This window comes from Nyctereutes procyonoides, unplaced genomic scaffold (assembly GCF_905146905.1).
Source record: "Nyctereutes procyonoides isolate TBG_1078 unplaced genomic scaffold, NYPRO_anot_genome, whole genome shotgun sequence".
Lineage (NCBI taxonomy): Eukaryota > Metazoa > Chordata > Mammalia > Carnivora > Canidae > Nyctereutes > Nyctereutes procyonoides.
The window spans coordinates 4,455,425-4,577,320 of NW_026575141.1; the positions used below are offsets into that span (position 1 = coordinate 4,455,425).

Below are 121,896 nucleotides of genomic sequence, written 5' to 3' on the forward strand. Positions count from 1 at the left end.
ACACAGCACCTGAGCCAAATGGGGCAATGGAGGTGGCTGTGACTCTAGAGCCACAGAAAGTCACTGCTGCAACCTCTCCCACTGGGAAGCAGGGCAAGACAGGGCAAGATAGCTTGGGAAGGAGTGGGGCTTGGCCAGTCTAGGAAGATGTATAAACTGGGCCCAGAACACGAACTTACAAAAAAAACTATCTGAGTTCTGAATTTGATTAGGCCCCTGATGCTTGGAGCAGTGAGATGTCTCATGACTGCAACTTTGATAAGCACTGGTTAAAGGAAAAACAAAAAGGATGTGATTTGAGAGACTTCTTGTGTTCTTTCCTGATGAAATAATCCAACTGTCTGCAAGGGCCAGTAGGCCTTGCCAGTCTGAGCTGGGCCTGAAAATGTACAGAAGGCCTGAGTCACTGGCCCCACCAGTAGCCAGGTAGCCCAAAGCGTGGCAGTGAAAAACCATCATTTTTGTTTTTTTTGTTTTTTTTTGTTTTTCAAGCTATCTATGATACTATTATCATTATTTATTGAGATAGAATTTACATATCCTAAAATTTGCTCTCTTAAAATGTACAATTCCACAGTTTAAGAATATCCACAGGGTTGTACAATTTGCAGCACAATGAATTTTAGAACATCATTACCCCCAAAGGAAATCTCATCACCTATTAGCAGTCACTTCCCATTTCCCCCTGGCCTAGCCCAGGAAACTTTCTGTCTATAAATGTTCAGGACATTTCAGATAAGGGGAGTCAGACAATATGTGGCACAGTGTGACTGGCTTCTTTCACTTAGCCTGTATTCAGGGTTCATCCATGTTGCTGTATGTGTTAAAATCTCATTCGTTTTCATGGCTGATTAATATTTCATTGTATGGATATAGCACATTCATTTTTCCATCCATCAGGTAATGGACATTTGGGTTGTTTCAACTTTTTGGCTACTATGAACAAGACTCATATGAACATGCATGTACAAGTTTTATGTTTTCATTTCTCTTGGATACATAGCTAGGAATAGAACTGCTGCGTCATACATTAACTGTATGTTTAACATTTTGAGGAACTGCCAGACTGTTTTCCAAAGTGGCTGCACCATTTACTTTCCCACCAGCTACGAAGGAGGATTCTAATTTCTACATATCCTCACCAATCCTTATTGTCTGTCTTCTTTTTTTTTTCTTAAAGATTTATATATTTATTCGAGAGAGGTAGAGACATAGGCAGAGGGAGAAGCGGGCTCCTCAAAGGGAGCCTGATGCAGGACTAGATCCTGAATCCCAGGATCACGACCTGAGCTGAAGGCAGACGCTCAACCACTGAGCCACTCGGGTGTCCCTTGTCTTTTTTATTACAGCCAACCTAATAGGTGAGAAGGGATAGGTACCTCAGTATGACTTTGATGAGCATTTTCCTTATGTCAAGTGATGTGCATCTTCTCATGTACTTCTTGGCCACGAAGAAGTTTCTATTCAGATCCTTTGCCCATTTTAAAGACTGGGTTATTTGTCTCTTTGTTGTTGAATTGTAAGAATTCTTTACATATCCTGGATAGTAGAACCACGTCAGCCATATGTTTGCAAATACCTTCTGCATTGTGTGGCTTGTCTTTTCACTTTCTTGATGTGTTCTTTCAAGTACAAAACTTTTGAATCTAAAAAAAATTTTTTTGGGCTCAGCAGTTTAGCGCCACCTTCAGCCAAGGGCATGATCCTGGAGACCCGGGATCGAGTCCCTCATCGGTCTCCCTGCTTGGAGCCTGCTTCTCCCTCTGCCTGTGTCTCTGCCTCTCTGTCTCTCATGAATAAATAAATAAAATCTTTAAAAATATATTTTTAACTTTTCAATTTTTAGAAGATTTATTTCAGAGAGAGAGAGAGAGAGAGAGAGAGCCCTAGTAGGAGTAGCAGAGGGAGACAGAGAGGAAAAATCTCAAGCAGACTGTGTTGAGTGAAGAGTCCGATGTGGGGCTCTATCTCATGACCATGAGATCACAACCTGAGCCAAGAGTTGGACGCTCAATGGACTGTACCACCCAGGCACCTGTAAACTTTTCGATTTTATAAAATATGTATCAAAAAAATAATTAAAAAAATAAAAAATATGTATCTGATGCATATCGTTGTATTACTTTATGTGTACATATATCAAGGTATACTTTCTTGAGACATAATTGACATACACCACTATATTAATTTCAGATGTATAGCATAGTGATTTGATATATGTACAAACTGCAAAATAGTCATTTTTAACCAAGGAGAATGTGATTGAATCACAACAATCATGGTACAGTGTGGTTCTTTTTAAGATTTATCTTTTTAAATTTTTTAAAAAATATGTTATTTATTTATTCATGAAAGACAGAGAGAGAGAGAGGCACAGAGACACAGGCAGAGGGAGAAGCAGGCTCCATGCAGGGAGCCCAACGTGGGACTCCATCCCCGGTCTCCAGGATCACGCCCTGGGCTGAAGGTGGCGCTAAACTGCTGAGCCACCCAGGGATCCCAAGATTTATTTATTTTAGAGAGAGAGGGAGAGCACATGTGAGTGGGGGGAAGGGCATATGGAGAGGGAGAGAATCTCCAGCAGACTCCCCACTGAGTGTGGGCCCAACAGGGGGCCAACAGGGGCCTGGATCCCACAACACTGCGTTCATGACCTGAGCTGAAATTTAGAGTTGGACACCACCAACTGAGCCACCCAGACACCCCAATCATGGTAGAGTTTGGTAACAATCCTCTCTCCTTCCCCTGCCTGCCATCACGGGCCAGTCAGCTGAGGGCACATTTCCTTGACCCTGTGCCCTGTGACCGCTGGCCAGGGCAGCCCATATGCCCTGAGGGGAACCTAACTGCCTCTTGAGACATTGGGAGAAGCCAAAGAAGACAAATCTAAGGGAGGAAAAGGGACCAGGAGTCCAGGTTTCTTTTCTTTCTTCATCTTTGGTCAGCTGCGCAAATTCATACATCTCACTTTCCCTCAGTGCAACTCCACTTCTCCACCAGCAAAAGTAGCAAAAGATACCTGGCAAGCATTGAGAGCAGTAAGAATTTGGTTAAGGGGTACCTGGGTGGCTCAGTGATTGAGCATTTGCCTTTGGTTCAGGGCCAGATCCCAGATCCTGGGATCAAGTCCCACATCGGGCTCCCTACCGGGAGCCTGCGTCTCCCTCTGCCTGTGTCTCTGCCTCTCTCTGTGTCTCTCATGAATAAATAAAAAATCTTACAAAAAATATTTTTTTAAGTTCCTGATTCACTATAAACTATCAAAATAATAACCTTCCAGTATTAGCCAGTCCTTATCCCCTCACCCCCTATAGTCTCTCAGGGATAAGCAGATGAACTCCTCAGGTGTCTGTGACAGCTGGGATTGGAATTCAGAACCCCAGATTTTGAAGCCATTTCCCTCAGGGCCAGTGCCTCCCCATCCCTTCCCAGAGAGCCAGATTGGAGTGGTGGGGGTGGAAACCCTGACTCCATACATTCTGCCTTTTATTTTTTATTTTATTTTTTAAAATTGCTTTTATTTATTTATGATAGTCATACAGAGAGAGAGAGAGAGAGAGGCAGAGACACAGGCAGAGGGAGAAGCAGGCTCCATGCACCGGGAGCCCGACGTGGGATTCGATCCCGGGTCTCCAGGATCGCGCCCTGGGCCAAAGGCAGGCGCCAAACCGCTGCGCCACCCAAGGATCCCACATTCTGCCTTTTACATGCAAATGTCTGTTTTAGGCACAGAAAATACAAAGATGAACAAGACAGTTCCTGTTTCCTGCATGGAGTGAAGTAGGAAACCTGGACCTGAAACTAATAGTTGCTCCAACTACATGACACTCCAAACTAGAAGTGCTGTGTACACATGGAACCTGGCAAGGACACTCTTGACTCCAGGAGATGGTCTCAGATGGGCAGCTGTTTTTGCCCTTGATCTGCATGAGCTCAACAGGCTGGGGCAAAGGGCTAGTCCTGCATCTAGTGGGACAACACGAGACTCTCTGTATCGTAGCACCTTTAGTGGAAAGAAAAGTCGAGGTTCTTCTCAGTCAACAGACTAGAAGATAAAAGGCCATTCCACCAAAGCAGGTGAAGCTTCCATTTCTCCAGTCCTCCACACCTCGGCATGTTCAAAGGGAAGGAGAGCCTGGAGAGGGGTTGGGAGAGGAGGAAAGAGGATGTTTGGTCAACATCTGTTCCTGTGGTAATCTGGAGCAACAAGGAAAAACAGGACTGGTTTGTTTTTTTGTTTTTTATGTAACATCTTTATTCACTTTTTAGATTTTATTTATTTATTGAGAGAGAGGGAGAACATGCCTGTGAGCAGGGGGAGGGGCAGAGGAAGAGGGAGAGAATCCCAAGTGGACTCCATGCCCAGGGCGGAGCCTATGCGGGGCTCCGTCCCACAACCCTGAGATCATGTCCTGAGCCAAGATCAAGAGTCGGATTCTTAACTGACTGAGCCATCCAGGCGCCCCTTAATAATACCTTTATTGAGTTAATTCACATACCATACAATTCACTCAAAGTGTATAATTTAATGGTTTTCAGTATAGTCACAGAGCTGTGCAATCATTACCACAATCAATTTTAGAACATTTTCCTCAACTCAAAAAGAAATGCTTGCACCCCTTAGCAGTCACCCTCTGTTCTTCCTATTTTCTCCAGCCCTAGGCAATTATCAATGTATTTTCTTTGGGATCCCTGGGTGGCGCAGCGGTTTGGCGCCTGCCTTTGGCCCAGGGCGCGATCCTGGAGACCTGGGATCGAGTCCCACATCGGGCTCCCGGTGCATGGAGCCTGCTTCTCCCTCTGCCTGTGTCTTTGCCTCTCTTTCTCTCTGTGACTATCATAAAAAAAAAAAATGTATTTTCTTTTTCTACAGATAGGCCTATTCTGGACATTTGGCATAAAAAGAATCATACAATATGTGGTGCTTTGTGACTGGCTTCTCTTTGCAAAATATCTTCAAGGCTCATCCATGGCAGAGGGTGTAGCAGTGTTCCATTTTGTTTTAGGGCCAAATAATATTCCATTGTATGGACAGACCACATTTTGTTTATCCATTTATCAGCTGATGGACATTTGGGTTGTTTTCACTTCTTGGTATCATGAATAACGCTGCTTATAAACATTCACATACAAGTTTTTGTATTGAGGAGTAGGACTTTTCAGTTAGTCATGATCAACCATTTATTAACTGCCTATTATATACACAGCACAGAGATGGGAGTAGGGATGAGGGAGGGGATATAAGAGGACCAAGACCCGGGGGATCCCTGGGTGGCGCAGTGGTTTAGTGCCGGTCTTTGGCCCAGGGTGCGATCCTGGAGACCCGGGATCGAATCCCACGTCGGGCTCCCGGTGCATGGAGCCTGCTTCTCCCTCTGCCTGTGTCTCTGCCTCTCTCTCTCTCTCTCTGTGACTGTCATAAATAAATAAATAAATAAAATTAAAAAAAAAAAAAGAGGACCAAGACCCAAAAGAGCTGTATATGTAAAGTATAATTCCCTGCTGTCCTCTGACCAGACTAAAGAGATATAAAACCAAAATAGTTATATAAATCTTTGAGGGATCTAACTCAAAAAAGAATTGGCATAGAGGGTCAGCCCGGGTGGCTCAGTGGTTTAGTGCTGTCTTTGGCCTAGGGCGTGATCCTGGAGTCCTGGGATTGAGCCCCACGGTGGGCTCCCTGCATGGATCCTGCTTCTCCCTTTGCCTATGTTTCTGCCTCTCTCTCTCTCTCTCTGTCTGTGTCTCTCCTGAATAAATAAATAAAATCTTAAAAAAAAAAGAATTGGCATAGAGGATACAGTTAAGAACATCTGATTATTAGATGGCCATTCCCCTTGTCATGTGAAGCATTTCATAATGTATATAACTGTTGGATCACTGTGCTGCATACTTGAAACTGATGTAATACTGTTTGTCAACTATACTTCAATAAAAAAAAGATTTTTAAAAATCTGATTATGGATTGGAAGTTAGATGATATTAGGGAATCATTGCTTATCTTCTTTTTTTTAATATTTATTTATTTATTTATTTACTTATTTATTTATTTATTTATGATAGAGAGAGAGAGAGAGAGAGAGGCAGAGACACAGGAGGAAGGAGAAGCAGGCTCCATGCCAGGAGCCCGACATGGGACTCGATCCTGGGACTCCAGGATCGTGCCCTGGGCCAAAGGCAAGCGCCAAACCGCTGAGCCACCCAGGGATCCCCCATTGCTTATCTTCTTAGGTGTGATAACGATATGGTTATCAAGAAAAAGGTCCTTATTTGTAGGGCATGCACGTTGAAGTATATAGGGCTGAAGTGTCAGTGTCTGAAGGTTATTTTCAGAAGATTTAGCAAAAAAAAAAAAAAGTAGTCACATTTCATACACACATGCCTGTAGGCAGATAAAGCAAATATAGCAAAATGTTAATTAACAGTTGTTAAATCTGGATGGTGGGTATTTGGGTGATCATTATATCATTCCCTTTAATTTTTAGAATATTTGAACATTTCCAAAATAAAAATCGAAAAAGATGACCAAAAAACTAAAGCAAGGTAGGGAGACAAAAGTTAGGGGTGTACCTTCTTTGAAGACAGGCCATCTGAATGAAGACCTCTGTGTGGAAAGGGGGGAGTTGGCCCTGAGATGTAGGAGAAGAGCATTCCAGGAGGTGACAATAGTCAGGTCAGAGGCCCTGAAGTGGAAATGAGCTTGGTGTGTCCAGGAATACAAGCAACTAGAATGTCTGAGCAGCTATGGGGGAGGTAGGGAATGAGGTTTAGAATGTAGTTTAAACCTAGATTACACAGCGTCACAGAGGCCACAGCATTGAGATTTTATTCTGAGTTTAAGGATGATCCAATAAAGGGCTGTGAGTGGGGAAGGACTTGAGCTGAATTATATTTTAAAACACCCATCTGGGGGGTGCCCGATGGCTCAGTTGGTTAAGTGTCTGTTTTTGGCTTGGTATGATACCAGGGTCCTGGGATTAAGCCCCAAATTGGGCTCTCTGCTCAGTGGGAAGCCTGCTCCTCCCTATGTGTCTCCTTCTGCCTGTCTCCCTGCTTGTGCTCTCTCTCTCTCCCTCTCTGTCATTCAAATAAATAAAGTCTTAAAAAACAAAAAACAGAAAACAACCATCTGTCTGGCTCCTGGGTAGAGAATAGGCAGTGACATGAGGCTGAGGGTCATGGGGGGTAAGAGTGGCCAATAGATGGATTGATTGCAGAGAAGGTGGTACCTCAGATGAGGTGATGGATACAGGGAGAAGGGGTTGGGTTTTACAGATGCTTTGAAGTGAGCCCTCATGGAGATTGCTGATGGACTGATTCCTGTGAGAGGTGAGGAACAGACAGTCAAGGGAGACTCTAACGACAACAGCAATGGGCTGAATAGTAGTGCCAGCTGCTGAAATGGGGAACACTGGAAATTTTTATCTTTCAGAAGAACATTAATTTGGTGTAGAATGACCTGGAAGTCTTCCTCGTTACAAAGGAGGTGGAATTTGGGTTGGGCCTTCAAAGTAATGAGTTCATCGATGTCAACAAATTACATTTTTATTTGAATTAACAAACAGGGTGGCACAGCAGACTGTAAATAGCATGGGCTTTGAAGTTGAGGACCTGGATTTGAATTCTGATGCTGCCATTTACTGGCTATGTGACGTCAGGCAAATTACTTAATTTCCTTGAGCCTGAGGTTTTTTATCTGTAAAATAGGCAAATAGCATCAGTCCTGCCAGGTGGTTAGGTTGTAAGTAACATATCTTGGCACAGTGCCTGGCACAGAGTAGGTTTCCTGCCACTCTTCAGAGACCATCAGGAAGAGCTAACTTTGTGGGGTGTCTGGGTGGCTCAGTCAGTCAAGCATCTGCCTTAGGCTCAAGTCATGATCCTGGGGTCCTGGGATCGAGCCTCGTATAGGGATCCCCTGCTCAGCAAGGAGTCTGCTGCTCCTTCTCCCTCTGCCCCTCCTCGCCACCCATTTTTTTTCTCTCTTTCTCAAATAAATAAAAACTTAAAAAAAAAAAAAAGGAAGAACTAACGTTGTGAGCTCACAAGGGACTGCTTTAAGCTAATATTTTGTTGCCTTTTCAGTGTTTCAGCCATGTGTTTAGATTAGAAGAGTGGCAAATGCAAAGGCCCTGGGGTAGGAGCATGCTTGTATATTTGAGGGACAGCAAGAAGGCCATTGTGGGGGCCTTCTAGACACAAGTGAGGGAAAAGGGGAGGGGCAGCTTCTCTAAGGCCTGGGAAGCCTGCTATGGCTTCGGCTTTGACATAGAGTGAAATGGGAGGTCTCTGAACAGTGAGGAGACAAGATCTGATTTATGGTTTAAAAGGATCACTGGGCTTCTATAAGAATGAATTTGGGAGTTGAAGAGAGGAGGTCAGTTGGGAAATGTTTGTAGTAATGATGATGGCTCGGTAGAGATGGTGAGAAAACGATTCTGGATATATTTCATAGATGTGCTAATAGTTTGGATGAAGAGTGTTAGAGAGGTCAGGAATAGTAGCTCCAACTCTGCCGTGAGCAACTGGCAGGATGTATTAGGCTGAACCAAATGAAGTGGCCAATATTTGACTGTCCTTAACTTTAAAAACAGCCGTTTTTAGGGGCGCCCAGGTGGTTCCGTGGTTTAGCACCGCTTTCGGCCTGGGGCATGATCCTGGAGACCCGGGACCGAGTCCCACGTCGTGCTCCCTGCATGGAGCCTGCTTCTCCCTCTGCCTCTCTCTCTCTCTGTGTCTCATGAACAAATAAATAAATCTTAAAAAAATAAAAACAGAAGTTTCTTATATTTCAACATCATAGCTGCCATTTACTGCCTGGGGAAAACTATAGGAGAAAGAGGTGGGGATGGTGCCAGAAGTGTATTTTGGGACATGAGGAGACATCAAAGAGGCAACATACAGTCTGTATCTGGGCAAGGCTGCAACCAGAAATCTGCATTGGGGAGTCAGAGTACTCCTGGCAATTGAAGTGGAGACTGGATGAAGTCATCCAGGGATGAAATGTAGCTAAAGAAGAACAGAGACCCGAGGGCTGAGTCTGGAGCCTCCAGCATTTCCAGATCAGGGAGGGAAGGAAGCAGCAAAAGCACAGGAGGCTACAACTGGCAGCTGGCCCAGGTGAGCTCACTCCAGATGGACGAGTAAATAATTTCCAATCTTTCTCCCTCCTTGAGCCTGGGCATCAGGGTGTGTGTGTGTTGGTGTGTGTGTATGGGGTGTGGGTGGGGACAGGGTTGGTGATATGCAGCATCTATTCTATTTGATCTAGGCAAGGGTAGTGCTGGTACTATCACCCCATTTTACAGAGGAGTAAACTGAAGCAGAAAGGTTAGGTTACTTGCCCAGATGATATCAGTAATAGGCAGCAGACCTGGGGTTGGAAGGGGTTGTCTGTCTCTAAGTTCCATGTTCTCTCTGAATCACGCCACTTTAGGGGGATTGCTGTTTGTCCAAGGAGCCTGTTGCCACAGGTAGCAAGTAAAACAATGCATGGTGATGATAGCGCAGGAGAGGAAATCTTCCTATCCTCGCTAGTCTGACCTGCGTGTTCCTGAGCTCCCCCTGACTGCGTCTGTGGGGACACATTGTAACAGGGTTACGTGGAGATGGCTTGGAATGACTGCATTTCTAAGTAATCTCTACACCCAGTATGGGGCTTGAACCCACGATCCTGAGATTAAGAGAATAAGCCAGCCAGGCCCCTCCTGAAGTGATTTTTAAGCTTTTATTTCCACAGCAGCAAGGACACTGCTGATATTTTGCCTCCTAGAGGGGTCTGGATCTGTGATCTCAGACGCCGAGAGTGCCAGCTCAAAACGCACCTATTTCCCTATAGAAATGGTCAAATGGAATCAGGAAGCCTTATCTGAGGGATTTTCATTTCTGGTGGGGACGGTGATAAATTCACTTTGACTTTAGAGCTCTTGTGTTAACAGGTAACTTCAGAGAGAGAGAGAGTAGTTTTTGGGCTTTCTGGGCCAGGGCATTCCACTCACTCCATCAAATAATGTCTTGCTCCAAGCATTATATTCTCTCCAAACTTGTTTGCTTTGAGCTCCTGAGATCGGAGGCTCCATTGGTCAAGCTTGGCCCTGCCCTGGGGAGAGATAAACAGGCCCAAATACACTTCCCAGATTGCAACAGTAGTGAGTCAGGGTGGACAGCTGTTCCCTCACTGCACCCTGGTTGTACCTGATAAGGAAAAACACGACTCATTCCAGCACATTGCCATCTGTGTGCACACATATAAACAGACATTCCCAGGCCCAAGTGTTGTCTTAAATTATTGACATTCTGAATGGCCAAAACACTGGATAAAAAGGCAAGTGCAAACAACAATAAAAGGTGAGCACAAACTTACTTTGTTCAAGAGGAGCTCCAGGTTCTCGAAGCCAAAAATAAGTCCAACAAAGTCTGCCATTTGGCACCATTTTAGAGCCACCCTTTTGAACCTACCTGGTCAAGGGCAGGTTTAGGAGTCCTCCAAATCTCTGGAAAGATGAGGGGAAGGTTGTCATGGAGGAAAGAGGATGAAGTCAGAATAGAGGAAATGGGTTTATGAAGGAGCAAATGGCAAAATGCCCAGAGACAAAAGGTATGTCATTAAAAGGTGAGAACATACTTTACCACAAAGAGAAATAATTGACACTTGACATCTTTAAAAAACAAAACAAAACAAAACAAAAAACCACAAAGAAACCACCTGAATGCATTTCTCCTTGAATGACAGAGAATGCATAAGGAGTGTGGCAAGTGGAGATTAATAATACAATAATACCACCACCAATAATATATTGCATCTTATAATCAACACTTCGTGTTTCCTTTATGAAAAGTAATTTATAGTTTACAAGGGGCTTTCACATTCGTCCTTTCCATTTATCCCGTCAACCCACTCAAGTGGGTAGGACATTATGGACCACATTTTACAGATGAGAACACCGAGGCTCCAGGAGGATATATGCAATTAACTGAGGCATAATTAAGGGCTGGAGAAGGGCAGATTTGTCCTGAGTAACCCAGAGCTAAGATACTTACTCTACAATAACTCTTCTCTAGGCAATTGCTTTTCAGTAACTTCTCAGAGGGCTTAATCTCCATTGCATTTCTAGGTAGAGCAGCCCCACCTTCTCCAGTCTTATCTGGAACAAGTTTCTCTAAACACCTCTCTGATTAAATTTTTGTTGAACTCTTAGATCACAGCAGCATAGCATCTGTAAAAATTAAAGCCCAACAGGGCTAATTTCTAGATCCACCCCATGCCCTTCTTTCTCAAGAGTCCCATCCTTGACCTGTTCTCTCTGCTCTGGAAACAATAACTTTGGGTCCCCTGAGCCTGCCACCTCATTCTCAGGTGGGGAGGAAGCGTCCTTATTTGCATGGGATATTATAGAAGCATGGGACTCACTGGAGGGGTTAGGCAAGTGTTTTGATAGCACTGATGGAATCTTCAAACAGTGGTTCTCAAACTTTGGCCTGCATCAGAATCATCTGGGGAACTTGTTAAAGACACGGAGGTCCAAGCCTCACCCCGGACCTTCTGAATCAAAATCCCCAGTGGTGGGGCCTGGACATTTGAGAGCTTAACGAGCTCCCCAGGTGATTCTGAAATACACCAAAGGTTGACAACCACTCTCAGCAGAGGAGTGGGGGCTACTCAGGTGAAGGAGAGGGAGGAGCAATGTTGGGAGGGGAGGTAGTAGCAACAGGAGCCTGGAGAGCCTAGAGGAGACAGTCGGGAACAATTTTCTGCTCCATCTTTATTTCCCTTTAACAAACTGGTCACATAAAGGAGGTCAGAAATCTCAGACAGGTCCTCCTTCTGATGGAATTGCTATGTGCAGTAGGAAAGACCAACGTACCCCTTTTAGAAGCAGTTAAAATAGCCTTTTTCAGAAAGTGAAGTAGAGGTTATCAGAGACTTGGTGGGATGGGGGTGGAGGCAGGGAGCAGAGAATGAGGAATTCTTGTCTAATGGTATGGCGTTTCTGCTTGGGATGATGAAGTTCTGGAAATGGAGAGTAGTGATGGTTGTAGAACATTGGTGAATGTATTTAAAACACTGAATTGTGCACCTTAAAATGGCTGAAATGGCAAAATTTATGTTATGTATATTAATCACATACACAAATTACTAGTCCTTTGGAAGAATGGGATGATAGGAATGAAGAATGCTCAACATTAGTTGATTGCTGCTGCCCTAGGTGTGTGTGTGCGTGTATGTTTGTGTCTATGGGAGGTTGTAGAAGGGGACCCATCTCATAGCACGTGGTTTGACAAAGTACAAGTATATTCATAGGAACAAGGGAATAGATAAAAATTTTGAAAATAGAGTCAATGGCAGCAAAAAATGTGATATAAACCTCAGGAGATGCCTAGATCACTCTCTCCTGCCCCTTTTGCCTTGTTGACTCGTGGGTCCCATACCACTTCTTATGGAGTGCTTTGTAGAGCAGTGACTCTCAAACTTCACTGCACATAGGAACCACCTGGGGACCTTGTTAAACTGCAAATTCTAATGCAGTAGGTCTGAGGTGAAGCTCTAGCCTGCATTTCTAACAAGTTCCCAGGTGAGGCTGATGCTCTAGATCTGCAGACCATATTGGGAAGGCTGTGTAAATTTAAAGTCTTTCTTAGTTCACCATGATATCCTCATGCCCAGTGGAGTGATTCACACAGTAGGTGCTCAATAAGTATTTATGAACGAATGATGGAATATACAGGGTTGGTACAGGAGTGTGGAAGGCAGAACAATCTTTGTCCTTCGGAGTACAGCATACTTGGGGCGTTTCTGCTTCTACCAGTCATTCACTTTGTGAAATTACCTCATACTCTGTGGGGTAAGGATGCTAGTACCAAATTATTTCCGGTCTTGCCAACTAGCTGCCTCAAGGTTAATCCTTGAAATAGTGGCCCTCTCTACAAGGAGGGTAATGAACCCTGGTTTGCAAGTTCTGAGGAAGCCTCGCTGTAGTCTACAATCGCTGCAAACAGATTCCTTCCATCCAAGGAGGGAGCAGGGTGCAGGGAACCTGCTAGTGTGGGAATTTCCAGATTTTGGTGACTATCCTAGTAATTGCCACCTTAAATCAAATAAACAGCCTTTCTAACAGTGTATATGAGAAGGAGGTTCATTACCCTAAAACACACAAATGTAATAATATTGCCATTCTTTACTATTATCATTTATGATGATGATAACGACACTGGCAGTTGAGCGATTAAATGTGGGGGTGGGGGGAGTTGGGGGAGGGGGCACGGGGCTGGGAGGGCAAGAGAAAGCAGAACTACATCTCCCAGAACCACCCGGGAGAGTCCACGCCGCGGCGCCGGCGCCCCACCCCTTTCGCCAGCTGGGCCCGCCCCGCCGATGACGTCACAGAGGTGACGTCACGGCGCCCAGAGCGAGGCTGGGGTAGAGAGGCCGACTGAGCAGGAGTCGTCCGCTTGTCGTGGAGGCGGCTAGGGAGCCGGCGAGAGGCTGAGCGGGCGAGCAGGCGAGCGAGCTAGAGCAGGCAGGAGGGAGCGACGCGCGGCGCAGAGTAGCGCCGGGGCCGGGCCGCGGAGGAACCCACAGCCGGAGAGGGGCAGCCCGAGCCGGGCGCCGCGGGGTCCCCACCCCCACTCGGCCGGACAGTGCCCGGTGTTCCCCCGTGCGGGGGGCGGCGGCGGCGGCGGCGGCTGACGGGACCGGACAGGACCGCGGGGGTGTTGCCACCTCCACCGAGGAGCCGGCGCGGCCGCGGGCTCCTCAGAGCCGGGGCCCGGGGCCCGTGATAGACGGGCCGAGGAAAGGAGAGAGGCGGCGGCGGCGCAGGCGACGGGGAGGCAGCGGCGACACCATGTCATCCCCCAGTCCGGGCAAGAGGCGGATGGACACGGACGTGGTCAAGCTGTATCCTTCGTGGAGGGGGGATTCGGGCTGTCCGGGGGGGCGGTGTGGGGATGCTCCGCGCACCCCCTGAAACCCAAGCAGGGGCCTTGGGGCACTCCAGGCCACTGTCCGAGGCTCCCTTCCTCTCCTCCCCCCCCACCCCCCGTGCCTACGGCGGCTCCTTGGCACCTCCCAGGAGCCAGGAGCCTTTTCAGCTCCCCCTTTATCTGCAGCACCCCGAAATGTGCGTTGTTCCTCGCTCTTCTGCACCCCCATTGCCCGTGACTTTCCTTTCCTCCACATTTGGGTTCCCGAGACGGCATTTTTTTTTTTTTTTTTTTTTTTTTTTTTTGCAGGACCATCCACCTCTCTCGACCACCGTGCCCACCTCGGGGTCTCTCCTGTTTGCTCGCTCTGGATTTAGGGACTCGTGATAGAAATTCCCGAGAGTGAAGCCTTTCTTCCTTTCTTGAGATGCCTCTGTTCCCTCCTATGCTTCTTGAACTGGGGTAACTCAAGTGACCTCCTTTATCCCTAATTCCTTTCTATATTAGGAAGAGTAGTCTGCTCAGTGCCCCCTCTTGTAATAAAGAGCTGAGTGTTTTAAATCAGGGACCCCGGTTAAGCTTTCTGGTCCCTCGAAGAACCTCACCGCTTTTCCTTTCACTGACAAAGCCTGTCCCACCCATAGTTGGATGTGATGAGGACCCCCAGGCCCTCCAGCAAGCCACCCTCCATATTGTGGTTATGACAGCTGGGGGAGGGTGAGAAAGAGGATCTCCTTGACAAAATAGCCCCTGTATTAGCCACTCGAGCAAACTCCCTCTATGAGGGTAAGGTTCTTGTGGAAAAACTGCCCTGATTTTACCAAGTGACACCCTTTATTTTCCTCCCTCCCCCCAACTTTATGTACTCTGGACGTAGCAGTGGGAAAGCTGTAACTGATAAGGGCCCTTCAGGCAGTGGTTTTGGTTGGAGTCCAGACTGATTATTTCATGACCAGCTAGAGAAATTCGCGAGGGTTCCTGTGACAAATCGAGACAATTTTTGAGGGGTAATTTAGAGGGTTGGGGGGGGGGTGAGGAGAGAGAGAGAGGAAATGAGCCCAGTGTTCTGAACAGCTAATCCCTGGGGAGATGGGGAACCGGGGATGGGGAGTGGTGGTGTGTGAAACGCAGTTAAAAAGTCCTGTCTCCTGCTTCTCTTTCTCCCTCACCCCCATCCCCCCACCATTTCCCCCGTTGCAGGGTTTTGTTTATATAACTCAAGTTGTTTGGCTAGATTCTTCAGGTGAATTCCTTCTTTCTTCCTTTTCTTACTGTCTTTGATTGGACGTTTTCCCTCTTTTCAGAGATTGATGATTATTGTCAACTCAGTTATGGAATTCTCTGAAGTTTTAAAAAAGTAGTTTTTGTATTTGGATTGGAAGTGGGGGATGGGAGGGAAGTTGCCTGGGCAAGAAAAAAAATTTTTTTTTCATCTTTTCAGGAATAAGGTGTTTTTCTCTTCACTCAGGAAAACTTAGCTAGAAATTAGGAACATTAGATAGACTTCTAAGTTTTAGGGTTTGAAGTTTACAATTTTGGGGAGATGGGAGAGGAGATTACAGAGAGGAGCAAATAATATGTGTTCCAAATATGTGTCTAGGCACAAGTGAAATTGACTCTTTACGAGCTGTTTGTGACTGTGATTGAGTTTTGTAAATGTGTGAATGATCCCAGTAACGCTGGCTTTTCATATGGTTGCAGGAAAACTTGTAACTGTGGCTGTGTGTGCATTTTACACAAAGCAGTTTTGGGTTTTATTTTTGTTTAGAAACTAGGAAATGACATGGTGGCAGAACCTGAGTTATTTTTATCCTGAATTGAGAGTTACTGTCACACCTAATGCAAATTTCTACCTAATGTTTAATTGGGATGGAGGTGGAGAGAGAATTCCAGCTGTTTTTGATCAATGTCAGAGTCTCAAATTATATTTATTTATTTATTTATTTATTTATTTATTTATTTATTTATTTATTTATTTATTTATTTATTTATTTTTTTAAGATTGAGGATAAAGGGTGAGGCCTAACTTGACCTGATGCCTTTTCCATACAGTGCCTTTTGTTCATTTATTAGTTGTGGCAACTAGAATGATTACCGCATTTAGGAGTGGGGTGTGGGGGGTGGAGAGGGAGAGGAAAACAGACAAAGAACAGCAGGGTGTCTTTCTCTTTTTTCTTCCCCTAAGTGGCTTATTTCATAGCTTATTTTTAGTAGAAGATGAAGAAAGGCAAAGATGCATTGGCCTTCTGTTCTTTCCCCACCTTCCTCCTTTCTGACAAAAGAAAGCAGAGGCGCTTTAAAATCATAGATCTCTGAGATAGGAGGAAAACAGACTCGGGACTTAAAAGCCAGAGGTTATCTTTGTTTCGTATTTGTTATTTTCTGGTCTAGCATAGTTTGGAAGTTAAAATTTTTGCATTTCCTTTTGTGTGTGCATGTGTGTTCTGGGGATGAGAGATTTTGTGGCCTCTTTTCTCTGTTGAATTAATGTTAGTAGGCCCAAATGGAGCCAATAATTTTTGAGCAGGGTATATTTAGCAGAAGATTTAAGGAAAATTTTTCCAGCCCATTATTAAAATTAGTACAATTATGTGAAAGGGCCGGGGGTTGAAAATGAAAGATGGTAGAGAGGAAGTAGAGATGGTCTGAAGGAATGTACTTGCTTTTTGCCCCCTCAGTGCCCCTTGATGATTTCTTTGGTTTGGAGGCCGATAGCTGGTTTCATTGCGATCTCCTGTTTCAGCCCATTTTTGGATGTCTCCTGAGTGTAATTATGCCACCACGATTTATAGCTTGGCAGGGAACCTATATAGTAGGAAAGTAGCAGTGTGGGGGTAGGGAGAGAAGGGGATGGGATGTGTAACTAATTGGCCACTGCTTTCCACCAGCTCTCTAGGTTCTTTCAGAGACACTGTCTCTGGTTGTTGTTTGGAGTCGGTGATATTTCTTTTGTGATGGGTTGGTAGGAGGAGAGCTGACTCTCAAGTTATGCAGGGAGTGAGTGTTTTGCACCGATGCACTTAATAATCTGCTGGGCGATTATGTTCTGAAACTCTGACTCATTCATTGTTTCTGTTCTGATCCTTTGCTGAGGGTTGTGCAAACCTCTCAGGAGCCTAGAGACTGATGTACTGACTTTTGGGCCCTGTAAGAATGTGTCCTAGTCAAAAAAACTTAACAGCCCAAATCCTGTGGAATGGTCGTGAATAGTGTGGCCATTTGTTTGCAAAGTCAGGTAGATAGGTCATATACTGTGCTGTTCCCAGGCTGGCAAGCGTTGAGGTTTCCATCTCTGATTATTTAGATTGTCTGAGAACTGGGACTCTGGTGACCTTAAAGCGTGATTTGCCCTAAAGGAATATCGGTTTAAGTTCTCCCTGGTGGAGGAACAAACAGCTCAGATTACACGGGTTTCCTTGTTGGTGGGGGTTACTCGTCTCACCCTGTTGCACAGCCTGGTGATCCTTTTATCTGTGAACCAGTGGCCCCTGCTGAAGGCTGGAGCTGCTTGTTTTGGAAAAGCGTATGCAGGCAAAAGGCCTCAGGCACAGCTCCTCACAGCTCATTGGCTGCTCTGTTACTACCCGGAAAAGGAGGAGGGGTGGAGCTACCAAACAGCTGATGGAGTGTGTGACCAGAGTGTGTTTATATACAAAAGAAGTAGGGGCTGGGGAGGCCTTGTGAGTAGTGTTACAGGATCAAGTGTATTATCAAGGGGTAAAAAGACCAAAACATGATCTTTTAGGCTACAAGAAATAAATATTCAAAGTTAAATCAGAAAAATGAACCTGATAATAATGGAGACTTGGCATACACTGTATTTGTTATTGGTGAGATTTTGGAATTTACTTTATAATACTAAGTTTTCAAAGATTCCCTTTTTCAAAGGGAGTTGCTGTAACTTAAAATAGGATATGCTGCCACTTTAAATGTACTTATGTGACTCACGCAGGGATTCAAAAGTATGGTAGAAATGTCAGTTTTCCCTGCAAAAGCTTGAAGAATGCTAGAAAGGGGCAGTGACTTTTACTAAAGTCATTAACAGCATTAGTGAAATCCTACAGAATCCGGGTGTCTGCTTTAGAGTTGCAGAAGCTTTCGATAACAAGTTCATCCCCCTAAACATTTGAGCACCCTCTTTATGCCAGGCTTGGTGCTAGGTGCTGGGGGTTTAGTAGTGAAAAATCCAGTGTGGGTGGTCATGATGCTTATGTAACCGGTTAAACAATTAAAAAAAAAATCAAAGTGGAAGCTGTTTATAGTAGGTCAACACTTTATGTATCAGCATTTTGAATAACTTGTATTTACTTTTAGAATTGACTTTTCAAGGAGTAGAAAGGTTAAAATGAATTTTATGCTGTGGGATGTATGAGGATCTGTATTTCTGGTATTTTAAAGATGTTAAAAATGGAAACAAAAACATTAAAATGCTTAGCTGTTTGTCTTTCACCATCAACTTTGGTATTTTGTTGTTAATCAGTAGTTATTCTATCCCTAAAACAGTAGTCTTTGTTACTCTTTAATTTGTGCTCAAAGTGTAGGCAATTCTGTAATCTTTTAACTAGCTCCAGTATCAGTTGAGAGAACCTCTGTTTTGCCTTTATTTCCTGTGGCCTCTGTTTTTGTGAGATGAAGAGGTGGAAGGTGGAACACTTTAATGGTCTTCAAGCTAGAAGTTGAAGCTTTGGCAACTTCCAGTGTTCTGAATTTGTCTTCTCTGCCTAGATTTTGGTGACAAATATAACACGCTGGTACTTATTTTTGTTAAGCAGGAACCTACATGAGTAAGCATTCACAGCTTCAGAACATCGGAGTCCTGCAGTGCAGTTCTAGTAAATTACACACAAACCTAAAAATTCCTCTTTTAGGAGAAAAAAATCTTTTGCAAATGTGAGCCATAAAAGTCCCTTAACCCTGTTTGTGTGCATGTGTTAAAAAGAACCTGGATTTGTTAGTTTCCCAGTGCTGTACAATTTTCCTAGCACCTTGACCTGTGTTTTATATGTATGTGTGAACACATGGGTATATATATATATATATATATATATATATATATATATACACACACACACACACACATATATACACACACACATATATATATATGAAATTTAGTATCTTGTAATTCTTAACAGATCTGATGATTCTAAGAGTCATTGCATCTTTTGGCATGCAATTCAGGCTTCTAAAGGTGCTTATGGTATAATAGCTTCTTGACTACTACTACTACTGATCCACAGTATACATTAAAATACTTTAATGAAAAAACTTAATTGGATTATGCAAGTAGTAAGATATTGAGGGAAGTATAGGTTACAAAAAGGGAAAGAAAACAGTCACCCATAATTCTGTCCTTTAAACAGTGGTTCCCAAACTTGAGTGTGATCTTAATTACCTGGAGGGTTTGTTAAATTAACCAGTTGCGGGGGGGTTCCAGCCCTGGAGTTGTCTGATTCAGTGGGTCTAGAGAACTTGCATTTCTAACAAGTTCCCAGATGATATTGATGCTGTTGGTTCAAGGATTACACTTTAAGAACCGTTATCCTCAAATATTAACGCTATACTATTTTTTTTCTTACCAGTCATCTCTGCTCCCCTCTCCCATATATTATTTTCAACCTGTTGATTATACTACTGTATGTGCCTTATTTTTGCTTACTACTTCTTGTAGCTTCTTTTCCCCCCGATTAAAAGTATGAAACATAATGAAGAGGTCATGTAATATGCCATTCCAGTCCCGTGCCATTGATTTAATTCTTTGCCATTTTTCTGTGATAAGATTGAAATTAACATCTTGTGCATAAGGCTTTTCTTGTATTTTTGGATTATTTCTGTTTTCTATTAGATCAAAGAAAACCATTTGCATTAAAATTATTTTTTCTATTTTCTTCTAGATCAAAGAAAGTAACCATTTGAATTAAAATATTTAATTAAAAATCTTGAGGCCCCACACTCAGTGTGCTCTCATTTTGTTCTGTTGGGTTTTAGTTGGTGCAATTTCAGCAGTGAAGCAATCAACCTGTCATAGTGATGACAAATGAGTTCTGATCTCTTTGTTTTAAACTTTGTGTGTTTGAGAGAGAGAGAGAGAGAGAAAGAGAGAGAATGGTGATCCTTAAGGACACTTTTGTACTTCTCAAAGTGCCTACTGTGAGTTGGAAGATTAAATATATTACATTTGTGATTAGATCTGACTGGCAAGAGCTATAGAATTAGTTTTGGTATTGGAATTTTTTTTCCCATCGCTTCTCGGCCTTTTGGCTAAGATCAAGTGTGGAATTTTTTTTCCTTTTGTTTTTTATTGAGATATAATTGGCATAACTAATATTTAAAGTGATAAATTAGATAAGTTTTGACAAAATACCACCCAAGAAATATTAACACAGTCAACCATTGATCTAATTTCTGTCACTACAGATTATTTTGCATTTTCTGGAGTTTTATATAACTATATAGTATGTACCTTTATATGAATTCTTTTATCATGTTTTGAGATACCATGTTCTTTTTACTGCTGAGTAGTATGTCATTGTATAGCTATACCACAAATTGTTTATACATTTACCTCTTTATGAGTGTTTGGGTTATTTCTTGTTTGGAGCTATCACAAATAAAGCTGCTATGGATATTTTTTCTCTTGGGTAAATATATAGGAATGGAATAGTTGAATCATGGGTAGGTATAAACTTTGCTTTTTAACAGGTAGCTTGAATTTAATTTTGACTATTTCACACACAGTTAAATTGTGACATTAAACTGTGGCTTCTGTTTTGTATTTTAAAGGAATCCCATTCAATAACGTGATTCTGACTCTGTCGAAGCTAGTTTTGTAACTGTTTTTCCCTCTCCTCCATTCAGAATTAGTGAATTGAATTTTCATGTGGAATATTTTTGTTTTGTGGCCAGCCCTTTGACCTGGTACTTCAGGAACTATGGTCACAAATAACTTATTTTTGCATTTGTTTGTAAGACTGTACTTTTCTGAAAAGATAAACACACTTTTTTATTGAATGTACCCTTTCTTTTTGTAAAGTATTGATGAGAATTTTTTTTTTTTTTTACATTCGTTTTATTTAGCACCTCCAATTACATATATAGCAGTTTAAAAATACTGAGGTCGGGATCCCTGGGTGGCTCAGCGGTTTAGCACCTGCTTTGGCCCAGAGCGTGTTCCTGGAGTCCCAGGATCGAGTCCCACGTCGGGCTCCCGGCATGGAGCCTGCTTCTCCCTCCTCCTGTGTCTCTGCCTCTCTCTCTATGTCTATCATAAATAAATAAATAAATAAATAAATAAATAAATAAATAAATAAATAAATAAATAAATAAATAAAATAAATAAAATAAATAAAATAAATAAAATCTTTTTATAAATAAATAAAAAGACTGAGGTGTAGGACTTCTGTTGAGGTCTGAATAGTATCTTCAGTTTTCATATGGACTAAATTCAAGAACCAAAATGGGAACTTAGTGGCAGAACCGGAAACAGATTATATATTTCCTTAATATGTTTTCCTGGAATGTTTTTTTAAACTTAATTTTTAACGAAATAGGATTTTGTTTTGTTTTTGCCTTTTAACTTTTTGGCCTTTGATGTAAGTTATTTGATAGGTTGATAGACATTGACATAAAGAAAGAATAGATATTGCTTTGCAGTAGCTATTGTTACATTCTTATAAACGACAGTCATTTGAATTTATATGTAGATGTTTACATGCATATTGCTTTGACAATTAATATTACTGGCAGCTGAAACTTTTAAGTTGCCTAACGAAAAAAGATAACCGCCTTTCTACCTGTTGGAGGTTGCAGTTGATGACACTTTATTTGGTGGAGAGACTTGATTCAGTCCTCAGACACAGGGACGGTGCTCTGAGCAGGTTTATTAGATTGTGGTACTTTCACATTGCCAGTAGTGCAATATAGAAACCTTTTGAACACACAGAAAAATCAGTGTGTACTTTTTGAGAGACTGTTGTTACATTAGTGATTTTCTGGTAGGGTGGGAGGCATGGTGTCTTAGCAGAACTGTTATGTTTTTATGCTTAGGTACTATTGTATTTTCTTCTTTATACCTCACCAGATGCTTGCAAAGGGTGTCTGGTTTTTTGCAGGCTGGTGCTTGTGCAGTCTGCTCTGCCTGGCAGAACTCTAATCTTTTAAGAGCCAGGTGGTGGAAAGCCTTACAGGGCAGCTATATGCGGATGACGGGTCTTTTTTGCCTTCTCCTGCTTTTTAGCCCATCTAGGGTTTAAGGTAGGAGGTTTGTACAGGTGCTGTTGATCTTTCCGCCTGGCCCTGCAGAGAAGTCAGGGAGGAGTAGGAGTCCTCATCTCCTGTGAAGGGGAGAGGCTTGGCTGGACTTTGTCATCTTCTGGAAGACAGACATGGCTGTCGCTAGGCACAGAACAGGTACCTGGGCTGTAGCACTTGGAGGGACCATATTTAGGACTTAGAATATTGCTTAATTGATTGGGAATGGAGTCTTACATGTTTAGTTCAACTTCTTGGTTTCTAACTTTTAGGGAGGCCTTATGTATAAAAGTAAGAGAGATTCTCTACATGTGAAATTGTTATTAATGTTGTAAATTACAGTTTTCTTTTTAGCATTAGGCAAAATACTTCTTTTTCCACGGATCATGTTTTTTTTATATATATCATGTACACTTTTCAAGGTTTCTTGGATTATAAAATCTTAGTTGAGGTAATATAAATAGAAAAGTAGATACAGAGTGTACCTGGTTCGTGTTACCTCAGAAGCAATTGGGTTACTACCCAGTTTAGTGAAAATAAATTTGTTTTGTCCAAATGGTTTATCTGAATATTGTTTTTCAATCAGATGACTTTATGTTGCATAGTTTCAGGAAGGTTGATTAATTTAAAATAAAAATTTGGGTTAAAAAAATTTTGGGGTAAACTTTTCCATTGTGGTTACCTGTAGAAAGCTGATTCAGGGGATCCCTGGGTGGCGCAGCGGTTTGGTGCCTGCCTTTGGCCCAGGGCACGATCCTGGAGACCCGGGATCGAGTCCCATGTCGGGCTCCTGGTGCATGGAGCCTGCTTCTCCCTCTGCCTGTGTCTCTGCCTCTCTCTCTCTCTGTGTGACTATCATAAATAAATAAAAATTTGAAAAAAAAAATAAGAAAGCTGATTCAGTTAGAATTGTGTTGGTAAGAGATCACTAGGTATAATAATATAGTTGGTTATGTTGTTTTATGACCTTACAGACTACTGAATGTTTAGTACCCTTTTGCTAGTCTATTTATGTAAATCTTTTTATTTTTTTTTAAATTTTTATTTATTTATGATAGTCACACAGAGAGAGAGAGAGAGAGAGAGAGAGAGAGAGAGGCAGAGAGAGAAGCAGCCTCCATGCACCAGGAGCCCGACGTGGGACTCGATCCCGGGTCTCCAGGATCACGCCGTGGGCCAAAGGCAGGCGCCAAACCGCTGCGCCACCCAGGGGTCTCTATTTATGTAAATCTGTGTATAAATTAGTAAGTCTGCTTGGAAGCACAGCCTGAAACTACATAACCCTTTTTGTTTCGCTCCAAAGGAAAGAAACGATTTACTTTTTTATCATTAACAGTCACTTTATATGGCCTTTATATATGGTCCCACAGCTGTGAATTAGTATCTGGTCAGGCCACTAATTTAAACTAAGGCTTTTATAATGAAATCATTCCATGATGTAGATCTTGGAGATTTGGGGGCCTTATTACACATTATATTCACATTCACATATTCAAAGTACATTAAAATGTAGAACATGATACGTTTGATAACAGAAATCACCGATCTTGGCAGCAGCAGTTGACATTATTAACTTCTGTTAATTTTATCAATTCATTCAGTTCACTACAGCTACAATCTTCACAATGAGTAAAGGGGAAAAAAACTGTTTCTTGCCCCTCTATTCATTTGTATCCTTAGAGATTAGAAACAAAAACAAAATACTTTTAAGTCAGATTTGTTTTATGGGTCGAAGAGAGGAAATAGACCTCCGAGTGTGTTCTTTAGTCTGATTGTCTGGGTTGCTGCCCATTTCTCCTGGCAGTTCATAAAGGCAGGTCTTGAATGCTGTCTTTGATGATCAAATGACATATATTTGAGTATACCTGTATTGAACCATTTATATACTTGAGAACACTTATTTGCTTCTGTCTTGTCTTTCTATAGGCTCTTGAATTAGGATAGTTAGGTACCAGATTCTTTCTATCCTTGAATAATATTAGTGTGGCATTTCCTTTGAGATTTAGCTAAAAGTTTTATAGCTTATAAACCATGACATATCAAGAAGACTATTGGTAGCTCATCAAGACTATAATTTTATTCCATATATTTCCATTTGTATGTCTGTTTTCCTTTTTCTGTTGGTGTTTCTCATTTACACTTTGACTAACTTCTAAAAATCGAACAAAAGTTAAATACACTTACAGGAAAGTACAGAAATAAACCTTTGAAGAGAAGCTATTTCTAGATCCTTTAGTTATCTTACACAAGCTTAACCAGAAGTAGTAGTGAAGCCAGGTCCTTTTTTCTAGGAGTTTGGAAATCAGAGTATACTTGGCCTAGTTCATTTTGTGCAATTCGGCAATTATTTATCAAACTAGAACTTAAGCTAAAAATACATTGTAGTTTACAACTTTGCTATGTGTCCTCTGAATGTAAAAATAGGCTATGCCTTAGATTTGCTTTAACTCTGTTTAGTGAAGTCATACACAATGGAACTTGGCACCTGAATTTTGTGTTCTTATACTTTGAAGGTCCTGATCTCTCCTTGCCTCTGAAGAAGTTGGTGTTTCTAAGCTAGTTAATATAATCTGGTCAGTGTTTCTGAGATTCAGAAACTGTTGACTCTATTTTCTTTTAATAAGTCCTCAAGGTAGGAAGTCTAGAGATCTTTATCGCCCAGCATTCTTCTGTGCTCTCTGGCAGGGTAAATGGGAGCAGTCCCCCGCCCCCGTGGGAACTTATTCCCAGGATTAAGTTCTTGCCCATTTGCATTTTATAATTCAAAGAATGACTAATGAAATACCATGTTAACTTGTGCGTATGTCCATTTTTGGGAGGTGACCTGGTTATGTGCACAAGCTTTTGAACTGGATTATCTTAATTGACACAAATACATGTCTTATCTTTCCATTTGCTTAAAGGGTAATAGAATTAGAAATTCTGTTTTTTATAGAATCAGAAATTAGTGTATGATTTGTATGCTTTTAAATTGGGGCTTTTATTCATTTGAATGAATTGGATAAAACAAGGATTTTAGTCTGTCAATTCTGGCTGTTTTATTTCTTAAATGTCATTCCTACAGTATTTTGTCAGCTCTAATCAAGTTCTGATGACGCTTTATTATTTAAAGTTAAATTTTATTTAGTTTTTTAAAGATTTTATTTATTTATTTATGAGAGACACAGAGGCAGAGATACAGGCAGAGAGAGAAGCAGGCTCCATGCACGGAGCCCGATGTGGGACTTGATTCAAGGACCCTGGGATCACGGCCCGAGCCGAAGGCAGACGCCCAACTGCTGAGCCACCCAGGTGTCCCCTAAATTTAAATTTTAGTAGATATTACACTTAAAAAGGTTTTAGCATTTTTTTTACTTGGAGAAAATCTAGAATGCAAATAATAGTATTACAAAGCAATGGTTGCTTTCTGAATATAAGGGCTCTTTGAGTTGAGATTAATAATTGTATTATTTCTAGTCATTATCTTTTGTGGCTTTAATGGTTTGAGAGATACTAATTCTTGGCTGTACTGTTTCAGATTAGGAGAGTAAATTCTGGTAACTTTGTTTTTATTATAGATATCAAAAATAGAAGCCAAAGTTGAATTGAGCCTATTTTTCATTCCTGACTTATTTTTTTAATAATAAATTTATTTTTTATTGGTGTTCAATTTACCAACATACAGAATAACACCCAGTGCTCATTCCGTCAAGTGCCCCCCTCAGTGCCCGTCACCCATTCACCCTCACCCCCCGCCCTCCTCCCCTTCCATCACCCCTAGTTCATTTCCCAGAGTTAGGAGTCTTTATGTTCTGTCTCCCTTTCTGATATTTCCCACACAATTCTTCTCCCTTCCCTTATATTCCCTTTCACTATTATTTATATTCCCCAAATGAATGAGAACATACAATGTTTGTCCTTCTCCGATTGGCTTACTTCACTCAGCATAATACCTTCCAGTTCCATCCACGTTGAAGCAAATGGTGGGTATTTGTCGTTTCTAATGGCTGAGTAATATTCCATTGTATACATAAACCACATCTTTTTTATCCATTCATCTTTCGATGGACACTGAGGCTCCTTCCACAGTTTGGTTTGGCTATTGTGGACATTGCTGCTAGAAACATCGGGGTGCAGGTGTCCCGGCGTTTCATTGCATCTGTATCTTTGGGATAAATCCCCAGCAGTGCAATTGCTGGGTCGTAGGGCAGGTCTATTTTTAACTCTTTGAGGAACCTCCACACAGTTTTCCAGAGTGGCTGCACCAGTTCACATTCCCACCAACAGTGTAAGAGGGTTCCCTTTTCTCCGCATCCTCTCCAACATTTGTGGTTACCTGCCTTGTTAATTTTCCCCATTCTTACTGGTGTGAGGTGGTATCTCATTGTGGTTTTGATTTGTATTTCCCTGAGGCAAGTGATGCAGAGCATTTTCTCATGTGCATGTTGGCCATGTCTATCTATGTCTTCCTCTGCGAGATTTCTCTTCATGTCTTTTGCCCATTTCATGATTGGATTGTTTGTTTCTTTGGTGTTTCATTCCTGACTTATAAAGTCAGTTTTATTATTTAGTAGTCATACACGACAAATAGAACTAAAATAGTATAGCCTAATATCTTAGTTAATCCTATTTATTAATGTCAAGAGTCCTAGAGAATGAAAAATGACATTAGGCAAGTTTTATTTTTTTTATTTTTATTTTTTTAAATTTTTATTTATTTATGATAGTTACAGAGAGAGAGAGAGAGGCAGAGACATAGGCAGAGGGAGAAGCAGGCTCCATGCACCGGGAGCCCGATGTGGGATTCGATCCTGGGTCTCCAGGATCGCGCCCTGGGCCAAAGGCAGGCGCCAAACCGCTGCGCCACCCAGGGATCCCTAGGCAAGTTTTAATATAAATGTTCTGGTATCTTTTTACAATAGTAGATTAGATGGCATTGCATTTATATTTTTTGAGGTGTCTGAATTGTGTGTGACCTGTCAATAATGAAAAAAATAAGCCCTGTAATAGTGTCTGACTTATGGAAGTTTTTATCAGCATAGAATGACAGCATGTTGTTCCTTACAGAATTTTGTATTTGATCACCTAAATCATTTTTTTTTAATATTTTTTATTTATTTTAGATAGAGAAGCAGGCTCCATGCTGGGAGCCTGATGTGTGGGATTCGATCCTGGGTCTCTGGGATCACACCCTGGGCTGAAGGTGGTGCTAAACTGCTAAGCCCTGGGGGCAGCCCACCTAAATCATTTTTTTAAAAGGTAAATTTAGGGAATGGGAATACAGTTGAGTAAAAGGATATGTCCAGAGCCAGGATAGGATCTCATGAGAGTTAAAAGCAGTTCAGTATTTGATATTTTACTTTTCTGTCTTTTAATACTCTCTAGGTATTTTGAACATATATTTTGTAAAAAATTTAGTTGCTAACCTATTTTTTTTTTTTTACAAGTAATCTTTATACCCAACATGGAGCTCAAACTCATGACCCCGAGACTCATCCTCTATAGACTGAACCAGCCAGGTGCCCCATTGCCAACATTTTTATTGATATTTAAACTCTTGAGTGTCTATAATGGATCAGTTTGGATCCATGGTACAGTAATTTTAGTTATTGGTCTCAAGATAGTTAAGCATGTATAAAAACTTTGGATGCTTATTTTATTTCTTCTGTTTGTTTTTTTAAAAGATTTTATTTATTCATTCGTGATAGACATAGAGAGAGAGGCAGGCACATAGGCAGAGGGAGAAGCAGGCTCCATGCCAGGAGCCCGGTGCGGGACTTGATCTCCGGACTCCAGGACCGCTCCCTGGGCTAAAGGCCGGTACCAAACCGCTGAGCCACCCAGGGATCCCATAATTTTTTATTTTTTAAGTAGACGTCACACGCAGTGTGGGGCTCAAAGTCATGACCCGGAGATCAAGAGTTGCATGCTCTACCAACTGAGCCAGCCAGGTTCCCCTGGATGCTTAATTTTTTAAAAGTTGAGATGAAAGCAAGCTCGGGAAGTAAGCAGCCTTTCTCATTTTCTACTGTTTTTGCCTTAATGTTTGATAGCTTTTTACTTTTCTTAGATAAACGTTTAATTTTGGATTTATAGAAAAGTTGCAAAGAGTACAGAGAGCTCCCTCCCGTACCTCACCTAGTTCTAGTTACCTCTATGTTATTTTATGTTGCAGTGACACATTGGTCAAAACCAAGAACCATTGTTGGTTGGTATGTTGCTATAAACTACAGGCTTTAGTCAAATTTCACTAGCTTCTCTGTAAATGTTCTTTTCGGTTCCAGGATTGAATCCAGGATACCATATTACATGTAGTGGTCATGTCTACTTAGTATTCTCTAGTCTGTGACAGTTTTGTGTTTTCTTGTTTTATATAACACTGGCAGTTTTGGAGGATTGGTCATGTGTTTTTTTTGGAGTATTCTTTAGTTTCAGTTTATCTGATTTTTTTTTCCCCCTCTGTGATTAGACCTTGTAATAGTAAAGGTATTAAAATTGGTTAAACTCACTGTGGAGTTTTGGAAAGAATACCACAGAGGTGAAATGCCCTTCTCATCACAAATGGGGTGTGTGAGAGACATACCTAGGTCCTTATGACATCACAGGTGATATTTGCCAGGTTTTTCCTATAAAGTTACTATTTTTCCTTCAGTTTTCTATTCTTTGGAAGATAGTCACTAAGTGTAGCTGACATTCAAGGAGCCCAGGGAAATTAGGTTCTGCTCCTGGAAGGAGTTACTGTTTTTGATGGGTGTGGGTGTGTGGGTGTTTTTTTTGCTTTGTTTTTGGCTTTTTATTTATTTTTTTTTTTTTTAATTTTTTTTTTTTTATTTATGTATGATAGTCACAGAGAGAGGGAGAGAGGCAGAGACATAGGCAGAGGGAGAAGCAGGCTCCATGCACCGGGAGCCCGATGTGGGATTCGATCCCGGGTCTCCAGGATCGCGCCCTGGGCCAAAGGCAGGCGCCAATCCGCTGCGCCACCCAGGGATCCCCTGTTTTTGGCTTTTTAAAGTTTTGTTTATTTCATTAAAATTTTTTTATTTAAATTCCTTTGATGTGGCCTCTTGTCTTCCTTTAATTGTGGAGTTTGTTTTGTGAATCTTCAAGTTGATTTCTGGGGTATTTAGGATGATTTGATAGTTATCTAATTATGTTCTTGGACTGAGGTGAACCTATGGTCCTACTTTGCTGCCATCTTCCTGGTCCTTGTTTTTGACTTTTGATTGTAATGTATTAGTGCATTAATCTAAGTTGTTACCTTCTGTTCAAAAATTACATTTGATTTTGAATGAAATATAAATTGGTAGGCCTTTTGGAAACAAAATAAGATGTAAATATGTGAGGATGTGGTCTGGGAGCACACAGATTTGTTGGATTTGTTTATTTAGCAATTTGCATGGCAGATTTAACTTTCTACATTTGGCTGTTTTTAGATCTATAATAACATTTATATGTGAAAATGAAGATAAACTTAGAATGAGCTGCAGTGGTATTAGTTAAAAACTTCATAAGTCAAGGAATTCTATAATCTTAACAGTTTTAGACCAAAATGAGAGTTTAGGGTGGGGAATGATAAAATGCTATTATATTCTGCATGGTTTCTTGTTATTAACCAGTTACATAATTAACTCATAGTGAGAAGAATATATTCTTATCAGCTGCTAACTCAAGCAGAAGATCATTATTTTGGCCCATAAAAACATTTTATTCTAAAAGGAATGCATTTTCCACCATTTTTGATATCTTTTTTTTCTTTAAAGTAGTTCTATTTGTAGTTTTGATGAAAATCTTAATATAATTGTAGTTGTCAGTTTTAACCAGAAGTTCAGTTATTATGGGAAGATTAACTATGTAGAACTTCACTTTTTCTTTACTTCAGAATTTCCTAAGCAATTCAAGCTTACTTTTTTTTTTTTTTTTAAATATTTATTTATTTATTTATTTATTAGAGACACAGAGAATGAGAGAGAGAGAGACAGAGATACAGGCAGAGGGAGAAGCAGGCTCCATGCAGGGAGCCCAACGCGGGACTTGATCCCAGATCTCCAGGATCACACCCCGGGCTGCAGGCGGCACTAAACCGCTAAGCCACCGGGGCTGCCCTCAAGCTTACTTTTTTAAGTGAGAAAACTTTTACTTTGGCAGTTTTTGGTGTATTTTTATTTTGGATGTTTCTGCCAGTTTTTCCTTTCTCCCTAGGAATAACACTAACTGATGATGGAAGTCATAAAAGTATATACAAAACATTGTTTTCTTTTTTAAGATTTTTAAAATTTTAGTGAGTGAGCGAGCACGAATGGTGGTGGGGAGTAGAGAGGGAGAGAGAATCTGAAGCACTTTGCACTCAGAACTGCGAGATCATGACCTGAACTGAACCAGGAGTCAGACGCTTAACTGACTGAGCCACCTAGGTGCTCCAATGCATTGTTTTTCTAAACAGAGTATATTTATAGTGGAGGCTTTTAGGTAAGCAACCTTTGGAAAATGATAGTGAGATATTAAAATTTGGCTAAGTCCACTTGGTTTCTAGGCTAAAATATTAAGCTAAAGTATCTCAGGAGCTTCCTTGAAAATAGTGAGGAGGAAGGGTGAAATTGAGTATTAATGGTGAATATCATTCTAGTTGTAAACAGAGTAGTAGCAAAATGTAATACGTTATTTGAGATTATAGAAGACAGTTCAGAATTTGTGTATCAACTCATGAGGACATGTGGACTTTTGTGTGGTATATAAGTTAGAAGTGTCTATAACCAGCTGTTTATTGGTTTAGTAACTCCAGTGGTATACTTTTAGACCTTTGGCCTTAAATAATACTAACACCTGGATGTCATGTAGATGCTGAGTCAGTCGTGTGGCACTTAGGGCCATCTTACTGGCTTGATGACTCTGTGCCAGATGTTGAACTGGTTCCTTTGTGTTTGTTTCATTTGCTTTCTTAAGTCTGTGTACCCAGTGGACCTTTAAAAGAAAAGAAACAATCAAGACTTAATTTTTTTTTTTAAGATTTTATTTATTCATGAGAGACACAGAGACACAGGCAGAGGGAGAAGCAGGCTCCATGCAGGGAGCCTGATGTGGGACTCGATCCTGGGTCTCCAGGATCAAACCCTGGGCTGAAGCGGCACTAAACCGCTGAGCCACTCGGGCTGCCTGAGACTTAATTTTTTTTTTTTTTTTTTGAGAATTTTTTTAAAGCAGTTTTAGGCTCATAGCAAAATTGAGGAGAAGGTACAGAGAATTTACCATATCCTTCTGGCCCCACTCATGTACAGTTTCCCCCATTATCAACATGCCCCTTTGTAATAACGTTTGTTATGACTGATAAATCTGCATTGACACGTCATTATCACCCAAAGGCTGTAGTTTGCATTAGAGTTCATTTTTAGTGTTGTGTATCTTTGTGTCTGGACATATATATGATGAGGTATATCTGTCATTATGGTATCCTACACAGTATTTTCCCTGCCCTAAAAATTCTCTTTACCCCACCTGTCCCTCAACCCCTGGCAACTAGTTATCTTTTTATTGCCTTCATAATTTTGCCTTTTCAGAATATCCTATAGTTGGAGCCATACAGGATGTAGCCTTTTCAGATTAGTTTCTTTCACTTAGTAATATGGATTTAAGTTTCCATCATGACATTTCATGGCTTGATAGCTCATTTCTTTTTAGTGCCAAATAATCCATTGCATGGATGTACCACAGTTAGTTTGTCCATGCACCTTGGTGAGCTGTTTTTAGTGAACAGAGCTAATATTTTTCTAATGGTTCTTCGTTTTTCCAGGTTCACCTTTGTACTTAAAAAAAAAAAATCTCTTAGTAGCAAGTAGTTACATTTTATACTGCTGGCCCATTCTATCCCTAATACTTTATAATTTGCTGCTTGTTTATTCTTGTGGCATCCTTGCTTTGAGCTGTTATGACCCACTTTTTTATGGATTAAAAACCTGGACTGCATAGATTGCTGAAAGAGCTGAGATCATAGAGGAAGTCCTTCTGGTGAGGAGTCTGAAGCCCATGAAAGTTTGTCAATGCTTTTGTTCCTTTGGCACACATTTGACTTTGCATATGAAGTGGGTGCTCAGAAAACTACCTGTTAAGTGAATTTTGATCATAATGTCCTACAGATTTTTGCCAAGTTCTTGGGTCAGTTTTAGACTAAACTTTGACACCTGTATGGAAAATTAGAAACTTGTGTACAGAAATCATACTGGGAAGAGGCAAAATCTTCTTCAAATGATGAGGACTTAAGTTTTTTTTTTTTTTTTTTTAGGACTTCAGTTTTTTTATGTGCAGATGCCATTATTATTTTATTTATTTGACAGAAAAAGGGGAAGAGTGGCAGGGAGAGGGAGAAGTAGACTCCATGCTGAGCAAGGAACCTGATGTAGGGCTTGATCCCAGGACACTGAGATCATGACCTGACTGAGCCACCCAAGCACTCTGCTTTAGTTTATTAATAGTCATTTTCAGATGATAGTTTATTAATAGTCATTTTCAGATGAATTCCCTTTTAAGATTCTTTGATTACTGGTTTTATTTAAGATCAAAAAAGCTGTTAGGATTGTGGATTGGGGAGAGAAACAGTTGAAACTTCTGTTACTTTGTAAAATAGAAAATCTTAAACTTGTCAAATTGTGAAGCTTATTAATATCTCTGTAGTTTGTAAAATGTCTCAAGTTGTCCTTTACAAATTAGTGATTCTCAGGGTAGCTTTTACCAACTTTTAAGATTTGATACTATCAACTTTTTTGTCTGCTCAAGACCTGACTGGAGGAGGTTTTTTTTTGTTGTTGTTGTTGGTTTCTTTTTCTTTTTTCTTTTTTTTTTTTTTTTTTTATGATAGTCACAGAGAGAGAGAGAGAGAGAGGCAGAGACACAGGCAGAGGGAGAAGCAGGCTCCATACACCGGGAGCCCGACGTTGGATTCGATCCCGGGTCTCCAGGGTCGCGCCCTGGGCCAAAGGCAGGCGCCAAACCGCTGCGCCACCCAGGGATCCCCCAAAAGTATGGTTTCTAGAAGAAACAATTTAAGTGATTTTGAGTTGCCAACTGAACTAGCTATATATATATTTTTTTATGGAATGCTGTTTGTACTTGCAAGTATGTACTTGAAACAACTGTAATTGTTCAGAGTTGGGTGTTTGGCAGACATTTTCTCCAAATAAAGCGAGCCCATCATTTCAAGGAAAATTTGTATAAAATGATACAAACGTGTATAAAATGATAGATGGTACGATACAATAAAGCAAAAATTGGAACTTTGGGTAACTTGTTCTCTGCTGCCACATGCTTGACAGTTGTCTAATACTTCTATTTTGATGAGATTAGTGATATTAACAAACATGATTTTTTGTTATTGTGTAATGAAATGTGTCAGCATTAGGAAGATCCATATAAGTTTGTGAACCAGTATTTTTCAAGTGGCCATCATGGAAATGGAATGGCCATCAAATAGGAAATCATGCTTGGGGAAAAGAGCCACTAAAAATACTAGGTAGACAAGTGGACTTTAACAGTATGAAAAAATTCATTGGTACCATTCCAGATTCTACCTTGTAGTTAGCCTTTAGGAAATTACCACTTGTCAAGTTTTGGTATAATATCAATGGAGAATGTCCAGAATGATTTGAAAAGACTATTAAACTCTACTATTTTTTTTCTAACTACATTCAACATGTAATATACCAGATTTAATACAGAAGCATATATGAGAATCCAGCCCACTTCTCTTAAGCCAGACATTAACAATATTTTCTAAATTGTTTTTGAAGTTATTTTTCATAAAAATGATATATGTTAACATGCATAAGATCTAACTTTTATTTTTTTAGTTTTTTATTTAAGATTTTATTTATTTATTCATGAGAGAGAGAGAGAGAGAGAGAGAGAGAGAGAGGCAGAGACACAGGCAGGGGGAGAAGCAGGCTCCATGCGGGGAGCCCAATGTGGGACTCGATCCTGGTTCTCCAAGATCACGCCCTGGGCTAAAGGTGGCGCTAAACCGCTGGGCCACTGGGGCTGCCCAGATTTAACTTTTAAATGAATTGATTTTTTTTTTTATTTTGACTTTTTAAAATATTTTATTTATTAATTCATTATAGAGAGAGAGAGAGAGAGGCAGAGAGACAGGCAGAGGAAGAAGCAGGCTCCATGCTGGGAGCCTGACACAGGACTCCATCCTGGGACTCCAGGGCCGCGCCCTGGGCCAAAGGCAGGCGCCAAACCGCTGAGCCATCCAGGGATCCCCTGAATTGATATTTTTAATTTCAAAATGGTAAATATCAATAAAAGGTCTCTGGAGTCATCGTTTTTTTTTTTTTTTTTTTTAACTGTGAAGGGTGCTAAGACCAGAAAGCTTGAGAACTACTTTACCAAATGTATTTTGGAAGATAAGTTGTCCTGTTGTACAAAGTCTAGGACATGCTTTATTTGTACCTACTGCATAGTGTTGGCAAAATAGTAGATTCCTATTTTTTTTTCTCAGATTTCTATTTAAATTCTAGTTAACATACAGTGTAATACTGGTTTCAGGAGTAGAATTCAGTGAGTCATCATATTTTAAGGCCTCCTTAATACCTGCCCTCCATCTAGCCCATCCCCCAACTCTTCCCTCCATCAACCTTTAGTTCTTTATTGTTAAGCTTAGATTCTCTCTCTCTCTCTCTTTTTTTTTTTTTTTTAAGATTTATTTTAGCGAGCATGCATGAGCAGGGGAAAGGGCAGCGGGAGATCAGGGAGAGAGGCTCTCAAGCAGACTCCTTGCAGGGCATGGAGCCCAACTCAAGGCTTCATCCCACAACCTTGAGATCAAGATCTGAGCTGAAATCAAGATTTGAATGCTTAACTGACTGAGCCACCCAGGTGCTCCAAGAGTAGATTCTTTAACAAAAAACCTGAATCAGGTTGAATTGAATTATACAGTAAATAAGATAAATACACATTTAGCCATGAAGGGAAATTGGTATTGTGTGAAGATGGGAAGTGTTTTCATGTTAGTAAAGAGTGTTAGAGTTTATACCATGTCTTATAGATTCTAATGCCTTTTTTTCCATATCTCAACATCTTTGAAATTGAGATGTCTTACAATTGGTGGTGAATCACTTTGTCAACTTCTTTCTTTTTTTTTTTCTTAATTTTTAAAAAGATTTTATGTATTTAGTCATGAGAGACAGAGAGGCAGAAACATAGGCAGAGAGAGAAGCATACTCCATTCAGGGAGCCCAATATGGGATTCGATGGCAGGTCTTAACCACTGGGCCACCCAGGAGTCCCAGGTTCTTTGTTTCTTGATGTCATAAAATAATGTAGAAATGATGAAATAAAGTGGCATCCTTTTTTTTTTCCCCCTGCATGTTTCTGTTTGGAGCTGAGGAAGAAACATTGATTAGCAGTTTACTGCTTGGATACAGAATATGTTACATTAAGTTTTATTTAATCAGGCCCTGAGTTGACTCTAGGCAGTTGACAATGGATCCATTGTTAGAATATCCCATTCATAAAGCAAATATCTTCATTCCATGGGACAAGACTAGATTCTACTGCCAGAATTCAGGCTTTTAAAATAAAATGTAAATTGTGATGTAAAATTTTTTCATATGCAAAGCTTATGTTCTATTTAATAAGATTGTTGATAGGAACAGCATGTTGATTATTGAATTGAGAGAGAGAGAGAGAGAGAGCGAGCAGAGGGAGGTTTTACTGTGTGGCTCATAGAAAATTAGGAAGAATGGGGCGCCTGGGTGGCTCAGTTGGTTTTAAACATCTGCCTTCAGCTCGGGTCATGATCTCAGGGTTCTGGGATTGAGCCCTGGGTCAGGCTCCGTACTCAGTGAGGAGACTGCTTCTCTTTCTCCCCCTGCTCTTTCTTCCCCTTGCTCATGCACGCATACTCGCTCTCTCAAATCTTAAAAAAAAAGAGTAGCAGAATTGAGAGATTTTAAAAATATATTTTTTTAAAGGTTTATTTCTTTTAGAGAGAGAGAGAGAGAGAGCGTGTGCACATGAGCAGAGGGAGGAGAGGGAGAGAGAATACTCAAGCAGATTCCCTGCCGCGCATGCTGCCCAGTGCAGGGCTGGATCTACAACTCTGAGATAATGACCTGAACTGAAACCAAGAGTTGACTGCTCAAGTGACTGAGCACTCCGGTGCCCCTAAAATTTTTTTAATTAAAAAAATTCAATATTGGGATCCCTGGGTGGCGCAGTGGTTTGGCGCCTGCCTTTGGCCCAGGGCGCGATCCTGGAGACCCGGGATCAAATCCCACATCGGGCTCCCGGTGCATGGAGCCTGCTTCTCCCTCTGCCTGTGTCTCTGCCTCTCTCTCTCTCTCTGTGACTATCATAAATAAATAAAAAACAAAAAATAAAAAAAAATTCAATATTTACTAATACTGCACTGAAGCTTTAAGAAGTTGTAAGTTTACTTTTGGCTTCAGTTATTCTGAACCTGAGCACTGTTAATATTTATTCTTTGTGGTGTTCTGAGAACTTGGGAGATACTGGCGCTCATTTGTGTATTTTTAGAGCAATTTCTGTTCTCTTGAAGAGGTCCATTAAAAGATGAGTTATTGGATTCCGTTATTAACCATGTGCCTCTATTTAATACTGTATAAAAACAAAGTACGGTAACATGGAGATCTAAAGATACTGTACAAGTAAATAACATAGGTACCCTTAATAATTTTAAAAAAAGGGTGTAGGGCCTTGCAAAAGTATGGAGTTAAATCTATTAGAGAAGGCTTCCTGGAGGAAGCTGACTGTCCTACTAGAGATAAGAGGTAAATAAGCAAGAGGGCACATGTGGGGTTATGAGGTGGTTGGTGGCTTAACTTGATTAAAGGATCAGAGGTTGTAAATTAGTCACTGTAAATAAGTATCTGTGTGCTAGAGCATATTGTGTGTGACCAAGATTATATGGGTTGCTGTAAAATGAATAGGCTGAGCTTTTTTTTTTTTTTTTTTTTTTTTGCCTTTTATGATCTATAGACACTCTGAAACCAGTAGAACCACACCTGATACCTTGCTGGAGGTATTTCTCATCTGTCAACTAAAGGAGGGCTCTTGTTAAAGAATATACCCATAGACATTGAAATCTGATCATGGGTTGGCAGGGTTTTAATGGTATTAGTAGAAGAGAACGCATGGGTTTGTGGCACATTATATGAAAATGATAACATTTTGAAATGCTTATACCTTTTCAGATGTATACTGCATTAGAAAAAATAAAATACAGTGGAATGATCGTAGGCTTCAGTCATAAGTTTAGATTTATGTCTACATTTGGTTTCTTCATCCAGAAAATGAAGAAAATACCACATTATAGGATTGCTAGAAGGATGATATGAAATAAAGTATGTGACTGCATTTAGTATGTAGTTGCTTAGTAAATAACTGAGGAATTGTAGCTGGCTGTTAGTAAAAGATCTGAAATAATGTAGTTTAATGTGGAGTTAGCAGGTAAGCAGTTAAAGGCAAGATTGAGTTGTCAAGGATCCAGATTCCTTCCGTTTTCTTAAGCTCTTTACTGTCTCCTAAAGGGGTTGTTTCTACCATCACATTGATGTTATGTGCAGGAGGAGGAAGAAAGGGGTGATTAAGATAAACTTACAGTAACAGCTAACACTGCCTTCCCCCACCCCCAACTTTTAAGTAGCTTTTTTGAGTGTCCCTCCCTATGAATTGCACTTATATCTGGGCCAGGAATGTCCGCTGACCAACCCTAACTGCAAGAGAGGCTGGGAAACATCACTTTTTGACTGCCCTTAATAAAATTAGTTCATTAGTAAGAAGGGGAAGGGTGCCTGGCTTACTCAGTTGGAAGACTAGGTGACTCTTGATCTCAGAGTCGTGAGTTTGAGCCCCACATTGGGTGTAGAAATTACTAAAAAAATTTGAAAAGAAAGAAAGAACAGATACTGGGTTGGGTAACCATCAGCGTTTGCACAGTGAATTTTTTTTTTCCTTTCATTTACATATTTGGGAGTATTATCATTCAGGCTTGGCTTCCCATGCCTTGAATTCTGGTTTATAAATTTTATTTTTTCCTTTATCCCATGTCTTCTAGATTTTGCTTTGCTGGAGGATTGGGTTTACATGATAAAATTATTTACTTTGGGACGTTAAAGAAGAAGACAAACCATTAACTTGTCTCTTATCTAGTTTATCTTCAAACTTTAACTCGGGACCAGTTGGGGAGGTTGGTAGAGGAGGGGCAGCATGTTAGTATGAGAGAAGACTGCCTGACAGACCATCCAGGGTTCTTGCCCTTGGCCCTGTTGCTTCAGTGCTGTGAGACCTTGTGCCTTTCACTTCCATCTTGGGTATTCCATTCCTTATATATTGAATAAGGAGTTGGTCTAATGATTTTAAGTTTTTGCAACTTGAATATTATAAATTTTTATCTGCAGACATTTTGCATATAATTCTTAGTGCATGTGTGTGTATATATATGTAAAATGTGAAAGATCCTCACAGCCATGTATATACCTGGCATTGCCTTCTAGGGAATAGAGAAAGTAGTTTTATGATAAATTTTAAATCTTATCTTGAATCTTTTTTTTTTTTTAAGATTGATTTTATTTATTCAGGAGAGACATAGGCAGAGGGAGAAGCAGGCTCTCCCCCAGAAGCCTGATGTGGGACTTGATTCCAGGACCCTGGGATCACGCCCTGAGCCCAAGGCAGATGCTCAACCACTGAGCCACCCAGGTGTCCCGTTATTTTGAATCTTAATCTTATTACCTTTGCAGATGTGTATTGTAAAAATAACTTCTGCAACTTAAAATTTTCTTGGTTTGAATTTTTCCTAAGGCTTCTTTTTTTTTAATATATTTTTTTAATTATTTATGATAGTCACAGAGAGAGAGAGAGAGAGAGAGAGAGAGAGAGAGAGGCAGAAGCAGGCTCCATGCACCGGGAGCCTGACGTGGGATTCGATCCCGGGTTTCCAGGATCGCGCCCTGGGCCAAAGGCAGGCGCCAAACCACTGCGCCACCCAGGGATCCCCTTTCCTAAGGCTTCTTAAGAAGCCCTTGACATTTTCATTTCTGACTTTGAGATAAAATTTTGCTTCATGTTTAGAAATCTGTGTTAATGTTGGTTAGGAAGACCCTGTCTTAGGCTAGTAACAGTTGTTGCTTTTTCATTTCTAGAAATGGATCCCTGGAGGGGATCCTGGGTGGCTCAGTCAGTTAAGTGTCAGACACCTTGGTTTCAGCTCAGGTCATTATCTCAGGGTTGTGAGACTGAGCCCTGCATCAGGCTCCACACTCTGCCCTTTCCCTCTCCCTGTGCCCCTCCCCCTGCTCTCTCTCAAATCCTTTAAAAAATAATAAAAGTAAAAAAGTGCAATTAGAAAAAATGGATCCCTGGAATGAATTATTATGAAAGTGCAGTTATTAAAACACTATTTGGCGTTAACTGCTCACCTGCTCACCTGAGAATTCAAATGCTTTGTTTACCATGTTTTAAGTCAGACTTTGACTAACTATGAATCAATTGGTTATTAAACCATTATTACAGATGGTGGAATTAAAGTGAGATGGTTATGCTCCTTGTAATGGGGAGCTGCCAAATTAAGAATGCTTTCTGATTTTGACTGGTGGGTGAATGTATCTGTTCCCTGTATGTTTTAGGAGAAGGGGACTTGTGATTCACCCATGTCCTGTTTTAGCTTTGTTTTTGTTTTTTGTTTTTTTTAATTTTTATTTATTTATGATAGTCACAGAGAGAGAGAGAGAGAGAGGCAGAGACACAGGCAGAGGGAGAAGCAGGCTCCATGCACCGGGAGCCCGACGTGGGAATCGATCCCGGGTCGCCAGGATCACGCCCTGGGCCAAAGGCAGACGCTAAACCGCTGCGCCACCCAGGGATCCGTAGCTTTGTTTTTTAATGAAGATTGTCATGAGAGGCAGTATGCTTTAGTAAATGGGACAAGGCCCTTGTTAAAATTCTCTGAAACCGGTGCCTGGGTAGCTCAGTTGGTTGAGCATCCAACTCTTGATTTCAGCTCAGGTTATGATTGCAGGGTTGTGAGATTGAGCCCTGGATGGGGCTCCGCACTCAGCAAAGAGTCTGCTGCTTCTCTTTTCCTCCTCCTCCTCCCTCTCCCTCTGCTCTCTTTCTCTCTCAAAAAATAAATCTTAAAGAAAAAAGAATTTTCTGAAACAATGTAATTTTAAGCTAGTACATTTCTTTTTCGTCTTTGTTGCCTGATCCCTGGTGTTACGAACAAACAATAGATTTCAGATTGCTTCCATGTTTTTAATTAGTTTTTTTTTTAATTTAAAAAAATTTTATTTTTAAAAAGATTTATTTGAGAGTGAGAGAGCATGAGTGGAGCAGGTGGGGCGTTGGTGGTGGTGAGTAGCAGAGGAAGAAGCAGACTCCCTGCTGAGCAGGGAGCCTGACAGTGGGGCTCTATCCTAGGACCCTGAGATCATGACCTGAGCCAAAAGCAGCCACTTAACTGATTGAGCCACCTAGGTGCCTCAAATTTTTATTTATTTATTTGAGAAAGAGCACAAGCAAGAGAGAATAGGAGTTGGGAGGGGGCAGAGGAAGAGGGATAATCAGACTCCCCGCCGAGCAGAGAGACCAATGTGGTGACTCCATCCTGGGACCCTGGGATCATGACTGAGCCATCCAGGTGCCCCATATTTATTTATTTTTAAAGATTTTATTTGAGAGAGCATGAGGGGAGAGGGGGAGAGGGAGAATCAGGTTCCCTGCTGAGCAGGGTGCCTAACTCAGGGCTGTATCCCAGGACTCCAGGATCTTCACCTGCTCCAAAGGCAACCTGCTTAACTGACTGAGCCACGCAGGTGCCCCCATTATAGATCCTTTTATTGAAGTTTGGCTTATTGGAAATGCCATGATTGAGGAAATCGGTTATCAGTTTTATGATTTTTCTAGATTGCTACATAATTTCTATGGCATAAAGAGTCTAAGCTTGTCCAAGATACTTTAAGTTATGATTAATAATATTACAGAACCAATTTTAGGTTGGCAGTAATATTTACTGGTTAAAATGTAGCAGTAGGCCTTTAACTTGGCCTTATTGTGGATCTTTTCTTTCAACTGCCACGTTTTAATGAGTAAAACTACAAAAGCAGAGAAAACTTCATTTTCTGCAAGTTGGTTGATAAGGTAATTTAGATAGATTGCATAAAGTTGGCATTAAGTTTTTTGTTCAACAGATATTGACTGAAAAATTTTCTTTATAGTTGACTATGAAAAATCTCAGATACATAAAAGTGGAAAGAATAAAATGAATTCTTATCTATCTTCCGACTGTGTAGACTCAATATTTTGCTGTATTTGCTTGATCATCTATTTTTAGTTGCGCCTTTTCCAAGTAAGTTGCAAGTATCATAATATTTCTGCCTAACTTCAACATACATCTTCAGAGAGTCAGGACTTTTCCTGTGTAAGCACAGTACCATTATCACACTAGAGGATATTGACAATAATTCCACTGATACCATATAATTTTTTCCATAGAGGAAATATTCAAGTGATGAGATTAATTTATTCATTTTCAGAGTAAGAAAGCATACTCTTACTCTAAACAGTATTAGAAAGGCAAAGTTATGCCAGAAAGATTGCTTTAAAACGCATGTTACCCTAGTGGGGAAACTATTTTTCACACATTCTGATAACTTATAAATTAAGCTTTTAGAGTTTAAATTAACTGTTACAGCTGCCCTTTTTTTCTTTTAAAGATTGATTTCATAGAGAGTGCAAGTGTGGGCATGCCTGAGGGTGGAGGATAGGAGAGAATCTCAAGCAGACTGCCTGCTCAGCATTTCATACCCCTGAGCTTATGATCTGAACTGAAATCAAGAGTTGGATGCTTGGGCAGCCTGGGTGGCTCAGCAGTTTAGCGCTGCCTTTAGCCTGGGGCATGATCCTAGAGACCTGGGATCGAGTCCCACATCAGGCTCCCAGCATGGAGCCTGCTTCTCCCTCTGCCTGTGTCTCTGCCTATCTCTCTCTTTCTCTGTCTCTCTCAGGAATAAATAAAATCTCTAAAAAAAAAAAAAAAAAAGAGTTGGATGCTTAACAAACTTAGCCACCCTGGTACCCCAATAGCTGCCTACTAAAAAAAAAAACAGGTTAGCAATTTATGCCAAATGTATTTGAAGTGGACCCATATGCACTGAATTGATTTTTTTTTTTTAAAGCAAAGTGAGTGATCAGATGGAGGCTAGGTTAGCTTTTGCTGTATATGTATAAATTTTACACAAACTGAAGAATGGTCAGATACATTTAATAAAATTTCATTTGTGTAAAACTGGAATAGATTCTTTGGATTCACAGAATTCAGCAGGAGAAGCTCTCTTGATTTGAATCTATATTAAAATCTTTTGGAAATAGATTCATCCTTTTTTTTCCCCCCCTCAGAAAATATGGAATGGTGAATATAATTGGACCCTCAGGATTAAAGACCAGAGACAGTGATGCAGTCAGCCTAATAGAAAAGTAATAATACACAGTGGGCCATTATACCAGTGAAGTGAGATTGTGGACCTAGGGCTTAGCACAAGGTCTGACACATAAGCATTCAAATGTTAGCTCAAGAAAAATAACATGGCATACGTACTGATTTGGAACTATAGACACTACGACATTGTCAGAGTTAGGTTTTGTTTTATTTATGATGTGTTCTAGTTATTTGCTCATTTAAAAATTTTTAAATGATGAAATATTTTGAGTGCAACAAATATGATGAAGAAATAAGATGAGGATAATAGAAGATCCATTATTCAGTTTTGTCAGATCTTAACATTTTGCTATATTTGCTTCAGAAATTTTATTTATTTTTAGGAGATTTTATTTATTTATTTATGATGGACACACACAGAGGCAGAGACACAGGAGGAGGGAGAAGCAGGCTCCATGCCGGGAGCCCGACGCGGGACTTGATCCCGGGACCCCAGAATCACGCCCTGGGCCAAAGGCAGGCGCTAAACCACTGAGCCACCCAGGGATCCCTGAAATTTTATATTTTAGATAAAGAGAAGATCTGTAGTTAACATTGAAGCCCCTGTGTAGCCCTCTCTGATTCCACTCCCCTCCCTCTCTTCATGAAATAGAAGTAACTATTTTCTGGAATTCTCTTGTCATTTTTTTTTTTTTTACTTTTAGGTATATATGTGTATCCATAAGTAATACGTATCATTGTTTTGCATGTTTATTATTTTTTAAAAAGATTTTATTTATTCATGAGAAAAAGAGAGACACAGGCAGAGGGAGAAGTAGGCTCTCTGCAGGAGCCTGATGTGGGACTTGATCCTGGACCCCAGGATCACGCCCTGAATCAAAGGCAGATGCTCACCTGCTGAGCTACCCAGGAGTCCCTGTTTTGTATATCTAAATAAATAATATCCTATATATTAGGTCAGTATTACTTTTGAGATTTATCGATACTGATAGTTCTATTTCATTTATAGCTCTACTTCATTTATACCTATTTTAAAAAGTTACATTCAGTACCACATTTTACTTACTCATTTTGTTAATGTACATTTAGATTACTTCCAGTTTTTTATGATTATGTATAATACTATAAAGAATATGTGGTTTGCCTGAGTGGCTCAATGGTTGAGTGTCTGCCTTTGGCTCAGGATCTCTGTATCTCTCGTGAATAAATAAAATCTTTAAAAAAACTTAGCAATGTCATTTTGAGCAATGTGTGTTTCTGTAGGGCAGTGTTTTTCAGTCTTTTTTATTAGACACCGTAAGAAATGTTTTTTACATTGAGACTCAGCATACATACACATACACATATATATATGTGCATATATATGCACAATGGAAACTAGTTTTATAAAAATTTTTTTATATAGTTAGCTGAAAACCTACTTAGCCATGAGATGTGAGAGATGCATCCTTGAGGTATGTATGTATCTATCTTATTTTTAAAAAGTGCTAATCAGGACTCAACATTTGACAAATAATGACCTAATGTGGATACTTTGAAGTGGAATTGCTGGTCTTATTAAGGTACACATTTTCAGCTTTGCTAAAGATAAAAAAAAAAAAAATTACTCTTTCAAGTGTTTGTACCAAAAAACTACATTTCTTTGAAATCTGTTTATTCATATCCACACCAACATTCACTTGTCTAGCTTTCTGATATTTGCTAATCTGATGAATGTGAAATGATACAGTGTTTTTTCCAGTATGTTTTATAATCAAGTATTTTGAGTGCCTTTTCTCATGTCAGACCCTTGCAAATCAGTAAAAATGCTACCAAGAAAATCAAGATATGGTTCCTGTATTTTAGCACAGAGAGGTGAACCTTGTCAGCCTATGAGTGGTGGAGGGAATACCATGTGCAGCCCACTAGTAAACATGGCCTTTTGCAAGAGGTGAAGGTTGACCTTAGTCCTGAAAGATGTGTGGGCATTTTCAGGCAGCACACAAAGTTGAAGGACATTCTAGGTGGAGAGGAAGGAACTAGGCAAAGGGCATAGAGCTGTAAAACCACATCATTCAAAGAATTTACTGAGTGTTACTGAATATACGTAGAGTCCCTGGATTGGGAGGGCCAGGGAAGAAGCAGAGGAGAGTCTGTAGATGAGTAGCCAGGCTGAGGGAATTTTGTCCTGCAGGCACTGAGAGTTAGTGGTGACGGTTTTAAGCAGGATATCAACAGGAAAATTTTTTTAAGTCTAGAAATGGATCTTGGTATTTATGTTGAACATAAAGTTTATGTTCAATCAAGCTTTTGTTTTAATTTCAGTTTCAAATTCATTAGTTTGACTTATTTATTATTACCCTTTTGAAGCAAGTAGATAATAGAAATTGGTAATTTTTCCTTTGAACTGGAGTTGGTCATTTGCTTTCTGAAGTAGAAATAATTGTAGCCTATCATGTGATACATATGCTCTCATCTACACTCCTTGGTTTTAGGTGGGACATCAGGGGGTCTTCTTGGTGTTTTCTTTCTATCATCAAATTGGGATAGATGTAGGTTTGGTAATTTTAAGAATTTGTGTTTTTGAACATCATCTTTCATGAGGGTATTTTTTTATCTTTGTGTCTCTTGCTATACATTATAGCAAGTATGAATATAGTTGTGAGAAATTCTGTAGAAAGCTTGAGTTCCCCTTGTTTATGAACCGTGTGTGTGTGTGTGGATGATGATGATATGAGCTGTCTCTTGGGGGTTGTTGCCGCTTTTCGCATTCCTGAGCTGCCAGTTTTTTTTTTTTCTTTTTAAAAGTAATCTCTGTGCCCAGTGTGGGATTTGAACTCATGAGCCTGAGATCAAGAGTTCGTGATCTACCAACTGAGCCAGCCAGGCATCCTTCTGCCAGTACTTTTTAATAGGAGCATTTGTCTCGCTTTAAGGTATGAAAATTGAAACCTACCAGCACCTGATTTAAATAGAAGCAGTTTTAGAAACCAAGTTGGAGGTAGTTGTAGGATTTTGAAACTCTCTGTGCTTTGAGAGAATAAATGTTAAACATACAACCCAAAACAGTAAATAGTTTTAGCTCTTGGTAATGAATCTCACACTTGGGGGTTTTAGGAAGAGTATTCAAAGGTATGTTCATTAAAATGGTGAGGCAACATTGAGTACTGCTTAGATGTTATTTTTATTTATATATATATTTTTTAAAAAATTTGAGAGGCAGTGAGCATGGGGAGGGGGTGGGCAGCAGATGGAGAGGGAGAAGAGACTCCCCGTTGAGCAGGGAGCAGGATATGGGACTCAGCCCCACCCTGAGAATGTGACCTGAGCCGAAGGCAGGTGCTTAACCAGCTGAGCCACCTAGGTTCCCAAGGTTTTTTTTTTAATTTAGGAAAATCATAAGCAAGTAGATTTTAAAAAATAATTCTTCTAAACTTTAAAGCTCAAAGTTGTAGTTGTCTTTCCTAGCTACTTAGTGTTGTAAAAATACCCACATCCCTCCATGATATCTCTAAAAGGCTTTTTATTAGTTTAGGACTTAATCCAGGGAGAACATTTTTTGAGAGCACCATGTTTAGGGTTAAAAGAACTGACAAGTTTGTATTGCCCAATATTCCTGCCTGTGCCCTTTCCTCTCAGAAACCGCTTCCCCCCCCCCCCCCACAGTGTTGGTTCTCTCAACCTTGTCATCTGCCGTCACCTACCCAGCCTCTAACACACATAGAACAGTTGGGCAGGTGAGGAAGAAGTAGGGATGTAAAGGGTCTGTCTTCAGGGTAGGGGCTGGAACTGTTTATTTCCTGCCTTTAGCAATGTAATACATGTTAACACCTTGGCACCAGAAGTAGGCTGGATCAGTTGGATACAAGGTGACTGTTCTAAAATAAACAAAATGAAACAGCATAATCTTGAATTTGTGGGCAACATGTGGGACTGAGCAAATGAGACTTTTGCAGGTGGTTTGGCCATTAGCTGTGAGCATGCTAGCAGTGTGCTAGGCAAACGGACAGGATGTACTCTGTGTGCACTGTATAACCTTGAAGGCTTGCATCTATTTCCATTTCCCCAGGAATGAAAGCTAATACAGAAAAGCTACTTTCCTTCCCCTTGGCTTTCAAAACAAAAGTCAGACTTGCAAATCTGAACCTAGACTGTAGCATAGTGCTGGAGAGGATGGTTCTTGTCCTGAATTGATTTTTGGTGGGGCTTGCTTTCTTTTTTTTTAGTGGGAAAAAAGTTCTGTTAGAACTTGAGCATAGATAAACGGTTTTTAAAAAGTGAGAAGCACAATACATTTATCACTTGTGATTCTGTAGCAAATGACTGAGAAATTTAAAGCAGATCTGTTATGGTCTGTATAAAGTAAGCATGTTGATTTCTGTGGTAGATAAAGCCAGTGCTGTATCAGAAGACTGTTTTCCTATTTTTCTCGTATCCCCCTTGAACTGGGTATGTTTAATGGCAGAAGACTTCGATGTTAAGCCAGTTATAGTGCATGTTAAACGTTTGTGTTTAGAGTCTTTGAGTCCTGGACTAAATAAATATGATTATCTGCCTATAAAAAAAAAAAGCTAAAATCATCTGAAGAAAAACTAACAGATGTAGGAATACAAACTGAAAACGTGCATCTGAGAAAACCTTCTGAAAGTCAGAGGGTTTTATGAATTTCTTCTGTTGTGACATCAATAATTGAACTTGGTACAAAAGGCACGTTTTAGCCGGACAGACTTAGGCTGGCAGAGGACAAGGAATTCTTTATTATAGATTGTCTTTGCGTTGCTTTTGATCTGTTTCTAAATCCGGAACTAATGATTGAAAGAAAACTCTGGAACTCAATATTTTTATGGCTTTTTGAGGTGGGAGGTGAGGCTCAAAGGTGACTGCATGTTGGGGGTGGGGGATTTCTTTTGAAAGACAGGCTGACTGGAGTCTGGGCCACATAATTTCTTTGCTTGGGCTTTGGCCACAGGTGCAGGCAGGCTGTTTTACAAAGAGTTAAGGTTCTGCTTCTCAGCAGATGCCTTTTCCAGTGTTTCTTCCTGGTGCTCTGAAAACCATATGTGGGGAAAAAGAGTCTTGTTCTCTTTGGAGGTTAAGGGCGTTGCCTGCCTGAAAGCACCAGTAGTATTATTTAATATTTATTTTAAAGTTTGAGGCGAGGGGATCTCTGGGTGGCGCAGCGGTTTAGCGCCTGCCTTTGGCCCAGGGCGCGATCCTGGAGACCCGGGATCGAATCCCACGTCGGGCTCCCGGTGCATGGAGCCTGCTTCTCCCTCTGCCTGTGTCTCTGCCTCTCTCTCTCTCTGTGACTATCATAAATAAATAAAAAAATTTTTAAAAAAATAAAGTTTGAGGCGAGAGATGAAGAAAACTTATTGCCATTTAACAAAATAGAGCCAAGCCACCAGCTTTTTTTGGAAAGGAGTTTCTACCACTCTTTTATAAAGCTATAAACGTTAATTTCATAGCCTCGAGGAAAGATGCTGCTTCCCCTAAAGATCAGTTCTAGGAGGTTTAGAAGTTATCATTCGGTCTATAACTTAGACTGAAAATAAGCCTCTTTGAGTGCTATGTGCCAGGCACTGTGCTTCTAGCACTTTAGATATAGATATATTAATCCTCAAAATAATCCAGAGAGGTAGATCCTGTTGTCTTTTTTTCCTGTTTTGCAGATGAGAAATCTGAGGCTTAGGCCCGAGTCTCGTGCCAAGTAATTTGCAGGACTGGGTGATAAACTTGGGCTGTCTTGACTCTAAACCCACTAAAATTCACAACAGTACTGATAGTTCCCCAGGCCATGTGGAAAGAAGGGTGGTCTTATTTCCCCAAGGGAGATGGTCCCCAGGAGATAAGTCACTGTCATAGGCTGGTGTTGAAACCAGAATTCAAACCTGGGTCAGTTTGAAGTGAAAGCCTGTGTTCTTTCCACTGAGTTAGTGTATTGTATTACCTCTTAGAGTACATTACTGTAATATCTGATTTACTAAGATCTTTTTTATTTTTGGTGCTGGCTACTCTCAGTTTATAGACAGGGTTGTTTAAAAAGTTTGTCTGTGAGGTTAGTAGTTTGGAAACTAGAATGCATTGTCTGCTGGCAACAGGTCCTCGTACCTGGTGGTGGTTCTGAGGCCTGAGCCCATTGGGACAGTTGATATGCTTCACCTTCTTAACTTCTGTGATACCAAAACCAGTTCTAAGACCTACTCTTGAGTTCTGAGGAGGAAGAGAAGCAGGTGTTCCTAGTTGTTTCCAGATTCCTTGTGTCTCTGCAGATGATCTTTGCTGTGGTACAAGGAACAACCAATAAAATATGGGGTTGAGGGTGAGCACGGAGCCTCTGAGGTCCGACTTGGTTCTAACTGTGCCTGGACCAGTTATCAGTTCTCCCATTGACCCTCCACAGGTGATATGAGATAAGGCTGTTAACTTCCCAGAGGCTCAGTTTCCTCATCTGTAAAATCACTGGGTGCCCTCATTGTAGGGCTTAAGTCAGACAAACAGGCATTGGGAGCTCAGCATAGTTAACTGGACATGGTAGGTGTTCAAGAAATGATGGCAGTGGTGGTGGAGATGGCACTGATTAAATCTGCTTCATGGTCCATCTGTTCTATTATCAAAGGCTTTTGTGAGGTGAATGCTTTCTGGAGTAGACTGTGGTATAACATTCTAAATTGGATTGAAGGTTGAGATTGAGATTCCCTTTATTTTGTAGTCACATGTAAATCAGTAAATTGCCTTGTAATTTAAATACTGCATCCTCAAATTATATGTTGTAAATTTTTATATACTTTAAAACCTTGACTTTAATTGGAAATATTGTTCGGTTGTGTTGCACAACATTTTTTAAGGGGTGAGCATAAATTTTGATGAATGGCTTTGATATTAACAGTCTTCATGAACCTTCTAAATTCTTGCTGCATTTAAACACAATGTACTTTTTGTTTCTCAAATGAAGAGACTGAGGTAGGAAGTGGGGATAGGCTTGGCCCAAAGGCTATTAATTAAAGGAGGGATTGGCCAAATAATATATAGAGGGCCAAGTAGTAAATATTTTGGGCTTTTTGCAATTACTTAGTCGTTGCAGCACAGAAGCAGCTATCAATCAGTGGATGCATTTGGCATTGTACAATAAAACTTTATTTACAAAAACCCACAATGCCATAGTTGGTGGACCCGTGGACTAAAGAAACATTCCATTCTGTTTTGCTGGAAAGACCTACCTTGGTCCCACATCTCTTTCTCTCTCTCTAGGTTAATGTAGACTTATTAAAGATTGGTTTTCCCATGGGTGGCTTCATCAATCTTTTCATGTAACAACCTTACCATACAAAAAGATTCAGATGTTTACATGGTTGGTTGCTTCCCAAACTCTACTTTGGTATAGCTTCCTGACTTTCAGACTTCTCCCCGGGCATATCCCAACTGGCCCCTAAAACTTTACCATGTCTAATGTTGATTTCTGTATTATATCCTCCAAAATCAGACTGATCTGTGTGTGTATGTGTGTGTGTGTTCACTCTTCTGTTACCCAAGTAAAAAACCGGAATGACCCCATAACTCCTTCATCCTGTTTTTTCTGCCTCCTTGAGTTGTTTTGTCTCCCCACTTCTCTCCAGCCCTAGCACCACTGCTTTATTTAGGCCCTATGATCTACCTGGACTGTTGCAGATCATCTCACAACTTCAGGGCTCCCTGTGGCTAGTCTGTGTCTCCTTCCTTCCAGTCTGCCTTTCATTTTGCTGCTAGACTGATCCTGTTTAGTACATCCGATCATGGTACTTCCTGCTTAAAACCCCTTAGTTGCTCTTCAGTGCCTATGGTTTAAAGCCCAACCTGGGGGATCCCTGGGTTGGCGCCTGCCTTTGGCCCAGGGCGCGATCCTGGAGACCCGGGATCGAATCCCACGTCGGGCTCCCGGTGCATGGAGCCTGCTTCTCTCTCTGCCTGTGTCTCTGCCTCTCTCTCTCTGTGTGACTATCATAAATAAATAAAAATTAAAAAAAAATAAAAAATAAAGCCCAACCTGGGTATTAGAAGGTCCTTTTGGTAGAGAAGGAGGGCTAGTGCCTTCCTATGGTGAAGGTCTGAGATGTGGAGCTGCGCCCACCCTGCAGGTGCTGTGCCTGTCTTCTCAAAGGATGGTTGCTGACTGTTCTGCATAGTCCCTCTTCTTCTGGCCAGCTTGCCTTTATTCTGTAGTATTCATTCACCTCAAGCTTTCCATCTTCCTCAGAGTCTTCCTGGAAGTCCCACACCCAGCTCCATATCTGCCACAGGTGCTTTTCCTGTCTTGTGTGTACTCCAATTGTGTTCTTGGTTTTCCTGTGAGAAGTTACACTTTATAATCAGCTGTGTGTTTGTGGCTTCAGCTCCCTCCCACCTGCCTTGTCAAGCTGCTCCTTGGAGGGTAGATCCTGTGTCTGTTATACCTTTGTCCCCAGCTCTTAGAATTGTATATTGTAACATCTGAGCTTGAACATTTTGAAGAATGGTAAATATTAGTAAAGAGATAGGGCCACAGGTATATTCTTCTTTCCTTTTGGGGGCTGGGGTTCTTATTTCTACTCTTCCAGGGGAATTAAAAGCCCAAAGAAAGTAGCAAAAGGAAAAGATACTTGGGCCAGGACCTGTGGTACAAAAAGTGCTCAGTGGACAGGCCTGGGGCTTGGAACTGATTCTTGTATACTCTTCATGGCCTGGCAGCTCCCTCCCTAAATCTGCAGTTCTTCGTTTGTAGTGTAGATTGGAACTCATGGGGTGCTTTATCAAAGTGTACATGTCTGATGAATACCTGCCACCCTCTCCACACCCCTAGTTCTCTGCGGGGGAGGGGATGTTAATACCCTGGTGATTCTTACATATTTCTTCTCACATTTCCAGTCATTTGTCCCCCCTGACATTTTCTTCCTGCTCCTTATATTTCATAGTTCTTCATGACAATTCTTATGTCTTCTTATTTCCCTGAGGTGTAGGGGCTTTAGGTGCAATGAGGTCTACACGGTGAAGATTTTTAGCATCTCAGAACCCCGAATGCATGTGCGTTCCCTAGTAGAAACTTGATCACTGCAGCAGGTCTGAGTATAGATGGGGATTAGTGTTCCAAAGTAAAGTGGTGTACTTCAGATACAAGTGAGTTATATTGGCTTTCGTTCATGAAGAATTACATTCTGAATTAAGTAATGGACTTAAGAACTTTTGAAACAAAACTTAAGTCTATTAATTAAATAAGGACTCACGGAATCAGACCTGCTGCAGTGATCAGCATACTGTACCTCTTGCTGTACCTGCCTCCTATACCCTGATATCTTTGCAGAGAGACGCCAAGAGCTCTAAAAGGCACCCTTCCTTGGAACGAACCCCAGATTGTTCCCTGGAAGGTGGGAAGGAGAATAAGAAGGAGGTGCACGTTTGTATTTTTCCACAGTTAAATCACAAAGGTTCAAATAGTTATTTGCTGTCATATTTAGAAGTATACTTGGCTGGTTTTGAGATTGAGCCTGTGCAGATAGTGAGCTGGTGCCTCTAAAGAAGAAACCTCTTTATTCTTAAGTGATTGCCTAGTAATCTACATAACAAATGAGCCATTTTGCTTCAGAGATGTGAAATAGGCATCTATAAGTGAATAGTTTTTGAGACTAAAGTTGTTAAGACAAAAGTTCATCTTTTCACAGTAGGGTTTCTCTAGAAAATGCTCCTTACTCTATTGAAATGCAACTAGTTTAAACTAGGAGAGCATATTCCAATAATAGGCCCATGCAATTAGCCTTTCCTATAATGGAGTGAATGCTGGAATTTTTTGTGCATTATCATCATCAATTGGTGTTAGTCTCAGGGGAACCACATAATAGCTAGAAAACCTTGATTGAGAGATGCAAACAAAGGTTTCTGTCTTAATACATAGGCATGCTTTAGTTCTTCAAACCAATAAAATGTTAGGCTCTTAAACCTAATACTTTTTTGGTAACCATCTGCTGAGGATAAGATTAAGAAATGGTGCTTCAGAACTGTGTCATTATTTCGAATTAGAAGAAAATGATGAGGGACTCTTCATTTAGTGCCATATTCATACTAGACCTTGTATAGAAATGACACAGTGGTGTCCTGGTGAATGTTGAACCTCTGCCCGGGGAATAAAGCCTTGATTTGTAGCATTTGCTGATTTCTGAAGTGTAAATACTCCACCATGTCTGGTTTCAGAGTACAGATGTGATGTCACTGAACTTGAAATTGGGAAGAACTGCATATAATCAGCTGGTTTTAGCACACTGCTAAATTAACCTCAGCTATCAAATATTCAAATTTTTATATGGACTATATCTCGATATATAGGCTATAAATATATATATATATTACAGCTTGTTTTTTTAATACTTAGTATCATTCCTGTCTTTACCTTTAAATTGGTCTTACTGATGTATGATTTATGTACAATAAAATTCAGCAATTTCAAGTGTCTAGTTTGATGAGTTTTGACATGTGTACCCCCACCACAATCATGATATGTTATTACTTATTACACAGTTGCCAGATTAATTTTTCCAAAATCTTGCTTTTTCAAAATCTTCCACTGCCTACCTGTGTGTAAAACCATCAGTTGGCTGTATTCTGTCCATAGGGTAAAGTATAAAACTTTGTGGTCTGCTTCTCTGGCCTTGTTGACTATTGCCTGGCTACATGAATTTCTTATTCCAAAAAGACTGAACAGCTGGTTCCTGCATCTGTGCCTTCACTCCTACCTCTGTCTTGCTTGCAATACTCCTGTTACCTCATATTGCTTTTTTTTTTTTAATTTTATTTATTTATGATAGTCACACAGAGAGAGAGAGAGAGAGGCAGAGACACAGGCAGAGGGAGAAGCAGGCTCCATGCACCGGGAGCCCAACGTGGGACCCGATCCCAGGTCTCCAGGACCGCGCCCTGGGCCAAAGGCAGGCGCTAAACCGCTGCGCCACCCAGGGATCCCCCTCATATTGCTTCTTGACTGTCTTGCCTTTCTTTAAAGTCTGGCTCCCTCACCATTTTCTTCTTATGCAATCCAGTCTTTTGTGATGACTCCCTCATCTAACCTATCCTACCGCTATTTGGCACTTAATTTGCAACTTGTATTGAAATCCCAGGTTTTTTTGTGGAGTAGTTTGTCTTCTCCAACAAAGCTGTCAGCTATGATAGGATAGGAAGTGTGGTACAGCTCAATTTTTAGCACTTGGCATTGCTATAAATGAACGAATGAATGGTTCTTGATGACAAAGTTTTCAACTCAGTGAGTCATAAACTCAGTGACGCCATTGGGGAGAATAATACTGTGCTGTATCCTAGACCTCCTAAGATGAAAGTTTGACTTGTTATAGAATATAAATGTGTAGTAATGTCTCTCAAAACCTATGTTAGTCATTAAAATACACATTGGAATTTTTTTCTCCGCCTTGAAAATTCATCCAAAGGTGGTTAGTTAGCATCGTGGACTTTAAACTCTTGGCAAGTCTTAAACATTTTAAAGTAGCTCCCCAAAGAACGTTCTTTGTTCCTTTCAACAAGCTTTATTTCACTTTTTGAAGTGCTGTTAAGAAGTTAGGAGGGTGTATCTCATTGATTTCCTTCCTGTCCCAGGAAGCTATATTCTGATATTCAGAAAGAACTCCTGTGTCTTTTTCAGTAACTTTAAGCAAATCACTTTTGTTTTAAAACTTGTACTTTCTCTGTAAAAAAAAAAAAATGCAGATATAATTGTTGAAATATGACATTGACTCACCACCTAACAAATGTTCAGAACAAATCTAGATGTCTGTCTCTGTTTCACAGACTACCCTGCAGGTTCCTCTCTAAAAACTGGCTTTGCTCAGGTTCCACAATTGGTCTTCATCTCTCTTTTTTTTTTTTTAAGATTTTATTTATTTATTCATGAGAGACAGAGAGGCAGAGACGCAGGCAGAGGTAGAAGCAGGCTCCATGCAGGGAGCCCGATGTGGGACTCAATCCTGGGACTCCAGGATCACACCTTGGGCCAAAGGTAGGCACTAAACCGCTGAGCCACGCAGGGATTCCCGGTCTTCATCTCTTGTTAGTTGACACACTTTTCTTGGATGATTTCATCTACTGCCCTAATACAGTGTCTCTAAAAGTTAAAATCTCTTGAGTTCCGGTCTTGGATGGCCAAATGCCTGTTGGACATCTCCACTAAGCTGTCCTTAGGAGGCCGCAGATTTAACATGTCCTAAATAGGAAATCTCTGTAAGTCTTTGTGTCCCTCTGATTGTTCTTGCTCTCTTGGTGAAGGGTATTGCCATCTCCAGATAACTCAGTTCTAAAATATTAGAATCATCCTTGGCTCAGCCCTCTTTCTTCACCTTCTGTATCTGTCAGATCCACCTCAAATGTTTTTCTTAAGTCCTAAACGTTTTTCTTCTAATATCAGGCTAACCTCATCCTTTGTTAGGAGAAAGACTCCCCACCTCCACGTATATAATTGGTGAACTAGGGGCAGATCCACTTTTTTTTTTGGCCTCAGATTAACCAAGGTCATGAATCTGAAAGGTAAAATTGAAAAGCCTGTATATTATTTACAGTGTGCACCAGTGTGCGCTCTCCCTATAGGACATCGCTAGCAGCCCATACTATAACTAGAAAGTTATGTGAGAAGGAATCAGAACAAAAACAATGAGGTGAATGAAATGTTTAATGGCTTGTCATAATCTGATGATGCCATCATCCCATAATGAGATCCCTTGTGACCGGAAGACTCATGTGTATGAGCAAAAGCTCTTCCTCCCCTGCTCAATTTCTTTGGTGGTGTCTGCCAACCTTTTCCTCTGATTTTTCCTTTAGTGCTTACTGACCCTTTCTGTTGATACCTTTTTCTTTACATGCACAAGTATATTCAGTTTGGCTCCTTCAGATGGCTTGCACACCTTTTCTTCTTGGTTATTATGTGGTGATACTGAGTTGAGCTTTGGGGACCATCTTATTTTTTCCATGTTTGGGGCAAACTTCCTGTAGCTGTCACGTAAAAACAGAGGGCTAATCTCCTCTTGGGTTCAGCTGGCATCACTACATCCTGAAAATACCTTTTCCCTTTCCACTCTCTTGGGTTAGGACCACCTTCATTAAGCCTCCTTAGCACCCTTTGGGTAACTCTTATCATAATACTCCTTGGTAATTGTTTGCTTGTCATTTTCCTACTAGAACTTGAACTGAGGGCAGGTGCTCTCTTATTTCCAGATCCCACTGTCTAGGATAGTGCCTGGTATCTATTCACGTTAATTTATTTTCTCACATTATTCATTTAGCTAGTATTTGTTGAGCACTAATTATAATACAGGCAAAGAACAAGTCAGATAAGGTTCCTGCCATCTTGGAACTTGGATTTTGTTGGAGGTGAAGGAGCATATAAACAGATAAAATAGTATTTCTGGTAAGACCTTCACAGAAACAGACACAGGTAGAGAATAACTGGGTGGTCGATCGGGGTGTGTACTTCAGGTGATCAGAAAGGTATCTGAGGAAGTGGCATTTGAGACACACCATAAAGGATAAGAGGAAGCAAGCTATCTGTAGAAACAGGGAAGTCAGGACCAGCCAGAAGAAGTAACCATTGCAAAGGCCCTGAAGAGGGTGAGAGCTTGTTGTGTTTCAGGAAATGAAAGACGACCAGTGTTGGCTGAAAGGCAGAGAGGAAGAATGTGGTACAAATATGTCTTTGTAATAGTAACTTGTCTCTCTGGCTGTTGTGAGGGTGCAGAGTTAGTACAAAAGGCTTAGAATAGTACTCAGCCCATTTGAGTGCTAAAAGGGATAGCTGTGATACATATTTATGACTAAAAACGCTAAGTAGCAATTTAAAAAATTGGAAAGGGACTTCAGCATAGAAGTTGGGCAGAATGCCATTTTGGGAACAAGTTATAGGTTAATCCCCTTGTTAGTAATTGCTAACATCAATATAACAAGGCTCTAAGCAGGGACCCCTGGGTGGCTCAGTTAAGCGTCTGCTTTAGCCTTGGGTCATGATCCTGGGGTCCTGGGATTGAGCCCCACGTTCGGCTCTCTGCTCAGTGAGGGGTTGCTGCTCCCCCTCTCGCTCTTGTTCTCGCTCTCATTCTCACTCTTCTCTCTCTCAAATAAGTAAAATCTTAAAAAAAAAAAAGATTTAAGAGAAGTAATTTCAGTTTTATATGATAGTAACCAAGGTAGACTAGAATTATAGCTGTACCCTGTTAAAGATGCAGATACGATTTTTGGACTATTAATAATAGCACATACTGAGCCTTTCCTTAATCTTGTATTTATTAAGCTTCTTTTTTACATTAAGGAAAACAAAGGCACACAGAGATTTAAGTGACCTGCCCAAGACCATATGGCAAGTAAATGATCAGGCAGAGATTCACGTTGAGTCCACTCCTCTAACCACTAGAATTCTGAATTTATTTTCTTGTGAAGTCTTTGTTCTTGGGGGGAAAAAAGCCCTCTTTGGGAATAGGGGAGCTCCAAAACGGGGTGATTTTGTGAACCTGAGTGGCAGAGAGGTGGCTGGGCATTAGGACTTCCTTGGTGTTCTGTCAGTCTCCATGCAACTCTGCAAACCTAGATATTACCGTCTAGATATCTGCAGATGTTGAATATTTTCTGTTTATTTTAAAGTGATGTTAGTGGTTCCTTTTTAACAAATTCTTAACTACTCCTGGGCACATTGAGGTCAGGAACCAGTCCCTTTCTGGCACCCTTCTACTGCATATTCATGAGTATGCTTTACATCCAGCCAGCATATGCTTAGGGACTGGAGGGCATCTCCCTGATAGAGTCAAAGAGTGAGATTGGTAAATTTGTGAGGGAAAGCATCCAAATACAGGTACTCGTCTTGATGTGTTTAAACATGTGGAGACAGTTCTATCAGAGTTGAGGGAGAGATTAATGATGGATACATTGGTTTCTTGTTTGCTTAGTGTAAAGCGGTGATTATTTCCTTCGAAAAAAATACTGAAAAGAAAAAACTTGGTCATATACTGTATGTCTCAGCAGTGAATGATATTTACATGGTTATTAGGAGTGTAAATTCTGAATATCAGTTTGACCAACCGTGGTGCTATACCTTTGTTCCATGGATAGATAGGGAGGGGGAATGTGGGAGTAAAGTGAAAATCCTGATATATGTAATGAGGAAGTCATTTGATGATATTTGTAACTAGAAAGTCAAATAGTATATAAATAAGTAGATACATGGAAGCTAAGTACCACTTTATATGTTTGAATTATTTCCTCCAAGATCTCTTTGTTTTCAAAGTAGTCAAGAGTAAACTAAGGCTTTTAGTAAATTGGAGACTAACATTATTTCTTAAAATGTTAAATATCTGTTGATATTGAGATACTCTATGTAAATCTGTATACATCTATGTGAGTATTCATTATTTTGTAATGTAAATCTATGTAAATCTGATATTGAGATACTCTATGTAAATCTGTATACATCTTTTGTGAGTATTCATTATTTTGTGTGCTGTAACAGCAAAAGTAGTTTGGTATAAGTATCAGGTCTACCCAAGAAATAAATTAACCTCACATCCTCTTTGGGGCATAGATATGGAAGTGCAAATACTTTATGTATTTAGAGAGTTAGGTAAAATACAATTCCTGTCATTTAATTAAATGATGACATGTCAGACTAAACTCTTTTCTTTTTTTCACATTTTTCTGCCCAGGTACTGGAGTTAACCTGCGTTACAGGTTAAGTGAGAGTTAATTGGCTAGTCTTGTCTTTGAGTTAGCTACTGAAAGTGCTTCGTATTTTAGTGTTTTTTTTTTTTTTTTTTCCATAAATACTGAAGGGCTGCCTTCACATGTTTACATGTAGGTGTGTGTTAGAGAGGCAAGAAGAAAGGTCAGTAGAGTGGATCCTTTCCTCTCGGGTGACCCAGCCATGGCTGCAGTTGAATTGATGAACAGCAATTTGAGGTACAGATGGCAATTGTGGTGGTTAAAGATGAACTTTATTTCCACTGTAAAAGCTTTAATACCAGTATTGGTGAGGGTGTGAGGTTGGCTCATATGATGGTAGAAAGTAACTGGATGCAATCTTTTTGAAGCACATTTATCAGAATTAGGTATATATCCCTTTGACCCAGAAGTTCCACTTCTGGAAATTGCAAACAGAAACTTGAAAAGTTATAGCAATAGACATGTATTGGAGTGTTCACTGTGACATTTTGTAATAGCACAAAAACTGACAAAGAACTACTACTTCACAAATGGCTGCTTAACTTATGGTATTTTGATATTGTGCAAGCTTTAAAGCAGGGGGATGGGGAGGCTTAGATATGTATGTACTGATAAAGATGACCTCCATGTGTTACTTGGAGAAAGGTGTTTTCAGAACACTTTACACTTGTGTGTCTGTGTGTATGTCATGGTGTGAATGTATATGTGTATAAACATTTTTATAGAAAATAAACTGGTGATATGTGGGCAGTGAGACTAGGGGGTTAGGGATGGGATGGCCGCTTTAGGCCCCACTCACATTTTAAAAGACAAATTAGGAAAAAAGCCTTAAAACTCTGTGCTTCACCACTGGAGGCTGTTTAGTTGTATTGAAAGGTATTCTCAGAGCAGCACTCTGCCCAGTGGTAGTGGCACCAGCCAACTGTTTGTGGAACTTAGTGGCATCTGAACCTGTTAGTCCTGTTTGACCCTGTGGTACAAACATGAGAGAAGGAAACCTAATAGTTTTGTCACTTTTCAATGCCAAATTTTCTTACTATATATACACCCACTGTTGTGTGTGTCTAGGTTTGTTTTCTCTTGTTTTGCTAAAAACAAACAAACAAACAAACAAAAAGAAAGCACCCTTCCCCCCCCCCACATTGTTAAATTATTAAGGAAACACTCCTTGTAAGAAACTTGATTTTTCATTTCCTTCCCGTACCTCCTAATAATACAGCCTTTATTTCCCATTGCTTGTGGATATTTAAATCTCAGATTTTTTATTTGACATTATTAGGCTAGCTTCCCTATCGCTATTTATCACTTGCATACTTCTTAATTGTACCTGACAACCCATTTCTTACTGTGTGTTATCTTCTCTGTGGGTCTTGAGCTAAGCAGTCTTGCTAGCATGGGGAGAAAGCGTCCTCTTGGCAGTGTCACCTGTTACTTGTATGATGCTTTAAACAGCTCCAGCCGCTCATGTTGTATCACATTGCACACCTAGTGTACAGTCCCCCTTTCACCTGACAACTCTTGGCTTTCCAGGGGTCTGTGCTTATCTAATCATTTGGGGGTTATTTTCTTATGGTAGGGTATTTTCTTTAAAAGCACCCCCCTCCCCCCCGTTTAATGTTTCGTATCTTTTGCTTATTTTCACCATAGACTTTTTTGAAAAAAGCAACATTCCACTTTCCGTTGAAAGTTGTCATCCGAGTTCTTTCATCCTCATTACTCATGAGATGATAAATAAAGATGGCTTATAATAGCTACTTGAATGTATCAAAAAGGATATTTGCCTTCTAACTACTCTTAAAGTTTTTTAGCAGAATTTCAATCAAGAAGACACTGCTATTTTCCATATTACTTTAGATTATTAATTTTATTTTATTTTTTTAAAGTTTTTATTTTTGAGGGGGGTGAGGGTGGGCAGAGACACAGACAGAGGGAGAAGCAGGCTCCATGCAGGGAGCCTGACGTGGGACTCGATCCCGGGTCTCCAGGATCACGCCCTGAGCTGAAGGAGGTGCTAAACTGCTGAGCCACCCGGGCTGCCCTACATTTTAATCCCCTTTATTAAACTTGTAACACATAATTGGTGCCACTTCTGATAAGTCTTCCAAATGGGTAGTAGAAACTAGGTTCAGTTGAATACAGACATTCGTTTTGGAATGCAGCATTCCCTGTGTTGGTGGACTGTGGTTTTAACTTAGCTTCTATCTGCTTGTATTTGTCTGTAGTCTGCTTCATTTAGTATAAAATCATGACAGTGATCTTGAACCTGTTGCTTAGTCTTTGTACATTTATTGCTTTAAAAAAGCCTGAGTCTGTGCTGCTCTCTTGTTTAATTTTTATGAAATCGAGGTGAAGGTGTTATTAGTATTTGGCACCTGCTATGCATGATGAACATGGAGTAGTAAAGAGAACAGCAAGTATTCGTCCTTTATGTTCTGGAAAAAACTAGGGAATGAGGAGAGGTACTTGTGACCAGAGCTTTAGAGCAGTGATTTGTAAGGGCAAACTAACGGTTTGTATGTGCATGTGTATTCTCTTTCCCTTTTCCTCTGGGTTTACAGGCACTTATATATGAATTTTTAAAGAACTGTCTTTAAGAAATTCTTGAGATTATTGAAGTTACAAAATTACTGTGGGGAATTCTTAGTGTCTAGAGACACTCATAATTAGTACAGAGAAGGAAAGGAGAGAGTCATGGCCTGGGTTATGGACCTGGATCTTTCCTTAAGTAGCTCCATGACTTTGAGATCTCTTAACTATTTTATAAAAAGAAATAGATGACCACATATCTGATAATCTCCTCTTCCTCATTTACTGTAATTCATTCTTTTTCACTTTGCCATAATCTTTATCTATAGAACGATGCCACTGCTTCTATTTATTAATTTTTATACACTTTGCAGTAATATAATATCTGTCACTTGTAGAGTGGCAAAGAAAATATTTCCTTTAAAAATGTTACTGTGGGCAGCCCGGGTGGCTCAGCAGTTTAGCGCTGCCTTCAGCCCAGGGCATGATCCTGGGGACCCAGGATCGAGTCCCGGTCGAGCTCCCTGCATGGAGCCTGCTTCTCCCTCTGCCTCTCTCTTTCTCTTCTCTGTGTATTCTCATGAATGAATGAATGAATAAATGAATGAAAGAAAGCAAGAAAGAAAGAAAGAAAGAAAGAAAGAAAGAAAGAAAGAAAGAAAGAAAGAAAAAGATAAATAAAAATGTTACTGCTGGGGCACCTGGCTGGCAGTCAGCAGAGTATGGGACTCCTGATCTCAGGGTAATGAGTTCAACCCCCATGTTGGGAATAGAGCTTACTTAAAAAAAAAAAAAAAAAATCACTGCTTACTGTAAATGATTCACATATGCCTTGATTAGAATGTCTGTGGGTAGGGATTATTAAACACTTCACTTAACTCTGTTTTCATTGAATGACATTGCAGTCTACATGTCAAGTGTTAGGGTAAAAACTGGTCTACTGTATTTAAAACAAAGGAAGTACAGTTTTCAAAGATGATTAGAGAAGAACATTGGAAGCATGAGTACCAAATAAACTGCATAGATATTCCATAAAGCCATATTAAATTTAGCTTTATAATACTTACTGAGAAGCTGCTTCATGATGCACTTTGTCATGGACACTGTGGATGGCAGAATGAAGAAGCATATCGCCCAGAAGGGGAGATAAGATGTATTTTAAATAGATCCTTCCATTAGGATTTTGCAGAGGGCCACTGGACTATTTCCATGTTTCCGTATCATTTATAGGGAAAGTATATGTTGCCTTTGACTTCAAAGTTCTCAAGTTTAGGTACTGTTGTCATCCTCAAGGTTGTGATTCATTTGTTTTTCTTCTCCAGCCTACTGTGATTAGGTAGTCTGCCTTTGGAATGACAGGGTTCTTTCTGTTTACTTCTCTGACATGTGGACAGTGGTTTCATCTACCTCCATACTGAGAACAGGAAAATGGAAAGTTATAATTAAGTACCAGTGTCTTTTAATGTATCCTACTTCTAAAAATTTTTCCCCCCAAAAAAGAGAAAACTTTTTTTTTAATGGAGAGAAAGGGGCAGAGGAAGAGGGATAGAGGGAATCTTAAGTGAGCTCCAAACCCAGCACAGAGCCTGATGTGGGGCTTAATCTCATGACCCTGAGTTCATGACTTGAACTGAAATTAAAAAATCAGATGGGTCAACTGACTGAGCCACCTAGGCACTCCCCCCCCCCAATTTTTTAAAACAATTTTTCCTAGATCATTTGTTTAGATGTTCATAGTGAACTTGATGTCTCTTGGGTATCTTGTGTCTTGAGAATCTTTTTAAGTCTTTATTTTTTCTCTATAGTTCAAAGCTATATTCTGAATCTGTAGCTTTTATTTTTTAAGATTTTATTTATTTAACAGCAGAAGCAAGGGGGACAGCAGGGAGAGGGAGTAGCAGACTCTGCACTAAGGAGAAAGCCCAATGTGGGGCTCAATCCTAGGACCCTGGGATCATGACCTGAGCCAAAGGCAGGTGCTTAACTGACTCAGCCACCCAGGGGTCCCTTCATCTGTAGATTTTAAACTGGATGTTTGACTAGTTCCTTGACAATAAGTGTCACCTTCCATAGAAGCAGAGTGTAGTTGGACATATACAACCTTTTGATTTAAAAAAAATGTGACAGGTATTAGAAATTAAGTGATTTATTATTATTAAATTTTTCAAATGTAAAATATTAATTTAGGGAATCTCTGTCACTTAAAACTTTGCAATTATCAGGACTTTTTCACACATCTTTTTTTTTTTTTCCTCTGTAATGTTTTAGGGCAAATTCCAGACCTTGTCCTTTAACAATATATAAACCAGGTGGCCCCTCTTAAAAATAAGGACATTTATGTAAATAGCCATAATGTTGTTATCATGCTTAAGATTATAAGCAATACGATGGGTAAATGATTTGTTTTCAACAGTGTTTTTTACCTTTGAATTAAGCTGTAACAAATAAAGTGAAAAGGGTTGTTGCTGTTATTGTTTTGTTTTGTTTTTTAAGATTTTATTTTTAAGTAATTTCTACACCCAATTTCAGGCCCGGACTTAACAACCCTGAGATCACATGCTTTACTGACTGAGCCAGCAGCCACTCCTAAAATTAAGTATGATTTTGATTAACCTTGCATGAGTTATTGAAGATTAGCACACTGTTTAATTAACATACTGTTAATTTATGTATATGATTTGTACATTTTTAGTTAAAAGTAAACAAAGTGCACAGTTGCCATAAAATAGCAAAGCAGTGAATGAAATTTATTTATTTATTTATTTTTTTTTTAATAGGTTTTTTTTTTTTAACTTTTATTTTTTTATGATAGTCACAGAGAGAGAGAGGCAGAGACACAGGCAGAGGGAGAAGCAGGCTCCATGCACCGGGAGCCCGATGTGGGATTCGATCCCGGGTCTCCAGGATCGCGCCCTGGGCCAAAGGCAGGCGCCAAACCGCTGCGCCACCCAGGGATCCCTGAATGAAATTTATTAAAGCACTATTTATATTTTGTTGATAACCTAAATATTTTGAGGTGCTTAAATGGAATATGAACTTTTTAGATAATATTAAATTTTCTGTTTTGACTTTTTTTTGGTCTCAAGAAGCCATCATTTTTCCATATTTCCCATTGCTTTTCTCTCACTACTTTTTCTGTAGCTAGGACATCTCTGAGTATCCGACTTTGTAAATATGCTTTATAAAACATTTTTTTGGGGGTCGAGTGGGGCTTAAATTTTCTATATATCTTTCTAATATACTTCCTTTTTCTGAAATCTATTTGAAAAAAATTATTTTCTGTGACTTACGACTCAATTTTTTCTTTTGAATTTTTAGCTTCATTTAGGAATCTGGTAGCAGAATAATACATCTGAGAAGAGCTAAGTTATGAAGATTTTCCCATTTAAAAAAAAATAAACTTAGATCTTACCAGTGTTCACTTTTGTTTCTGACATGGAAGCTTTAAATGAAAATATAACACTTGAGGGGAAAAAAAAAATCTCTTCTAGGGTTAGTGTGATTTATACCCTGTTGGGTGGTAATGAACATACTTGCTTTTAACTTTCTTCCCCTGTTTAACTAAATTTTTTTTCTAAATTTTTTTTTAACTAAATTTTTTGACTATGTAAAACTTTAAAAATATTTGTACCGGGCAACCCAGGTGGCTCAGCGGTTTAGCACCTGCCTTCGGCCCAGAGCGTGATCCTGGAGACCCGGGATCGAGTCCCATGTCGGGCTCCCTGCGTGGAGCCTGCTTCTCCCTCTGCCTGTGTCTCTGCCTCTCTCTCTCTCTGTGTGTCTCATGAATAAATAAATAAAATATTTAAAAATATGTATATTTGCTACCTAAGAAAATAATACATGCTATCTTTTATCCCTTAGATAATGAGGCCTTTTTTTTTTTTTTTTAAGATTTTATTTATTTGATAGCACAAGCATGGGGATGCCGGAAAGGGAGAAGCAGGCTCTCTGCTGAGCAGGGAGCCTAATGCTGGGGTCGATCTCAGGACCTCAGGATCATGACCTGATCCGAAGACAGGCACTTAACCACCTGAGCCGCCCAGGCACCCCTGATAATGAGTCTCTAAGTGTTCAGTATATCATAGGAAATTGTCAAAGTTTTTTGCTTTACAAACCTCTGGACAATACATTATTATTTTGAAAAGACCCATTTTTAAATAAGTGATACCTGTGTCACTCAAGTTTTTGGCAGCTATAGCCAACTAATTTAGTTGTAAACCTGCGAACAAACAGCTAAGAAGAAAAAGTATTTTATTTATTGGAGAATGTTTTTTAGAATGTATTCCCTTTTTTTATTAACAAAATTTCATGAACTTTGATTATCTGATTTTTATAACCTACCACAGATAACATTTTATTTTTTAAGATTTTGTTTGAGGGGGGATTCCTGGGTGGCGCAGCGGTTTGACGCCTGCCTTTGGCCCAGGGCGATCCTGGAGACCCGGGATCGAATCCCACATTGGGCTCCCGGTGCATGGAGCCTGCTTCTCCCTCTGCCTGTGTCTCTGCCTCTCTCTCTCATTCTGTGTGACTATCATAAATAAATAAAAATTTAAAAAAAAAAAAAAGATTTTGTTTGAGGGAGAGTGGGGGAAGGACAGAGGGAGAGAATCCCTAAACAGACCCCCCCTACTGAATGTGGAGCCCTATGCAAGGCTCGACCCCACAACCCAACTGAGCTGAAACCAAGAGTTGGATGCTTAACCAACTGAGCCTCCCAGGTGCCCTCACAGATAACATTTTAACACATAAACATCTCAAACCTAGCTCAAAACAAAACAAAAACACTAGGAGGGCACCTGGCTAATTCAATTGGTGGAGCATGGGACTTTTGGTCTTGTGGTTTGAATTCGAGCTTCATGTTGGGTGTAGAGATTATTTAAAAAATAATAATAAAACAACAACAACTAGGAAAAGAACCTGCCAAAACCTTCAGCATACCAGTATGGGAAGATTCTATTTTAGAAAATAAGCATGTGCCTTGTTAGTTCCTTGTGGCACATTGTGTTCTGTGGTGCCTTACAGTAACCATTGTCTGTAATGATAACATAAGGAAAGGTTTTTTGGGGGGTTGGGGTCTCAAGAATGTAGAAGAAAACTTAAATTTTTTGTATATATTTTTTTAAAGATTTATTTATTTATTTATCATAGACAGAGAGAGATAGAGGCAGAGACACAGGCAGAGGGAGAAGCAGGCTCCATGCCGGGAGCCTGACGCGGAACTCGATCCCGGGATCCCAGGATCGCGCCCTGGGCCAAAGGCAGGTGCCAAACCACTGAGGCACCCAGGGATCCCCCCCCTTTTTTTTTTGATATTTAAAAAAATGTTGCTTAAGTAAATTGTAGTCCTGTGGAAACTAGTTTTGTATATTTTTTACATTAAAAAAAATCGAATTCCTGTTATGTCTGATACTGGGCCAGGTACCTTTCTTTGTAAGTGTTTCATCTTCAGCATCTGTGTGAATGAGGTAGTAATCCCTCCTCAATTCCCTCCCTCTTTTTTAGAGATTGGAAACAAGCCGAGAGTTAAGTGATTTACAAGGTGACTACTTTTAAATCACCAGTTTTCCAGCTGCTTATACTATATTGCCATTTAGTTTTATCTATTTATACTTCAGATGTTTCTGTGTTTAAGACCAAACTTAGCATCTTCCATAAAAAACTTGTTCCTTCTGTCCTGTGTTCCACTTTGCCATTAATAGTATCACCTTCCCTGTCTGACAAGGCTAGGACTATACTTAGACCTCAGACTGGCAGGTTCAGGCTCTGTCTGTCTTGCAACTTCATTCATGTGTTCATTTTATATAGTGTTAATGGAGTGCCTACTATGTGCTGGGAGTTTCTTAGGCTCCAGGAACTCAGCAGTGAACAAACCAGACTTGCCCTTAAGGAAGCTTGCATTGTAGTAGTAGGAGATAAGTTATAAAGTAGAATGCATAGTATAGGGACGCCTGGGTGGCTCAGAGGTTGAGCCTCTGCCTTTGGTTCAGGTCATGATGCCAGGGTTCTGGGATCAAGTCCCACATCCGGTTCCCTGCAGGGAACCTGCTTTTCCCTCTGCCTATGTCTCTGTGTCTCTTTGTCTCTTCATGAATAAATAAATAAATAAAATCTTTTAAAAAGTACAAAGTATATTAGTCGGTAACAACGTAGCAGTATGTGGTTGTAAGTAGGATGGTCTCAGAAGGCTTCATGGAGACACTGGAGCACATGTGCTGTTTGCATTTAGAAATTAGGAGATTTAGAAATCTAGTTTTTTGGTTTCTCATGAAAATGAGATATTCTAGCAATATCTAGCAAAATGAGATATTCTGGAGCTTTCTACCAGCTTTGCTAAATCTAGGCAGTTATAAAGCCTATGAGGTCTCTATCTCTCCATTGTTCCCATGGCTGTTAACCTTAGTTGAGGCCTTGAACGTTTCTTTTCTGCTTTTTTGCTTTAACTGTTTAATCACACCTTCAGCTGGTCCTATACACCATGGCTCAGTTATCTTTATATATATATATATTTATATATATACATATATACAAAGATAATATATATAATAAAATATATATAAGATAATATATATAATAAAATATAAGTATATATATATATATATATATATATATATATATATATATATATGGCATACTTGTGTTCGCCATGCCTAGAAATAACCAACTCTCTCTCTATTCACCAGATAAAATCCATGCTTTGGGGCAGTTGATACTCTGGTCTTGGCCTACTTTCTAACACTCCCCGTTGTCCACTCATCAAAATAAAAATGCAGTGGTCTCATTTTGTGGACCTATCCTGTGCTTTTCTGGTTTTGTTTTAAATGCCTCTCCCACTCCTACACATCCCAGATCCTGTGCTGTTCTTAAGGCCTATGTAAATCCATCTCAGTCTATATCCACAAACTGGAAGAAATCCATTCCTACCTGAAACCCTAGTAGCAGACTGTTGCTGCATTTACTCTTTAATGTACAGATCTCATGTTCCCTTGCTCAACTTTAAGCTTCTTGGAGGTATACTCATTTAAGGGTAGTTTTTGTTTGCATTATGCCTCTTGTGTGGGGAAGGTTTGTAGAATATTTAGTAAACCAACTTTTTTTTTTTTAAACCAACTTTTAATAGAAATAAAGCCTGTGATCTTTCCTGGATTTAATGAATGCTCCATAGCTCAGCTTAATAGATTCCTATCACTTCATGTGGAAAGCTTAAAATATTTTGTGGAGGGGATATAGGGAATAAAATTGCTTGAGTTTAGGAGATACAACACCTGTATATTGTTTTGTTGATTGCTCTTGACATTGTATTATTGCCTCCCAGATTGAGATAAATGATGAAAATATGCTCTTATTTATATTTTATTTCATCACTGGTAGAAGGCTTTTTCCTTCCCTCTTACTGCCTTGCATCCTTTTCCCCATGCTTATTGTCTCTATAATTTTTATTTCTGCTGTTTTCAGTATTTGTCTTTTGTGTAAAAGTCTTCCCTTCTCCCAAAATAAAGAATACAAACCTTTCAAAACTTTTTTTTTTAAAGATTTTATTTATTTATTCATGAGAGACACAGAGAGAGAGAGGCAGAGACACAGGCAGAGGGAGAAGCAGGCTCCATGCAGGGAGCCTGACGTGGGACTGGATTCCGGGTCTCCAGGATCACGCCTTAGGCTGAGGGCGGCATTAAACTGCTGAGCCACCCGGGCTGCCCAGTCTTTTTTTTTTTTTTTTTTTTTTAATTTAAACTTTCATTTCACCCAGGAGCCTCTGTTATTCTACATGACCATTTTTCTTTACAGATGTACTTTTGTTTAAATTATAAGTAATTATTGGTACGCCTGGCAGACTAAGTAGAACATGCAATTCTTGATCTTGGGGTTATGAGTTCAAGTTCCATGTTGGATGTAGAGATTGCTTGAAAATAAAATCTTTAAAAATATATATGTGTGTAACTATTATTTTGACCAGGGGCTGGCTATTTATCATTGATACGCAAGAGCTATGCTCATCTTCCTTCAGGGTGGTTGGATTTTTCTTAGGTATCATTTTGAATCCATTTAAATTTGATTTGTCTAGAATGTCACTTGATTTGCTCTCTTGGCAGAGTATGCTTCTCTTTCAGTAAGAAGTTTTTGTTCTCTTATATACTGGATCACTTGCTATTTTTTTTCTTCCTTAGACTAAGTATTGGACCTCAGGGAAAAAATGTTGCATCATTTTATAAGCTCTTATTTATTTTTTTTAAAGATTTTATTTGTTTATTTGAGACAGAGCACACACTGGTTGGGGACAGAGGCAGAGGGGCACCTGAATGGCACAGTAGCTTAAGCGTCTACCTTTGGCTCAGGTCGTGATCCCAGAGTCTTGGGATCTAGCCCAGCATTGGGCCCCCTGCCCACTGGGGAGTCTGCATTTCTCTGCCCTTCTGCCCCTATCCCCACTTGTGCTAGCTCTCTTTTCTGTCTCTCTCAAAATATTAAAAAAAAAAAAAAAAAAAAACAAAAAACTGGGGCACCTGGGTTGCTCAGTTGGGTGTCTGATCCTTGGTTTCAGCTCAGGTCATGATCTCATGGGTTGTGGGGTTGAATCTTGTGTGGGGCTCCACACTCAATAGGGAGTCAGCTTGGGGATTCTCTCCCTCTGCCCCTCCCCACATGCGCATGTACTCTCTCTCTAAATAAATAAATCTATAAGAAAATAGAACTAAAGCAGCTTAGTTCTTCTGCACTGTTATGCTTATTAAATGCTAAAGTTCCAATAACTGACTACATTTTTAATTTTTTTTTTAGAACTTCTCTTATGGAAAATTTCAAACATAAAAGAAAAACCAATGTGATGAACACCCCCCCTCTCCAGGCACCCATCATGGATTCAGTAATTCCTACCTCAAGCTTTTACCATTTCTTCTATCCTTTTTTTTTTTTAAAGATTTTATTTATTCATGAGAGACAAAAAGAGAGAGAGGTAGAGACATAGGCAGAAGGAGAAGCAGGCTCTATGCAGGGAGCCCGATGTGGGACTCGATCCCGGGTCTCCAGATCACGCCCTGAGCCAAAGGCAGACGCTCAGCCACTGAGCCGCCCAGGTGTCCCTTCTTCTATACTTCTAACTCTACTCACACTGGTTTATTTTGAGGCAAATTCTAGTCATCATATCATTTAATTAGTACATATTTCAACGTATGTCTCTAAAGGAGAAGGATTCCTTATAAACACAACCCCAAAAGTATTATTTTTATGATATTTTGCACATTAATGGGTTTATAGACATGCATTTTTATCAAGAATACTAGATAGTAAAGGTTGGCAAGTTTCTTCAACTTCTGTAGTGTGATTCATCTCAAGGAGAGTTGGAAACAGACTGGTCTGAACATACACAGAGAAAGCCGCTTCTACCTTTTGCACAGAAGTGCATTCTTCACCCTGTTCCCTTCCATGGACACAGCTCAGGGAGGCCACCCTCATTTATTTTATAAGCTCATTATCAGTAAACTTAGGAAACAATGCTGTCTGATTCCTAGGTCTTTGACCTGTTAACGTCAATCCTGCACCATAGGCTTTTAGTCCTTGGCTCCCTTTCTGGAAAATACCAGAACTATATAAAAATCTTTTTAAAAAATCCCAATAGACACGTTTTGCCAAGAACGTCAGGTATCTTGACAGTTTGGCATTAACCTTCAAATATTAAATTGTGCAGTCATAATGCCATTCAGGGAAAATAAGGTGGTGGGTGGTTGGCATTTTAAAAGTGAAACGAACTTGGATTCCCGGGAATGTTAATCATTATTCTACGGAAAATGCTGATAGTCCTCTTAATAGTGAAATGCTAAGTAGAAAGCTTACGGTATTTTGTGAATAACTTAGATTATAGGTGAGTAAAAAGTGGCTTTATGGGTTTATTTAACATGTTTACCAAAACAGTATCTGAAGGATATTTTCTGTGTTCAAGTTTTGAAACTGAGAAAGTCGTGAAGAAACCTTCTAGTGAGTTCCTGTCAGTCTACTAGCCTGACCAGCACATCTCAGAAATAGATCATTATTTTTGTCATTGTAACCTGCCTTCTCATTTGCCTTCCTTGCCCTTGACTTTGCAGCAGAGAGGAGAAAGAAACTCGTGGCCTCTACCATAAATACACATGGTAACAGCAGTCAAGTAATTTTATATATTTTGTGGGCAGGTCATTCATTCGTGGTGATGAAATGGCTTATTTTTAATACACTGTTTTTCTTTTGACTAAAAAAATTTTTTTTCCATCTGATTTAGTTGTCTGTACCGTTCCAAGGCAGCATAAATTTAGCATAGCTTCTTCATTTTACCAACTTGGTAGAGGTTTTAAAGGTTTCATTGAGTTTACTTCTAGTTTTTCACATGAAATAGACTGTAAGAACTCTTTAATTTACAGTATAATGTGTAATTGAAGACAGACCCGTATATCTGATGTGAAGCTTGTACCAGCAGTCGTGGGAAAAGGAAGTTTGAGCACTGACTTCTAATCTCATTTCAATATGACTTGGGGAAGGAGAATTTTCTTTGGAAAGTAGATAAAAGCATGGACTAACTCTCAATCATATCACAAAATGGAAGAAACCCAGATTTCTTGCATTCACGTAAAGGATAGAAATATCTTCAGTTTTCTGGAAGAAACATCCATGTGGATAACTTTTAAATGATTAAGAGTAATTGCTGTCCATCAACACTATTCCTAAGCAAATTAGTTCTGACCAATGGAAAATACTGCTTCTGCATATTTTTCTTTATTTTATATTTTTTAAAGATTTTATTTATTCATGAGAAACAGAGAGAGGCAGAGACACAGGCAGAGGGAGAAGCAGGCTCCATGCAGGGAGCGTGACATGGGACTCAATCCCAGGTCTCCAGGATCACGCCCTGGGCTGAAGGCAGCGCTAAACCGCTGAGCCACCCGGGCTGCCCTTCTGCATATTTTTAGATTATAAAATTAATTTATGACTTCTTCTGTTAAACTCTTTTAATCCTCTACCTTCCTCTGTTCTTTCATTATTATTGTGAATTTATTTGGTTTTGTTTAATGACTGGGATATCTTTACCTGTACTACTTTATCCAGTTGACTGCTTCTGTATACCTCAAGTTGAGCAGAAACATACATCAGAGGAGCTCTGGGTGTAGAGAGGGTACCAGTAAACCCTAGTGGACATAGTGGCAGCCTATTGTATAAGTGACTTACAACTCATTTAATCAGTTCTCTTAAATAAATATTTAATTTCCATTTTTAAGTTTCACATATTCCAGTAAACATTTGCATGTTTCAGATACACTGTCTTATTTTTAGAAAACTTTTTGTTAAACAATAGCATATATATGAGAAGTCCATAAATCTTTGTAGCTCAGTGATAAATGGAACAATAAATAAAGGTTTAGTCAGCACCCTAGAAGTCTCCCTCAAACCACTTTGTAATGATCACAGACCCTATCAGAGTAACTACTATCCTAATTTCTAACACCATTGATTCATTTAGCCTGTTTGAAATGTGTATAGATGGAATCATATAATGTGTGCTCTTTGGTGTATGGTTTCTTTGACTATAATATCTGGGAGTCTCATATACTTACATGTTGCAATTCATTTTTCATTGTGATGCAGTATTGTGTTGGGTGACAACCATAATTTATCCTTTTTTGGTTGATGAGCTTTTGGGTTGTAACCTAATTTTTGGATATTATAAATAGTGCTATGAACATTCTTAAACTGTGTTTTGATGATCATAGCTATACCTATCTAGTGGGAATAGTGCTCTTGGGCATAGGGTGTGCATATGTGTAGTTTTACCACGCCAACAGTTTTCCAAAGTGGTTGAAACTGTATCACACTCCCACCAGCAGTGTCTGGTTAATTTTTTAAAAATAACTTCATAAAAGTGAAATTTGAATTAAAGAATAAATTTATTTTGAGTTTTGGAACACAGTGCTAAACTTATCCTTAGGAATACAAATTTATACTCCACTGAACACTAAGTTTTCATCAGCTCTTTCATCTTTATCAATTTATAGTGAAAAATGTTTTATTTTTAAACTAATGAGTTTATTTATTTATTTATTTAAGATTTTATTTATTTATCCATGAGAGACACACAGAGAGAGGCAGAGAGAGAGAAAGGCAGAGACACAGGCAGAGGGAGAAGCAGGCTCCATGCAAGGAGCCCGATGTGGGACTCGATCCCTGGACTCCAGGACCATGCCCTGGGCTGAAGGCAGCACTAAACCACTGAGCCACCCGGGTGTCCCTGAGTTGAACTTTTTAAAGCTTAATTTAGCCCATTCAGTTTTCTTGGCTGTTCTGGTCTTTGTCAAGGTGTTTTTTATTTTTCTTTTTTCTTTTTTTTGAGGGGAGGGAGAGAAAAAGAATCTTAAGCAGACTTCATGCCCAGTGCAGAGCCTGACTCAGGGCTCCATCTCACAACCCTGAGATTATGACCTGAGGTGAAGAGTTGGACACTTAACTGAGTCACCCAAGTGCCCCTCTAATTTTTCTTACTGCCTTTTTTTTTTTTTTTTTAAGATTTTTTTTATTCAAGAGAGACACAGAGAAAGACAGAGATACAGGTAGAGGGAAAAGCAGGCTCCATGCAGGGAGCCCAGGGTGGGACTCATCCCCCCGGATCATGCCCTGAGCTGAAGGCAGACGCTCAACCACTGAGTCACCCAGGTGTCCCTCTTACTGCTTTGTAATAACCTTTTATATTTTAATTCACATTTTTTGGTCGTATGCTATAATTTTTTCTTCCTAGTTCTTTGTTTTAATTTTGTCTTTTACAATATAAAAGTTTCAAATATGTGTGTACACTTATATCTGCTAATCTTTTCCTCTCTGGTTTCTGGCTTCAGTGTTACTCTAAGGAAAGCCTTTTTACCCCAAGATTATCTTTTAAAAAGTCTGTTTTGGGGATCCCTGGGTGGCGCAGCGGTTTGGCGCCTGCCTTTGGCCCAGGGCGCGATCCTGGAGACCCGGGATCGAATCCCACATCGGGCTTCTGGTGCATGGAGCCTGCTTCTCCCTCTGCCTGTGTCTCTGCCTCTCTCTCTCTCTCTCTCTCTCTCTCTCTCTCTCTGTGACTACCATAAATAAATAAAAATTAAAAAAAAAATAAAAAATAATAAGTTTTCTTGAAAGGCTTTATTGTTCATACTTAATTTTGTTTATTGTAACTAGATTTAACTTCTAACTCAAGGTGTTTTTTTTGTTTGTTTTAAAACAATTTTAATCTGTTGTACTTCTATACATTTTTTAAAATTTTATTTATTTGAAAGGGGGGGTAGAAAGAGAAAGAGAGCATACAGGGGGAAAGTAAGAGGGAGAAGCAGACTCCCAATTGAACAGAGAGCCCAATCTGAGGCTCTATCCCAGGACCCTGGGCTGAAGACAGACATTTAACTGACTGAGCCACCCAGGTGCCCCTGTTACACTTTTATCTGTTACATTAGCATTACCTTTGGAATATTTTGCTGGGTGTCAGAGGGTGACAGGTCAGGAAGAATTTAGTACACCAAAGTATTTATGTATGTGTCATTTGACCAAGTGAGAAATGAAGCTCATTTTCCAATGTAGTTACTATATGAATCCTTTCAGTGTGCATGCTATTAAAACAGTTTTCATTTAGAAAAGAATGACACCTTCATTTACAAATGAGTCTGCCCTCTGAGCTGCCTATTTGAGTCCATTGGTCAATATGCCTATCCCTGAGCCAATATACTATATGGTCCTCATTATTATGGTTTTAATTCTTGATGTTTAGTAGTTTCTCATCTTAATCTTTTTCTATATGAATGTTTGGACATACTTGGGTATTTGCTCTTTTAAATAAATTTTTATCAGCATGTGAAACTTAGGATTTCCCATGACATGTCATTGAGTCTAAGTAATCTAAGAGATAAGAGATACCTGTGTGATACTGAGTTTTCTATCCATGAAAAGTGTTTTCTCCACTTATTGGTGTCTTTCTGTAGAATTAAGTAATGTTTACAAGTCACATGGTTGTCACATATCCTTAGTTTAGAAGGGACATTTTCTGTTAATAACATTAATGACATGTTTTTAAAGTGTATGTTTTTTCTGGAGCACCTGGGTGGCTCAGTAGGTTAAGAATCTGTTGGTTTTGGCTCAGGTCATGATCTCAGGGGCTTGAGATCAAGCCCTACCCACATCAAGCTCTGTGCTCAGATATGGGGTGGGCTTGAGATTCTTTCCCTTTTACTCTCCCTCCATCCCCTGCCTGCTCATGCATGTGCGCTCGCTCTCTCTCAAATAAATAAAGTCTTTTTTAAATATAAAAAGACATAAAAATCTTTTTAAATATAAAAAGATTTTATTTATTTGAGAGAGGGGGGGATCCCTGGGTGGCGCAGCGGTTTGGTGCCTGCCTTTGGCCCAGGGCGTGATCCTGGAGACCCGGGATCGAGTCCCACGTCGGGCTTCCGGTGCATGGAGCCTGCTTCTCCCTCTGCCTGTGTCTCTGCCTCTCTCTCTCTCTCTATCATAAATAAATTAATAAAAAAAATTTATTTGAGAGAGATAGAAGTGAGACACAGGCAGAGGGAAAAAAAGGCTCCACGCAGGGAGCCCGACGTGAGACTCAGTCCCGGGTCTCCAGGATTACACCCTGGACCGAAGGCAGGCGCTAGACCGCTGAGCCACCCAGGATCCCCTAAAAATATATTTATTTATTTATTTTTTTAAAAATTTTTATTTATTTATGATAGTCACACAGAGAGAGAGAGAGAGAGAGAGAGGCAGAGACACAGGCAGAGGGAGAAGCAGGCTCCATGCACCGGGAGCCTGACGTGGGACTTGATCCCAGGTCTCCAGGATCGCGCCCTGGGCCAAAGGCAGGCGCCAAACCGCTGCGCCACCCAGGGATCCCTAAAAATATTTTTAAAAACGGAAAAGAATGGGGTCTAATTAGCATAGACTAAATGGTCTTCTTAAATACCTGTAATGGAGAGTGTTCAAGGTTCTTGAGTAAGGATTTTGCCAAAAATACACCTAGCCTCTGTTCTGTGGCCTATAGAACAGATAGGAGAGCCAAATATGTAATTTCAAATCTTTAAAAATACTATTTTTCTCTGTGTAAGAGAAAAATTTTTAATTTCTTCGGCTTTTTCTTTGGCATAATAGTATTTGTAATTAAACTGCAATTTGCACTGCTGGTGGAGAAAGGTGAGATGAGTTTATCATATCTGGTAGTTTGTGGTTTTCTTGTTCTTTAATTTCATTGTGAGATTTGAGCCCCCACGCCGCCCCGCCCAAGGCCCAGCACCTAAAGTTCCTGAGTCATTATTTGTTTAGACCACAAAGAAGAAACATAAAACAGGTACCTATTAGACCAGTAGCCCTGTTCTCTATTGATAAGGGTTGTTTTGTTTTTTTACAGATGAATCTTAGTGTCTTAAAAGTATTTAAGAGTCTCAGGGACAGATAAGTTTTTGAGGAAGAGAGCACAGAATTTACTCCTGTGATTAGAGCCTCAGAACACACCAGAAACAAGAGGCCAATGTAAATGGGGGGAGAAAGATTTGGAAGGGAGGGAAAGAGTAGGTGAAAATAAATACTACAGACAAGATTTAATTTTTTTTCCCCCTGGTCTCGCATTTAACAGTACTTGTAGCAAGGTGGTATCTAAATTATTTGATTATTGTCTAAGCCAGGAGGAAAATAGGTGGGGACTTTGCTTAAGTAAATCCATAATTTTAGGAGCATAGCATTTCTAGTTTAGGAGAATCAGTATTTTACTAAATTTTTGAATTTGACTAAAGGGAATAATGGAGTTTATGTTAAAGGTTCCCTGGGGGTTGATAGGGGAGAAAAGAATACAGAGGGGAGAAAAATGAAAACTAAGTGCCTGTCTTTCATTTACATTATCTATCTACAAAATGCAGTTTACATGTTTTGCATACTTAACCCATTTAATCCTCACAGAAACCTTATGAAGTGGTATTTCCTGATTGACAAAGATAACAAAGGCTTGGGGAGTGAGCTTACATTATGTTGTGTGGGTTTACAAACCCACTACGAGGCAGTCTTAGGATTTGAATACCAGTGTCTGAATCTAAAGGTCATTGGCATACTTTTCACAAGAGTATATGTTTCCTTCTAAATGACCAGAGTGACTATGTATATTTGATTTTATCAGTTTCATATCAAATGTTGATACCACTTTACATAGCATATCTTGGGGATATCATCTTTAGTTCTTCCAGGTAATATAAAGCCTGTGTACTTTCCTTTACCTTCCACCTTAGCATTGAGAGTAAGCATGAGGTTACGATCCTGGGAGGACTCAATGAATTTGTAGTCAAGTTTTATGGACCACAAGGAAGTAAGTACATGTGTTCATATGTGTTCTTCTTTTTCAGTTTCTTTTTTTCCTCTACTCCTTAGTAGGTAGTGAGAGTATCAGTGACAGGTGGAGGTGTGTGTAGTATTTGAACAGTAAGTTTATTGGAACTCTAGAACCAGTGAGGAAATCTTGCTCTTACCATAATTACTTTATATGCTTTTCTCTTTCATCTCTGGAAGTATTAAACACAAATTGTGAGTACTGTTTTTTTTTTTTTTTTTTTTTTTTAATAATGATTAGCCACATGGGTGGTTTTGGGGGAATGTTTTTTGTGTTTTCCTATTTGTTTTTTTTTTTTTTTTTGATGGGGAGGAGTCAACAGGGTAGATTGAAATAGGCTATTACTTACCAACTAGTTCAGTAGTGTTTAATACTTTAAAAATCAAGTAAACTTAGAGGAGAAATGAATCTTTGCTTATTTTCTAACTCTAGATCTTTTTAAGAAAATTATTTTAATTTAAACACAGAATATACCTCCCTGACTCTTGAAAGAATTAATTTGCAAGGTTTTCAAAAGAGATTAGGATTTAATGTTTCACTTACACTCGAGTTTATTTTTTAATGTGGAGACCCTTGTAATGTTTAACATTTTTACTTTTATTTCAGCACCATATGAAGGCGGAGTATGGAAAGTTAGAGTGGATCTTCCTGATAAATACCCTTTCAAATCTCCATCTATAGGTATGTAACTACTCAGTTTCTCTTACTAGAGAGTTTTCATATCAGAGAAAAGGAAAAAAGAATCCTATATTTTGTGGGAGATAATTCCAAAAATGGTTACTTAACTGAATTTTTCCTTTTTGGGCTTTGCTTAATTAATCAGTGACTTTTTTGTGGGATTTCACAGTGTGATAGAAGATGATTGAATATACCCTTTGCATGATTGTAATGATTCTAACTCTAGACTTTTCTATCAGGATCAGATTAAACAATCTTAAGGCCCACTGTCCATTCAGGCTAAGCAGTAAAATAATAAACATCTTAAATCTCATTTTAATTACAGGATGGTTGGAATTAATTTTACATAGTGTTTATTTCTAATTCTGTCATTTAAGATGCTCTCTAGATCCTCCTTTGCTTTTGTTCACTTAAACTGTAGTTCCCACTTAAACTAGCAGTGAAATCACCCTTTGCCTTTCTACTCATCTTTTTAGCCCCCTGAACAGATGAAGAAAGTAGAGTAGGAGCCTCAGTGAGATTGTATAAAGAGGTACTTTTTCTTCCCTGTCATCTTCTCTCTGCCCTAGTTGGTGATATTATTAACCCATCACCCCCATTAAGGCACACAATGACAATTTAGGTGTTTTACCATCAGACTCTACAGAAGTATATCTGATTGAAGGTTGATATATTTTTTAAAGATTTTGAGATCGTGGAATGGTAGTAACTCAGCTAAGCTAAGCTAGTTTTTAAAATTTTCATTCTAAAGATAATTTTGAAATATTATAAAGTATTAACCAACTTTAAGAAAGAAGAAAAAATAAAACTGAAATATATTATGCATTCTCTGACAGTCACACTGAACCTCATGTTCAGAATTACCAGGGTTCATACAACTTGCTACTGCTATGGGCTCACTTTTTTTATGCTCATCTTTGGAACTAATTCCAGGTCACTTGGAATTTAGACCTCACACACCCCACCCACCTTCCAACAACACCCTCTATCCTAGGATAATGTGGGAAAGGTAGGATCATCATAGACTAATTTTCAATCAAGACTAATTTTCAATCAAATGTAGCAGCTTCTTCCCCACTACTTAGCTATATACCCTACTGCTTTCAAGCTTGGTGCTATTTAAAAATAATACAGAGCACTTGTGATTCCTTATGCTGGGAACCCTTATCGTTCATTTAGGAATAAATTGGTGGTTTCCTTTTAAGGTCCCTTGAATGGTTTTTCTAAGTTTCAAAAATGGAGAAGATACTTTATGAATGATTGAAATTTCCCCCTTGCTGCAAGGGTCTCTGAGTTGTAGGGTTATCAGGTGGTGAACTAGGAAGGAAGGGAGCTGTAAGATAATCCCTATGACTTACTACTACCTGTATAGATGAGGTGGCAGTCCTTCCCAATTCATTCCAGGGTAATGGGATTTGGTGTTACTTACCCAGTCAGGTGGGCTTTTCCTTCACGTTGTGGTCACCTCTCCCATTGGTCTCGTCTTTCTATACAGGCATTTGAACCTTTGTGTAGTTAAGTGATAGGATCTTTAAATCCTTACAAATGGAATGTATAAGCCATATAAATTCTTTCAAATATATTTCATATATGTCCATTTGCTTAAAGACTAAAAATTGGCATGCTGAATCTAGTTTTGAGCCCTAAATTCCTAGTCAGAAAGAATAGCTACTTAACAGTGAACTATAGAAAAGCAATTGCATATCCTGTAGAAATGCAGTTATTTCTCAAACCTTATCTTAATGTATTTTTCCAGATAATGTAATTATTTCATCATAACTTTTAAAGTAAACACGTCTAAACTTCAGGCATTATTTATTTATTAACCAATGACACAATGCCTATGTACTTTCTTAAATTAATGATGTAATATGAAATTGCTTGGGACAAATGACTAGGCTGATTTAACTTCTTCATAATTTTTTTTTTTTTTTTTTTTTTTTTTTTTTTTTTACCTTTCTGTGTGCTTTCAGAACTTGGTAATACCTACAGATGTGTACCATCTTCTCTTAGGGAAGTAGATCTAGTTGAAATATTTGTACAAGCTGTGCTTGTTTCCTCCAAAGGAACATTGCATAAGAGAGTTATAATCAGTTGTTGGGGGTGACCCATTTTCAGGTCATCAACAATGTAATTACTGTTGAATTTGCTTTAAACATTTTGAGAGGTAGTGGCTCATTTAGAATAGGCAAAGTTTGCTTTTTGAGTTGTATAGGTAGGTGTAGAATTATATAGAAGGGCAAAGAGATGAGATAAACCCAACCTTAAGATTCTTTTTAAATCCTGCCTCTGTAGTATCTAGGCATACTCTTCTTCCTGAGCCAAATTTTGAGCTCTTAAATAGTAAGATGTGCAAATTTAGATTAAGCATCCTTACTGCTTAGATCTTGGAAATATATATATTAAATATATAATATACATACACATTATGTAAACATTTGTTTGCTGTTTACTTATTGTATAAATGGTCCATATTCTTAGGAATTTAAGGAGGTCCAGGTGACCAAAAATAAAGAAAAATTTAAAATGTCTCCTAATCCTGTCCCTCAATGGATATCATTATTTACATTCCAGTATATGTACTTTAAAGCAATGTTCTTTTTATATTTCAGTATTTAATCAATGTAATTGGACATGCTTATCTTTTGGACTTTCCTCTAGGTTTTATAGTTTTCAGTAGTTACCCTATTGCCTGAGTTATAATTTAAAATGTCCTTTAAAAACAATTTATATTATCATACAAGTGTTTTGTTTTTTCTCAAGATAGCGAGAAAGCTATCTTGAATTCTCTTTGGGAAAAAAAGGAACATAAACAGACTATTTACATAAGGAATATAAAGAGGTTATGAACTTTCTAAATGCCATCGTTTCAAGCATGTTAAGCTGATCTTTTGGAATGTTACATTCTTTTTGAGTATCATTAGTGTTGATGTTTATGAAATCATCTTGATACTTTGAAGCTGGATGTAAATTTTTGAAATGGCTAAAGGTCATTTAATTTCACAGAATAAGATGAATGGAAAAACTGAGTGACATAGTTGGAGTGTAAAATGATATATGATTATGAAATTGGCTTAAATTTAAGGATTATGATTTTGTCATGAACTAGCCATAATAGCACTTTGAAAGAGAAATTATAAAACTCCTCTCATCAATTGTAACATCATTGAAATATTTGCATAGCTTTCCAGGGAGACTGCTTTGAAATAAATCATATGTAAATCTTTAAGTTCTGATTTATTTGAAAGTTCAGACTTTATCTTTTTCATTCAGAAACATTCCTAGAATGCTAGTATTGTTGGTGTTACCAGCTGTGTAGAGTTAGGAGAGCATGCTTCATCAGTGTACTGGTTATCAGGAAAGAGTACTTCTCACTCTGGTTTTCCTTGACCATGAGAATGATACTCATCTGACCCGTTGTTTCCTTTTCTAGAAAGTGAGATATTAGAATTAAGTGAACTCTGCATGTTTGATACTGACCAGTGTATTAGATCCTCAAGATAGATGACACATCTATTAGGTAATTAGGAAGGTCACATAAGGCTCTCAGTAGTTAGGAGATAAGACCAATGTAAATAAAATATTGCATGGTATTTAGTGACAACATTTCATGGATTTTTAGGAGAGGTGTGAGTTAGTGCCTCAGTTGGGAAAAAGAGTGTATGGAAGGAGATAGGCTTTTACGAGAAAGATGTTTCATGTGTTGAGAATATAGTTTTTGGAAAGCTTCAGAGATGTGAAAGTGCATAAAGACTTTAGATAGAAGTAGCATTCTTTCAAAACCCCAAGTAATCCGCAGTCCATGAAGATTTTGTTTTATGCAGAGAAGTTGCTGTGGAGACTGCCGTATGCCATACTTCTCCAGGTTTAGTTTCCAGCATGTGCTTATCTATTACGAGAATGCTGTTAGAAAGAGAAAACACAGACTTGCAGTTGCTGTGGGGTTGAAATAAAGATGATTGATACACAAAGAGGGTAAAATAGAGCAGTTTTGAATAAAAATTTAAAAGTAACCCATAAGCATAAGATAGAAAATGTTTTTATGTCTATTCCAAAGAATGCATATTTTTAAAAGTGGGAGATATAGGACTTGTCAGATTGGCAGGTATGATGTAGCCAACATAGCAGTATATGTGGTTTGATGAAGATTTTATATCCTTTGAGTGCTTTTATTTAAATTATCTTAAGATTCAGAGAGATGCACTAAGATTAATGTACAAGAGTATGCATATTGCAGTGTTATTCTTAAAACTTTTATTTTTAAAAGTTTGAAGCACCCTAAGTGACCCAGCAGATAATAGTTAAATTATGGTATAGCTTAATGGACAAAATGTTTTACAGTCACTACTTATGTTTTAACCCCATCTTTAAAAGAACCCACAGGAAAATGGTAACCTTCGATAGTGTGACTTGTATTTTGTTTCCTTGAAATTTCAAGTATGAATGGCAGAATATCGATACACTTATCCGTGGCCGTTAAGGGGATTATAAAAACATTTTTCTATGATTTCTAAATACTCTACCATAAGTTCCTTTATATTATAAAAGTATATATTTTTAAACATATGGCAAATGCGTGTCTTTTGAATGTCCTGTCTGCATCTTTGTCTGGGTCTACACTTTTCCTGTCCTTTGTTCTAGAAAGCCACGAAGCTTTCCTTGGCCATAGTTCTCCTTGGCCAGAGTTCTCACCTGGTAGCATGCTAAAACACCTGCCGGCCCTTATGTTCCCCACAGTTTCCTTTCTTTTTCCCTTTCAGTTTTAATGATGTATGTGCAGAAGGGCACAGACTGTTCTCTTTCCTTTGTTTTTCTGCTTGCAATTTAGTTTATTCCATTGTGAGCCCACCCCTTACACCTTTACACATAACTGCTGTTCACCCCTTTGTCCCTCCTCTTGGGATGCTACCTCCTGCAGTTCTTACCTGTTTCTCTTTTCAGCCTGACTCTTCCACCTGTATTTCCTCTTCATTTTTCTCTTCATATGAACCAAAAAAGGTCCCTGTTCATAGCTAATAAATAATAGTAGTAATAATATTTTTGATAAACCTAAGCCCAGAGGAAAAATTATGTCTTCTAATAAAATACAAATACAAATATTAGATTTAAGGCTTTTAGCCTCTAAAGGTCTTAAAAATACCTTGGAGTCTCCTTCAGGATCTACAGTAGTTTCCATCACACTATAGCTACTTAAACACTAGTATTCAAGAGAAAATTAAGAATTTGTCATTGTATCTTATTTTTAAATGATTAATGGGTAGTTTATTAATAGAACTGCATTTGACTAATTTCAGATAGAACTATGGAGTATTTTAGAATCTTTTATAAATAACCTTAACCTTGCCTTATAGTGTGAGAGCTCTGTCGCCATTTATACTTTATTGTTTTTTTCATTTATATTTCTTAAAAATAGAAAACTATATTGTAAGATCCAGCTAACAAGTCTAGAAACTAACTTTTGAAATACTGTGTGCATCTCCATATTAACAGTGAAGAGAACTCTCTCTCAGGAGAAGGCTGTGTGCATTGTGTGTCTGGATTGCAATTTGTGATGATACTAGAGCAGAGTAAGAAGAATGGTTGGTTGAGAAACAAGGTTCTGGAGGGACTGCTTAATAATTCACTTAATGTTGATAAAATGGGCAGGGGAAAAAACCACCCTGATTCTGCAGTGGAATTCGATGGTCAGTGGTATATAATAAAAGCTAGCCAAACCCATATGAATAAATGGAGACAAAATGCAAAGGTCATGGACAATAACAAAAGCTGGAATACTATATTGAGCTCAACCAGTGGCCTTTATACTTAGGTCAGCTATTCTCTAAATAGAATGGTTTAGATCTTCCTATTTCAAGGAGACTAGATTAGAAAACCTATCAAAGTACCTTCTAAATCTCCAATCTGCCATAGGTTCTTAGAAGATATTCTGATAATCAGTTCACCTTATTTTTATTTGTGCCAGCAACTAAGGAAAGTGATTTTAACCTTTTTCATTGTCAGAATAGCAGACACTTCTAAATTTTTAATTCACTATGGCCAGAAATTACCTCACAGTGTTTTTGGAATGGAATTTTATAATATGGTATGACTAAACTATAGAGTTTAAAATGTTTACCATTTTACTTTGTGTCTTCCTAGATGGAAACATTATACAATTACCTTCTCGGGAACTAGCCCCTGAGTAAGTTAAGAGAGCAGTGTTGTCAGGGGTGGACCAGGATTTGGAGTAGTCATTTCTGAAAGGTTTGGGGTTAGTCATTTAACAGGCCTTGTTTAGACCATTATACTTCTACAAATAGAATGAATTCTTTGACTAAGGAAGCAAAATTCCATTCAGATCACCTCTCTGTTTCTCTACTTTCATGACCTTGGTTGTGAATTTAGCTTCTGTCTCAGTTATATAATTGCTACTATGTAGTGATCTATATCTTTTGAATTCCAGTAGAGAGAAACAAAGTTCTAGTAGGAAAGTTTCCTAAGTTTTTTTTAGACAGTGCTATGAGACTGTAAGGCCTTGTTAAAAGCTCTTTTTACTGCTATTCTGAAAATGAACATTTTCAGGATGGATTTTTTTTTTTTTAAGAGTATGTCTGGCAGCTGAAGCAGAACCTACTTTCTGAGAATATGGGTACATTTTACCCCATTTCTTCTAATCAGCTCCATACATTTATTAGAAACCAGCTGTGTGCAGTGCATTCTAGGTGCTAGAGATCCAGAAGTGAACAAATCGCTCTCTTGACCCTTATATTTTTTGAGAAAAAAAGATGAAACAAAATTTTGAAATGTCTGATAGCTTTATGCAGAGAATAGATGTGGTGAAATTGATATAATAGCTGCCTTAGATGAGGTGTTTGGGAAGGGCTTCTCTGATAAAGTATATTTAAACTTGAGGCTTAAATTAAAAGGGGAGGGGGCAGGGAAAGCCAGCCTTGATCCTCCAAGGTCAGGAATGAGAAGCAGAAGAAATTGTGAGGACAAAGGCCGTGAGGCAGATAGAAGCTTAGCATGCACGAGAAAGGAGGAAGGATGGGTGAACAGTGATATAGGAGAGAGAGTCCAAGTGGCAGGCTGAGTGAGGTTCGGTAGGGCTTTGTAGACCAGGTTAAGGGCTTGAGTTTTATATTTAATGCAATGGAAAAATAATTGAAAGGCTTTAAGCAGGTGTTTTTTTTTTTTTTTTTTTGGAATTTAAGCAGGTTTTAATGATCACTCTATTATTGTGGGCAAAAAATAGAAATACTGGTGGTTTGGATCATGGTGCTGAGATCGAGAAACTCTGGTGTCTATAATACATTGAAGAAGTTTGGCTGTATGAAGGAAAGCACAAACAAATAGGGGGAGATGAAGGTTTTGTTTTTTCTGAAATGGGAGATTCTGAAGGATGTTGATGTGTTCGTTGTAGGGAATTGTCTAGAAAAGAGGCCAGTCTTGGTGATGCTGGGAATCAGAAGGATTGAAGGCATGATGCCTTCAAGACGGTAGAAGGGATAAGATCAGAACACAAATGGAGGACTTGTGTTTGAGAAGACCTTAAACATTTGAGGGAGCAGTTGAGGCAAGAGAAATGAGCATGTATGCTGGGAGGATTTTGATGGGAAAAATGAGGAATCCTATTCATTGGTTCCCATTTTCTCAAAGCAAATGGGCAGGGCTTTTAAGTCAAAGTGAAAAATGGAGGAGCAAAGGGAACCAGGAGGTTTGCAGAATAACGGTACAATGCACAAGTCATTGAAGAATGGGGAACAGGCCACTAGTGAAAGGAGAAAAGAGAATTATCAGTGATGTTGAATCCACAAAAGGCTATTGAGCATACTTACTGAAGTTGGTACGTTCACCTATGTCTCTCCCCGCTGCCAGCCCGGTAGATAGAAACTCTGTGAAGGCATCTGTGGGTCTGTTCTACTAACATTCCTTATTCCACCTCTGATACATTGCCTGCTCTGTATTGAGGTGAGGGAGTAAGGAAGTGAATGAATGAGTATTTAGTGGTGCCTTCAAGTCCAAGTATGAACTGGACGTTTCAGAGGGGAGAGGGCCCAGGATTTGCAGAGGGTTGTTACAAAGTGATGATGGCGATGGCTCTTAAACTAAACAAGGAGAGGAGTGAAGATAGGAGGACTGGTAGGTAGAAGAGGGAGAGTCAGTGGATTCAAGTTCATAGGAGACTGGTGGGCGGGAGGCGTCTGTGGTTTTGGAGGTGAAGGGCTGTAAGATGACAAAGTTCAAGGTATGCCCTGCCCTGGCAGTGTAGATGAAATGTGATAGAGGAAAGGTCACTGGGGAGAAGCTTCGGAGACTGAGAGGACAGAGTTTCGGGAGTGTGGTCTGTGTAGATGATCCTGTCACTAAAAATGACAAGAGAGAGACTTGGAGGCCAGGTACTGAAGTCCTCAGTGAAGGAAAAACTAGTGGCCATACTGGCCCTATTAACAAAAAACCCATTAGCAGTCTGCAATATCTAAATTCATTCACCTTCTTCTTGCTATTAGCCAGAGTAAAAACAGTAGTTTGCTTTTTCCTCCCCCAGGCCACCTGTAAGGGGAGTCTTGCCTCTGTACAGGCTTGTTTCTGTCAGAGGATTTGTCCATTTTCTTCTTGAAGCTGGCTTATGTCAGTTTTAATTCTGCCTTTGGCGATTCATGATTGTATGATCTTTCCATTTGCTGTATAAGAATTATATCTAACTTGCTTTTTAGGTTGGTTCCTACGTTAATTATAGTAAGTGACTTCTAGTTTTTGAGCTAGTTATTAATTCTGACATCTTTTTGGCATTGACTCCTTCTTTTTTGGATTGTTACAATGAAAACATGGATTCTTTAAGAAACAAATAGTTAAAACTGTGATTCTTTTAGAAACAAATAAGAGTGATGTCTTAGTTCCTTTGAAAAACTTGTTTACCACAATTTAAGATTTGTTCATAGCCCTGATGTTGGTGAAAACCATATTGCTAGAAAGAATGTCACAGATTTTAGCACCCAGTTGCCTCATTTTAAGGATAGTAAAAATATGAAAGTGGAGATAAATCACTATCAGTTAGTTGTAGAGTCTGCCTTCTTTTTTCTGGTCTAGTATTTCCCCCCATACCAAATGCAATTAGAATGGTCTTTATAGTACCAAATGTTAGAGTAGCTCACTGTATTTGCTATTTCCAGTGTGGGCTTATAGAAAGCCTCATATCCAGTAATCAACATATCCTCTAATGCTCTGGACAGTTGCTAAAGGATTCAGAGAGGAGTAGGTAGGGGTGGATATTTTCATCCCCAGGACGAGGAAAGTGAGATGGAGTTACTTGCCTGTGCTCATGAAGCTAATAGTGACGTTGAGTGATTACTGTGGGCCTGTCGCCGATCAGATGCCGTACCTAGATTCACTTACTCTTCATAACAGTCCTACAATGTGTAGATAGCGATATTCAACCAAGCTTTATGAAGAAAGAAACAAAGGCAAAGAGATTGAGTAATTCTTACTGGCCAGAGGCTCACAGATGGAACTTAGGCAGTCTGACTTGAGCCTCATCTTTTAACCACGACTTTGTTTATAAAGAGTGGCCAGCCACGTGTGTTCTATACTGCCTCTAACCATGAGAATAAATACTGCCTGATTCAGACAGTGTGGTTATAAGGATGACCAGGAGAGTGAACGATAAATTGTAGAGCCAGAAAAAAGATTATAATCTTCCAAAAATGAAACTACAGGAGAGTAGATTTAAGGCTGTAGGTTTTGGTAATCTGCTAGGTTGGTAGCAGGGTTAGGCTGTTGAAGGATAACACTTCACCTTTTCTTAGTTATAAATGAACTTTTCTTATCCATCCAGCCCATTCCTCAGATTCCATATTATCAGAGAGAAAGGAAGAAACAGAAAAGAGGACCCCTTGTTGAGTTTAGATCTCCTGAACACACACAGGATCAGTTCAGAAGTTCCCATGACACAGGGCATTGAGAGTGAGCTCCTTGATTGGTTCCTCACCCAAGAAGAGACCGGCCCAGGTCCATCTCTCCTGAGTAGGAAAGGCTCAGCTCTCTGAAGAGACTTCTGCCTGGGTGCAGGCTGCCACGGGCTGGGCCTAGCTGTCTGAGGTAAGATGACAATCTCTCTGAGTGTGCACTCATGCACAAAGCTGGCAGTATGGCTGTTGCTGGCGAAGCTGGCGACACCTCCACCACCCCTTTTAGCTGGAACGTCCCAACCCTGGTCACCTGCATGCTAGGAATGGAGATCCAAGTTATTACCTTAAAAAAAAAAAAAAAGTATAGTTGGAGATACTGCTAGGGGTGATAAGATTCAATCTTTAATAAATATATTTTGAACAATTATATCTACTTTAAAAAATAGAATTAATCAGTTTGATTCTGAATGGTCTACTTTATGTGGGCATGTATCATGAAGATGGAATATCAGAATAATTGAATGTATTCATTTACTGTTTTCTCACAGGAATTCATAAACTTATAATTAAATTGTATCAGCCACAGCTGCCTCAACCATTTGCAGTCCAAGCTCATTTTATCCCTAGGATAGAGCTACCAGTTTTGTCTTTGGTGCTTTTCACCTACTTAACTTAGGGTGGGTTTACCTTGTTTCATGAGTCACTTGTTTGACCTCTCATTTCTTAAGACTATTCTGAAGGGAATTTATGTATTGATGACTGGCCTTAGGTATTTCATTCTGTCCACAATGTTGATCATTAAAAATATCCTTACAAGTAAAACAGAAGTGATGAATTTTTGCCACTTTTATTTATTATTTACATATTGATCCCACTATCAGAAGTTACTTGAAAGTATGTACAACTTTGTACAGATCCCCTCCTGGGAGTAGACGCAGAAACAGGCCAAAATAAAAACCAGTTTTCAGCATGACTTGGCATGATGTTATTTACTTTCTCTGCCTATTAGCCTGTGGGTCAAAAGATTTGTTATTCTAGAACAATTGAGTATTGGAGTGTAACAGGCAAAAACGTGGCATATTTTTGTATTTTAATAGTCTGTTATTTTATTTTTTAAGATGTGTAGATTTTGTTTTTACATCAACTAAGCATGATTTGGATTCCTCCTCCAGAGTTATAAATCACCTGATTCCCTTCTGCTGAAAGATAGAGAACAGAGGTGGTGAGCTCTTTAGCTATAAACCTTTGTTCCTATTGTCCTCCCTTTTACAAGTGCCTGAGTCATGCCAGAGAATAATTGTCTAAAGATTTGAAGGAGTTCTGGATTTTATCGGGTCAAATCACTGAAATATATATATGATTAGAAAATGTCTGGTAGTGAATAAAATCTTAAGCCATGTAGATTAAAAATGACTTGCTGCTTCCACTTACCGTGTTTTCATAAAAGCAGTTTTCAAAATATGTTTTCTTAAAATATCTTCAAAATAGTTCCTGGTTGAATGGAAACAAGTGTTGGGAAAATTCTCTTGTTGCAGACGTATTCATTTGTGTGGTGATAGCATTGCCAAAAGGAAGGAAAACATGCCAGGGCAAACACGCTCCGTCCTGAGAATGTTCCTTTTCTGAATTCCTAGCCTGTTCTTTTCTCCGTCTCCTCCCCTCCTCGTCCAGAAGTGCCATTGTTGCCATCGTTATCCAGAAAGTGACTGACTGGCTTTGCCAGAAACGCTCCTCACAGCTTGTCCAAGAGCAAATGTAAAATGTAAAGGAGATATACTCCTTTCTGTTTATTTGCTTTGGGTATTTTTCTAACAGTTGAAAAAGCCTGGTATGGGAAGGGATCATTGTAGTCTGGGGATTGTTTTTTTGGATAGAATCTGTCTGGCTGAACTTGTTCCTCAAAGGCAAGGTTATAAACTCTGTTTCTGCCTACTTTGGAATAGGCCATGGGTTTTGTGTTTCTTAGTATTTTAGCATGTTGTTAGTTTTGTATTGAATATTTCTGTACCTAAAATTTTGCCTTGCAGAATTAATTTCCTTTAGGGACCTAAAGTCCTCTGTTGTCAGAGCTCTGGCCATTGTTATTATTAAATCCTGGATTTTTAGAACTGATAGTTTATTAACAGAATAAGAATGGAGATTTTGGAGATCATACAGTCCAACTATTTCAGGTAAAGAAACAGGCCCATAGAAGTGAAGTGATTTGCCCCAAGGCCTGCAAATAATAGTAGGGTTGGGACTAGAACTCAAGTCCTTGTTACTTTTCTCTTTCCAGCCTGATTTTTGCCCTCTATCTCAGATCTTAGATGATATTTCATACTTAGCAGGGGCACTGGGGACTGGGCTCCAACCCATTTATTACTAAGTCCTTTTTTTGGCCCTCTCTGTTACATACTCTTGGATTCAACCAAGCCAAAATTTTGACTTAATTGAAAACATTGTGGAAACTTCATTGATTCCAAATGTAATCTCCAGGCATGGTACCAGGAGGGAGGCATCTTAATCTTTCAGAGACCGTTTTGGTAATAAACATTGAAAGCTTTTTTTGACCCTGGCTGTTTTCTAGTCTTCAACCTCTGAGGTTTCCTGTGACATCAAACTGTTGAAGCTTCATTCTTGATGTAGGAGACACAGCCCACTCCATTTTGCTTGAGGTCTCTGTTCTGTCCCCAGCACTGGGGCACCTGGGTGAGCCTCAGTGTTTGAGTGTCTGCCTTTGGCTCAGGACGTGATCCGGGAGTCCCGGGATCGGGTCCCACATCCGGCTCCCTGCATGGAGCCTGCTTCTCCCTCTGCCTATGTTTCTGCCTCTCTCTCTCTCTTTCTCTCTGTGTCTCTCATGAATAAATAAATAAAATGTTTTAAAAAAAAAAGAGAGATCAAAAAAAAAAAAAAGAGAGAGAGAGATCAGGCTTTTGTTGAAAACAAAAATCTCAGAGAGGGATGGTTATGTGTCACTGTTCTAGCTAAGCCTCTGGCTTCCCACCTCACTCAATGAAAATCCACATCCTCAAAAGGGCCCACAAATGCTCGTCACCTCTCTGACCTTACTTCCAGGCTTTTCCTTCTTCACTGTACTTCAGTCTCACAAGTCTCTCCACTGGTCTTCAAACACATCAGGTGAACTCCTGATGCGTTTTGTACTTGGTCGTTCATGTTTTGTAGATACTCATCCCCTAGATACTGAATGATTCTTATCTCCTTTGAATTGACACCTTCTCCATAAGGCCCTCCCTGACCATCCCACATATTTTTTTATTTTTTTAAGATTTTATTTATTTATTTGACAGAGAGAAAGAGCACAGGCAGGGGGAGTGGCAGGCAGATGGAGGGAGAGAAGGTGGCTCCCACTGAGCAGAGAGTCTGACACAGGGCTTCATCCCAAGGCCCTGGGATTATGACCTGAGCCGAAGGCAGATGCTCAACCAACTGAGCCACCCAGGTGCCACCTGACCATCCCATTTAAAACTGAAGCCCCCACCTTAGCATTTCTATCTTGAGTCCCCTTCTTTGCTGTGTTTTTCTCCATAATATTTGGCACCTTCTAGCAAAGCACTTCTGTTTTTAAAGAACTCTCTAGTTGATTCTTAACCCATAGCATTGGGGACCTCTGCCATAGATGTTGCTTCACTAGGTGTTACTCATGAGAAATCTATCAGAAGCAGGATTTTAAGCATCAAGAATGAATTTTAAGTTCTTAATTGTAGTCTCAAGCCAAAATACTTTTCACATAATAGAATGAATCTCTTAAATTAAACCATCTAGTGGCTAAACATTAATAATGTTTCCCACTCATCAGAAAGTTTCTTGGCAGGGCACCTGGGTGGCTCAGTGGTTGAGCGTCTGCCTTTGGCTCAGGGCGTGATCCTGGAGTCATGGGATCGAGTCCCACATCGGGCTCACTGCATGGAGCCTGCTTCTCTCTCTGCCTGTGTCTCTATCTTTCTCTCTGTGTCTCTCATGAATAAATAAGTAAAAAAGTTCTTTAGAAAGAAGGAACATTATATAGATCAGAAAGTCAGATGTAAAGGAAGAGCCTTGAAGAAGAGCTAGTAAAATAAAAATTAAAAAAAAAAGTTTCTTGGCAATTGTGATAGCAGTATATTCCTATTTGTAACAGATATTAAGGACCACATACCATATAACCTGAATATTTTTAATTTTTTTTTGGTAATGAATTCAGAATATTTAAACAAGGGTATGTAAGATTTGACATAAAAAAATAGTTGATAATAGTGACTGACTCTTTTCCTTAAAATGATTCAGCACTAGATAATCTATGTATAATTAAGTCACTTTAGAATGTTTACTGTTTACAATTTTTTAGCTTGGAAGGTTTTTTTCCCAACTATTAAAATTACACAATGTAGAAATTTTGGAAAGTCAGAAGAGGAATAGTAGAAATAATGTGGGAGTCTCTCAAAGTTGACTACTATTGACACTTGGTTGTTTCCTTCTAGCTTTTTTACATTGCTGTGATCCACCTTCTGGTACAGAATTGAGGAGCAGGGTGGTGATGTAATTTGAAAAGTATAATGAAGAAAGTATTCCCTCCATGAAGAATTACACACTATTAACAGTTGTATATGTTTGCTTCTAGTTTCCTAACTGTATGCACACTTTAAAAAAAAAGAAAAAACCAAGAGCAAATAATATACAAGCACATTACCTCTTCTTAAAAGGAGTATAGTATTACATATGGATTCATCTTAATCACCATTCCTATTCTGTTCCCCGTTCACACCATGACCTTGACCCTGCACCCTCACTGAAACAGTTTTCTAAGTTTGGTATATGTTGGTCCAGTACAGTTTTTTATACTTGTTACCATAGATACAGATAGTATTGCTTTGTTTTAATTTATCTATAGGATATCATGCTGTATATATTATTCCGCAACCTTTTTTTTCCTGTCCTCAGTTATGGGTCTATCCAAATTGATACTTAATCTAGTTTATTGCCTTAGCTGTGTAAAACTCCCAGTATATACAGTATGGATCTACTATAGTTTCTCCAGTCCCTTTGGATAGGATTGCATCTGGTTCTTGGCTTTTTTATAAATAGTGCTAGAACAAATATCCTTGTGGGTCTTCTTAGATACATTTATTAGTGTTTTCCTAGGGTCATACAGAATTTTTATCCTCCTAACATTAAGACATGAACGTTTGTATTGGCTTAGTTTAATCTCTTCAATAAACACATACTTCTTAAATCTAGACTTGGAAACATCTTATTTCCTTAATGAAAAATTAATATGCAATAGTAATTGGACACAAGGCATTTCTTATGCATTAGTAATTTAAACATTGCGTGAGCAATTGAGAAAACATGAAGCTACTTCAACACAAAAAAGTTAAAAAACAAAATTAGAAACATAGTATTGGAGTGACTAGAGCAAACAAAGACTGGAACACCTGATATTTTGTCTTATCCTTGTTTCCTAAGTCTAGAGAACTTTCTTAGATTTCCTGAGATGACCTTTGTTGGAACTTGTCCTTGAGGATCTTCTTCCGAAGCCACTTCTCTACATCTTCCCTGATATCTTCCTCTTCCCCTTCTCATGCCCTCAGCTGTGTCCATTCTTTGTGCACATTGCACTTACTTCCTTGTGTCTTGTCCCACTGCTGCGGTGACCTCCTGGAGAATAGTGTACTGCTTTACTTGTACTCTGAACAAGCTCATGCCTGACAAATAGGTGTTGACCAAATACATTTTGAATAAAGGAAAGAGAAATATGAGGTAGGGGTGAGGGAGGGTGAGATTGGGAAGGACAATAATGATGGTCACTTTTATAGGGAACTTCAACTTATTTAAAGTATGAAATGGAATAAGGAAGTCTTGAAATGAGATAAGGATGATGACAGCTTTGACAGTGGACCTCTGTTTTTAGCACATTGTCATTTGCATATACACAAAGTGATTAAATCACTGGTTTTAATTAGAGAAAAATTAATTTCTTCTTGGAATTTAAATGTCAATATATTAAAGTCTAGGGATACCTGGGTGGCTCAGCAGTTGAGTGCCTGCTTTCGACTCAAGGTGTGATCCTGCAGTCCCAGGATTGAGTCCCACATCAGGCTCCCTGCGTGGAGCCTGCTTCTCCCTCTGCCCATGTCTCTGCCTCTCTGTGTGTGTCTCTCATGAGTAAATAAATAAAATCTTAAAAAAAAAAAAAAAAGTCTAGGGATGCCTGGCTGGCTCAGTCAGTACAGCGTGCGACTCTTGATCTTAGGGGTCGTGAGTTTGAGTACCATGTTGGTGTGGAGATTATTTAAAAATAAAATCGTAGAAAATGTGTATGTTAAAGTCTTGGCTTGTTTTTCTAGGAATAAATCAAAAAACTTGAATCCCTGACAGATATAGCTATCTGACAGATTTTTTTTTTTAACTCCTTGCCTCATTTCTTGGTTGCCCCAATTTTAATCAAAACTGGGTTTCCTGGAATGAGTAGACTAAAGTTAAAGGAAATATTTTGGTCACTGTTCTTATGAAATCCTTTGTGGTTTGGAAGTGGCACTCCTTTAGTGTTTCAACAGCTTCATTCATGTTCCGCATACAGTGTAGCAGTATGATACCAGTAACTGAACTTCAGAAGGAGAAGTTCAAATGCAGACCTCTAAATTTAGAGACTGAACAATAAAACCTTTGGGAGGAAAGTCAGAGTAGCTTTCTTAACTTTCTGATAAAGGTAGTCAGCATTTAGTACTACAAATTTTCTTGGCAAGTACCTTCATAGCTCAGAAAACAGTTTCTCTGATTATTTTGTATAAGAAGCTGCATTGCTCTCAGTTTACTCATTTTTTAAATAGAACTCTGAAGTTTTAAGTAATTGACGCTGTCAGGAGAATATGTAATTTACCAGTAACCAAACATCTAAGATTAAAAGTAATGAGTTATGGGTATCATCTCCTTGTTCCAACACTGAAATTGTTTCTAGTACTGAAATACTTGAAAACGAATTGTTCTCTGGACACTTTTTGCTGCTAATGAACATCTCTTTTTACAGGATTCATGAATAAAATTTTCCATCCCAACATTGATGAAGCGTAAGTAACTATTTAAAAATGTTTAAATCTTAGCAGTGACTGCTCTCTTACTAGCATTCATCTCTCTCTCAGTTATTAAATTTTTAAAAATCTATTATCTTTTCAGATTTTATCAACAAGACTCTATGGTCACTTAAACTATGGAGTCCCAGGGTTATGATATTCTAAACCACTTAGTGCAAATTCTGCTGTTGGGCTGCTTAGTTTTTCCATTGTCATGAGTGGGTCCTTCGTTCCCTCTGATAACTAGCTAGCATTTGTAATATTCCACATCTCCATTCTCTTTGTGTAGACACAATTCAGAGATCAGTTTTCTGCATACAGATTTACTATTATCAGCCCTTACAGTGTTTCTTAGTTCTTGAGAGTAAAGCAAACATGAATGGCTGTAGTTTCATTTCAGTTAATGAATCTTACTTACCCTTTCCTTCTAATATTTTATAGTGATATTTTAAAATGTGATACGAATGCCTCCTATTATGTACTTCTGATGCTGTTTGCAATACATGATTTTTTGTTCTGCAGTTTTTCCTTGTCACAGCATCTAAATTTTACTGTTACATACACATATACATGAGATATTCTGAACTCTGTGTGAATAGCTTGTACACACACGTCATGCCTCGTTGTCTTTTTATGCTTCTGTGTATCAGTCATCTTAATAACAAGAATGTTTTGTTTGTAACCACGGTATAGTCGTCAGGTTCAGGAATTGAGTATCAATAGAGTACTTTTTAATCTGTGGCCACATTCTAGCAATGTACCTTTTTTTTTAACCCCCCCACTCCCCACCCCAGCGAAGGGTCTAGCCCAGGACCATGTATTGCATTTACTTGTCATGTTTCTTTAAACTACTTTAATCCGGAATAGTTCCTCAGCTTTTTTAAAGTTGACATTTTTAAAAGAAAATAGATGAGTTGTTTTAGAGACTGTCCCTCAGTTCGGGGCTGTCTGGGGTTTCCTCCTCATTAGATCCCGAGGATGCACTTAAGGCCCGGAAAACCACAAAGTGTGACTGTGTCCTCACAGTCCTGGGGAGGCATAGGTTTGTCTACCTCCTGGTTGTCGGTGTGAATTCTCACCTGCTGAAGGTGTTGTCTGGTTTCTCCATTGTTGAGTCACTGGTTTCCCTTTCAGTCTCTCAGGAAACACTAAGACTTTGTATATATTCTGCTCCTCCTCATACTTTCCCTAATTGGGATTCTTTTTCTTTTTTTTTGTTTTTGATCTATTAAAAGTACTTTTCTTGATAAATAAAATTAGTTGCCAGATACATGCAACTAGCTTTCTAATTTTTAAAAAAATGCCATTCTTTCCATCTGTTTCAGGTCAGGAACTGTGTGTCTAGATGTAATTAATCAAACTTGGACAGCTCTCTATGGTGAGTTTGGCCATGGAATATATATATATATATATATATTTTTTTTTTTTAGAGATGTTGAGACACTGCCTAAAAAATGTTGTTTGGCTTTTCTTCTCAGGTTTAAGATGTTTTGTTGGGAATGGGAAGGGATTATGAGGGCCTGGATGGGAAAGTTTGATCAGTAAAAAAATATATTATCTCTCAAGTATAAACTTTGATTTAGCAGCAGAAGTTTAAAATAATCTTGTGAGATTCTGAACTTAAGGTATAGTGATGTATGTATGTAGACATACAAATACACATGTAAACATTTTATGTGTATATATTCAGAAGCACACTATGTCTGTTTACCTGTCATAACCTTTGAATTTTGAAAAAACTTCTAGGAATGTCCCTGTGATGTGAAATGGTGTATTAAGAGGTTTGGGAAGTCCTCTGTTTTGAAGCCCAAAGCCTCGTTATGAAGCAAATAATAATCTAGCCTTGCCTCAGTGCTGAAATCAACATCTCCTCTCTTATGATAAATCAGCATCTCCTCTCTTATGATAAATCAACATCTCCTCTCTTATGATGAATCAACACATGCATGATACAATGCTAAGTATCACAGGGAGATGTAAGGACTATCAGGCCTTCTCTCCCTGAGCTTGTAACTTGGTTGGGGTGCTAAAAATATTTTGAAATATACTTAATTAGGGATACAGCAAACCAATCTGTATTCCCGAACATGTCCAAATTCTCAGGACTTTTTGTTCTCATGCCCTCACCCCATGAGGCTTCCCCTGATGCTCTAGCTGCAGGCGATCTCTGCACGCTCCTACATTTTTTATCTCTTTTTTGTGTCCCACTTTTATTTTTTAGCTATGTGTGTTGTTCATGCCTACCTTTTTGTGCCACTAGATTATATCTGCCATAGGAGTAACTGAAGTGCGTATCTGATTGCTCTCTGTGTCCCAGCATTTCTTATACAGCACCTTGTACCCATGTGTAGTGAAAGAATGGGAGGTACACATAATAAACCGCTGATGTCCAAGAAGATCATTTTAAGCAGGACTTAACCAGAGGTGACCTTTCTTATTGAACAGTGAGACATCTTATTGCAGCCACACTTGGCAAGCCGCTTTGCCAGACATACCTGTATGAGGACGGTGCATGAGATTCACAGCAGAAGCTTGTCACAGGCAAAATATGGTTAATCCTTCTTTCGTTTTGGTTTTTTTTTCTCCTGATTCTGCCATTCAATAATTATTTCCTCTGCCTAGAGTTATCTTCCTTGGTCTTTGTATGGCTGAGTACCTTCTTTTCTCACCTCAAACATCTCTCAGGGAAGCCTCCTTTCCTAAATACTCCATCAAAAACAACATTCCTCCATAGCATAGCACTCTGTTTTTTAAAAACCTATCTTTAAAACCAACATTTGTTTATTCTTTATCTTACTAGATTGTAAGCTCCACAAGAGCAGGTACTTGTGTGTATGTGTGTGTACACAGGTATACAAGTGCCTAAAGCAGTGCGTGGTGTACAATAAGGGTTCAGATATTTGTTGAGTTAATAACTAAATCATGCCTAGTATTGTTAAGCATGAGAATTTTAGGAATATGATGGCTTATAAGGAGATGAGGCAACAAGAAAGAACATATATTCTGAGGTTGGTTAAATGGATTCCTTTTAAGATTTTTTTCTTTTTTTTTTTTTTTTTTGTAAAAATGTCTCATGGCAGACTGCCTGGAATAGCTGATGTAATGATGTATTTTCTTAAACTGCATTCACATTTTAGAAATGTACATAACAAAATACTGTGAGCTGGTTCCAATTACAGTAAAGTAAATTGGACTTGAGCTAATTCTTTTACTGTTGACCAGAAGAGCTTTGTGGAAGAGATTTGCTGATTATCAAGTACTTTACATTCACAGAACAGATTTTTTAAAATAACAGCTTATTTTTTTAAATTTATTTATTTATGAGAGAGAGAGAGAGAGAGAGAGAGGCAGGCAGAGACACAGGCAGAGGGAGAAGCAGGCTCCATGCACCGGGAGCCCGATATGGGATTCGATCCCGGGTCTCCAGGATCGCGCCCTGGGCCAAAGGCAGGCGCCAAACCGCTGCACCACCCAGGGATCCCAAAATAACAGCTTATTGAATTATAATTCATATACATGAAATTCACCTATTTAAAGCACGTAATTTGACAGTTTTTAAGCAAACTCAGTTATATACAACAATTACTACATTTTCATCATAGGAGATTTTCTTCACCTTAAAAAGAAAAAATATTTTACCCTTTAGCTCTCACCTCCTCATCCGCCTAACCTTCCTCCCCAACCCTAGGCAATGACTATTCTACTTTTTTGTCTCTATAGATTTGCCTATTTTGGAATTTTTAATAATGGGATATATAATATGTGGTCTTTTGTGACTGGCTTTTTTCAGTTCCATAATGTTTTCAAGATTCATCATGTTGCAGTGTGAATCAGTACTTCATACCTTGTATGGCCAGATAATATTCCATTTTATAGCTATCACATTTTTATCCACTTCTCAGATGATGGACAGTTGGGTTGTTTCTACCTTTTGGCCATTTTGAATAATGCCTGTATAAATGTTTGTGCACAAGTTTCTATGTGGACGTGTGTTTTCATTTCTGTTGGGTGTCTATCTAGGAGTAGAATTGCTGGGTGACGTGGTAATTCTCTGGCCAACCATTTGCGGAACTGTTTTCCAAAGTGGTTGTACCATTTTACTTTCTTACCAGCAGGGTTTATGAGATTCAGAACAGAAGCCCAACATGAATTAAGATTTCATCCCATATATAGAATGTTAGTAGAGCATTGCTTTGTAAAGCATTTAGTAAGTAACAAGGATTAAACTACATTGGTCAAAGTGAACTTTTATTTCCCTATTACATGTGCATGAATTACCATTAAGTGTTCCATAATACGTAAACATAGACAACACTAACATTGTAGGTAAGTGCAAGAACCCAAGTATTATTAGAATGTAGTCAAAAAATACTCATAGGGCACCTGGGTGCTCAATTGGTTAAGCAGCTGACTCTTTTTTTTTTTTTTTAAATATTTATTTATGATAGTCACAGAGAGAGAGAGAGAGACAGAGACACAGGCAGAGGGAGAAGCAGCCTCCATGCACTGGGAGCCCGACGTGGGATTCGATCCCGGGTCTCCAGGATCGCGCCCTGGGCCAAAGGCAGGCGCTAAACTGCTGCGCCACCCAGGGATCCCCCAAGCAGCTGACTCTTAATTTCAGGGTCATGAGTTCAAGCCTCATATTGGACTCCACACTCGGTGTGGAGCCTACTTAAGATATACTCAACAAGGAAGAATTGTGCTGACATTTTGTTCAAACCCAAACTACTACTCAAGAAAATTCAACTTTTTTTTCATGGAAAGTTTTAGAACAGGTAATTACAATTTATATAAAAGTACATAGAGATGGTTGGTACAAGATGACCTTGAAGTTTCTTTTAGGCTTAACTGATCCTGAGGTCGAAACTGAATTTTTATTGCAAACTGCTAAAGCTTTTGGCATTGAAGATTAGTCTGTAATTGGTGAATTTGGAGTCATTTAGTTTCCTGCTGTGATTCTTGAGAGAATCTTAGTTCAAAGGACAAAAAAAAAAAAAAAAAACTAATTTAATATAAGACAACTAACAGGAGAAAGTTGGCATGTTAACACAAATACTCAGCTAAAAACCAAAAGGCTTAGCCTGGCAACCAAAACTTGTTTCAACACTTCTACTATATAATATAGTAAGGAGCAGGGAGTTACTTGTGAAATTTCCTGCAATTAACTTTGCCCCAAGGCATGTACTGTGCACTGGATATACATAGTTATAGTATAACAGCAATTGCCAGTTAAAACTTCAGATTTATACTTAGCATAACCTGCTATTAATCAGTGTTCATGTTTGTAACAAATTTAGTCCTCTAGGTCCCCTCACTCATTGCTTCTGTGCTTATTTTGTTGTCCTTTGCCAAGTGTCCATATAGTGTCCATGAGTTTGTTCATTCAGAAACTTAGAATTGGTATGATTGTAGTGTAATCACCCAGTAATTTTCAATTTTATATTATTTAACCTTGCAAGAGAGCTAATTATAGTGGGTAATATGGTTAATTTTGTAAAGATGCTTGTCAGCATATGAAATTATTGAGTATAAAGCTACTATTGTTACTCTTGTGACATTTAAAGGAAAGTAGCAGATGCCATCACAAAATTGATTCATTTTCATTTCCTGTATGATAGCATCTTTTTCTTTGTTTTCTTTCTTTCTGTTTTCTTTCTTTCCTCTTCTTTCTTTTTTTAGCATCCCTTCCTGCTCTTCCAGACAGCAATGATAAAAGCTCTGGAAAACTTAAAATTCAGCCAAGGGGATCTGGATTTTAGTTTCAGAAACAACTGTAATTTTAAAGAGTGATGGAAGGAAAGTTCATTAAGCCACAGGTAGCTTTTTAAGCTTCCTTACTATACTCCAGTTTTCCTTTTTACTTCCAAATATATATTTTACCCATTGTTGGCTTTTCTGCCTACACCCTTGGAGGCTCTGGTACTTCCACTGCAATACAGTATTGCACCCTTCCATGCATCTGTCCCCTGTAAATTGTGTTTCTTTCTTTTTTTTTTAATAATAAATTTATTTTTTAATGGTGTTCAGTTTGCCAACATACAGAATAACACCCAGTGCTCATCCTGTCAAGTGCCCACCTCAGTGCCCGCCACCCAGTCACCCCCTTCCACCGCCCCTAGTTCGTTTCCCAGAGTTAGGAGTCTTCCATGTTCTGTCTCCCTTTCTGATATTTCCTACCCATTTCTTCTCCCTTCCCCTCTATTCCCTTTCACTATTATTTATATTCCCCAAATGAATGAGACCATATAATGTTTGTCCTTCTCCGATGGACTTATTTCACTCAGCATAATACCCTCCAGTTCCATCCACGTCGAAGCAAATGGTGGGTATTTGTCATTTCTAATGGCTGAGTAATATTCCATTGTATACATAGACCACATCTTTATCCATTCATCTTCCGATGGACACCGAGGCTCCTTCCACAGTTTGGCTATTGTGGACATTGCTGCTAGAAACATCGGGGTGCTGGTGTCCGGGCGTTTCATTGCATCATATCTTTGGGGTAAATCCCCAGCAGTGCAATTGCTGGGTCGTAGGGCAGGTCTATTTTTAACTCTTTGAGGAACCTCCACACAGTTTTCCAGAGTGGCTGCACCAGTTCACATTCCCACCAACAGTGCAAGAGGGTTCCCTTTTCTCCGCATCCTCTCCAACATTTGTGGTTTCCTGCCTTGTTAATTTTCCCCCATTCTCACTGGTATGAGGTGGTATCTCATTGTGGTTTTGATTTGTATTTCCCTGATGGCAAGTGATGCAGAGCATTTTCTCATGTGCTTGTTGGCCATGTCTATGTCTTCCTCTGTGAGATTTCTGTTCATGTCTTTTGCCCATTTCATGATTGGATTGTTTGTTTCTTTGCTGTTGAGTTTAATAAGTTCTGTATAGATCTTGGAAACTAGCCCTTTATCTGATACATCATTTGCAAATATCTTCTCCCATTCTGTAGGTTGTCTTTTAGTTTTGTTGACTGTATCCTTTGCTGTGCAAAAGCTTCTTATCTTGATGAAGTCCTAATAGTTCATTTTTTTAAAAATTTTTATTTATTTATGATAGTCACAGAGAGAGAGAGAGAGAGAGAGAGAGAGAGGCAGAGACACAGGCAGAGGGAGAAGCAGGCTCCATGCACCGGGAGCCCGACGTGGGATTCGATCCCGGGTCTCCAGGATCGCGCCCTGGGCCAAAGGCAGGCGCTAAACCGCTGCGCCACCCAGGGATCCCCTAATAGTTCATTTTTGCTTTTGTTTCTTTTGCCTTCGTGGATGTATCTTGCAAGAAGCTACTGTGGCCGAGTAAAAAAGAGTGTTGCCTGTGTTCTCCTCTAGGATTTTGATGGAATCTTATCTCAGATTTAGATCTTTCATCCATTTTGAGTTTATCTTTGTGTATGGTGAAAGAGAGTGGTCTAGTTTCATTCTTCTGCATGTGGATGTCCAATTTTCCCAGCACCATGTAAATCGTGTTTCTCTCCAATTTAAGTTTACTCATTTTTTTTTTTTAAAGATTCTATTTATTTATTCATGAGAGACACAGAGAGAGAGGCAGAGACACAGGCAGAGGGAGATCCATGCCAGGAGCCCGACGTGGGATTCGATCCCGGGTCTCCAGGATCGCGCCCTGGGCCAAAGGCAGGCGCTAAACCGCTGCACCACCCAGGGATCCCAAGTTTACTCATTTTTTGACTGACTTGGTAGATTACTTATTTTGTGGATTAAGTTGTGGACAAGTAAGGTCGAAAACACTTTTCTTATAAAATTGGGCAGTTTACAGTTTTATTCTTTCTCACCTTTAGGGTTGCTAGCCAATGGACTGGATACTCCTCTTATTTTGCTGGTGAGAAAAATCAACATTTGGGAAATTACTTCCCCTAGAGTCATCTGGGGAGTCAATCACAGACAAATGAAGTTGACTACAACTAAAGGAATGCTTCAGGGACTTTGAGATTAAAATTAGACAAGAGAAACAAAAGTTTCTTTTACTAGGCATTTAGAGAATTTTAGACCATAAATTTATTTAATATGCTATACTGTGGGCCTCATGAATTTAAGCTTTCTCATGTTGGAAATATTTACTCCATCCCCTTTTCAGTCAGGTAGCCTGTGAATCTTACCAAACAAAATTCTGGCCAAAGGTAACTGTGTCTTAAAATAATGCTTTATGCTCCACTAGTGTTTGCTAACTATGTGTCTAGCCCTTTTTAGTGTAGTTACACAGACAAGAGATATATCTATCTGTCTGCATGGGTGATTGGCCAACAACTACTGTCTGAGAACAGGCTTGAGAACTCGGTATTGATCTGTGCATGTTGGAATCCTAAAACATCATCATGCCTTTGGAATAGCTGGATGTCATTACGAGTCTTCTAGACAGAGGCCAAGTGGAGCAATTTCTCTTTAGTACCATGGGGGAAATGTCAGCTATAGAAAATATAACATGTTGAGTTTGGGATTTGACAGCTTGCACAGTACTTAGCTAGCTCCATGGCCTACCTCTTCTGCAGGCTGCTTGGAGTTACTCAAATGTGGTGTTGGTATGTGGCCCAAGAGTTTAATTAGCTATACACAAAAAAACAGGATCATCTTAGGTTAAACAACTTAACAAACTTATTAAAAACCACATTCATGTTCGCTGAGAGTCAGCGTTAGGATCATGGAGTGGTCCAGGTTTTGTGGATGGTGGGATCTGAGCCGGGCTGTGGCCTCCAAAGATAGCCACAGCTGTATTCTACCTTCTTTGGGGCTGCAGTTTCAGGGCTCAGTTGTGAAGATGTAGATTTGTTTTCTTTCCATTTGCTTGTGATCACCCTATATAGGTAAAATTCTTTCCCGTGTGTGACCACTTACCTTGTAATTGCACAAAGTATCTTTTTTCCTGACCTTAAAGACAAACAGAATTATTGTCTAGTAATTAAAAACTTTAATAATGAGTTTTAGTATGACTGTAAGAGTACTAGCTAGCTAATTGTACATTAACTGCCCTTATTTCTGGAAAGTTAATAACAAATCCCATTACTATGTTTTAGCTGGCAGTCTTGTAAGGGTAAGCAAGGTCATACCATGTCTGAATTAGGATGAACGGCCTCTTAAGAGCACCTGAGTGAGGCAAGGGTGTGTGAGATCAACAAGGCAACAAGGGAAATGGCTTTGGGGAATAGGAGCCTGTTTTCTTCATTCTCATCTCTGTAATAGCATTCATTTTGCTCTGCAGACCTCTATAAGTTAAGTACTTCAGGGGAGGGAGCTGCAATGGATGGAAGATGATTTTCTTTTTCTTTTTTTTTTTTTTAAGATTTTATTTATTTACTCATGAGGGACATAGAGAAGCAGAGGCACAGGCAGAGAGAGAAGCAGGCTCCATGCAAGGAGCCCGATGTGGGACTCGATCCCGGGTCTCCAGGATTAGGCCCTGGGCTGAAGGCGGGCACTAAACCGCTAAGCCACACGGGCTGCCCCAGAAGATGATTTTCTAAGTCTGGTGGAGTACTTTAAAACATTCTGTGTTTTTTAACACACCTCTGGTTGATGGCCTGGTGATCTGGCACTTAGCAGAATGTCTGGTAGTCTTCCAGGCTTTAGGGCCCTATGTCTTTGACATTGCTATGTCAAACATAGAGCAAAAAATACCTGTGTTTACCTTGGAATATTTAAAAATTGTAATGCTACCCCTCATGAGATTAAGTATATCAATCATATTGCAAAAATTCTGAGTGTTTACTAATTCTTTTTTTTTTTTAAGATTTTATTTTAGAGAGCATGAGTGGGATGAGGGGAGTCTGCTCAGCAGGGAGCCTGACACAGGGCTTGATTCTGGGACCCCAGGATCATGACCTGAGCCACAGGCAGATGCTTAACTGACTAAGCCACCACCCAGGCACCCCCAAATATTTACTAATTCTTACTAATTCTTTTTTTTAAATTTTTATTTATTTATGATAGTCACACAGTGAGAGAGAGAGAGAGGCAGAGACACAGGCAGAGGGAGAAGCAGGCTCCATGCACCGGGAGCCCGATATGGGATTCGATCCCGGGTCTCCAGGATTGCGCCCTGGGCCAAAGGCAAGCGCCAAACCGCTGCGCCACCCGCCACCCAGGGATCCCTCTTACTAATTCCTAATTGGACTTTTTTTTCTTGGAAGATGTGAAGAGGGAGGTGTGTTTTTTTGTTTTGTTTTGTTTTGTTTTGTTTTGTTTTGTTTTTTGCTTGCATGACCCTCTTCGTAAGACCTTATTCTGTCTTTAAAAGATCCCCGTGGGGAGCACCTGGGTGGCCTAGTTGATTAAGAATTCAACTCTTGATCTCAGCTCAAGTCTTGATCTCAGGGTTGTGAATTCAAGCCCCATATTGGGCTCCACACTGGGCATGGAGCCTACTTAAAAAAATAAAAGATCTGCATGGACTAACCTTGAGAACATTTATAAATCTGATGAATTCATATTTTTTTAATATATTTTATCCACACAGAAACACAGAAGGCCCTCTCAGTTAAGTAATTGGATACAGTCTTGAATTTATCATCCAGCAGATTGGTGGCTTGATATACTATTCCATTAGCAGCATGTCAGCCATCAGTAAACTAAATATGGCGTGGCAAGCCCTGTTGGCCAGCTGGTTCTGTGCCATAGTACCACAGGAGGTCTTTGTAGTGGTCTCCTTCTCACCACGTGTGTGCCCTCAAAGCAGCTATAGGATTAGGCTTTCCTCATTGAAGTTGGGTTCAAGTTAGTTATTTTAGAGAATGTTATTTTTTAATTTCAAAGCCATTTCTTCTTGCAAGTCCACCTACCCATCTAAGGGCATTCCTTCTGACCAGCTTTTTTGAAGTTTTCCTCAAGATATCTGTCAGCCTCTAGGGCCCCTGCTTGCTGAGTCCTTCACACAGAACAACTGCTTGATCATATGAATGCAGTTCTTTGGGTTGAAGAACTATATAGGTTTTTGACGATTCCTCATTTGTGAGGGTAGAATTTCACTTCCTTTCATATTCACAGACTGTAAACAGGAGAAATTTTAAAAATCCATTATTAATATTCAAACTTCTTAGGACCTAGTTAAAGAGTGGAAAAGTAAACATCTGTTAGTTAACCAAAATTATTAAATAACAGAAGGAAATCTGGAAATTTTATTTGCCCTGTTGTAATCTTAAAAAAATTTAACTACATTAAATTAGTTAAAAATTTAACTAATATACATTTGTATGTATTTTTTATGCATCTAGTAGATACCTCTTCCCCCTCCAAGGAAAAAAAAACAGTTTGAAAAGCTTTCCAAAAAAAAGAATGAAATGGAATTTTATGGTTGATTTTATTATGAATATATATCATAGATTTATGACTTGCCTATTAGCATTTCATGATTGATTAATTACAATTGCTTATAAGATGAGCAAAAGTGAATTAGGGGGTTTTGAAAGGGCAGCTGCTGATTTTTCTCTAATAAAGATATGAATAACACAGTTGAAATTCTCAAGTGATCTCAACTGTTTAGCCATTAGCTTCAACTATCATAGCCAGAAGTCCACAGACACAGGAGATCTGTGTGAGTTCTAGAAAATCATTAGTTCTAGACCACTAGAACCAACAATTTGTGATTTTTCTCCATCTTTTTAACCTCTCTAATTATGAGTAGGACTTTTATTTTCTTGTTCTCAGCCTTGCTCCTTGTTGAATTATGGAACAAATAAATACCTTAAGAAGTTGTGGGTGGTACAGTGAAACTCGAGAAGTCAGGGGTCCTCCATCAGAGAAGAGGGGCCAATGAACTCTAAGTTTGTTTGGATAGCATGCTTCTAGAATATGAAGAGTTTTGAAGGAAAACAAGAGGAACTTGCTTTTGAAGGGAAATTACCTGAGTGATTGTTTTAAGGAAATTTCTCTGATTACAGAGTTTGAATCCCAAAGCGCCATCAAGGAGGTGGTTGCCCTGATCCAAAGTGGAATGGTACATTGGGCTTGGTGTAGTTACATGCGAGGGAAAACAGAAGAGGAACTAGAGGCATTTTTTGTTAGGACAATTAGTGAGTCTGGAAAACCAAATGAATACATGGAATAAAGGAGAAAGCCTAATCAAAGTCCTTCTAGAGCCTAGGGACAAGTGTGTTGGAGTCTACCTAGGTAGTAGGAGAAAAGATTAGGTTTTCAAGGAAATAATTTTAGGCATGTCTAATTGGTAAGACCAGAAATATAAAGGACTGATTAGAAAGATTGGGTAGTTAACAGCATAGACTTATTTTTTTAAAATTGTAAAATGATGAGCTTCCCAGAGTAAGAGTATATGAAGCTACTTCTTAAATTATAAACACCACAGAGTTCACACACTGTGCAAGTGAATGATGTCTTTCTGAGCAAGTTTTTCTGTATGTTGTTTGCTTTTAAATGGAAGGAACCCAGGGCATTGGGCATCTTTTTTTTTTTTTTTTTTAATTTTTTTTTTTTTTTTTTTTAATTTATGATAGTCACACAGAGAGAGAGAGGCAGAGACACAGGCAGAGGGAGAAGCAGGCTCCAAGCACCGGGAGCCCGACGTGGGATTCGATCCCGGGTCTCCAGGATCGCGCCCTGGGCCAAAGGCAGGCGCCAAACTGCTGCGCCACCCAGGGATCCCGGCATTGGGCATCTTGAAGGAGTAGGATAGATGGCCTTTGAAGAGATGTGGGAGGAGGGGATGGCTTTGACGACTCGGCACCTAGCCATGACTGTAGCCATGACTGTACTGTGTGATGGCGGTGGTTTCCAAGTTACAGCATTTTAGGTGTTAAATCTGAAAAACAGATGAATGTTATGCAAGTTAAAGTTAAAGGCAGGTGACTGCCTGCCTGATACAGGTCCCTGGTGTACGGTTCCTGGTGGGTAGGCCACGTCAAGCTCTGGGCATCTGGAGGGCTTTAACCTGAAGATAGCAGCATGCTTTACCAAAATTTCCACTTTAACATTCAAAGGAAATAGAGGAAGAAGAAATAACTTCTGGTCACTGGTTTATAAACAGCCAAGAATAAAACATGATCTGTGATTCATCTCCTCCTGTGTTTTCTCCTTAAAGCCATGTCCCATCTTTTTGTGAGTCACCTGAAGTAGGGTGGCTTTACTTTAAGAATTGGTGCATTTTTTTTTCAGTGTGACTCATTTTAATTAATGTGTATTCTTTGAAGGATACAGATAGCTGAAATTTCTAAGAAGGTGGCATGTTTTTATGAAAATTTTAGTCCTTTGATGCCATATGAAGCCTGTTTTATAGTCCTTTTTAGTAATGTATAATTCTTCCTTGTAAGGAACTACAGTATTATACTTCTCTTTTTGTAGATGAAGAAATTAAGTTGCAGAGAGGAAGAGACCTGCCCAAGGTCAAAGAGAGCAAGTCAGTGGAAGGCCTGAGATTAGATTTGTGGTCTTCTAGGTTTCCCATCTGTTATTTACAACTTTTGCTAGAAACAGTTCAGTCTAATGGAATTTGCTCTACCCTATGTCCACCATGTGTTAGTGGTATCTCTTGCTGCCCTTTATGCTCTGAAGCAGCCCTTTACTGCCCTCAAAAATGGATTCACTTTCTCCTACCTTCAGTTTGGAATACCTCCACCCAGAGGAAGTGACAATGATAGCATCGTGCAGGAAGGAGTACTGAAAGGGTCAGGGAGTTGGCTTCACTTAGAGCCTCCTGAGCAGCTTAATTGAGAGTCCTGAACATTTTCAGAGAACCTGCAAGCAAACTGCCCTCTTTGTTTTCTGGGGCTAGGGGTGTATAGGGTAGGTAGTGTTTCCTGGCTGTGCAATTCTACACACACACACACACACACACACACACACACACACACACACACACACAACGATGCCAGCTTGTCTAAGTCAGAATCCATGGGGTAGGTAATGAGGCCTCAGCATGCATGTTTTGAAAAAATGCCACAGGTAATTCTGATGGACAAACAGCAAGGATCCAGACTCACCAGGAACCATTGCTCTGGACTGAAGGGGGTGAATGGTGCTGCTTTTGATGAAAGATCAGTATGATTTGAGTGTTTTAAAAAATGAAATATGAATATAAATTATTAGTTGAAGCACCTAAACTGAGGAATGAGTGTTGTAATATTGTTAATATTAATACTGTAAGATCAGGCTGAAGAAGCTGTCTTAATGGACTGCATTTTTGTAAGTGCTGATTTAGTCCAAAGCAAAAGTAAGAGCTGTTTGCTCATCATAAACTATACTTCTCAGGGGTCTTTGGACTTCCTTAAAAAATTAAGGCAGCCAGTAATGGAAACCAGCTGACTATACTCTCGAGATTGGGTTGCTCTGTGTGTCTGGTTCTCTCCATTTCAAAAAGTGGAAGATTAATATTTTTTAAGAGACTTTTGAACTGAGAGATATTGATGTTTTATTACTATTATAAACAATTCTAGGGGGAAAATACTCATTTTATGATGGATTTTTCCAAAGGTGACTATCTTTAGTTCACTTTCGGTTTACAGTTTAGATTTCTTCTGTCAACATTTATCTTGACAGATTTTTATCTGCAACTTTTGAGAGCTGTTTCCTTGGGGAAGACCCTCTCAGTAGGAATCACTTTGTTAGCCACTTTCAGGGCTGTGTTAACTGCTTTAAAACAGCCATAGCAAGGGCGCCTGGGTGGTTCAGGCAGTTAAATGTCTGGCTTTGGCTCAGGGTTTGATCTCAGGGCCTGGGAATGAGCCCCGCATCTGGCTGCAACTCAGTGTGGTGTCTGCTTCTCCCTCTCCCTCTGCCCATTCCCCTGTTCATGCTATCTCTCTTTCAAATAATTAAATAAAATCTAAAAATAAAAAATAAAATTAAAATGACCATAACCACAACTTCCTGGTCCTCAAATGCTGTCCTCTTCTGCCCACAACTGGGCTGTGGTACTTTCCTTTTTCTGCTTTTCTGTTTTACAGGCGTGACACAGCACATCTGTAAAATGGACCAGAAGTGTGTTAATGCAGGAAGACGAGAGACATAGGAAGGTAGAACAAATAATTGAGGATTCTTTTACTTATTGAGAACAAATATATAGGCAAAGACACTTATCGGTAGCTTGAAAAACTTAAAAATAGTGGGGAAAGGGTATAAAAATTCCGTCTTGGAACACAGGAAGCACCTAGTCATGAAACATGTTGTCTGCCATATTCTCAAGTCCTAAAGCACTCCTTAACATTACTTAAAAGAGAATAAAACCTATACTTCGGGGGGGGGGGGAGGCTGTGTGTGTGTGTATTTTAAAGGTTTTTGATGTTGTTTGATAACTTCAGCTGCTAATCTTTTTGAGTAGCGCCTGTAATGCCAGTGTGACAGAAGAACTCCCAGGTCCCCACCTGCAGGTATCTGCAAACAGCCATGGGCTACTTTTCTGTGGTTTAGCTACTTGGAAACAAGCACATGGCCTCTGTAAAGTATCAAACATTTCAGCCACAGAAATGCCTTAACATTCTCTGCTTAAAGATCACTCTTCTGGCCTTGAACTTGTAAGAAAGGAAAACTTTGTGGTAGGGAGGTGGCCATTTCTGAGGATATGCAATTTTAATGCCAAGATGTGGGTAGTTTGTTTCTTCATGAAGGTTTAGGCAATGCTCATTTCATCTGTTGACAGAGGCAGCGTGGTGGATAAGCCCAGGATTGAAACCGAGTTCCTTTGGGCAAGTTACCTACCCACCCCCACCCCTGTGCCTCAATTTTCCCAGGTGCAATATGGAGATAGTAATGGTACCTCGCTCATTGGCTATAGTGACCCTAAGAGTGCATGTAAAGTACTTACAAGGCTTGTAGTGAGGGCTTTGTAAGTGCAGACTGTCCCTGCTACCATTCCTGTTACGATTGATTATTAGTGTTAACTCTTCTCTGCTCCCAACTCATGGTGTTTGTAAAACCTGCCCACCTTCTCCTCTTGTTTTTTTTTTCTTTTGAGTTTATTTACCTTAATTTTTTAGACTTCTGTTTTATTTAAAATTTCAAACATGTACAGAAGTAGAAAGGACATTCATAGGAAAATGCTATTTTTAAAGATAAAAAAGGCAAAATGTCACTTGATGTATAAAGAATAGAAGTTGTAAGCCTATTACCTTGAGATAACGTTTTAGATGTTCTTATGCACACGTACTGTACATAGTTATAATTCTATAGAGCATACCTTTTTTTTAAGATTTTTTATTTATTTACTCATGAGAGAGAGAGAGGCAGAGACACAGGCAGAGGGAGAAGCAGGCTCCATGCAGGGAGCCTGATGTAGGACACGATCCGGGGTCTCCAGGATCATGCCCTGGGCTGAAGGTGGCACTAAACTGCTAAGCTACCTGCGCTTCCCTAGAGCATACCATTTTATGGACTTTATCCTCTGACATTAGGAAAATAAGTATAGGGCAGCCCCAGTGGCGCAGTGGTTAGCGCTGCCTGCAGCCTAGGGCGTGATCCTGGAGACCCGGGATCGAGTCCCACGTTGGGCTCCCTGCATGGTGCCTGCTTCTCCCTCTACCTGTGTGTCTGCCTCTCTTTCTAGCTGCGTCTCTATGAATAAATAAATTTAAAAAAAAAGGAAAATAAGTATATTTTATTCTCTAGTCTTTGAATAGTTTTCAGTGGTTTTATACCATGAATAATTACTGATTTGTTGAACATGTTGCTTCCTTTTTAAAAAAATAATTGTAAGTAAAATAGCAGTGTGATTGAGTTATCTTGGAAGGTTATTTTTGTTTTGCTTTTTTGATTAGGAATCTCTGCATTTATTTTCTGGTGTATGGGAATCGTGGTTCTTTGGGAAGTTAGCTTTATGAAGGAGAAATAGCTCCAGTCTGTGCAATAATACCAAGTCTCTTTTCCCTGGGTTCAAGGTAAACAAGCTCTGTCAGTACCTGGTGCATGAGAATGGGACTATGCTAGACATCCTGGGACTCTCCGTGACATTACTGTCTAGACCTGAGCTTATTTAAATATAAATTGGGGAAGCCTGAGTGGCTTAGTGGTTGAGCTTTCAGCCCAGGGCGTGATCCTGGAGTCCAGGGATCGAGTCCCACATCGGGCTCCCTGCGTAGGAGCCTGCTGCTCTTTCTATTATATTTGTAGGGTTTTCTTTTTTTTTTTTTTAATTTTTTATTTATTTATGATAGTCACAGAGAGAGAGGCAGAGACACAGGCAGAGGGAGAAGCAGGCTCCATGCACCGGGAGCCCGATGTGGGATTCGATCCCGGGTCTCCAGGATCGCGCCCCGGGCCAAAGGCAGGCACCAAACCGCTGCGCCACCCAGGGATCCCTTTGTAGGGTTTTCTAAAGCAGAAGATACAAACATTGGCTGCCTGGTTTTGTATATAAAGTTTTATTGAAACACATCCATATCCATTTGTGGGTGCTTTTGTGCTACAGTGGTAGAGCTAAATGTTGAATACATGCAATAGAGTCCAGATGTCGCCCACAAAGTCTAATTTACTCTGGCCATTTATGAAAGAGTCAGTCAGTCCCTTTTCTCTAGACCAGGATTTCTCAGCTTCAGCACTATTGAATTTTGGTCCAAGTAATTAGGTGTTGTAAAGGGCTCTCCTGTGCATTGTAGGATGTTTAGCAGCATCACTGCCTCTGTCCACAACGGCTGGTACACCACCTGTCCCCCTTCCCCATCCAGGTGTGACAACTAAAAATGTTTCCAGACATTATAGGATGTCTGCTGGGGAGCAAAATCACCCCTGGCTAAGAATCACTAAGCTAAATTGATGTGGCTTGACCAAACATTCATTTATAATACTGCATTAAAGTGCTCACTCTAAAGGGGAAAAAATATGTTAAGAGAGCAGAATAAATAAAAGAATAGTTTTATGCTGCTATACTCTAGCATTCCTTCCAGAAACAGAAATTTTTTAATAAAACATGATAGAGTAACCAGAGTAGGGCAGAGAGCTGGAAGCACTAAGATTCCACAGTTTACCGTTTGCTGAGCAGCAAATAGAATGGAAGTTATAGCATCTCTGAAGTGATGGGAACATGTAGTTTATTTTACAGGTTTGCAAGGCCTATTTCCTTTATAAAACACTATATGACTGCAGAGTTCTTGTTGACTCTGCTGTGTGTATAAATGTTATCCGTGTATACCCAGCACCTTGTGCTGCATCTCGCAAGAAGGGAGTTAGCAAATGTTTATTAAAATGATTGTCAATAAATTCAATAAATTGGTACTTCTCTGTCTTATTATCTATGATTTTAAGTGGCCTATGTAGGTTCCTACTTTCATTAGCCAGAAGAATTTAAAAACCGGTTCTATTTACCTCCATTGAAGGTGATGAGAATTGAATTAAACATCAGGCCTATAAAATTGTGTTCTTCTGAGATCTGGCGCTTGAATACTTTTCAGAGTGGGGATTTTCAAATTTGTAGAAAGAGGCAATATTAAGAGACTACCCATTTTGTAAGGATATAGAGTGGTAGAGTTTTGGGGTACACATTTTAATTAAATGATGTATGTACTATTTCTGAATTCTTGGTTTAAAACATGGAGTGAATTCAAATTGGGATGATTGCCTTTGAAAGTGAGTATCAGGTATACCTTTATTTGGTTCTTTAAATTAAAATTAAATATTAAATTTTAAAATTGGTATCAAAAGGAATATGTTATAGAGATCACATGTAATGGAGCACACTTTTATGGAACACTTTCATGTGGTTGATTATTTCAGAAGATAAGCACTTTTGACTGCTGAACTCAAGTGAATTTTAGGTGACTTGTTTTTTTCCATGCATGACATATTTCTGTTTGTTTTTCAGATCTTACCAATATATTTGAGTCCTTCCTGCCCCAGTTGTTGGCCTATCCCAACCCCATAGATCCTCTCAATGGTGATGCTGCAGCCATGTATCTCCACCGACCAGAAGAATACAAGCAGAAAATTAAAGGTAAGAAGGCAAATAGTTTAACCTGGAGACAGAAAAACTTACATGTACTGGGCTTTCATCATTAAAAGCCCTTCTTAGTTACTAATAATTTTTCTCAGGCCTTTAAAGAGACCACTGTCTGTGGGCTGGAGCGGAGCTCACTGGCCCCTGAAGGTCCCAGCAAGGAAGAGGAGAAGGAGCGAGAAAGAGCAAAAGGAAAGACGAGAAAATGGGAGGCACCTGTTGGGTGGTGGTACATGTAACCCTGCCGGAAATCCCCATGGACCTCTGTACAAAAGAATCTTAGCCTCTATTTGTTTCCTCTTGTCCTGTAAAATTAGAAAATTGGACTCAAAAGAGTGAAATCTTAATTGAAGGGCATAATCTCACATTTGTTTACAGATAGTATCATCTGGCCTTTCAGAAAAGCAGTTAACTTTGGAAGTTGGGAAATGCCAAATTTATCCTTATACTTTTTTTTATTGTATCATTTTACCTGTTGAATTAAGAATACCCGGCTGGCTTCTTTTCTTGGCCCCATACTGATTTTCTTTTACTTTGGAAAGTTTACATCTGGACACATTTGTCTGCTGTAGATACCTGGCCCCAGGGCCCAGCTTTCTAGCAAAACGTGAAATGTACTGTTCAAGGTTAGAAGTGTGCTGGTAGTAGTAGTGCTAGTTTGTCCATCCTTTAGGATTTAGAATCCTACTATTTTCTCATTCTTAAATAGTTTACCTGCTAATGAGACATAAAGTTCATTAAAATGAACTTATGGTTTCAAGAGAACATCTGTAGCTTCACCCTGGCTTACTGGTGTTCATTTTTATTCTGCATGCTTCAGATCCTTCATAGTGAAAAAGTCTAGATAAAGTTCCACCAGAAAGGAAAGGAATTCAGAGTCCATGAAAGTAGGTCTGCTCTTCTTACCAAGTGGCAGGCATTGGTATTTACCTAATTTTTAGCATGACTTCTGCCAATTGTGTGGCCCCTCTGGGGCCCATCTGCGGGAGATGGCAGTAGGAATAATTTATGAGCGCCTGGAATATATAGGTCTTCCCTCTTAACTGTACTGGTATGAGACAGGCACATCTCACGCTTTCCTTTTGTTTTCTCATTCTCCCCTGATCTTTGTAGGGTACTGTTTGGCACTTCTGTTGAGATAAAATAGAAATAAATCTACTCTAATTAATTTACTTAGGTCTCAGGTGTTTTGCAAATTAATATCTAATTTATGTAGCAAAATATCTGTATAGCCAAACAAGTATTTCAAAGGAAAAAAAAGCATTCCATTTCAACCAGATAAAGTTCTATTATGAGACTGTATTAAAATTGTGACACAAACATCACTTAACAGTATCTGCAGCCCACAGATATCTCATTGCAGAGCGTTTTTCTCTAGTTCTTACATTCATTGTGCCTCAGCAACATGATTCTTGTTTTAGTACATATCTGCTCTAGTACCAGTTACAAAAGGAATCCAATCTACATTTTTATTAGCACGCACACGTGAGCAGGGCGGGGTGGGGCAGGGAGGATAGAGGGAGAGAGAAGCAGACTCCCCAGTGGGCAAGGAGCCAGATGCAGGGCTGGATCCCAGGACCCTGAGATCATGCGTGACCTGAGCCAACCAGGCACCCTATGTTTTTATTTTAGAATGGCAAGCTCTAGCTTAGGGAATTTGAGCTTCCTGAAATGTCATTGTTGGCTATCATTTTGTCTTCCTGCGTAATGTGAAAATCAGGGCTGATTGCTTAAACACGCTCCCCTGGCCCCCAGCCTGAGGTTGTTCTCCCAGTTCTCCTGCACCCAGCCTGTCAGAGGCATCCCTGCTTCAGAAGCCTGTGTCTGCTCCCATGGACCTCTTGAGGAGTCCTGTTCTTTATTTCCTGTCATTTTCAAACTCCTCACTTCCTTGCCCTAAACTCCTGAGGTCTAGTTTGTTTTCCCTCCTCCTGTGTTCTCATTTCTTCCTAATCATATGCACCCTGCTCAAGAACCATTTTCCAGACTTCTCTGCAGCCTTGCTATTTTGGCCCTTCCCTTCCTGAAAACCTTTCTCATTCCATTCCCAAACATGGTCAATGGTCATTCTTTTAAGATTCAGTCATTTAACCCGCCCTCACTCTCCCTCCCCACCTGGGGAGCTGATTCACCCTTCACAGCTACCTCCAGGTAGGTGATTTCCAAAAATGTGTCTAAATGGGCCTTCTCTCCCAGGCTGCTACCAGACATTTCCACGCTTGGTAACCTTTCTTACTGTGGATTTTAGTCAATGATCACATATAGTTGATTTTTTAAATTGTGTAAGTATGAGCTGCCTGTAGGATAGGACACTTGCCTGCTTAAAAACCTTTACTGAGTGACATCTTAGCCTGCCATTCATGGCTCTCTCTCACTGTGTGGTGAGCTCCATCTTTGCCTTTACTCCTAAATGTATCACTATGTGACCATCAAATTGGATGAGTTTGCCAACTATATTCCCTTCCTTAGGGAAAGTTTCAACCCTACAAAACAAACAAACAAACAAACAAAAACAAAATAACTTAACCATATGCTCACCATCTAACTACAGCAAGACCTATACATTTTGCCTTGTTACAGATATAAACATAGTTCTCAGGGTTGTTTTAACCTCCCGGCCATGGCCTTCTCCCTTGTGCTTTTGGCAAGGCTGTGCATTCCCCTGGAGTGGCATGTCCTATTCTGCAGCTAAGAATTCCTTCCAGGGTCAGGTCAGGTGTGCCTGGCTTCCTGGCTCTCAGAGGCCAGGGTCCCTTCCTCCACACTTCCCTCCGGTGGAACTAACTGCTTTTATCTGCATCTGTGTCTCCTGCTCATTAGTGACCTTGCTCTTTATTCTTCTATCTCCTAAAAACCCTTGTCCTAGTAAGCTTAGCACTTAAGACATATTTATTTCCTCAAATATACTAAAGGGGACTAATAGTATCACCTTATAGCGTCAGAAATATCAAAGTGCAGCAACTTTCTACAAATGCAGGGACATAGCTGACCCAGTAGAGGGTAAAAATAACATTTCTAAGACTGTAATAAACATTTCTCTTTGAAGAATAAATTCAGGTAAGTTCTTACCTAATCAGAAGCTTTTAGAACCTCATCTCCACATAAAACTTCATTATAATGACTTTGTAGGGTTCTAAGAAGTCTACAAACTTTTTCTCTAAAGGGCCAGATTTGGCCACAAATAGAGTCTCTGTCACATATTCTTTCCTGCCCCCCCCCCCCCTTTTTAAACAACCCTTTAGGGATTCCTGGATAGCTCGGTTGAGCATCTGACTTCAGCTCAGGTCATGATCCCAGGGTTCTGGAACTGAGTCCCACATCGGGCTCCCTGCTCAATGGGGAGTCTGTTTCTCCCTCTCCCCCTGCCACTCCCCCCACCATTCATGCTTGCTCACTCTCTTTCTCTCAAGTAAATAAATAAAATCTTTAAAAATAAATAACCCGAGACTCCTGGGTGACTCAGTGGTTGGACGTCTGCCTTTGGCTCAGGGCATGATCCCAGAGTCCCCAGGATTGAGTCCCATGTCAGGCTCCCTGCGTGGAGTCTGCTTCTCCCTCTGCCTCTCTCTCTGCCTCTCTGTGTCTATCATGAATGGGTAAATAAAATCTTTAAAACAAACAAACAAACAAGGACGCCTGGGTGGCTCAGTGGTTGAGCATCTGCCTTCGGCTCAGGTTGTGATCCTGGGGTCCGGCAATCCAGTCCCACACTGGGCTCCCTGCATGGAGCCTGCTTCTTCCTCTGCCCGTGTCTCTGCCTCTCTCTGTGTGTCTCATGAATAAATAAATAAAATCTTCTAAAAAATATAACCCTTTAAACATATAAAAAAGATTCTTAGCTAGCCCCTGTGTGACATCATTCAAACTTGGCAGGCCCCTTTGACCATGTTCCTCATCTTTGGCATTTGGGCCCTGTGATTCCATAGGAGAAGAAACAAAACGTAAGGACCGGCGTGTTTCCCCCCTTCTGACGCTCTCGATAGGGTCTGTCTTACCTCTTTATATTGTGTGTGTGTGTAGGCTATTTACTTAAGAACAGTGTGCACTTAGAGTTTTTAGGAACAAGTTTGTTTGTTCAGCAGTTCTTAAAATTCTCTCTCAGCCTAGGCTATAGATGCATAAATCTTCAGGTAAATAATAGATGATTAAGTCACTTGGGCTCACTGTGTCTCCAGATAGCAGCTCATTCCTGAGCAGATTGAGAGACTGTTTTCACCAGCTGCTTCAAAAACCTGACAGGCAGGATCTGTTTAGACTAAAATCTATTCCTAAAATAATAGATTTGGGCTGACTGTAATTATATAACTGCAAGTCTAAAAATGATGGGGGATTTCCTTATAAATTACTATGGAATCATAACTAGTCCTGCTCTGCCTGGGAGGTGAATAGTTCTATTAACAGAGAAAAAGAAAGGATGGGGTTTGCACTTCCCCAGTCCTGCAAGGTTGGAGGAATGCAGCCACATGGATAGGCAACAAGGCAAGAGTGAGGGTGCCCAGGCAGCAGGAGGGGAGGCCAGTAAACACCAGACACTGCCCGGGGTGGGTCGGCTGCCTTGTACACATCCACCTGGGAGGTGCTCACACACCTGGGAGGTGATGGCCCAAGGGAGTTCTGGGATGGAGGGTGCAGTGTGTGTGTGTGTGTGTATGTGTGTATATATCAGACATGCTACTTTTGCCTCTTTTACTAAGGGGGCAAAAGGCATGAACTCCAAAGACGTCTTCCATGGGATTTTCCCCTTAGCTTTAATGACCATGAGAAGGTCCCCTTTCTTACCCTCGCCCAGCCCGCCCCAACAAGTAAGGAAGGCTCCCCAACAAGTAAGGAAGGCTCGAACTTCCCTGGGACTTTGCCAGCTTTGGGTTCACTGAAGCACTTGCCTCCCTGGTCACCACCCCTGTGTTTTCTTTATTCCTCTCCCCCTACCCCTCCCCCATGCAGAGTACATCCAGAAATATGCCACGGAGGAGGCACTGAAAGAGCAGGAAGAGGGTACCGGTGACAGCTCGTCGGAGAGTTCTATGTCTGACTTTTCGGAAGATGAGGCCCAGGATATGGAGTTGTAGTAGAAAAAGCACCTGCTTTTCAGAAAGACTATTATTTCCTAACCATGAGAAGCAGACTATAATATTCATATTTAAACAAAGCAATTTTTTTTATTACTAAACAAGGTTTTTATGAATAATAGCATTGATATATATATATTATATATCACCCTTTAGATCTTGATTTCTTGGTCATTTCTCAACCTGAGGTGCATAGCATATTCCCACATTCCATTTTGGTAGCAATATGCGGTCTGAATGCATGCATTCATAAGTCCATTTTGGCCAAGTCAGCCTGTGTGCTACTGAACTGTCAAAAGAAATAGCCGCTCTGATAGGTAGACATGAGTAAAACTAACAGGAAAAAGTTGCTTCTTTTATTGATGGTTCCAAAGAAACAAACCAAACCAACCAGCTCTTGGACGTGAAGATAGAATAGTGCTTTTTCAAAATGGACGGGAGGAGCCGGGGGAGGAAAAGGCCTGCTGTGGGAAGGTGTAGAGCCAGCCGTGTCAGAGCCACAGCCATTCCTTCCTGTGAGTCCTGGGTGGCCCCATTTCTGTGGAGTAACGGTATAAGATAGCTAATTGGAGTGTTGAAACCTAAAACCATTTGACTCTGGATTTTAAGTACATTTTTATGTGTAGATTCCTGCCTGTCTTGCTATCAGGCCCTGCAGCCCACAAGTGTTTTTGCTTTGGAGAACCTTTTGGAAGTGTTTTCTGAACCTGATTCTTTTTCTTGGGGTGGAGCTTGAAATCCATACCTTTCTGAGAGGACAGGACAGGAGGAGTAAAGTGACTGGGAAGGTATTTCATCTCATCCAGCATGTGCAGAGTCACATCCTCATCTTATTTGCCACTTTGTGATGCTACCCTGGACTAAGAGCTTTAAATTTGAGGTTGATTGTGGGTGGTTTTGTTTGGGTTGGAGCTCCCCCCCCCATCCTTTTTCTTTCTTTCTTTCTTTTTTTTCTTTTTGGTGTGTGCATGTGAATTGTGCTTAGGTTGCAAATTTAATCTTCACCTACCAAGAGATGGCCTCCTCCTTGGATAGCCGCTCAGTGGACCATTAGACTCAGCAAGAAGACCCACCTGTGGCTATTACTCCTGGGTACTCTCATTCATGTTTGGGGTTTATTTTCCCTTCTGCTGCTGCTCGGCAGGAGTCTGGTCATCATCTGCTTGTGGGAGTGGGAAATGGGTGTTTTTAGACCAACACACATTCTAAATTTAAAATGAGTAATAATTGGAACATATAAAGGTCCTTGTACCCAAAGTGACTCCACACGGGAAAAACAAACCACTTTTTTCAGAGTGTGACTGAAGAGGAGGAAAGAGTTCGGAAATATGATGCAGTAGAACAGGTTTTGAAGGAAGAACATATTCTCTCCTGTATTTGTTAAGAGGAAATCAGACAGTTAAAATGCCTGCTAATCAAATGTTTACTTAGCTCACCATATGTCCAGGTTGCCGGCAGAGTTTCTTTCAGATATGAGTGTTGCCTATTGAATTTGGAGAACTTTAGACAGCAAGTCTGTATTCCCCCCCCCCTTTTTTTTTTGCCACAACCAATAGGACAATAGCAGAATTAGCCAATCCTAAAACCTTCTAAAGACAATTTTTGAATGTCCCACCGGGATAATTGAATTTTTCTTTCTGATGTGTGTTTTTAGTTTAGAAGTGCTATCTATTCTACAAGATTTGAGTCCGTGAGGTTGGAAGATATCCTATCTTTTTTTATTCAAAAAGCACAATCAATCTTTTCTTTGAAAATCTATATAAAGTACAACTTGCTTTTAGCATGATTATTTTCCTAAATAAAAGACAAAGAATTTACTTATTTTATGTTAATTACGGGCATGAAGCAAAAGGTTTTCTTTAAAAAAAAAAAATTTAAAGTGCAGTTACGTAGGGCTGTGGTTAGTTAACCGTACTGAGTTATCTATCTAGCATTTGTGGCTTGTTGGAGGGGTAGTGTTAACTATTTAACATGGAATGGTGTGCTTTAACTTTTCTAGCGCGTTGTCTTCTCATTATTTTGGGGGAGGGAGGGTCTCTGCTGGCACTGTCTAACCTGCTTACCTGCCGAATTAGCAGTTTGCTTGTGCTATAACTGTTTAAATTGTAGGTGCGACTTAGGGTAGGCTTTAAAGTGCTGGGTGGTGATTTGAGTTCAAACAATAAAAAATTGTATTTTTTCAATATTGTATAAACAATAGTGTTCTAATTACCTTTCAAAAAAATAATGTCCAAATAATAATTGCTTTTAATCTTGTCAAAACGAAACCCAACAAACTAGTAGAGCCAAGTTTAGAGGGGGAATGTATGTGAGCCACAGCTCTGCTCCCCAACTGAATCCATTTTTCTCAAACAAAAAAGAAGTCAGCTTGTCGTGGATTGAACGCTCTGGCACCGGGAGTTTGGTGGTGTGGAATTTCCGAATGAAGACATATTGGGGGAGGTTGCAGGCGTGAAGCCGCAGATCTGAGTATGGCTGCAGCATGTGTGCGTGTATGTTTGTCCATCCAAGTCCATCTGATGAAGGTGTAATTAGGCTTCCCATTAGCACAGAAGCTTCTGGAAATGCCACCCAAATCACGCTGTACCCTCTCGTTCTGTGCAGATCTGTCCTTTCTGGGAATTAACCTTGGGTCCCATGCATGCTTTTGGCTCTGTGTGGGGTTCTTCGTATCCTCTGAGAAACTGGTTTTGAGGGGTTGAGCAGAATCCCTTTTTTTTATTATTTTTGTCCCTTCCTGTACCTGGGTAGGACAAGGAGACCATGCTTCTAGGTGCAGAGGGAGCTGGAAGAAGGCCTGGCTGTGAAGCAGAGGATTCTGCCCCCACTAGTAGATGATACTGTAAGGCTTAGAAGAGGGGATGTTACAGCACCAAAAGCTTTTCCAGGTTTCCCATCATAACACTCAAAAGCATCCAGAGCCCCTCAGAAGGGCTGAACACTATTGCCCTTAAAGGTGGTGGTAGTAGGTCAGCGTTGCTTCTGGCGGTTTCCCTCCCTTTCTTAGTGTACCCATAGTTTTTGAAGTTTTACCTTGTGGTTTACCAGCGCAAGCCATCCTCTGCCCCCGTTCAAACGACCGGGCTCAAGCTCTTGCCAAAACCGACAAGCGAGGTGGCCACAGCCCCAGCCCCGGGGCCCAGCAGGTTGCATTTAGTGGTAGCCAAGC

General features: G+C 39.7%; 1 protein-coding gene and 1 pseudogene across 5 annotated transcripts; both read left to right on the forward strand.

Annotated features, from left to right (window-relative positions):
* The first annotated feature begins 13,401 nt into the window (after window positions 1-13,401).
* Window positions 13,402-120,910, forward strand: UBE2H (ubiquitin conjugating enzyme E2 H). 5 transcript variants are annotated; one of them, XM_055307424.1, is made up of 7 exons: window positions 13,402-13,897; window positions 77,074-77,150; window positions 77,778-77,852; window positions 94,743-94,782; window positions 96,111-96,163; window positions 113,527-113,655; window positions 118,603-120,910. In XM_055307424.1, the coding sequence occupies exons 1-7, from the start codon at window positions 13,845-13,847 to the stop codon at window positions 118,725-118,727; spliced, it is 552 nt and encodes a 183-aa protein (XP_055163399.1). In that variant the 5' UTR covers window positions 13,402-13,844; the 3' UTR covers window positions 118,728-120,910. The 5 variants fall into 5 exon arrangements, with proteins under 5 accessions (XP_055163399.1, XP_055163401.1, XP_055163400.1 ...); XM_055307425.1 differs by lacking the exon at window positions 13,402-13,897 and adding an exon at window positions 14,224-14,385; XM_055307428.1 differs by lacking the exons at window positions 13,402-13,897; window positions 77,074-77,150 and adding an exon at window positions 14,318-14,385.
* LOC129498304 (U2 spliceosomal RNA) lies at window positions 20,165-20,292 on the forward strand (annotated as a pseudogene).
* Window positions 120,911-121,896: the final 986 nt, after the last annotated feature.

What these genes read in the sequence shown, in the direction of transcription:
- UBE2H (XM_055307424.1), top strand. Translation starts at nt 13,845, where the DNA reads ATGTCATCCCCCAGTCCGGGCAAGAGGCGGATGGACACGGACGTGGTC. An exon ending in CATCCCAACATTGATGAAGC is followed by an intron (nt 94,783 to 96,110) that starts GTAAGTAACTAT and finishes CATCTGTTTCAG; the next exon opens with GTCAGGAACTGTGTGTCTAG. An exon ending in AACTTGGACAGCTCTCTATG is followed by an intron (nt 96,164 to 113,526) that starts GTGAGTTTGGCC and finishes TTTGTTTTTCAG; the next exon opens with ATCTTACCAATATATTTGAG.